This window comes from Chiloscyllium plagiosum, unplaced genomic scaffold, assembly GCF_037043375.1.
Source record: "Chiloscyllium plagiosum isolate Xiang-an unplaced genomic scaffold, Cpla_swu_hap1 HiC_scaffold_31, whole genome shotgun sequence".
Taxonomy (NCBI): domain Eukaryota; kingdom Metazoa; phylum Chordata; class Chondrichthyes; order Orectolobiformes; family Hemiscylliidae; genus Chiloscyllium; species Chiloscyllium plagiosum.
In genome coordinates this window covers 47,095,561-47,217,456 of record NW_028270169.1, presented here as the reverse complement: position 1 = coordinate 47,217,456, position 121,896 = coordinate 47,095,561, and the positions used below count along the sequence as shown (strand labels likewise).

Here is a 121,896-nt window from a genome sequence, read left to right as displayed (position 1 = left end):
GCCAGGAAGCTTTACAGCTGAACCCCACTGTAGATTGTGGGGTGGGCTAGATCCAACCTTTTGTGCCATCTTGATGGTATATCCAATGCTGAAAGCCCTGCACTTGTCCAAGGAAGTTTACTAACCTGGAGTTGCAATGGAGTGAATGACGTCTACCTGTCTACCCCTGGGTCCACCAAATGAAGAGGCACTTTAAACAGATTTCACCACCCCCCAAAATTTCATACAGAGCCACAAATTGGCCAGCTCCCCTGCTGGTTTGTTGAAGTGAGACCATTATTACCTGCAGCAATGCTACCTGGGATTGCCCAATCCCTTAGAGTTGCTCTGGAATTTTCCAAAATTTGTGATTAATTTCCAGGGGTACCTGGATCACAGGGTTATTAGAAGTTTCTTTCCAAGAATCTTTGAACAATTCTGTTCATTGGTACAGGGTGGATGATGCATGACAGTAGGTTGAGGCTGAATATCCTCTAAATTTTCTGATATAAATATGTCCAGAGTTCACAGCGTTGTTGATTCTATTCTGTGCTGGAGCATGAGGAATCCAGATATTGCCTCCAATGGATCTCCTACCAACAACCTTGGATCATGGAGCCAGTAGAGTAGACCTCCCCACAATACGATCCCCAAAACTCATGTGACTAGACTACAAGCGAATCTTCAATATTTCTGGCCTGATCCCTATCACATGTACAGCTGGAATCCACTAGCAACAGAACTTTCAGTCAGTGAGTGCACTTTAGATGACTCAAGGACCCTATTTCCCATCCAACTGTGCATTCTTCAATGGGCAGTCTGAATGTTGTCTCTTCAGCCATAGCCTGGAGATGAATGAAGGCAGTACAGACTCCCAGCATCCATCATCCTTGCTCCCCATCCACAGTTTAACAGCTTTTTCCCTTCCCACTGAAAAGAATAAGCAAATTTTCCCCAACACCATATAATAATTGTGGGGTGGTTCAGTGGTTAGCACGGCTGCCTCACAGCACCAGGGACCTGGGTTCGATTCCAGCTTTGGGTGACTGGTCTGTGTGGAGTCTGCTTGGGTTTCCTCCTACAATCCAAAGATGTGCAGGTTTGGTGAATTGGCCATGCTAAATTGCCCAAAATGTTCAGGGACGTGTAGGTTAGGTGCATTAGTCAGGGGAAATGTAAATAGGGTACTCGTCGGAGAGTCGGTGTGGACTTGTTGGGCCAAATGGCCTGGTTCCACACCAGGGGTTCTAAATTCTAATTCAGAAACCCCAGCTGCTCCCCACCTTCTTGTACAGAACCATTGGGGTTGGTTGGTATTTGGTCTGCTGTGTGCTGGAGAAAGAAGTGTGTTTTGTTGAGGTATTGATTCAGAGAGATTACCAGAAATGTAATTGCCAAGCTCTGTTCCCTCTTGCCTGCTGTGTGGACAGATTAATGATTAGTGCTTTCACAACAAAGTAAACATCAAATTGAAATATTCCAGAAAATGGTTGGCAGTAGCTCAGAATATTTGTCTCCAGCCTAATCCGACAGTAATCATTAACCAATAGAAGCTGTACACTGCAGGCTGCATTCTCAATATCAGATTTTGCACTCTGTTCTCTACTAATGGCTGGCCAGTTAAGCACATCGTTTTGCTGGGCTAGGCTGAATGGACTGGCTATGGAATTCATGCTGTTGCTAACTGTTGGAATCTTACCAGCTGTAATATGTGGTACTGTGCTTTCCTAAGTGATGTATTCAATTTTAACTTCACTAATTGCATTAATTTCTTTGTTCAGTTGTTCGCCTAATGAGATTTGTGTACATGATATGATATTGATGCTAGCTTAGGCTGTACTTATTGGAATAGGAGTTTTCCACTGTTCAAATCATTTGTTGGAAGTGATACAGCAGGGTATTCCATGGCTTGTGCTATAAGGAGGCTTCAAAATGCTTCAAAGATGAAAATTCAGAATCAAGTCAACTCCACAGCAGAATGAATAATGTGATAATTGAACCATCCTTAGTACATCAGGAATTTATTTTCTTAAAATCTACTCGTGGGCTTTGGGTGTCACTGATTGGCTGGTATTTATTGCTCATCCCTAGTTGCTGTTGAGAAGGTGGTAGTGAGCTGCCTTCTTCAATTGCTGCAGTCCACAAGTTGTACATAGACCCACAATGCCCTCAGGGTGGGAATTCCAGGATTTTGACCCAGCGACAGTGAAGGAACTTGATATATTTCCAAGTCAGGATAGACAGTGTCTGGAGGGGAACTTGCAGGTGGTGGTGTTCCCATGTATCTGCTGCCCTGTCCTTCCAGGTGGAAGTGATTGTGGGTTTGGCAAGTGCTGTCTGAGAATCTGTGTTGTGAATTCCTGCAGCACATCTTTTAGACAGTACACACTGCTACATCAGAGTATCGGTGGGAGTGGATGTTTGTGAATGTGGTGCCAGTCATGTGAGCTGCTTTGTCCTGGATGATGTCAAGCTTCTTGAATGATGTTAGAGCTGAACTCATCCAGGCAAGTGGGGAATACTCCATCACACTCCTGAGTTGTACCTTGTGGATGGTGGACATGGTTTGGGGAGTCAGGAGCTGCATTACTCACTGCAGTATTCCTAGCCTCTGCTCTTGTAGCCACTGTATTTATATGGCAAGTTCAGTTGAGTTTCTGGTCAATGATAACCCCCAGAACGTTGATAGTGGGACATTCAGTGATGGTAACAACGTTGAATGTTAAGGGTAATTCACCAGCTTTTTAATTGAGGATTAAACTGTCACCAATGTGAATGATTCTCACTGTTATAACTTTGGAAGACCTTGTGAAGTTCTGTCTTAGGAGAGTGATTCCAAATGGACAAGCAGCAGAGCGTTACAGAGTCAGAGTTATTACAGCACACAGAAAGGTCCTTCATCCCATCATGTCCTTTCCAGTTATCAAGATTTTACCTATTCTTATCCCACTTGGCCCATTGCCTTGATTTATGTTTTGTACCTGGAAGCACTGTCACACACAACCATATGGCGTTTCCCAAAGCTAAATCACCTGAGGCAATTTGCACCTACAAACCACCACCAACAAAACACCGGTGTTCTCCAATTGATTAATTTACATCGCACACCTTGTTAAGGGCAATGCAAACCATCAAAGTTGAGGGAGAGGTCAGGAGAGAGTGAGGGGGCTAAATCAAAATGGAGTTGGAACGGAAGAGGAAACATTGTACCCCCGTGGTTCCCATCTCTCTCAAAAGTATTAGATTAGATTCCCTACAGTGTGGAAACAGGCCCTTCGGCCCAACAAGTCCACACCGACCCTCCCAGAGTAAAGCACCCAGACCCATTTCCCTCTGACTAATGTACCTAACACTATGGGCAATTCATCTGGCCTGCACATCTTTGGACTGTGGGAGGAAACCGGAGCACCCGGAGGAAACCCACGCAGACACGGGGAGAATGTGCAAACTCCACACAGTCACCCAAGGCTAGTATCAAACCTGGGACCCTGGTGCTGTGAGGCAGCAGTGCAAACCACTGACCCACCGTGGATACCGTACTCCCTCTCTAAGGACATGCGGACATGAATGTAGCTGCAGAATAAGGGTAGACCTCTTCTCTTGCATGCTCTGGCATTTCAAGTGGTCATCTAAATACTTCCCAAATGTCTTGCTAGCTCCTGATCCATTTCTAAGCTGTGTGGTTTTTAACGATTGAACTCTGGTAGTCCTCAGTATGTAAAGCAAGCCTCAGTTCTCCAATCCTATAGTCAACTGGTCTGGACCTGGGTAAGTGTGGCATAGTCCAGTGGGAGTGAATTCAGTTGGGGCAAACAGGCTGTCTAGATAAATCTTACATTGGTTTGTCATTAGAGATGCAGACCAAACATGTTATTGACTACAATATCATTTCCTCTCTCAATGGGTGTTGAAGGATTTGATCTTCATTTTTTCTTCTGGGAAGAGGTAAGCATTGCAGTTTGTTCATACTGGGCTAATATTAAGATCTGGTTAATGTCAATGCCAGTGTATTGTCATGTATCATAGAGAGTATGTGTAAATGTTAACAGAACCGATTCATTGGCGTGATGTTGTCTCAATCAAGTTGATGTCACAGCCCATCGAGGTAGTGTGCTTGAGTCAAATCTCACTGTTCCTGCAGTTGCCACAAATGTTAAATTTTCTGGAACAGTCAAAGATCCCAATTTGTCTCTGACTGACTGCTACCCACAATAAAAAACAAAACACACCTGGTTTCTCAGTAACAATAAAAAAACTCTTTATTCTAACATTGACGTTGAGAACTGCAAAAGAGCACTATTTCTAATTTGCGTAACTTAAACTCTTCCCTCGTTTAAAACTCTCTCAAACTCAAAGAAAAACAGACTAACACAAATAGCAGAATGTAGGAAAAAAGAAACTGGTCCAAAATCACTAAATTAGATGAGTTGGTTCCACAATTTTATCTGCACAGTAATGATCAGTCTTTAGTTTCACTGGTTACTTGGTCGTTTTTAGGACCTTTTTATCCCTTTGGGTTTTTGAATTATTTCTTTAACTGACTCTGGTTCTCCTCAGCTCTTTTGACAAATTGTTGGATGAGGCAATTTTTCATAGAGAGGGAGACAGAAAGGTAGCCTCCTGGGCCTACATTGTGTTCTTGTTTCATCCTTCCTCTTTTGAAAGCATGTCTGGTTTGCTCATTTTTCTGTCCATATTCCAAAAACAGTAGAAAGATTTTGGTTTTTTGGTTTACGTGCTTTGATTTATTTGATTTATCAAAAATGATTGAGAAGTCAAAGATTAGAGAACGTAGCTCAAAACTAGAACTAGGCCTTTCAGGAGTGAAGTTAGGAAATAACTCTGTTCCGAACAGAGCAGGACAGGAGATTGAAACTCTGTTCCATAATTATGACCGATTAATTGTTAATTTTAAAAGATTCCATGTCTAAATGCTGGCAAGAGCTGGACAATATCCAGGCTGGAGCTCAAAAGTAGCCAGCGATAGCAATATTAGCACTGTGCTAGGAGTGCCTCCTCCAAGCCTCACTATGGACTTGGTAAAAGCATGGATACAATGAAGAAAATCCCTATCCAACAGCATTGTGGGAGTTCCTTCAGTACCTGGACTACAGTGGTTCGAGATTAATACTCACCTCTATCTTTTTAAACGCAGCTGGGATGGTCAGTAAAGAAGGCCTTGCTAGTGATGCCCTATCCCAAGTAAGAGGTTTTAAAGAGGTTCATTTCTGTGGTATATAAGTATACATAGAGCTTGCTATTCCCAAGAGGCAAGAGAGCACAGTCATTGTGCACTGATATGTCCAACAGTGATCTCAGTATTTCAAAGCAGTGGTCCCTGTAAACTATGCTATCCCCTATAAGATGCCAGTGGGATAAACTGCATGGGACAGATAATTTGGAGAGATTGCGGGGGGGGGGGGGCGGCACAGTGGCTCAGTGGTTAGCACTGCTGCCTCACAGCACCAGGCTCCCAGGATTCCGATTCCAGCCTCGGGTGACTGTCTGTGTGGAGTTTGCGCATTCTCCCTGTATCTGAGTGGGTTTCCTCCGGGTGCTCCGGTTTCCTCCCACAGTCCAGGTGAATTGGCCATGCTAAATTGCCCCATAGTGTTAAGTCAATTAGTCAGAGGGAAATGGGTCTGGGTGGGTTACTCTTCAGAGGGTCGGTGTGGACTTGTTGGGCCGAAGGGCCTGTTTCCACACTGTAGGGAATCTAATCTTACCTAAATCACTGTTTATAGTTGCTTTGAGTGACTGGTTGCATGATTAGTAGGTGACAGTGTCTGATCTAACAGTAATGGATCTTTATTTTCCTTGGATTAAAGAAGGTTTAAACAGCAGAATGCCAGAGAGGTTGAGAGAGCGGAAGACCTAAATCAAGAAGCAAAGTGAACTAATGATTGGATGGAACAGGCTGCTAGAGAAAGGGTTCATTGAGGAAGGCGGGACTTTCAGTTTCAGGTCTAATTATCTGTTTGGTCCTAACATTTGTACTTAATAGAAAACTTAATGCTTTAATGTACTAGCAATTTTGGATCAGTTTTCAAAATTGGTCTAAGTATTTTGTTTTCAGCATGTTAGGTAGCCCGATAGGTTTGCACAATGAACTCTTAATCCTGGAGGATGCTGGATTTAAATTCACTAGCTGGTGAATATTACCTCTAGCTGTTGCTTAGTCATAGTCATAGAGATGTACAGCGTGGAAACAGTCATAGAGATGTACAGCATGGAAACAGACCCTTCGGTCCAACTCGTCCATGCTGACTAGATATCCCAACCCAATCTAGTCCCACCTGTCAGCACCCGACCCATATCCATCTAAATGCTCCCTATTGATATTCCCATCCAGATGCCTTTTAAATGTTGCAATTGTACTAGCCTCCACCACTTTCTCTGGCAGCTCACTCCATACACGTACCACCCTCTGTGTGAAAAGGTTGCCCCTTAGGTCTCTTTTATATCTTTCCCCTCTGACCCTAAACCTATGCCCTCATGTTCTGGACTCCCCGACTCCAGGGAAAAGACTTTGTCTATTGATCCTATCCATGCTTCTCATGATTTTATAAACCTCTATAAGGTCACCCCTCAGCCTCCGACGCTCCAGGGAAAACAGCCCCAGCCTATTCAACCTCTCCCTATAGCTCAAAGCCTCCAACCCTGGCAACATCCTTGTAGATCTTATCTGAACCCTTTCAACTTTCACAACATCTTTCTGATAGGAAGGAGACCAGAATTGCACACAATATTCCAACTTGCTGGGTTCCTTTGTCCTGGGCAGCCTCCATCCATTCTATGTTGGTGTAGGCTCACTATGTATAACTAGCACTACAGCGGTGAACTCAGAGTTACCTGTCATGTCATGGATAGCTGTTGTGGAAAATGGAAAATACCATGTGAGTGCAGTAAGTGGCACTTTCTGAGTTGATGCTGACACTTACTATTCAATAATCTAGAAAATAGAAAGTGTTTAACATTGTAATCTTTAATCATCTGGTTTAATACCACGCTATGAGTTTGGATTCTTTATAGATAATTTGAGGAAAAGGCAAAGTCAAGGGCTATCTTTAGGCTTAGACTTCAAAGTTCAAAGTTTATTTTATGTTCATCCTAAATGTTCCTGTACACGGTAATCATAGATATACAAAGCAGGTTGCTTCTGGTTTGGTAATTTTAAAATTTAAACCATACCTGGCAGTTAACTGTCAATCATCATTAACGGGTACTTTCTTCACTGACAATGCCTGCACAAATCAGAGTCCACTTGCCAAATAATCAGCATTCTCCTCTCAAAAACAGAAATGACTGGAAAAGCTCAGCAGGTGTAGCAGCATCTGTGGGGAGAAATCAGAGTTAACGTTTCGAGTCGAGTGATCCTTGGTCAGAACTCCCCCAGTTCTGAGAAAGGGTCACTTGACCTGAAATATTAACTCTGATTTCTATCCACAGATGCTGCCAGACCTGCTGAGCTTTTCCATTCATTTCTGTTCCAGATTTACAGCATCCGTAGTTCTTTCAGTTTTTATTTAGCATTCTCCTCTCATTTGGTTCTGTACCACCACGTGACTATTTGCTCATAATTTGATAGAGAGCTAAGCTGAATATGAAAAGCATGAAGGAGAACTCGAAGGAAATTAGAGCAGCAGAACATGTGAGTGAGAATATAATGATTGGAACCATGTAACAAAAGGAGAATGAAAGGGTGGGGCTGATTGATTCCTGAAATCACTGTTTATTCTGGAGGAAGAGGGCACCAGGTTCGAATGAATACCTTGCAACTATCTTCCCTGCAGATGTTGACAACGTCACAGAAAGGGAGGAGATAGTAGAAACATCACATACAAGAAATAAGCAAGGTTGGAAGTCGAAAGGCATCTGGTTGCAGAGAGCAGTGTGGAACTGCACAATCTTCCAATCCTTAGGGATTCCAGATGGCTGAAGCTGTATAAGTGTTATGTGCCTGCTTTTTTAAAAAGAAAAAGTGAAAGATAAACCCAACAACTATTGACCAGTCAGTTTAATTTCTATTGTGAGGAAACCTTTAGAGAGAGAGCTTAATTGTAGCTTTAAAGAATTCTGGATTGATAATAAAAATGGAATTGTGTTTAGCTAACTTGATAAAGTAACAGGGTGATGACGAATGTAGATATGAACTTGCATATTAGTGAAGGATCACACAATTGGGTTGTCATAAAATTGAAGCCTGGGTTTGAAGGGTCAGTACTGTTGCAGAATTGGTTAAAAGACTGAATACTGAGACTAGCAGTGAATTGGTTACAAGTGATCTTCTTTGGGGGTCAGTATTGGGACCATAGTCTTTGTGGTACATATACCAAACTGGATTTGGGTATAGTTGGCATCATTTCAAAGTTCAAACATCATTTGCATGAAGCCCACTATGGGTCATCAGGTTATTTGCTTTTCAAACCTGCAGTCACACTGGTTTTTAAAACAGCTCGTTCTCATTTCAGTCCCCAGATCTTAATAACATGAAAAAACATACATAGCCCTTACAAGAGTTAGAGATACCCTATGAGTGGGAAACTGCAAAGTGAAAGTAGACTAGTCGTTAGACTAAGTCACTAAATTGTGACAATTTTGGTGAAGAAGTAGCAAAAGAAATCAGCCAAGGTTGGCTTTCCTGATCATTAACATATCAACGTCTTCTAGAGAAAAGTACTGATAGTTCACCACACTCAAAATGCCCCAGTGACTTAGTCACAGGCTCATGCACTGCGGGAGATTTGCTATAACCCAAGCAGCCATTTTGTCACATATTAAAAGCCTGGAGTCCATTTTAATTTTCATACTAGTGTCTGCATGTACGTTCCCAGACTCAGTGAGATGGCTGACCTTGTAGCTGTACTTGCAGCTATAGTGAACTCCTTCCCAGCATTAATAAATTAAATAAATAGTCATTAACTCAAGGCTTGTGTGGCGCGAGTCATTTTCTTTAATTCGGATCAATACAAACAAGCCTTAGACTGAATATTTTATTTCCAATCCCCAACATGCACAAACTGTTATTTTAGAAAAGTATGTGAAATCCGTGCAATCATATGTAGTTTCAGGAGAGGACACAGGAGCATTGTAATGTGATCATCTTTCTCCTCCAATATCACTGCATTTCATTACTGAGAGATGGATATGCTCATGGTAGAGGGGAATAGATTCGCTGGAAGATAAATGCTAATACTGGAAGTGATAAATGTACTCATCTCCAATCTTGTGTTCTTTACAATTATGGATAATATGATAGAAGTTCGGCGTTGCAGCACTGATGAGGTCATTGAAGGAGGAAGTATTGAATGGCCAGAGAATCCAGTCGAAGGCAGCGTGATGACTTATATTTGCCCTGTCGGGTTCCGACCCTATCCAGTCAGTTGGAGATACTGCACCAAGTTTGGGAGTTGGAGTGTCCTCAGAAATATTTATCGTGAAACAGCACACGAAGCGAAATGCAAAGGTTTGTCTTCAGAATATTGAAATCTCTTTTCCAGTGATCTGACTCCTCAATATTGCATAATGTCATTACTAATGAAGTTAAAGGTCAATATATCATATTCAAACAGATCTGAAGGGGCTGTACCCTCTTAGCAAATCAATCTTGGATAATTGGTCTTGACCTTGGGTAACCCCAAGTGTAGTCTCGACATTTGAGTAGACTGCTTTTACTGTGACTTACTGCTGATCCATGAATATTAATCTGGCCCTTCACAACTACCCATTGTAGATGCCTTACTCAGTTATACAGGGTCGTCCAAATTACAGCCACCAAGCACCGAGTCCAGACAGTTCAATCCCATGATTACTTGTATTTCATATCCCCCTGATCTTTATTGTCCGATGTTAGATTTATTAATTTTACACCAGTTAGTTAATGAATATGCTAAGTGCACAGCTTGCTCCTCCCAGATATGGAATACAAACTGAAAACCTTCCCTTCTCCATGATACGCTTTAGCTACAGATAGCTATTGCATTTATTCAGAGTCAGACAGTCTGACAGCATGCAAACGGACCTTTTGTCCAATCAGCCCGTGCTGACCATAATCCCTAACTAAACTAGTCCCAGCTACATGCTCTTAGCCCATATCCCTCCAAACATTTCATTTTCATGCACTGATCTACTGCTCTACCGGCAAGATCAGAGCCAGTTTCTGGAGTCAGGAAAATTTCAGACATTTTGGTTTATTTCCTTTACACTACCTCCACACCTGAAGAGGGCCCAGCAGTAGTGCTTATATTTTCCCCAAGCCACCTGTGGTTGTGTGTATATAGTGAGACAATTAAAAAAAGACTTTATTCTGTATTCTCTACCACCAGGAAAACCCCCATGTGGCGAGTGAAACATGATCAAGCAAAGCTTGATAAGGGCAATGCTTGGGGCAAAAGTGAAGGGGGAGAGTAGGGAGAGAAGGAAGGAATGACACTCCTGTTTTTCTCTGTCAGCCAGGGCTCCCTAATTGGCCCAAATTAACAGCCCAAAATCAGGAAACTCATATCCGATCAGGTCCACCTGGCTAACCTCATTACAATCATTACATTCCCTTCCCCCCAACCTCTGAGTCAGAAAATATAGGCTGCTTCTTGTTTTTGTAGCACTTCCTGGGGCATCTTAGCACCGGGTAAGGTTCCTCTGACTCAGCCTCGGATACGGACGGTGTGTAACACATGATAGCTCACTTCTTGCACCCAGTGTTTTGGAAGAAATTAATTCTCCTCTTCAGCTGGCAAACAGAGGCAACATCTGCTGTATCTGTCTTAGATTCTGAGGCATCTTCAACGTTTGATGAAGAGAGAGAACCCAAAGGTTCCGCCAGACACTCTGACTGTTCTGAGGAGCCCGGCATGTTATGCTCCTGCACAGTTTGCAGCTTTTATGTGGTTCATATGCATGTTCAGGACCGTCACACTAAGCCAAACTTTATGGGTCACCGGACCTGACCTTGTGTTGAGCACGCCTCTTACCCATACAGGCCCATTGCCATGGTTCCTACACCAAGCTCCCTTCCATGAGGGAAACCATCTCTCTCAGTTAGCAGAGTCTTGTATCTGACATTGGCATTCCTGATGTCATTTCACCCTCCTCCACAGTTCAGGAGGATCAGGCTTAACCTGGTGCAGAGTTTTCTCCCCATTAGCAACTTTGCTAGAGCTATCCCTGTAGTTGCATGGGATGTGGTCCTACAATCAAGTAGGAACTGGGACAGTTTGGTATCTCATGAAGCTGCAAGCTGTTCCATTAAACCTACCTTCAAATTTTGGACTGCTCCTTCTGCCAGACCATTTGGTGGTAGATGGTGAGGAGCTGTCCTTATATGTCGAATGTCATTTGACTTAAGGTAATAGTCAAATTCCCTGCTGGTAAATGATGGGCCATTATCTGCGACTAATACTTCCAGAAATCCATGTATTGCAAAAGATGCTGACGGTTTTTCTATCATCATCCCTGTGTTTGATGAATGAACTCTAGGCACACCCAGTATGTGTCCGCAATGACTAAGAACATTGAGCCCCTGAAATTACCTGCATAGTCAACATGTAACAGAATCCAGAGTTTACCTGGCCATTCCCATGAATGTCAGGGAGGTGCTAGCAGTATTTTCAGTCCTTGTTGGCATTCTGGGCACTGCCCCACCAATGTGGCTATGTTGGCGTCCAATCCTGGCCACCAGATGTAACTTCTCGCCAACATTTTCATTTTGGAAATTCCTGGATGACCCTGGTTGAGTTCAGCCAGCATCTGTCAGCAACCTTTACTCAGGACAATCACTCTTGCTCCCCGTAATAATATGCCTTCCTCTACTATAATCTGGTCTGTTCGGGTCCAAGTAGGTTTCAATTCTGGTTGTGATGGCCCTTTGGATTACACCATCACCACCAGCTGTTTCAGTTTTGCCAGGACTGGATCTTTCTGCACCCAAAGTCTTGATATTCCAGCTGTGATTGGAAGAGTGTCCAGAAAATTTAAACCCATTACGGACTCTTCCATGGTGCCATCACCGGGGGGGGGGGGTGTCTGCCAGCAGGAGGCAGCTCAATGCATCCGCATTTGTTAATTGGCCTCCCAGATGGTGTTCCAGTTTGTAATTATACACATTTAGTATTAGAGCACTCCGCTGACTTCCGTCTGATACTGTGGGTGGCACTGCCTTCTCCTCTTCAAGTAGACCTAGCAGGGGCTTGTGGTCCATTATTATTACAAATTTACATCTGTAAAGGTATTGGTGGAAGTTCCTGACTCCAAACATGACCAAACCTTCCTTCTCTATCTAGTGTATTGATGCTCTGCATTAGCCAGAGCCTATGTGCTACTGGGCATTCCTCTCCAATGGGGCCATCTATGAGCTAATACTACCCCATTACCATACGGGGAGGCATCACATGTCAATCCCAGATCCTGTTTGGAATCATAGTGTGCCAATACTTCCAGAAATCCATGTATTGCAAAAAATGCTGACAGTTTTTCTGTCATCATCCCTGTGTTTGATGAATGAACTCTAGGCACACCCAGCCACTTTCAGTGACCGTCCGCAATGACTAAGAACATTGAGCCCCTTAGAGGCTGATACTGTTTCTTCACTTCCCTGAAGGCTATGGCTTGGCTATGTGACCATTTCCAAGGCTCACCCTTTTTCATGAGTTGGTGCATAGATGCCAGGCTGGAGGCACGGTTATGTATGAACTTTCTGTAATAGTTGACCAGCTCTGGTACTGACATGGGATCCTTTGATCGCCCTCACTTTATCTTCCAATGGGTGCAACCCAGTCTTGTTGACGAATGGGTCATTTGGGGTGTCTGGAACACACATTTTTCCTTTCTAAGACATACACCCACCTGGAGAGAAGTGGCTAAGGACAATGTCTGAGTTCTATAAGTGCTCCTGATTGGTCTTGCCTGTTATTAGCACATCATCTAGGTAAATGGGGAGGACCTTGTAAAATGTTCTCCATTGTCTGCTGAGAAATTGCGCAGGCTGATGATACCCCAGAGAGCAGTCTCGTTTATTGCTACAGACCCTTATCAGTATTAATTGTAGCATACGTCTGGAAATCATCGTCTAACCACAATCGCAAGTACATATGGTTCACGTTCAGCTTCGTGAACGACAGACCCCCTGTGCTAGCTTTGTGTAGAAATCCTTCAACACCAGGTTGTGAGCACTAGCTTTTAGAGCGTTGCTCCAACATCAGGTGGTTGTGAAGGAGCAGTGCTCCAAAAGCTAGTGCTTCCAAATAAACCTGTTGGACTATAACCTGGTGTCGTGTGATTTTTCACCTTCTACACCCCAGTCAAACACCGGCTCCTCCAAATCATGCATAATTCCTCCATCTGAGGAACTGGATATTTATTCAGCTGTGAAAAGTGGTTTATCATTTGTTTAAAATCCCCACAAAGGCAAACCAAGCCGTCTGGCTTCACTATCGGATCCGTCGGTGCTGCCCATTCCACTGGGTTTGATAATCTCTTCACCTTCCATCCTTCTGATTTCTGCCTCTACTTTTGCTCGTAAGGCAAATGGCACTGGGTGGATCTTACACACTCATGGAATTGCTTCCTGGTCAACATGCAAGGCTTGGCTACTCCGATAGTCCTTCAACCTTCTTGATAAACTTCCAGGTATTTAATTAGGACTTCACTCAGGCAGCCATTTTCTAATTGAAAAATGTTGAGCCAATCAAGGGGAATCTTTCTCGATCAATTTTGCTCCATCCAGCTTGGGCCTGAGCCTTTTACTACAATCTGCGGGAACTGAACCAGCTGCTTCTCGTAAGAGACCGGAACCAAAGTTGTCCCCATAATCTGTAAACGTTCCCCAGATCCTTGAGAAAATGTTAACCGTTTGGCCGAGGCTTGGCTTTGTTTTAGGTTTTCCTGTGGGCCGACCTGGAGTCTCTTTGTTCAGGATATGTCCTGAGTGAGGCAATTGACTTCACTCAAGTAGGGTTCACCAAGCTCAGTCAGACTGGCGAGCTTGTCCACTTCCATCGGACTACCCTGTCACTCATAAGGTCCACTTGCCATAATTTACAATGCTGAAACTTTATTGCTGGAACAGCACAGCAGGTCAGGCAGCATCTAGGGAACAGAAGATTCGACGTTTCTGGCACATGCCCTTCTTCAGGAATCACAATGACAATGACAATGACAATTTACAATGACAAAGCCAGTTGTTGTGCTGCTTGAGGACCAGTTGGGCTTCAGCTAGTAGATGCTTCTGCATGGTTACATCATTAATCCCACATACCAAACGGTCTCTCAGCATCTCATTAAGGGTTAAACCAAAGTCACATGCCTCTGCCAGTCATAACCTCATCAAGAATCCCAATACAGATTCCCCTGGTTCTCGAATTGGAAGTAAAAGTGATCGCGTCTCAGAATTAAAGGAGGTTTGGGTTTGTAATATTCCTATTGAAAGGTTTTAGTTATGGTACCTCAGGGCAAGTTAGGCTCCGAATAACCAAAAACACTGCAGGCCCAGAAGATGTCAGGAGGATTACTTGTTGCTTTTCACCTGCCCCAATGTCTTTTGCCTGGAAGGAATCTTGCATTCTTTCCACATACCGGGCCCAATCTTTGATGGCAGGATCGAATAAGTCAAGCTTCCTAAATAACAGCATGATGTAAGAAAATCTTACACCAACTCAAAGACGACTGTTGCGAGTGAGTATCTTCAGGATGTGCTTTACTCTGAAAGCCACTGAAATAACACCACAGATGGCGGTATCCCCTCACCAAGTCCCCCTTTATTTACACATGGAGAGTCCTTAACACTGATCCAGCTCCCTCAGAGCCAGCTCTCAGAGTGTGAGGATATCTGATACTCCTGTATTTATCTGTCAGCCAGGGCACCCTGATTGGAGCTGTTAATCTGGTCTAGTCAGGGAACATATTCTATCAGGATGTAGATTTGCTCGCTGAGCTGGAAGATTCATTTTCAGACATTTCATCACCATACTAGATAATATCCTCAGTGAGCCTCTGGACGAAGCACTGCTGATGTTTCCTGCTTTTTATTTATATGTTTGGGTTTCCTTGGGTTGGTGATGTCATTTGCTGTGGTGTCGTTTCCCATGGTAATGTCATTTCCTGTTCTTTTTCTCAGGGGGTGGTAAATGAGGTTCAATTCAATGTGTTTGTGGACACACAACAAACACATTGACTTGGACCCCATTTACCACACCCTGAGAAAAAGAACAGGAAATGACATCACCAACCCAAGGAAACCCAAACATATAAAGAGCAGGAAACATCAGCAGTACTTCGTCCAGAGGCTTACTGAAGATGTTACCTAGTATGGTGATGAAATGTCTGAAAATTAACCTTCCAGCTCAGCGAGCAAACCTCAGCCTGAGCTACAAATCTTCTCAAAACTAGCTAATATTCTATGAGGTCCACCTGGCTGATCCTCGTTCCAATTACTACAGGAATCTCAACAGATATGACCAGACCTGCTGAGTTTTTCCAACATTTTCTGCTCCTGTCATCCCTATGTAGGGAATGTTATGGCTTCCGATGTAATCAATTTTAACTGTCCCCTGAACTATCATTACAGAAATGAGATGCCTCAGACCGGAGCGTTTTGAATTTGGAAGATTTGACCCTGTGAAGACTGTATACAAAGTCAATGATTCCATCACGTTTCAGTGCTATGATGGATACCTGCTGATTGGCTCAGCTACAAGCACTTGTTTACCGAATGGGCAGTGGAGTGGGAATTTGCCAAGATGTAACACTGAAGGTATTGATTTGCTTTTATGTCTTTTTTTGCTGTTCAAATGAACAACTGTCTCATTAAGTGCAGGATGGTGGTACAGAAATAATCAGTCAGGATTGAGGTTTGTTTCCTGGGGTTCCTGTACATAATCCCCAGGCTCAGTCCTCTGTCTAACTCACTTATAAGGAGACATTTAAGTGACAATTACTTCTGGGCCCACTGCTAAGATTCCTGTTTACTGCACTACTGAAAACTACTGTATTACACACCTTAACCTTGTGAATTATGAAATGACTAATTTGATTTGATTTTTATTACTGTCACAGACATACGGTTGCTCATATCTTAGTCATTACATACAGACCTTAGTTTGAAAATATTAGCTGTCCAGTGTAACACAGTATAGCAGCTGAGATTACTTAATCACATCCATGGTTGGGTATCCTTTATTGTAGCAGGTTGACCCCATACAGTTCTAAAGATAACAAGATAAGTTTAACAGATACAAAACTTTACATTTTAACATTTCTAGTCACAAAGAATGCAAGATGTTTGGAACTCACAAATGGCAGTTGATGCTGGATCAGTTGTTATTTTAAAATTGAGATAGATAATCTTTGGTTCAGCAAAGGTGTTAAGGGATAGGGGCTAAGGGTTGATACATGGAGTTAGGACACAGGTTAGCCATGATCTCATTAAATGGCAAAACAGGCTGGAGGGGCTGAATGGTCTCCTTCTGTTCCTAAGTTCGCTTAAATAGGAGACTGTTTTTACAATAAAAGAAAGAGTTGCATTTGTATAGTCACATCTGCCAGAAAGATCCCAAACTGCTTCATATAGAATGGACTGCATTATGTCATTGTTACTAAAAGAAAGAGAAGCAGATTTAATGTATTTAATGCCTTTGTCTTCCCCCAGCATATTTTAGTGAGTTTCACAGGCAATGAAAAATCTTTAACAGCAATCACTGCAAAATGTTAGACAAAACAGGAAGCTAATTTGCACTCTGCAAGATTCCAAAAAATAAGTGATAAATCTGAACATAATGTAAGGAACTGGAACAGGCCATTTGGCCCTTTTCAACTGCTCTGTCGGTCAAACAGTAATGATTAATGCTCTTCTTGAATTATTCCCCTTGCTTCTTATAGCATCTAGAAGAACAGTCAGTCTCTATTTTGAATCTAGTCAAGAGTGTGGTGCTGGAAAAGCATATCATTCCTCATGAAGGGATTATGCCCGAAACGTCAATTCTCCTGTTCCTTAAATGCTGCCTGACTGGCTGTGCTTTTCCAGCACCCCACTCTTCAACCCTGATCTTTAGCATCTGCAGTCCTCACTTTCTCCTATTTTGAATCTAGTCAATGATTGTGGATCTGTGGTTCTCTGTGATAAAGAATTGCGAACAGTCACAACGCTTCAGGTAAGGAAATCTCTGCTCACCTCAGTCCCCAATAACCCTCAATCTGAGGCTATGAGCTCTAACTCTTAGACATCCCAGCCTGGTATCCACCCAACACCCCCCCAGACGCTATGTATAAGATCACCCCTCATTCTTCTAAACTTGAAGAACTATTGACCGAGTCTACTTCATCAGTGCTCATAGAGCAGACCCCTCATTCCAGGATAAGCAGCCAAACTGGCTATTTTATTGTACACAAATGTTGTCATAGACATTGGAAAAATCTCTATTTCCTGGTCACTTGTTCCTACTCCCCACAGAGGACCATGCTTGAGGGTCTCCTCTATCTCAACTACCCCACTGCTCCCATTCCCCTCCCCCCCACCCCGACCCCACCAAACCCTGGTACCAAAACAATGCTTCTCCTGTTCACCTGCACTTCCAATACCTCTGGAAATGATTGAAATAATTTGTAATAATTTATGTTGCAGTCCTATTGTTTAGTGCTGCCTCTATTTATGGTACAGGCTGCCTTTAAGAGGAACAGGCTGACTTGATCAGGTGGTCTCCAAACCACTCCTGGCACCTCCTTCTGTGCACAGAGATTGAAGGCAATTTTCTCAGTGACAAGGCAGCCACTTGGGTCAACACCTTCAACCTTCAGATTAGGTGGTACACAAAGTTGGCAGGTTACCCATTTTGACCTGAGCAAGCATGGGTGTAGATTAAAAAAAATTACAAACCCCAAACCCAAAAATAGGGTTAACAGTGTTCTAGTTCTGTATTGGCATGTAACCTGACCTAGAAATCCAGGATGAAATAATAGAAATCAAAGATGGAAAAGTACTCCCATTCTTGTGTGAACACATTAAAGACTCAATCTCAACTGCGGTGTTTCAGAAAGGCAGTTTGACTGACCCAGTCTGAAATTAAAATCAGAATCTGGGTCTATGTCACAGTCATAGAGATGTACAGTATGGAAACAGACCCCTTGGTCCATCTCATCCATGCTGACCAGGTATTCTAAATTAATCCAGTCCCGTTTTCCAGCATTTTCCTGAATCACTCTAAACCCTTTCTAGTCATGTACCATCCGGATGCCTTTTGAATGTTGCAATTGTACCAGCCTCCACCACTTTCTCTGGCAGCTCATTCCATTCATGTACAACTCAGTGTGTTTAAATATTTCCCCTCTCACCTTAAATCTATGCCCCCTATTTTGCACTCCTTCCCAGGGGAAAAGACCATGATTATTCACGCTCTGCATGATTTTATAAACCTCTATAAGGTCACTGCTCAGCCTCGATGTTCCAGGGAAAACAGCCCCAGCCTATTCAGCCTCTCCTTATAGCTCAAATCCTCCAACCCTGGCAACATCCTTGTAAATCCTTTCTGAACCCTTTCAAATTTCACAATATCCTTCCTAAAGCAGGGAGACCAGAATTGTGCAGAGTATTCCAAAATTGGCCTAACCAATGTCCTGTACAGCTGCAACATGACCTCCCAACTCCTATACTCAATGCTCTGACCAATAAAGGAAAACATACTAAATGCCTTCGGCACTATCCCAACTACCTGGGACTCCACTTTCAAGAAACTATGAACCTACATCTTAAGTTGTCTTGTTCAGCAACACTCTCTAGGACCTTACCATTAAGTGTATAAGTCCTGCTAAGATTTGCTTTTCCAAAATGTAGTACCTCACATTTATCTAAATTAAACTCCATCTCCCACTTCTCAGCCCATTGGCCCATCTGATTAAGATCCCGTTGTAATCTGAAGTAACTTTCTTCGCTGTCCACTACATCTCCAATTTTGGTGTCACCTGCAAACTTATTAACCATTTCCCCTAAATTCACATCCAAGTCATTTACATAAATGACAAAAAGCAGTGGACCCAGTACCGATCCTTGGGGCACTCCACTGGGCACAGGCCTCCAGTCTGAAAGGTAACCCTCCACTGTCACCACCTGTTTCCAGCTTCTAGCCCATTTTGTATCCAAGTGGCTAGGTCTCCCTGGGTCCATGTAATCTTACCTTGCTAACCAGCTAACCTTGTCAAACATGTTGCTGAATTAGACATATAGACAACATCCACCGCTCTGCCTTCATCAATCTTCCTTGTCACTTCAAACATTAGGTCTGTGAGACACTATTTCCCACACACAAAGCCTTGTTGACTATCCTTAATCAATTCTTGCCTTTCCAAATACATGTAAATCCTGTCCCTCAGAATCTTCTCCAACAACTTACTCACTTCACCCTCACTGGTCTATAGTTCCCTGACTTTTCCTTACCACCTTTCTTAAATAGTGGCACTGTACTAGCCATCCTGCAGTCTTTGGGCTCCTCACCTGTGACTATCAATGATACAAATATCTCAGCAAAGGGCCCAACAATTACTTCCCTAGCTTCTCACAGACTTCTAGGGTACACTTGATCAGGTCCTGGGGATTTATCTACCTTCATGCGTTTTAAGACCTCCAGGGCCACCTCCTCTGTAATATGGACTCTTTTCAAGATGTCGCTACTTATTTCTCCAAGTTCACTTCTTATCAGAGGAATCAATATGCCAAGTGATTGTATTTTTCCATTTAGGCATGTTCTGCTCCAACCCTGGAATCCCTTTTGGTGGAAGGAAGGAAGGGACGAATTATGGTATTCTTTCAACGGTCCGGTATAAATGTGGCACACACATTCTACGTGGTTCACCACAGCGTACATGCTTAGAAACCGGTCAATGGTCTGGAATACAGCCTCGGTGTGAAAGTAAAGTTCTTTATATCTCATTTATCCTAAATCCTTTATTACATCTAGTGGGCCTCCAGTGTGATTATTTGCCACAAGGGGTTCAAGAGGACCGTTTTTAAAGAAAGAAGGACATGCATTTCTATAGCACCTTTCACAACATCAGGACTTGCCAAACCATTTTATAACCAATGTTGTGTGAAAATGGCAACAACCAATTGGCACAGCAAGCTCCCACAATGTGGAAGGGAGCAGATAATCTGTTTTATTGAGGGGTAAAACATTTTCCTCCCTTTTCTTATAAAAATATTGGTCAGTTTCTTCTACTTCAGAAAGCCAATTGGTGAGGGTATTATTGAAGTTTTTGACATAACCAACCTTTTACATGTTATAGTCATGGTCATAGAGTCATAGAGATGTACAGCGTGGAAACAGACCCTTCGGTCCAACCCATCCATGCCGACCAGATATCCCAACCCAATCTAGTCTTACATTTATTTGCAGTAAGAAATATGACAAACATGTACCTCCTTACTCGACCACTCCCCAGTTTAAGTGCCTTTTTATGTGTATTTCAGTGAAATTCAGGATGAATGACCTCTATCTGCACAAAATTAAACACAGTTCACCAGGGACAATTCCCCTACTTTCTCTTGAAATAGTGCCTTGAACCTTTCTACCACCCAAGAGCACAGAAATGGTTTAACAGCTTGGTTAATGACGATGCCTCTGGCAGTAAAGCACTCCCTCAGCATTGCGCTGCCTTGTGTGTAAGTGTTCAAGATCTGGAATGGGACTTAGATGCACAACTGTCTGGCTCAGTGAGAGTGGTACCACTGAGGTACAGTGTCACCAAACCAGAAAATGACTGGTATATGGGACTTATTACTCCATGGAGTATTTGAGGCAAATAGCACAGTTACATTTAAGAGGTGGTTTAACGAGTCGGCCATTTGCAGAATAGGGTTTTGGGAATTTTCAAACCATTTGCCAGTGTGAGTCAGCCTTCAAAATGACATGTTGGTTTCCGTCACGACTGAAGGCACACAGGGGACAGCAGTGGTTATCAGGGCTATGAAAAGGAAGGGAATGCAGTAGTGAGGTGCCAGTCAGTGGTGATATAATTGTGTGGAGGAAAAGACCCAAGAGGTTTAACGGCTTCGTCTTGTTCTGAGTTTTCTTAGAATTTGTTTTGAAAACAGAATTTCTTGAGGACAATGGGAGGTCATAGCAATTAGCTACAGCTTCAGACCAGGTTGAGGGAATTTTCTTCTGTTCAGATGTTTCAGTCTCACTCCTTCATTCAGTCTGCAAGCTTTGTCTCAACAGGTTTTTCTCAATTCCCTTTCGAAAAGGAGCAGTAAATCTGCTTCTCAAACCTTGCAGCCAGTCCATTCCAGCTCACAACATGTAAACAAAAAGATAATTGCCTTAAATAACAATTGGTTAATTTTCCCAATTATCTAGAAAGAATTGAATTGAATTTATTGTCACGTGTACTTAGGCACAGTGAAAAGCTTTGTCTTGCGAGCAAAACAGGCAGATCACGGAGTTAAGTAGCATAGATAGTAAATAATAGGTAAACAGTGTCAAAAACAAAAACACAGATACAACCAAATGTGAAGAGTTTATGAGTCCATTCGATATTCTAACAATAGTAGGGTAGAAACTGTTGCGAAACTGGCTGTTGTGTGTGTTCAGGCTTCTGTACCTTCTCCCTGATGGTAGAGGTTGTAGAAAAACATTGCCAGGGTGGGGATGGATCTTTGAGAATGCTGGCGTCCTTTCCTTGACAGTGGGCCTGGTAGATGGAATCTATAGATGGGAGGCTGGCCTTTGTGATTGTCTGGGCCGGGTTCACCACTCTCTGTAACTGTCTCTGATCTTGAATGGTACAGTTGCCATACCAGATAGTGATACATCCAGACAGAATGCTCTCGATGGCGCACCTATAAAAGTTGGCAAGGGTATTCGCCGTCATGCCAAATTTCCTCAGCTACCTGAGGAAGAGACGTTGTTGGGCTTTTGTAACCACCTTAAAAATAGCCTTGAAATCCACCACCCTAGGGAAAAGACACCTGCCATTCATCTTTTCTATATCTCTCATGGTTTTATAAACCTGTATGAGGTCACCCCTCAACCTCCTACGCTCCAGTGAAAAAGGTCCCAGCCTATTCAGCCTCTCCTTATAAACCAAACCCTCATTCCCGACAACATCCAGGTAAATTGTTTCTGAAACCTCTCCAGCTTAATAATATGAACTTTGAGTCATGTCAATCAATCTTCTCATGATGACTTCCTGCTTCTATATATAAATTTACTATTTACTCTCTACTTAAAGAACAACCTCAGCTTCTCCAATCTCTCCATGTTCCTCATTCCTGGTATTATTCTCGCAAATTTCAGCATTCTCTGTAAGGCCTTGACATTCCGAAACAATCGTGTCCAGTATTAAACAATAAAAAGAAACCTACCCAATGATTTATAAAGGACGAGTTGAGCTAGCATGACTAGGTACTGCTCCTTTTGGTGCTGGCGAACTGAGGGAATTAACACCTGACTGAAGGAACACATGGGACAGGTTTGAATGTAATGTTCTCTACTCCATCAAATTGTGCAATACAACATCAAGCCAGAGAACATGTGCATCTGGCCAAGTGGTTGGCTTTGAGCTTTGGTCCAGGCCTACCCTAATGTATACTCATACATGTCAACCTGTGCAAATAAATGGAGAATTCCCTCCTCACTGATTACACTTCAGGATGATCCCAGAGCTGTCATTTTAAGTGTATTGTTAAGGTTATGGATAAACAGGTAGAAGTTGGAAGTGCTTTTTTTGGTGAGTCTAGTTATAACTGGGACTTGGAGGGGCTCTTGTGGGGCAGTGGTAGTGTTCTTACCTCTAGGGCCCAAAGACCTGGGTTCAAATCCTACCCAAGACGTAAAGGTCATGGAGGTGTGTTGGCAAAACATGTTGACATTAAAAAGGGACTTTGGGCTGGTTGGTTGGAGGCAGGGAAATTTAATTTTCCATTCTGTAAATGATTGTATTGTCAAGAGAAGGATTTTGATGAGATTAATAATTCCCTATCTGGCTTGGAATTCATTTAATAATTAATACATAGAGGTGAGCTGAGAGGTCATGACCACCCCTCACATCTTGAATTCAGGTGTTTTTCAAGTTAAGGCATGACAAACAAGGAGACTACATCACATCATTGAATCCCTACAGTGTGGAAGCAGGTGAGTTGGCCCAACAAGTCCACATTGACCCTCTGAAGCGTAAACCACCCAGACCCATTCCGCCACTCTATATTTCCTCTGACCCTCTTAAGAGTAACCCACCCAGATCCATTCTCCTACTCTATATTTCCCCTGACTGTTGCACCTAACCTATTCATCCCTGGACACTAGGGGCAATTTAGCATGGCCAATTCACCTAACCTGCCCATCTTTGGATTGTGGGAGAAAACCAGAGCACCTGGAGGAAGCTCACACAGACACGGGGAGAACGTGCAAACTCCACACAAATAGTCACCCGAGGCTGGAATTGAACCTGGGTCCCTGGTGCTGTGAGGCAGCAGTGCTAACCACTGAGCCACCCTGCTGCCCTTGTTGCACATTCACTGGAGGTGCAACTAAAAATGATCCCCCGACACACTGAATGTTGAGACACGATTATTGGACTCATCATTAAGGCAAACTTGAATGGAAAGGGCTGCCAAGATCTCGATTTAATATCTTACTACATTAGGTTGCTTGTACAGTGAAAGTGAGGCACACTAAGTAATATGTTAATAAACAATTATTATTCAATGGCACAAAGCCATCTCTCCTGATTCTGCATTTCATTGTTGAATAGGCAAAGACGCTTTTGATAATGTGGAGGATCTGGCAGAGGTATTGGACATCTTGCAGTCAACAATACGCAACAGAGGTAGGATCAATGCACATCTTCTTTTCATTCTGATTATTACTAGTAGTTCTACCAGCTTGTGTCCTGAAGTGCTGCTTGGTTTGGGATATGATGTTTAATTGTCAACCTGGCCTTTGTTTTAAGGATTATGGGTGGGAATTTCCTGAGCAGACTAGTCCAAGCAGTTGCGGTTAGGTGGCAGAATGTGCATTCAGTGGATTTATCCCATGAACCATTTCTGTCAATGTTGGTACAGGATAGACCAACACTGTGGCAGAACACACATCCTTTGGCATCTGTGTAGATCAAACTCTTAACTAATATTTCAACAAAGGTGTAATCTCAGCAATAAATAATGAAGGCTTCTGTCAGAAACAAGCTCAGAGGATGTCCCCATTTAAGGTACTCATGGCAATGTTGCTGTCTTCAGTCATATATGTGTTTATATCTCCTCAGATCTGAACTCAGGGGCACAAATCCCTGGTCAGAAGAGAAAGGTTGATGTCTTCTTTGTCATTGATGCTTCAAGGACTGTTGGAAATGAAAACTTTGTGAGGTCTTTTAAATTTGTCAAGAATTTTGTTAATGGGGTGAGTATGATTGGAAGAGTTTGGAACTGTCTCCTAAGTTCTAAAGGTGACCAGCATGAGGGCTGAGTTACAGCCAAATTGTACAAAAGAATGATACACATTGACAATTTGCCTAGTCTTGGGTCTGCCACTGAGTTCTGTGAACATTGTAAATACGTTTAAACTTTGTCACTCACCAAAGAAGTAATCACTGGAGAGTGAGTTACAAATTATCTGTATAACAATACTCATTTGCAGTCCCTTTAATGGTATAAAATGTCTTGACGGTTGATTTCAGTAAAAATTGATTCTGAAATACATTAGATAAGGTTTTATCAAAGAATTAGGTTTTAAATAATGTCTTCAAGGAGTTATAAGGTAATTCTACAGGTCAGGAAGTTTGGCAAAGGGTTGGGAATTAGAGCTACATATCTGAGAGGGGGGCAGTTGTAGATGGGGCAGTGACAGGATGTAGTGAATCTATCAGGAAGGTTTCTCACATGATAAAACAAAGGGATTGGTTAAAGTGTGTCTGCTTTAATGCAAGGAGTATCAGAAATAAGAACTTAGAGCATGAATCAGTACTTGCGACTGTGATGTTGTGGCCATTACGGAAACATGGGTTTCACAGGGGCAGGAATGGTTGCTTGATGTTCCAGGGATTAAAACTTTTAAAAAGAACAGGGAGGGTGGAAAAAGAGGAGGGGGTGTAGCATTGCTAATCAGAGAGTGCATTACAGCTACAGCAACAAAGGTTGTCGAGGAAGGTTTGTCTGCTGAGTCAGTATGGGTGGAAGTTAGGAACAGCAAGGGAGCAGCCACCTCATTGGGGGTTTTCTACAGACCACCTAATAGCAGTAAAGAGTTGAAGAACTCATAGGCTGGCAGATTTTGGAAAAGTGCAGATGGGTTGTTGTTATGGGTGATTTCAACTTTCCCAATATCGACTGGAATCTCCTAAGTGCAGATGATTTGGATGGAGCCGTTTTTGTCAAGTGTGTTCAGGAGGGTTTCTTTACTCAGTATGTAGACAGACCAACAAGGGGAGAGGCCATTTTGGATTTGGTGCTCGGAAATGAGCCAGGACAGGTGTCAGATCTCGCGGTGGGAGAACACTTTGTTGACATTGATCACAACTGTCTAACATTTACTATAGCGTTGGAGAGGGAAAGGAGCAGTTACCAAGGGAAGATATTTAATTGGGGAAATGGAAATTATGACGCTATCAGACAAGAGTTGGGAAATACAGACTGGGAGCAAATGTTCCACAGAAAGGGCACAGCAGACATGTTTAAGGAGCAGTTGTTGCGAGTGATGCACAAATTTGTTCCTCTGAGACAAGTATGAAGGGGCAAGATTAAGGAGCCTTGGGTAACAAGAACAGAGAAACTTCTCATCAAATGGAAGAAGGCAGCTTACGTAAGGTGGAGGAAGCAAGGATCTAGCACAGCTTTAGAGGATTAAAGGCTTGCTAGAAAGGAGCTTAGAAATGGACTGAGGAGAGCCAGGAGGGGGCACGAGAAAGACTTGGCAAGAAAGATTAGGGAGAACCCAAAGGCATTTTACTCATACGTGAGGAATAAGAGAATGATCAGGGAGAAGGTAGGGCCGATCAGGGATAGCGGAGGGAACTTGTGTGTGGAATCTGAGCAGACAGAGGAAGCTCTAAATGGGTTTTTTGCTTTGGTTTTCACTAAGGAAAGGGACCTTGTTGTCACTAAGGAAAGGGAACTTCGAGGAGCTTGAACAGATCGAAATTGATGGAAGTTGATGTGCTGGAAATTTTTGCAAACATTAAGATTGATAAGTCCCCAGGACCAGATCAGATTTTTCCTACGCTGTTCCGAGAAGCGAGAAAGAAGGTTGCAAAGCCGTTGGCGAAGATCTTTGCTTCCTCACTCTCCATGGAAGTCGTACCGGAGGATTGGAAGGAGGCAAATGTTGTTTCTTTTTTCAAGAAGAGTAATAGGGAAATCCCTGACAATTACAGACCAGTCAGTCATACGTCTGTGGTCAGCAAGGTTTTGGAAAGAATTCTGAGGGATAGAATTTATGACTATTTGGAAAAGATAAGTGTGATTAAAGGTAGTTCGCATGGCTTTGTGAGGGGCAGGTCATGCCTCACGAATCTTATTGAGTTCTTTGAGGAGGTGACAAGACAGGTTGACGAAGGTCGTGTAGTGGATGTGGTGTATGTGGACTTCAGCAAGCATTTGATAAGATTCCCCATGGCAGGCTCATTCATAAAGTCAGGAGGTATGGGATACAGGGAGACTTGGCTATCTGGATTCAGAATTGGTTTGCTGACAGAAGGAAGACAGTGGTTGTAGATGGAAAGTATTCTGCCTGGAGATCAGTGGTGAGTGGTGTCCCGCAGGGCTCTGTTCTTGGGCCTCTGTTCTTTTATAAATGACTTGGATGAGGAGGTTGAGGGGTGGGTTAGTAAATTTGCAGATGACACAAAGGTTGGAGGTGCCGTTGATAGTATCAATGACTACTGCAGGCTGCAGTGCGACATATACAGGATGGCAGAGCTGGGCTGAGAAATGGCAGATGAAGTTCAATCTGGATAAATGCGAAGTGATGCATTTTGGAAAGTTGAACTTGAATGCTGAATATAGGATTAAAGACAGGATTCTTGGCAGTGTGGAGGAACAGAGGGATCTTGGTGTTCAAGTACATAGATCCCTCAAAGTTGCCACCCAAGTGGATAGGGTTGTTGAGAAAGTACATGGTGTTTTGGCTTTCATTAACAGGGGGATCGAGTTTAAGAGCCACGAGGTTTTGCTACAGCTCTACAAGTCCTTGGTGAGACCACACTTGGAATATTGTGTCCAGTTCTGGTCGCCGTACTATAGGAAAGATACAGAGGCTTTGGAGAGAGTGCAAAGGAGGTTTGCCAGGATGCTGCCTGGACTGCCTTGTGAAGAGAGGTTGACTGAGCTTGGACTTTTCTCTCTGGAGAGAAGGAGGAAGAGAGGTGACCTGATCGAGGTATACAAGGTAATGAGAGGCATGGATAGAGTCAATAGCTAGACTTTTCCCCAGGGCAGGATTGACTGGCACGAGGGGTCATAGTTTTAAGATATTTGGAGAAAGGTATAGAGGGCATATGAGAGGTAGGTTCTTTACACAGAAAGTTGGGAATGCATGGAATGCGTTGCCAGAGGTAGTGGTGGAAGCAGAGTCATTAGGGACATTTAAGCGACTGCTGGACATGCACATGGATAGTAGTGAATTGAGGGTTGCGTAGGTTCAGTTATTTTACATTAGGATTAATCCTCAGTATAACATTGTGGGCCAAAGGGCCTGTTCTGTGCTGTTCTATGTTCAGGGCCCAAGTTGCTGTAGGTACAATTAAAATCAAGGAAGCTGGAGAGGCAAGAAATTGATAAATGCTGATATCGCGGAGGGTTATGGAGATGGAGAAGATTCCAAAGATAAGGAAGGAGCATAGTCATGGAGGAAATTGTAAACAAAGATGAAAAATTTATAATCAAAACGTTGCTTTCCAGGAGACCAGTGTATGTTAGAGAGGGCAGGAATAGGTCATCGGGAATTGGTATATGTAAAGACATGGGTATCAAAGTTTTAGGTGACCTCAAATTTACAACAGGTATGGGAATTTGGGAAATTCCATGGGAGGCCAGTGAACAGTGTGATAAAATCGTCAAGTCTAAAAGTAAAAAAGGCATGAGGGTTTCATCTGCAGACGCTCTGAGAGAACTGAGGTGTTCTATGTGGCAATAAGTGCTCTTGTTGATGGCACAGAAATGTGGTCACAAGCTTACTCCAGGGTTAACTATGAGACCAAGATTGAAAAAAGACTGGGAAAGGAATGGAACAGAAATAACTAGGGAACAGAAATGGAAAAGGGACTGGAAACAATGGCTCAATCTTCTCAAATTTAATTGGAGGAAATTTCAGTTTGCCCAGCATTGGATCTGATCATTTTGGAGTGGATAAGAGGGAAAAGGGAGATAATGCGATGGAGTTGCATGTTGTCAGAGCACATGTAAAAATTAACATTGTCTTTTCACTGTAGAAGAGGAGCAGGACATAGATGGGAAATAGGAAGAGGTTCAAAGATAGATCGTGAGGGACACTAAAGATACCAGGGTTGGACCTGGAAGAAAAGCCATTGGAAGTGACTCTACAGCTGTGACTGGATAGGTGGGATGGAGCCAAGTAAGGACAGTCCCATTCAGCCAGCCAACCATGAACAAGCTTTGGAGAGAAAGGGAAGAGTCCAAATTGATAGGTAGGTCGAGTTGAGATAGTATACCTTGCTCACTGTGATACTGGGTGTCATTTATCACTTTGATAAAGGCTGATTCAATATTGTGGGAGGGGTTGCAAACCTAATTTAGAAGGATTCAAGCACAGAGTTGGAGGAAAGATGGGCTCGGATTTGGGAGTCAATGTATTCAAGAACTTTGGAGAGGAAAGAGAGGACGCAAATGGGATTATAGTTTCTAAGGGCAAAGGAGCCAAGGGTTTGTATTCTGAGGAGAGGGTACTTTTGAAGAGAAGAGAGGAGCAAAACCTGAACTGATAGCCGTTAACAATATTAGACCATAAGACCATAAGACATAGGAGTGGAAGCAAGGCCATTCAGCCCATCGAGTTCACTCTGCCATTTAATCATGGCTGATGGGCGTTTCAACTCCACTTACCCGCACTCTCCCCGTAGCCCTTAATTCCTTGTGAGAATATTGGCTGGAGACCAGACAAGGAACTTGGCTGTTCAATGGTTTAGTGGAAATTAGAGTCAAGGGGATAGTAGGTGGATTATATAAGATTACATTGGAGGGAAGAGATAGGAGAGAGGATTTGAGTTCAGGCATAGGGGGTTTGTGAGTTTGGGTGATTTTAAAAGCAGTTGGGCCCAGGGGATAGCCAAAGAGAGGGAAACAGCTGAAGCTAGTAGATCATTATCACCTCAATGTTACTGACTTTTCTGAACTTCTGAACAACTCCTTTCGGTGACTGTAGAGCAGACGAGGTGGGGGAGGAAAGGAAATGGTTTGGGCCGAAGAAACTTGGAGTTCTCTTTAGATTCCTAGATGCTTCCAGAAGAGTGAGCAATTTTCGACAAGAATAGCACCTGATAGCCCATTACCTGGTGCAAGCTTTCCTTGGAAGTAGAGTCGCAGGTAGATAGGATAGTGAAGGAGGCATTTGGTATGCTTTCCTTTGTTGTTCAGAGTATTAAGTATAGGAGTTGGGAGGTCATGTTGTGGACATTAATGAGGCCACTTTTGGAATACAGCATTCAATTCTGGTCTCCCTGCTGTAGGAAAGATGTTGCTAGACCAGAAAGGATTCAGAAAAGATTTACAAGGATGTTGCCAGAGTTGAAGGGTTTGACCTATAGGGAGAGGTTGAATAGACTAGGGCTGTTTTCCCTGGAGCGTCAGAGGCTTATAAAATCATGAGGGGCATGGACAGGATAAATAGACAAGGTCTTTTTCCCTGGGGTAGGGGAGTACTAAACTAGCGGGCATAGGTTTAAGTGAGACAGGAATGATTTAAAAGTGACCTAAGGAGCAATTTTTTTCCACTCTGAGGGTGGTGCATGTTTGGAATGATCTGCCAGAGGAAGTAGTGGAAGCTGGTACAATTACAATATTTAAAAGGCTATACCAGCAATCAACATTGATAACTCAATCTGTGGGACTTTGCTGTACACAAAATATTTCTAGTATTTACTTTGTAGAACAAGTACTTGATAATTTGTGGAGATCTGAGACATTCCACAATTGAAATTCTGTCTTTCAAATTTGTCTGAATATTGAAAAGATATCAAAGAGGGAATGATACAAGGAACACGGCGTAATATTTAGTTTGAGCAATCCTCTTTGCTTGCTATGCATTAGGTATCAGATATAAATGAGTTGGTCCGATTTGAAGTGATCACATCTGGATCATATCCTGTCGTGATTACAAACATCCAGGAAAACCTCACTCCGAAGGCCGTGATGGAAAGAATATCACAGGTGGAATACAGAGGTTAGTGGCATCATGTCCATTGTGCCTGAGATGAGAAGCAGGAGATTATAGAAATGTGTAGCGTGTTCAGGCAGCAGCTGGGAAGGATAACGGATGGTCACGATCCCCCTTGGCAGACTGAAGGCTGAGACAGTATCATGCATTTCAACACAGTTGGAAAATATCGAGAGAAAGGTAAAGATGGGGAGGGAGAGAGCTAAAAGCTACTGCAATCACACAGTAAGTACTCTATGTGAAATATTCTGCAGACTGCTTAACAGAATCCTTCAGATAATACCATGGATCATCAGTGGGTTATGTAGATGGGTGAAAAGAATGTATGAGGAAGGTATGAAGAGTGAATATTGATATCAATGTGACAGAGTCAGAGAATGGCTTGAGCAGCAGCAAGCAAAGTCTGTCTACAGAAAAACAGCAGGATGTTTATGACTGACATCAGCTGCCATTAATTCTGAGGAGTTTTTTTAATTGTAGTGGCAAATGTAAACAGGTAGGGCCAGTAGATAGTATGCAGGGTGACCACCATGTCTCCTGCCTCTATTCAGAGGGTCAGCAAACAAGACGTTTGAGAAGCTCTGGTTCCCAGTGGTGTGCTCTCCAGCCAGGATTGATCAGGCTCCATTCTGCCCGGGAATAGTGGTGACACTATATGAAGCTGTAAAAGACACAGACCTGAAAGATAGAGGAGAAAATGCTGCAGATGCAGTGGGCATGAAATGCTAGCTGTAAATATACATGTAGGTAAAGTCATTCCTTGATGAAGAATGGGTAACTTCATCAACATTACTCAGTCTGTGACTGGCACAGTGTCCCTTTCACCTCGGAAAAGTCTGTAAAATAAACAAAGAATTTCAGGCAGATCCACCCGTGTGAGACAACTTTAAGTCTTTACCTTTTAAATCTGATAATTAACAAAAAAACAGATATTTTCAACTCTCTCAAGCTATTAGTCATCTTCCAGCAGTTAGATCAGTTCCATTGCTGCATCAATGGTTTGAATTCTTAGTGCACAGCATTGGTGGCTGTTATGTTTGGACAAGTAAACTCTGGTTCAGGCCAGTTAACATGACTACAAAGATTTGTTCCTTTCTTGTCCTCAAGGGCAGTACTATCTGATAATTTCTTCATCCTCAGTTCACTGTTGGTGGTTAGTGGCTGTCTTTAGCTTGCACCATCATTCTGTTTGATACTTCTCACTTTAGACATGTCTCTGATGGAAAGGAGGACAGGAAAGGTTAAGAGTTTGATTTTTAAATCTCATCAGTTTAACATGTTTTTTTTGATGTTGAAGACTATTACAATAATAGTGGGAGAAACACAGGTTCAGCAATGCAGGTGGTCTACTCCTCCATCAACAGAACTTTCAATCTTCATGCTGGAAATAGTCAAGCCATTCCAAAACAGGTCATCATTATAATCACAGCAGGTGAGTCTGTGGGGGGATCTGGTGGGAGAATGGGAGGGAGTGTTAGGAGTGGGGTGAGGTGTTTGGTCATGGTGATAATTTTGTTTTAATAAGCACTTGTGGGCGGCACGGTGGTTAGCACTGCTGCCTCACAGCGCCAGAGACCCAGGTTCAATTCCCGCCTCGGGCGACTCTCTGTGTGAAGTTTGCACATTCTCCCCGTGTCTGTGTGAGTTTGCTCCGGTTTCCTCCCACAGTCCAAAAATGTGCAGGTCAGGTGAGTTGGCCATGCTAAATTGTCCGTAGTGTTAGGTCAACGGGTAAATGTAAGGGAATTGGTCTGGGTGGGTTGTGCTTCGGTGGGTCAGTGTGGACTTGTTGGGCCGAAGGGCCTGCTTCCACACTGTAAGTAATCTAATCTAATCACTTGTACTGGGGATTGGGATTTTGGGGACTGGACAAGACAGAAGTGAGAACATTGATGCTGATCAAGATTCATAAAAAACAAACAAGCTTTTTTTTAAGCTTCATTCATGGGATGATGACATCACTGGCTAGGCCTGCATTTATTGCCCAGAGGACAGTTGAGCGTCAACCACACTGCTGTAGGTCTGGAGTCTAGGCCACACCAGGTAAGGATGGTAGCTTCCTTCCCTGAAGGACATTAGTGAACCAGATGAGTTTTCCCAGCTATCAACAAAGGATTCACAGTCATCATTAGATTTTTGACTTTTGTTGAATTCAAATTCCACCATCTGCCGTGGCAGGATTTGAACCTGGGTCCCCAGAACATTACCTGATAATACCAATAGGCCATCACCTCCCCCAAGCTCAATAGTTATTGCCTCTCATGTCACACTTGAGTAAATTAAACCAGCAAACATTCATTTCTAAAACCAAGTTTGGTATCCAGTTTCTCCCTCAGAAAGTTCAGGACAACCTGCTCCAAGACTGGGCTGCCTGTGCAGGCTCATCAGAGTCACAGTGTCTGTCTGCCTCTGCCTAGGCCGTAGTCATGCACATACAGTTATAACGTGTACAGATATCCTTGTAATAGGAAGGATATTATTAAGCTAGAGAGGGTTCAGAGGCGATTTACCAGTATGTTGCCAGTTATGGAAGCTTTGAGTTTCAAAGAAGGCTGAATGACTTTTTTCACTAGAGTATAGGTGGTTAAGAGGTGACCTTATTGACGTTTATAAAATCATGAGGGATATAGATAGTGTTAATGGCGCATGTCTTTTTCCTAGGGTAAGAGATTTCAAGATGAGGAAGCACATTTTCAACATTACAGGAGACAGATTTATAAAAGATATAAGAGGCAAATATTTCACACGAACGGTGATTCGCGTCTGGAATGAAATTCCAGAGGACATGGTGGATCCGGGTACAGTTACCACGTTTAAAAGACATTTGGATAAGTACATGAATAGGAAAGGTTTGGAGGGATATGGCCAGAAACAGGCAGGTGGGACTAGTTTAGTTTGGGATTACGTTCAGCATGGATTGGTTGGACGAAAGGATCTGTTTCTGTGCTTCACGACTCTATTGACAGTCTGTGTGTGGCCTATATGACATCTCATATATGACATCTGAAGAAGGGCTTATGCCCGAAACGTCGATTCTCCTGTTCCCTGAATGCTACCTGACCTGCTGCGCTGTTCCAGCAACACATTTTCAGATCTCATATATATATGCTTGCATTCATTCATTTGTCCAGGTGACTCAGATAATGCACATTTCAAATCAAAGGCATCTGAAATCTTTTAAAACATGCTATCCTGTATATTGAAAGATTGGGGGAGATGGTAGTATTGTGGTGATTTCACTGGACTAGTAATCCAGAACTCTAGGCTAATGTACTGGAGACACCATTTCAAATCTCATCATGGCAGATGGTGAAGTTTGAATTCCATTAAAACCTGGAAATATATTTTTTTAAAAACTAGTTCAATGAAAAGCACATAAGCACTGTCAACTGTTGTTAAACCTGACCACTAATATCCTTAAGGGAAGGAGATCTGCCATTCTTACCTGGTCTGACCTACATGTGTCTCCAGACTCACAGCAATGTGGGTGGCTCTTAACTGCCCTCGGGGCATTTAATGTTGGCTTAGTCAATACTGCAGGAAGCCAGGCAGCATCAGGAGGTGGAGAAGCCAATGTTTTGGGTGTAATCCTTCCTCATTTCTGGGGGTAGGTGCAAGGGGAGCTACACATATGGTGTGGGGAAGAGGGTGGGGTGGTGAGGTAGGGTTAGGTGAACGCAGGTTGAGGGTGCGACCTGGTTGGTTGATCGGAAGAATGAATCCGATTGGTAGCTGCAAGTAAGGGCTAAAAGCAATCACTGCAGATGTTGGAAACCAGATTCTGGATTAGTGGTGCTGGAAGAGCACAGCAGTTCAGGCTGCTCCTTGGATGCTGCCTGAACTGCTGTGCTCTTCCAGCACCACTAATCCAGAAGCTGCAAATAAGGGTTGGTAAGTAGAATGGAAGGGAGGGGGAGGGTCTGGAAAGGGAGTCGGTGGATGGGAAGGGAAGTTATTTGAAATTGGAGAACTCAATGTTGAGTCCTCTGGGCTTTAGGTTGCTCAGGCAGAAGATGAGATGTTGTTCCTCCAATTTCAGCACTCAGATGGGCCCCAGCTACACCTGCCTCTTTGTTGGCTATATCGAACACTCCCTCTTCAGTACCCACACAGGCACTGTGCCCCAATTGTTCCGCTGTTACATCAATGACTGCTTCGGTGCAGCGTCTTGCACCCAGGCTGAGCTGGAGCATTTCATCAACTTCACCCACAACTTCCACCCCGCTGTCAAATTCAGTTGGTCCATCTCGGACACCTCCCTTCTCTTTCTTGTCCTCACTATTTCCATCTCCAGCAACAGTCTGCAGACGGATGTTAGCAACAAACCCACAGACTCCCATAACTGCCTGGACTACACCTCCTCCCACCCAGTATCCTGCAAGAACTCCACCCCATTCTCCCAATTCCTCTGTCTTCGCTATACCTACTCGGATGAGGAGACATTCCACTCCCAAGCATCCTGTATGTCCACCTATATTGAACAACGTGCTTTCCCTCCGCTCTGTCATCCAGACAGCCCTCTACTGCACCACTTCCATTCCCCGTTCCACTGCTCTAACACCCCCCAGTGCAATAAAAACAGATACCCCCTTGTCCTCACCTACCACCCCACCAGTTTCCGCATTCAATGCATCATACTTAAGCACATTCGCCAACTCTAGTTAGACCCCAGCACCAAGAACATCTTCCCCTCCCACTCCTCTCTGCTTTCCACAAGGAACCATTCCCTTCACCAATCCTTGGTTCATGCCACTATCCCTACCAATTCCCCTCAAACCCCTTGGTACCTTCCCCTGCAACCATTCGGCCCCCTCACCTCCATTCAGGGCCCCAAACAGTCCTTCCAGGTGAGACAGAGGTTCACCTGTCTCTCTCTAACCTAGTTTACTGTATCAAGTGCTCCCGATGTGGTCTTCTCTACATCGGGGAGACCGAACATAAAATTAGGGAACGGTTCACCGAGCATTCAGCCGGGCCTAGAGGGGCCAACCAATCACCGCTCATTTTAATTCCCCTTTCCGCTCCCTTTCCAACATGACCATCCTTGGCCTCTTCCATTGCCACAGTGAATCAGACTGCACATTGGAGGAACAATACCTCTTCTTCCGCCTGGACAGCCTACAGCCCAGAGGACTCACATTGAGTTTTCCAATTTCAAATAACCTCCTTTCCCATCCCCCGAATCCCTTCCCATACCCCCCCTCCCCCTCCCATTCCTGTGATCGACTCTTCCTTGCAGCTACCAACTGGATTCATTTCGCCCATTGACCAACCAGGTCTATCCTCTACCTGTGTTCACCTATCCCCACCTCATTGCCACCTGCCCCCCATCTGAAGCTCCCCTTACACCCAACCCCAGTCCTGAAGAAGGGTTACACCTGAAACACTGACTTCTCTACCTCCTGTTGTTGCCTGGCTTGCTGTGTTCTTCCAGCCTCCTGTCTGTCTATTTTGGATTCCAGCATCTGCAGTTACCTTGTCCGTAGCCAATAACGCTCACATCTCACAACAGAATAAAGAAAACAAAGCAGTTAACATTGAGTGTTTTACAAGTTCCCAAATTGGTAAATGAAATCGCTTGGAAAACAGGAAAACCTTGAAAATGCGAAGAAGGTAACTTTGTACTTAGAGTGACATGCCTCCTGTTCACTCTGAATGGCTATTTTATACTGCACTGTATTGCGTCCCATCTTGTGTACAAATTAATTTGCAAGTATTCAGGAATGGAACCTATCCGTTACCTGGGGGCTTCCTATTGGGTTGTTCAAGTCCAAAAGCAGAATGTAACACACACAATGAGCTGTCTCATCAGATACGGAGCTGCACTCCAGAATTCCCTACCTAAACTGCCAGCCCTCATACTTGGTCAACTCGGTCTCTCTCCTCACATATCTCCTTAAAACCCAGATCTTTAATTCGGCTTTTGGTATGATATTTCATTTTCACCACGGAGAGGGCTTTCGGAACATGTTTTCGAATTTTCTGCTTGATAAACTCATTTATCATTGATGCTGTTTTATTTCTTTCAAGAATTTTCAGTTTTTTAAAAATATATTTTTATTAAAAAGTAGGTTTTTAAAAAATATTACAACAAATACAGAACAATACAATTCAATTGGGTGGCACGGTGGCTCAGTGGTTAGCACTGCTTCCTCACAGCACCAGGGTCCCGGGTTCATTTCCAGCCTCGGGGAACTGTCTTTGTGGAGTTTGCACATTCTCCTTGTGTCTGCGTGGGTTTCCTCCAGGTGCTCCGATTTCATCCCACAATCCAAAGATGTGCAGGTCAGGTGAATTGGCCATGCTAAATTGCCCATATTGTTAGCTACATTAGTCAGAGGGAAATGGGTCTGGGTGGGTTACTCTTCGGAGGGTCGGTGTGGACTGGTTGGGCCGAAGGGCCTGTTTCCACACTGTAGGGAATCTAATCTAATCTAATAAAAATACAAAGAAAGGATACCAAAAAAAAAGTAAGAAGCCCAAACCACCCTCATGTAGAAATGTATAAATATGTATATAAAAAAACCCAACTAACTACTTAACTAAATGAATAATAAATAATAATAATACAGCTTAGCAAAACAAAACACTAATTCTCGAATATCAAGGGCATTACTTTTCACATTTTCATATGTTCACAGCTCCTTATCCCTGGATATTGGACTCATAAAGCATAATCGTTACGGCTATATAAAAGCCCTTGTTAGTGTGGCAGACAAATCTGTGTCCAGGTAGTCCAAAAAGGGCTACCATGTCTTATAGAAAGTCTCAGTCTTTTGGTGTACCATACTTGTGAGAAAATCCAAGGGGATATGCTCCATAACAATCTCACGCCAACCTGATCAGCCCGGGGGTTTTTCGGACACCCAACCTAGCAAGATATTCTTTCTTGCGCAGCAAGTGAGGATGTTAAAAAGATTTTCCTTATGGGCATCTATAGGGAACACATTGGGCAGGCCAAGAAGAGGAGAGATCGGGTCCTTCTCCACCTTTACACCCAAAATCCTCTCCATTGCACCTGCCACAGCGCTCCAGTATGTTTGAAGCCTACCACAGGACCAGAGACAAAGGGTAAGAGTGCCCATACCAACCTTGCACGTGGGGCAAGTTGAAGATTACCCTACTTTAAATTTTGACAAACGATCCAGAGCCAAGTGGACCTTGTGGAGAATCTTCAACTGTAAAGCATGGGTCCTATTGCAAATTGATATCTTGCTTGCATTTTTCCAAATATCTTCCCATGCCTCTGAGGAGACCTCAATGCCCAACTCTCTCTCCCACACCCTGCCGAGTTGATCGAACTCATCTGAGGGGCCGCCCCCCAATTGATGATATAAAGTGCTGTCAGAAAGTGTACTAAGCACCCTCCCCTCTATGTCAGATTTGTAGGCATCCGTCAAAAGTGTAATCTTTTATTGAATAAAAGCCCTAACTTGAAAAAAATGCAAGAGGTCCCTGCTCGATAGCTCATATTTCCGAGCTAGCTGATCAAAAGACATCATTGTGTCTCCCTGAAATAAATCACCCATGCAAGACACACCCCTAGCTGCCGGAGTTTAAATCCTGAGTTCATCATTCCTGGTTGAAAACCTGACATACCCACTACAGGTGTAAGAAAAGATGTTTTGAAAATATTGCCTTCCTTCTGCCAAATTGCCCTCCATGCTTCCATGTATTGATAACTATTGGGTTATGGCAATATTCCTTAAATGTCCTTATTTTGTCCAAAAACAGTAAACCAGTAAGGGGGCACCTTGCCTGGGAGGCTTCGATATCTAGCCATATTGAAAGAGGGTCCCCACAGGCTCAATCACTCGTGTAAGATAAAAGTGAGCTTAGTTGGTAGCTTTTAATGTCTGGGAGATCCACTCCCCCCAATCTGTGAGGCATTTGTAGTTTAGCTAATTTAATAAGGGGCCACTTATGATGCCAAATAAAAGAGTTGAACCAGACGCTCAGTCTTGTAAATGTTTGCTTATCGAAAATCATGGGGGAGCATCCGTAGAGAGTACATCAAACTGGGGAGAAAATTCATCTTAATAAGTGCTATTCGACCTAACCATGAGACTGGAAGTGCCTCCCATCTTAAAAGATCTTGTTTGGTTTTGTCGAATAATTGAACAAAATTAGCTTTAAACAACCGAACAAGAGCTGGAGTGATGAATATGCCCAAATACTCAAAACCCCCCTGTGATCACTTAAATGGGAATCTATAGTCACCCTCAAGAACTAGCTCCTTCATAAGACCACCCATTGGCACAGCCCCTGACTTTGCAAAATTAACCTTGTACCCCGAAAAGGTGCCAAACGAGCTGATGCATTGTATCAGGCGAAGCATCAAAACTGCTGGATTTGACAAAAACTATGAGGACATTGTCCACGTCCAATGAAATCAATGTAATTTTGACCCCACTTCTGTAGCTGATAGATTGCGATCCCTATGAATGGCCTCTGCCAATGGTTCAATCACCAACGTAAAAAGCAATGGCGAAAGGGGACAGCCCTGTCAGCTGCCTCTAAAAATGTTAAAATTGCACCCCACTGGTGATGACCACAGTGAGAGGGTCACCGTAGAGAACCTTTACCCATCTTATAAAGGCTTTGCCCAAGCCAAACCGCTCCAGAGTATAGAAAAGATTTGAGGAGAAAGTGAGGTCTGTAGATGCTGGAGATCAGAGCTGGAAATGTGTTGCTGGAAAAGCGCAGCAGGTCAGGCAGCATCCAGGGAACAGGAGAATCGACGTTTCGGGCATAAGCCTGGAGTCCGACGAGCCTGCAGGCTGGGCCATGGGCCTAGCCTCAGATGTACCTCCTACCTTCTTCGGCATCCCTGGACAGTGAAAACCGAGGTAAGTTGCTCTCTGACCATTTCCTGAACCTCTTTGACCTTTCCAGAGTCCCTGGATATCGCAGTGGTCTGGGTGGAGCGGGTTAAGACTTTGTCCCGCTTGTGCTGCGGTGTGGAGCTCTGCAACGCGATCTTCCTAGATTGCCGCCATCTTGGATCCCCCAGAACTTCCTTTTAACCTTTTCTCATTTTGAATCTTGGGAATATATTCTTCCCTCAGCATGTGGACAGGTAAATGTTAAGGTATCCACACTCAGGTATTCTGCCATGCATGTTATTACCCTCAATGTGTAATTCTCTGCTGCATCAACATACTCCATTTATGTCTTTTCTTTTAACAGGGCGGTACAATGGAGCATCGGCGCCTTACATTGTCACAAAGAAAATTTCAAATCTGTTCTCCCACTTGCCAGATCATCTAGGTAATCCGTCTAATTGTCTGAATAACACAAACATGATCCACAGAACTGACAAAACCACAAGTGTAACCTCTAAACAGTGTCAGCTGTGGTTCAGTTGCTAAAGTGTGAGTTGCCCTCAAAGTTCAAGTTTCAGGCTCCAGTTTAAAGTCATAGAATGTTATAGCGTGAAATGAGGCTCTTCAGCCTAACACATTCATGCTGGTCCTCCAACATCTGAATATTCTAATCCCATTTTCCAACACTTGACCCGTAGCTTTGTATACTATAACATTTCAAATGCTCATCTAAATGTATCTTAAATATCAGCACAACCGCCCCTTCAGGCAATGAGGTCCAGAAACCCGCTGCTGTCTGGGTGAAAAAGATTTTCCTCAAAGTCCCTTGCAACCTCTTGCTCCTTATCATAAAACTGTGTCCCCTGGTTACTTAGTCATTGACTAAGGGGAAATGTTTCTCCCCTATCTAACCTGTCTATGCTCCTCATAACTTGGTACACCTCAATCAGATCTCATCCCGCCCTCAGCCTTCTCTATTCTAAAGAAAACAACTCCAGCCTATCCAATCTTCCCTCCAGGCTGCGTCATTGCAGCCCAGGCTGTTTTCTGGTGAAATTCCTCTGCTCCCCCTCTTGTGCAATTCTGTTCTTCTGATAGTGTGATGACGAGAACTGCAAACAGTACTCTGTGCATGGACTGACTGATGTAATGTTCAGCTCCAACGTAGCCTCCCTATTGTTGTATTCAATATCTTAACTAATAAAGGCAAATATTCAATTTCTTCTTAATCACCTTATCCTGTCCTATTGCCTTCAAGGAGCTATGTACATACTCCCCTTACTCTCTGTACATCCTAGGCTCCTACCATCCAACATGAATTCCCTTATCTTGTTAGTCCTCCCAAAATGCATCACCTCACATTTTTCCAAGATTAAATTCCATTGGCCACTATTCTGCCGATCTGACCAGCCATCTATATCGTCTTGTAGTCCAAAGCTTTTCCTCCTCACTATTTACCACACCACCAATTCCCGTGACATATGTGAACGTACTGATCAAACCACCTACATTCATGTCTAGGTCATTAATGCACACAACCACAGCAAGGGACTCAGCACTCTGCCCTGTTGAATGTCACTGGGCACAGGCTTCTCAATCCAAAATTGCCCTTTGACCATCACCTAGGAGAAAGTGAGGACTGCAGATGCTGGAGACCTGCTGCGCTTTTCCAGCAACACATTGTCAGCTTTGACCATCACCCTCTGCTTCCTGCTACATTGCTAAATTTGGATCCAAATTGCCAAAATTCCTTGGATCCCATGAGCCTTTAGCTTCTTAAACAGTCTGCCATGTGAGACCTTATCTAGAATCTTACTGAAGTCCATGTAGACTACGTCAATTGTACTACTCTCATCTATACATCTAATCGGCTCCTGGAAAAACTCAATCAAATTTGTTAGCTATAATCTTCCCCCTGACAAAGCCATGCTTTGACTTATCTTTGCCTTTCCAAGTGGAGATTAAATTTGTCCTTCAAACGTCCCCTAACATTGGTGTTTGATTAATTGGCCTGTAGTTTTCTGGTTTATCCTGACCTGCCGCCTTGAATATTGGTACTATGCTAGCTTTCCTCTAGCCCTCTGGCACCTCTTCTGTGGCCAGAGAGGATCTGAGCATGAACATCAGAACCACTGCAATCTCCTCCCATTGCCTGGAATATATCTTATCTGGGCCTGGCGAGTTATCCATTTTCAGACTCACAAAAACCACTAATTCCTCTTCATTCTCAATGCTAATTTGTTCAAGTATATTACAGTGTCCCTCCCTGATTTCTATGCCTACATCATTCTTCTCTATAGTGAATACTTGAGCACACAGTTCAATACTGACACTCTAACTCAGCACTGAGGGAGTGCTGCACTGTCGGCAGGGTTACCTGGCCGGTGAGGCATTAATCTGAGGCATTATTTGCCTGATCAGGTGAATGTAAAAATCCCAAGGCACTTTGTTGAAGAAAAGCAGGGGAGTTATTTGCAGGGCTCTGGCCAATATTTATCCCTCAATCAACATCACAACAAACCAATGACCCTGGTCATTTTTATATTGTTGCTCATTGAAGTTCGCTGGGTACAAAACTGGCTTTTCCATGTCTTGCATTACAGTGGCCCCAAGTCTGATGGTTGTGAAAAAGCTTTACCTAAAAACACCTATTTATTTCCCTTCTGTCCAAATAAAAATGGAGCCCATTCTAGTCTGTCAGAATTGATTGACATCAATGAGATAAACAGTCTCCAAATGGGCTTGAGTTAACATGGGCCCTCTGCTCACTGTCACTGTCGTATAGCGTATTATGGTAGACGATGGAATCATATACCTGTTTGTGGAAATTGGTTCCTTTAAATTTGCAAATCAGAGTCTCCTGATGTACATAGGACCCAATTACCATTTTAAGTCAGGACTTGTCAAGATGTAAGTTGTTCTTGCTGCATCCATCTTCATTGAAGAAATAGCTGTTACCGTGCTGAGTTCTCCCTGAACATGCCCCTTGATGCCTCTCCAGTCCCTCTCCTTATAGTTGGACAGCTTCCAGCCTCTTCAATCTAGCACCAGCCTGAATTCAGCAAATGGAGCACCAATTTGCAATAGGGGGTTTGTCAGTTCTGTGTAAATTGGATTGGATTGGTCAGGTTACTCTGGGTTCCTAGCACCAGAAAGTGCTTATGTTCTGCTGGTTGCCTGTCCTCAAGTTAACATTAACTGTTTGCATGTCGAAATGGAGTCAGTGACACCCATAAAGCCCACAAGCAGTAGACCATGCAGTCTTACATCATGACAACGCTTTAATAACAGCTTAAAAGTCCTGACTTATGTGGATAGATTGAGACTGTCTTAGTTCTCTCTAGAGACAGGCGGAACATTATCCATATCTTTAGAACACAGGAACACATGGGTGATGTGAATATAACCGCAGCTCCGACTCACCAAGTTTTCTTTCCAACTCCCTTGAAAGAAATGGCTCAATCTGGCCATTTCTTGATACACCTTTCAGTGTCCATGTGAGGCCTCAGTGAGTATCGGCAGGACATTAAAATGCAGAGGGTATCATGACCGAATGAAGTCTCAACTTTCCCCACAGAAGCTATTGAGCAGGAATTAGTACTGGCAGCTTTAGCTGATCTTCCCACCCGAGATTAGAAGCACTGAGGTCAATTGAAGTGTCATACACTCACGGCCAACTGACCAATCACATCTGTCATCCTCCTGTATGCCTTATTGCTGACTGAGAGAGTTGAGTTTACCGTCCTGGAAGCAGGAACACAGACACAGTAATGTTCCACTGTGCACGGGCACAGAAATCACGGCTGAATAATCTGCAAGTTATTTTAAAGTTATTTTTTTCTTCATTCCCAAATGAGTGTCTCTCTAACCCAGGGATTCCCTTGAATAATGCCAACACGCTTAGCTCTACAATCTTTCTAATCAGCTGTCCCTCTCTCCCGACAGATATCTTTGCAATTGGAATTGGTGAAGTATTGAAAGACTACCTTGAACATTTGGTACCTATGATGGTGACAGCAAGGAAATATTACCAGCATGTCTTCTACCTACCAACCTACCATTATTTGGAAAAAGCACAAGAAATGCAGAGAAAGTATGGTAAATTGAGTTACATTGCATAGAATTCTGTTCAGAAATTGGTAACTTGTCCCAAACCGTCTAGTATCTCAGCCACGGTGAATGGAGAAGGAACTGTGCTGTATAATTCTATGACTCTATGACCAACAACCATCTGGGCCAATGGGCATTCTTCCAATGTGATCCAGGTGATTTATTGATGAGTCATTGATTGAATTGTTTCCATATAAATTGGATGATTAAGTCTTGGAATACCCTGTCTGTGATAAGTTTTGTATTCAAAGTTTGGGAGAAGATTTGTAGCTCGGGTGCTGATTGTTGTGGTTCTGTTCGCCGAGCTGGGAATTTGTGTTGCAGACGTTTTGTCCCCTGTCTAGGTGACATCCTCAGTGCTTGGGAGCCTCCTGTGAAGCGCTTCTGTGATGTTTCCTCCGGCATTTATAGTGGTTTGTCTCTGCTGCTTCCGGTTGTCAGTTCCAGCTGTCCGTTGCAGTGGTCGGTGTATTAGGTCCAGGTCGATGTGCTTATTGATTGAATCTGTGGGTGAGTGCCATGCCTCTAGAAATTCCCTGGGTTTTCTCTGTTTGGCTTGTCCTATAATAGTAGTGTTGTCCCAGTCGAGCTCATGTTGCTTGTCATCTACTAAGGATTGCTGGTCGTGTCGTTTCGTGGCTAGTGTTCATGGATGCGGATCGTTAGCTGTCTTCCTGTTTGTCCTATGTAGTGTTTTGTGCAGTCCTTGAATGGGATTTTGTACACTACATTGGTTTTGCTCATGCTGGGTATCGGGTCCTTCGTTCTGGGGAGTTGTTGTCTGAGAGTGGCTGTTGGTTTGTGTGCTGTTATGAGTCCTAGTGGTCGCAGTAGTCTGGCCGTCAGTACCAATGTAGTACACATGTACCACACACAAACACAGACACATAGACAATGATACACATGCACAAACATATCAACACACAATAACACACACAAACACAGACACATAGACAATGATACACATGCACAAACATACCAGCACATAAACACAGACACAAACACAGATACATAGACAATGATACACATGCACAAACATACCAACACACAATAACACACACAAACACAGACACATAGACAAAGATACACATGCACAAACATATCAACACACAATAACACACACAAACACAGACACAAACATAGACAATGATACACATGCACAAACATACCAACACACAATAACACACACAAACACAGACACATAGACAATGATACACATGCACAAACATACCAGCACACAAACACACACACAAACACAGACACATAGACAATGATACACATGCACAAACATACCAACACACAATAACACACACAAACACAGACACATAGACAATGATACACATGCACAAACATACCAGCACACAATAACACACACAAACACAGACACCAACACAGACACATAGACAATGATACACATGCACAAACATATCAACACACAATAACACACACAAACACAGACACATAGACAATGATACACATGCACAAACATACCAGCACATAAACACAGACACAAACACAGATACATAGACAATGATACACATGCACAAACATACCAACACACAATAACACACACAAACACAGACACAAACACAGACACATAGACAATGATACACATGCACAAACATACCAACACACAATAACACACACAAACACAGACACAAACACAGACACATAGACAATGATACACATGCACAAACATACCAACACACAATAACACACACAAACACAGACACATAGACAATGATACACATGCACAAACATACCAGCACACAATAACACACACAAACACAGACACCAACACAAACACATAGACAATGATACACATGCACAAACATATCAACACACAATAACACACACAAACACAGACACATAGACAATGATACACATGCACAAACATACCAGCACAGAAACACAGACACAAACACAGATACATAGACAATGATACACATGCACAAACATACCAACACACAATAACACACACAAACACAGACACAAACACAGACACATAGACAATGATACACATGCACAAACATACCAGCACACAAACACAGACACAAACACAGATACATAGACAATGATACACATGCACAAACATACCAACACACAATAACACACACAAACACAGACACAAACACAGACACATAGACAATGATACACATGCACAAACATACCAGCACACAAACACAGACACAAACACAGATACATAGACAATGATACACATGCACAAACATACCAGCACACAAACACAGACACATAGACAATGATACACATGCACAAACATACCAACACACAATAACACACACAAACACAGACACATAGACAATGATACACATGCACAAACATACCAGCACACAATAACACACACAAACACAGACACAAACATAGACAATGATACACATGCACAAACATACCAACACACAATAACACACACAAACACAGACACATAGACAATGATACACATGCACAAACATGCCAACACACAAACACAGACAGAAACACAGACACATAGACAATGATACACATGCACAAACATACCAGCACACAATAACACACACAAACACAGACACAAACACAGACACATAGACAATGATACACATGCACAAACATACCAACACACAATAACACACACAAACACAGACACATAGACAATGATACACATGCACAAACATACCAGCACACAATAACACACACAAACACAGACACAAACACAGACACATAGACAATGATACACATGCACAAACATGCCAACACACAATAACACACACAAACACAGACAGAAACACAGACACATAGACCATGATACACATGCACAAACATGCCAGCACACAAACACAGACACAGACACATAGACAATGATACACATGCACAAACATGCCAGCACACAAACACAGACACAAACACAGACACATAGACAATGATACACATGCACAAACATACCAGCACACAATAACACAGACAAACACAGACACAAACACAGACACATAGACAATGATACACATGCACAAACATACCAACACACAATAACACACACAAACACAGACACAAACACAGACACATAGACAATGATACACATGCACAAACATACCAACACACAATAACACACACAAACACAGACACAAACACAGACACATAGACAATGATACACATGCACAAACATACCAACACACAATAACACACACAAACACAGACACATAGACAATGATACACATGCACAAACATACCAGCACACAATAACACACACAAACACAGACACCAACACAAACACATAGACAATGATACACATGCACAAACATATCAACACACAATAACACACACAAACACAGACACAAACACAGACACATAGACAATGATACACATGCACAAACATACCAGCACACAAACACAGACACAAACACAGATACATAGACAATGATACACATGCACAAACATACCAACACACAATAACACACACAAACACAGACACAAACACAGACACATAGACAATGATACACATGCACAAACATACCAGCACACAAACACAGACACAAACACAGATACATAGACAATGATACACATGCACAAACATACCAGCACACAAACACAGACACAAACACAGACACATAGACAATGATACACATGCACAAACATACCAACACACAATAACACACACAAACACAGACACATAGACAATGATACACATGCACAAACATACCAGCACACAATAACACACACAAACACAGACACAAACACAGACACATAGACAATGATACACATGCACAAACATGCCAACACACAAACACAGACAGAAACACAGACACATAGACAATGATACACATGCACAAACATACCAGCACACAATAACACACACAAACACAGACACATAGACAATGATACACATGCACAAACATACCAACACACAATAACACACACAAACACAGACACATAGACAATGATACACATGCACAAACATACCAGCACACAATAACACACACAAACACAGACACAAACACAGACACATAGACAATGATACACATGCACAAACATGCCAACACACAATAACACACACAAACACAGACAGAAACACAGACACATAGACCATGATACACATGCACAAACATGCCAGCACACAAACACAGACACAGACACATAGACAATGATACACATGCACAAACATGCCAGCACACAAACACAGACACAAACACAGACACATAGACAATGATACACATGCACAAACATACCAGCACACAATAACACAGACAAACACAGACACAAACACAGACACATAGACAATGATACACATGCACAAATATACCAACACACATGAACACACACAAACACAGACAGAAACACAGACACATAGACAATGATACACATGCACAAACATGCCAGCACACAAACACAGACACAGCCACATAGACAATGATACACATGCACAAACATATCAGCACACAATAACACACACAAACACGGACACAAACACAGACACATAGACAATGATACACATGCACAAACATACCAGCACACAATAACACACACAAACACAGACACAAACACAGACACATAGACAATGATACACATGCACAAACATGCCAACACACAATAACACACACAAACACAGACACAAACACAGACACATAGACAATGATACACATGCACAAACATACCAGCACACAATAACACACAAAAACACAGACACAAACACAGACACATAGACAATGATACACATGCACAAACATACCAACACACAATAACACACACAAACACAGACACAAACACAGACACATAGACAATGATACACATGCACAAACATACCAACACACAATAACACACACAAACACAGACACAAACACAGACACATAGACAATGATACACATGCACAAACATACCAACACACAATAACACACACAAACACAGACACAAACACAGACACATAGACAATGATACACATGCACAAACATGCCAGCACACAATAACACACACAAACACAGACACATAGACAATGATACACATGCACAAACATATCAACACACAATAACACACACAAACACAGACACAAGCACAGACACATAGACAATGATACACAGACACAATAATATATACACACAATAACACACACAAACACAGACACATAGACAATGATACACAGACACAATAATATATACACACAATAACACGCAGACACACATTAATACACACAAACATACTAACATGCGCACACAAGCAAACAGACTAACACGTGCATACATACCTGGGAGGATAGATGAAGCAATTTAACACCCAGTAAAGTGAAATGGTGTTTGGCAATTGAAAGATTATAACTTAATTGGCTCCAGGCTTAACTGGATGATCTTTCTGAGTCTAACGTCAAGCTGGTTTAAAGATGTACCCAGATTATTTAGCAGGTCTTCAGGAGATAGCAGCCAGGGTGGATTCTTTAGACGGCTCTCTGCCTTCAGCACATTGATAGTCAAAATCAGCAAACTTGGTTTGAAACTTGTGTGAGAAAGACAACAGTGACAGATGATAAAAATCAGAGAGCTTCTTCAACTTTTTTCTGTCAAAGCTGAAGTGTGGTAACCTGTGGTAGCTGAGTGCTGAGTATTTTGTCAATGTTTCTTTTGGTTGGCCAAGTTGTTTAAATGAGGAGACATTCTTACAGCTGTAGAGTACAGTTAAGAATTCACTTCTAAAATAGTTAACATTAAAATGAATGAATTAAATTGAATGTAGATAACTGAGGAGGTGATGTTTTACATCTGTCGTGTGTGAGAGTTAGTGGATGCTGCAGTCTCTGGTGACCACATCTGTACTGAGTGTTGGTGACTTGAGGAATTTCAGTTCAAAGTTGTTGATGGATCATATTTTTTTCTGGTTTTGACAAATTGGTCTCTTGTTGAAGCATACGAATGCAATGCTGTAGATTTTTAAAAATAAACCACAAGTTTATGAACACAATAAATGAAGATAAACTAGAGTGAATCAAACTATCTACTTCAGCACAAATTCCATGATTGTTTTCACACTGTAAAAGTATAATCCTACCAATTGCAAAATGTAACAACTAAAAACCAAAATAGCTTTTGTATCGTACCCAAAACACACAAGTGTAGTGGTCACACTCAAGTACTACCTCCAATGCCTCAGTACGGTTTGGCTTATAAAGATAGGCTGGATAAACTGAGAGCTTTTTCACTGGAGTGTAGGAGTTTGAGGGGTGACCTTATTGAGGTTTATGAAATCAGGAAGGGTATAGATAAGGTCAACAGCAGGGGTCTTTTCCCTCGGGTGGGGGGAGCTTAAAACTAGGGGCATATTTTTAAGGTGAGAGCAGAAACTTCTAAGAAAAGACGCAAGGGACACTCTTTTTACGCAATGAGTGGTTCATGTGTGGAATGAACTGCCAGAGGAAGTGCTGGATTCAGATAAAGTTACAAAATGTAAAATATATTTGGATAGTACACTATTAGGAAAGGTTTGGAGGGATATGGGCAAATGAGCCTAGGCTGGTTTGGGAACATGGCCAATGTGGACGAGTTGGACTGAAGGGCCTGTTTCCATGCTGTATGACTCTATGACTGTATGACGTTAGGTTTAAACACTCATGACTTTAACTTATAGACTGGAACTACAGATAGCTTCTTCCTGGAGCTATTGGATATCTGAGCTTAAACATTTTCAACTTTAAGTAACCTTCTCAGGGTTTTATCCCAACATGTGTGGTCTGACACTTTCAGTAACTCTTTACACTGAGGTAATCTAGATTTACTGTATCCTTCTCTTCATATGAACACTGGTCGACACAGACATCTTCACCCAAAGGGTTAACTGGACTGCTCAGAACTCCAAGTAAAACTGAGAAAAAACTCTCTCTTTCTAGGATATGGGTGTTTCCCTTGAGCTTAAAACAAGCCTCTCCTGGAGCTTTTAAACTGGACTTTGTTTGTCATGTTCAGACTTAAAACCTAACCAAAGAACTCGAAAACCCATGAATGCTAAAACCAGACCTCAAAAACATTGGAAAAGAAATTCTTACAAGTTAATGATTAGATTAGATTCCCTACAGTGTGGAAACAGGCCCTTCTACACCGACCCTCCGAAGAGTAACCCACCCAGACCCATTTCCCTCTGACTAATGCACCTAGCACAATGGGCAATTTAGCATGGCCAATTCACTTAACCTGCACATCTTTGGACTGTGGGAGGAAACCCACGCAGACACGGGGAGAATGTGCAAATTGCACACAGACAGTCACCCAAGGCTGGAATTGAACCTGGGACCCTGGTGCTGTGAGGTAGCAGTGCCAACCACTGAGCCACTGTGCTGCCCCAAATTATTAACTTCAGACACACAGCAAACCCACATATTATTAACTCAATACCACAAAAACCAAGCATGTAGATTTACAATAAATGATATTAAACATTTTATTATAAATCACACACTCTACACAGTCAAGGAGACTATCTGAACAAAAGCTAAGACATACAAAGTGGCAAAAGCTAGTGTAGGCCAGAGGTTTGGGACATCTTTAGAACCAGTGAGTGACTAAAAAGCTAATAAAAAAAGGAGAAAATTGATTATGATAGTACATTGGCACAAAATGTAAAAAGCAACAGTAAAATCTTCTATGTGTTTATGAAAAGAAATTGTAGCTGCAGTACATGGTAGGAGCCTTGGATTACTAAACTGGGGAATTAATATCAGGAAGCAGAGGAAATGTTAAATAAGCTAAAGCAGTATTTTGCATCATCTTCACTGTGAAGGATGCCATTAACAGCCCCAAAATATTGGATCAATAAGGTACTAATAGGTGGAATGAGCTATGACACTCACTGTCACAAAGTGACAAACCATTTGACAAATTAATGAGGCTGAAGGCAGACAAGTTGCCAGAACCTGATGACCTGCATCCAAAGATTTTAAAGGAAGTGGCTGCAGAGAGAGCGCAGGTTGAAATATTTCAGAACGCACTGAACTCCTAAGGGTGTTCAATAAGCAGGTGGTAGACAGAAAAGACAAACCTATGAGCCATTTAGCCTAACTTCTGTCATTGGGAAAGTGCTAGAGTTTGTTATCAAGAAATAAGTAGCAGGGCATTTAGAAGAGTTTTACATAATCAAACAGAGTCAACATGGTTTTATGAAAGAGATATCTTGTTTGACAAAATTGCTAGTGTTCTTTAAGAGTATAGTAAGCAGAGTTGGTAAAGGGGAGCTGATGAATATAGTATATTTGGTTTTCAGAAGGCGTTCGATACGTTGTCACATAAAAGGTTGTTTCACATGGTGGGAGTGGTCGACACAAGGAAGACAGAGAGGTGGGATTAATGCATCTTTTTCAGATTGATGTGGAGATGCCAGTGTTGGACTGGGGTGGACAAGGTCAGGAGTCACATGTCACCAGGTTATAGTCCAAAAGGTTCACTGGAAATCACAAGCTTTTGGAGTGCTCTCCTTTTTTCAGGTGAAGTGAAGACACACAGGCACAGAATTTATAATCAGAGAGATCAAAAGATCATTCAAATGGTGTGGAGTGTCAATAGGCTGAATAATAAGTCTCAGCTGGTGATCAAAAGTGTCAGACGGTGTGAGTAAATTGTCAACAGCTGAATAGCAAGTGAAGGGTTGATTAATAATCCAATTAATTGAGGCAAAGAGATAATGATTAGAATTAAGGTGATATTGGAGACAAACCAAATAACTGGAATAATATTATTAGTATAAAAGTCATATGCCAAAGGTCTAACCAAAGTGACAAGTAATCCAAAACATTACAAACTAATTAACACAGAGAGATCATAACAATTATCAAGGTGCTGGTGTCAAAACAGGACAGTTAAGGATTATTGAACAGATACAAAAGTGTGGCGTGGTCACATGTAGCGTGACATGAACACAAGATTACGGCTTGGCAGTTGGTGAAGATGATAAGTGGGGGCCTAGGGATGATCTTGGTGAGATGTTCAGCAGCATCAGTGACGTTGAAAGCTGTGAAGAACATGGCATTGTCTGTCTGCTCCTGGGAAGTACTGAACAATGAAGGGTACTCTATCAGTCATGTCCTGTGTCTGTCTTCTGAGGAAGTTGTTGCAGTTTTTCATTGTGGCACATTGGAACTGGCAATTGATGAGTTGAGCATCGTATCCCATTCTTATGAGGGCCTCTTTCAGCTTCTTTAGGTGTCTCGCGTGTTCCTCCTCATCTGTCTATATGCAGGGCTTGTCCTTAGGAGATGGCTTCTTTAATATGTTTAGGGTGGAAGCTAGAAAAATGCAGCATCGTCAGGTTATCCGTGGGCTTGCAGTAAAGTGAGGTGCTGAGGTGCTCGTCCTTGATGGATCCAAGAATGAGAGTGATTCTGAAGAGTAATCCATGGTAAGTCTGATGGTGGGATGAAAGTTATTGGTATCACTATGTAGTTGTTTCAGTGATTCCTCACCACAAGTCCAAAGGAAGAATATGTCATCAATATATCTGGTGTATAGCATTGGTCAGAGATCCTGCACGGCAAAGAAGTCTTGCCTGAACTTGTGCATGAAAATATTGGTATATTGGGGTGCAAATTTGGTCCCCATGGTTGTTCCATGTGTCTGAATGAAGAGCTGGTTGTCAAAGGTGAAAATGCTGTGGTCGAGGATGAAGCGGGTGCGTTTTGTGATGGTGCTTGGAGATTGGCAGTTGTTAGTATTGAGTACTGAGGCAGTTACAGTGATGCCGTCATTGTGGGGGGTCCTGGTGTAGAGTGCTAAAACGTCCATTGTGACAAGGAATGTTCCTGATTCGATTGGTCTGTAGGTGTTGAGTTTTTGTAGGAAGTCTGTAATATCACGACAGTAGCTGGGGGTTCCTTGTACAATGAGTTTCAAGATATTCTCGACATATTCAGAGAGGTTCTCACACAGGGTCACGTTGCCTGATACGATGGGATGTTTAAGTGTGTTGGCTTTGTGTATGTTTGGAAGGCAGTAGGAGTCTCCTGTGTAAGGAGTACACAGGATGATAGCACGTAGAATACTCTGAGGGTCTGGATCAAAGGTCTTGATCAGTCTGTTCAGTTGACTGGTGTGTTGTTTGGTCACCTGGATGTACAGTTGTCAGTATGCTTGTTTGCCGTAGTTCCTCTATTATAGATGATGATGGCTCCTCCTTTGTCTGCTGGGATGCTCTTTTGCTGATTTCACGTTGGAAAGACATAATTATTGGACTGTCACAGATTAGTTCAAGGGCTTCAAGTATTTACTATCTTGGAGGAAGGGGCAGAAAGTATTCTGTCTAACTTTCCTGACAATCCAAAAAAAGGTGGAAGAACGTGTTATAATGAGGACATAAGGAATCTGCAGGTGGGTACAGATTAATTGAGTGGACAAAGATTTGGCAGCTGGAGTGTAATGTAGGAAAGTATGAGGCTATGCACATTTGTGGGAAGGATCAAAGGGCAGGCTATTATTTACATGAAAAGAGGAGGAATCTGACTGTTCTGCATGAATATTAGTCTGCAGGTTCAACAGGCGATAGATAAAGCAAATGGAATTGAGGCCTTTAATGCAAGGGGTTGGAATTTAAAACTAGATAAGTCTTTCTGGATGCTGTTGGTGAGACTGCACTGAGAGTACTGTGTACAATTTTGATCCCAGTATTTAAGAAAAAAAAATTGGCATTGAAGACAGTACAAAAAGGATTCATTAGGCTGATTCCTAAAATGAAAGGGTTGATTTATTAAGAACAGCTGAACAGATTAAGCCTTTATTAAGATCAACAGGTTTAAGAAGAATGAGGAGTGACCTTGTTGAAACATATGAGATTCTGAGGGGGCTTTCCAGGGTAGATATTGAGAAAAGTTGAACAATTAAAAAGTCAGTCTAATTCCGGGCTGACTTTTAAACTGACCATTCCAACCAGGAATCACAGGACACAGTTACAGAATAAGGAGGCATTAGTTTAAAGCTTAGATAGAAAGGCATTTCTTCTCCTAAAGGGTAATGAAAGTCAGGAACTCTCTACTCCAGAGAATTGTGGAGCACAATCGTTATTTAACAAGGAGGTAGATTGATTTTTGAAATATCAAGGAGTTACGGCTTGGGGTAGATCAGCTCTGATCTTTGAGAATAGTAGGACAGGCTTCAGGGACTGAATGGCCTCCTCCTAGTTATATATTTCACCATCTTTGACTGTTATTTCTAGTCATTGGAGTGTGTCCTTGATCTTTATTTAAATGTTCATTTAGAGGCTTCCAAATCCATAATTTAATTGTTTGTAAAACATGGATCTAGCAATGTGTATTTAAAGGATGCGTTGGTGGCCAATGCCACCACTAGGTGGAGCATAGTGACAAATTGGAGTGTGTTCTCAACCCAATCCTTTAGATTGTTGGTGACTTCCTGCTAAGGGATCAGTCAATGTTCAGTGATTTAAGATTGATAGGGAACTGATAATGTTGTAACATTGGACGTAAGATGCATAGAGCGTTGCAGGACATATTACCACACAGCCTAACCTTTAATCACTTAATTTTCCAGTGAGACTGCCAACCCTTTGGTTGAGATCAACTAGGCAAAAGTGAGTACTGTAGATGCTGGAGATTAGAGTCGAGTATGTGGTGCTGGAAAAGCACTGCAGTCAGGCAGCATCCGAGGAGCAGGAAAATTGATGCTTCAGACAAAAGCCCTTCATCAAGAATTCCTGATGAAAAGCTTTTGCCCGAAACGCTGATTTTCCTGCTCCTTGGATGCTGCCTGACATGCTGTGCTTTTCCAGCACCACACACTCAACCCTTTGGTTGAAGTTGGCCCAATCTCCCCCTTGTTAGTTCCTTACAGCTAGAACAGTTAGATAATTACTCCTTTGTACCTCAAGGTATTTGAAGACATTTACACGTATTGCCGCGGATTTTCTAATGGCTCGATATTGATTTCTGCAGCATTGATGGGAAATGTGCATGGACACCCAAAGGAATTGTCTGGGAAATAGATTCCACTGGGCTATTCCCTACATCTGGAATGCTCCAAATGTATCCATTTAAATCAGAGAATTCAGCAGGTCTGACTGCAGTTGAGTGAATAGTTCCTAGGAAACATTGAGCAATTAAAAAGTTAGTCTAATTCCTATATGACTTTTAAACTGACCACCACCTAACCACACACTCCCCAGATGGCACCTCCCCCAGACCTCTTCCATGCCTAGACACTGACCTAACAGCTCCCTGCCCCACCCTGCGGTCTGACATGCAGTTCCCGAATGCTGGATCTGATACTGCCCCTCCCCATGAGAATTGACCCCCATCTCCCCTCCAGTGAATCTGACTCCGCCCATTGTCAGCTGATTGATTCGATACCCCTTCTGCCTTTGGACCTGACCAGACCCCCACCATCAAAGTCACCAACCCGAGACCTCTAACCCACCCTGATCTATCCTAAACACCCCATCGCCTACCCAGCATGGACCTGCCTTGGCACCATACACACCTGGCAACCAACCCACCTGGTGTCCTGGCACCATACATACCCAGCACCCTTCCACCTGGTGTCCTGGCAACATTTTTTCCTGGCACCATACACACCCAGCATCCTACACCTGGTACTCTACCAAGTGGTGCCCTGACACACACCCACCTGGTGTCCTGGCACCTTATCCACATGGCACTCTACCCACCTGGCATCATACACATCAGACATTTTATCTGCATGGCACCTGACCCAGTCAGTGCCTATATACCTGGCCTCCTCTGTACCTGTAGCCTACCCACCCTACCCCACTAGCACCTTAACCTCATGGTTATCTTACATACTTACCCTTCACAGGATCTGTTGAACTGGCTGCCTGTGCCGCTAGACATTTAAAGCACAGAGTAGGCAAACTACTGCTTGAAAAGGGAATGGGTTTAACTTCTCCTGACTCTCTTGCACTCTAGAGTTCTGACAGTTTAAAGATATGTCAGGTACAGACAGGATAGATCGCGTGAATCCTTAGAAGAGTATAAAGGCAGTAGGGGTATACTTAAGAGGGAAATCAGGAGGGCAAAACGGGGACATGAGGTAGCTTTGGCAAATAGAATTATGGAGAATCCAAAGAGTTTTTACAAATACATTAAGGACAAAAGGGTAACTAGGGAGAGAATAGGGCCCCTCAAAGATTAGCAAAGCGGCCTTTGTGTGGAGCCGCAGAAAATGGGGGAGATACTAAACGAGTATTTTGCATCAGTATTTACTGTGGGAAAGGATATGGAAGATATAGAAAGTAGAGAAATAGATGGTGACATCTTGCAAAATGTCCATATTACAGAGGAGGAAGTGCTGATGTCTTGAAATGCATAAAGGTGGATAAATCCTCAGGACCTGATCAGGTGTACCCTAGAACTCTGTGGGATGCTAGAGAAGTGATTGCTGGGTCTCTTGCTGAGATATTTGTATCATTGATAGTCACAGGTGAGGTGCCGGAAGACTGGAGGTTGGCTAACGTGGTGCCACTCTTTAAGAAAGGTGGTAAGGACAAGCCAGGAAACTATAGACCAGTGAGCCTGACCTCAGTGGTGGGCAAATTATTGGAGGGAATTCTGAGGGACAGGATGTACATGTATTTGGAAAGGCAAGGGCTGATTAGGGATAGTCAACATGGCTTTGTGCGTGGGAAATCATGCCTCACTCACTTGATTGAGATTTTTGAAGAAATAACAAAGAGGATTGATAAGTGCAGAGAGGTAGATGTGATCTATATGGACTTCAGTAAGGTGTTCAACAAGGTTCCTCATGGGAGACTCGCTAGCAAGATTAGATCTCATGGAATAAAGGGGCGGCATGGTGGCTCAGTGGTTAGCACTGCTGCCTCATAGCACCAGGGACCTAGGTTTGATTCCAGCCTTGGGTGACTGTCTGTGTGGAGTTTGCACATTCTCCCGTGTCTGTGTGGGTTTCCTCCAGGTGCTCCGGTTTCCTCCCACAATCCAAAGATGTGCGGGCCAGGTGAATTGGCCATGCTAAGTTGCCCATAGTGTCAGGTGCATTAGTCAGAGGGAAATGGGTCTGGGTGGGTTACTTTTCAGAGGGTCGGTGTGGACTGGTTGGGCCGAAGGGCCTGTTTCCACACTGTAGGGAATCTAATCTAGCTATTTAGACACAGACCTGGCTCAAAGGTAGAAGACAGGTAGAGGGTTGTTTTTCAGACTAGAGGCCTGTGACCAGTGGAGTGCCACAAGGATCGGTGCTGGGCTCTCTACTTTTTGTCATTTACATAAATGATTGCAATGCGAGCATAAGAGGTACAGTTAGTAAGTTTGTAGATGACACCAAAATTGGATGTGTAGTGGACAGCGAAGAGGGTTACCTCAGAGTACAACAGGATCTTGACCAGATGGGCCAAGAAGTGGCAGATGGGGTTTAATTCATATAAATGCGAGGTGCTGCATTTAATGCGAGGTGCTGCATTTTGTGAAAGCAAATCTAAGCAGGACTTGTACACTTAATGGTAAGGTCCTAGAGAATGTTGCTGAACAAAGAGACCTTGGAGTGCAGGTTCATAGCTCCTTGAAAGTGGAGTGTAGGTAGATAGGATAGTGAAGAAGGCGTTTGGTAAGCTTTCCTTGCTTAGTTAGAGTATTAAGTACCGGAGTTGGGAGGTCATGTTGCAGCTGTACAGGACATTGGTTAGGCCACTGTTGGAATATTGCGTGCAATTCTGGTCTCCTTCCTATTGGAAAGATGTTGTGACACTTGAAAGGGTTCAGAAAAGATTTACAAGGATGTTGCCAGGGTTGGAGGATTTGAGCTATGAGGAGAGGCTGTACTGGCTGGGGCTGTTTTCCCTGGAGCGTCGGAGGGTGACCTTATAGAGGTTTACAAAATTATGAGGGGCAGGGAAAAGTCTTTTCCCTGGGGTGGGGGAGTCCAGAACTAGAGGGCATAGGTTTAGGATGAGAGGGGAAGATATAAAAGAGACCTAAGGGGCAACTTTTTCACGCGAGGGTGGTATGTATATGGAATGAGCTGCTAGAGGAAGTGGTGGAGGCTGGTACAATTGCAACATTTAAGAGGCATTTGAATGGGTATATGAATAGGAAGGGTTTGGAGGGATATGGGCCGGGTGCTAAATTGGGTTGGGATATCTAGTCAGCATGGACGGGTTGGACCGAAGGGTCTGTTTTCCTGCTGTACATCTCTATGACTCTATATGCTCTCCATTTCCAATGGAGCTGTGATTGGAATCTCCTGCCAGAAATCCAGAATATTTCTCAATGCAAAACCACAGGATTGTGATCGTCGCTCCTTGGAAAATCTGGCACATTCCCCTCAAACAACAATTTAACGACCTAAAGCAAAGAAAATTAAAACTTTAAAATATTCCCTTTCTGAGGTAGAGAAGTTGATTAATATTGTAAGTATTATGTCTTTAAAAGGCTATTCACACCTTTAACTCCCCACTTCATATTTGAATGTGGATTTAATTTTAAACCAGCAGGCGTTTTTAATAGAATTATTCATAGGATGTGGACTTCACTGGTTGGGCTTACACTTAATTCTCCATTCATTCTCAGGAGAACATCCCCTGAGTAAAGTGGTGGTGAGCTGTCTTTTTGAATGACAGCAGTGAATGAGGTGTAGTAGCACCCACAGTGCTGTTATTGGGGGGAGTTCAGGATTTTCAACCCAGTAGCTGTGAGATAATTCCAAGTCAGGATTGTGTATGGAGGAGGAGGAGTGACGAGAAGGGGAAATAACTGGCTCTCGAGAGGTTCTCACCTCCTGTTGACACCTCAGCCATTGTGTTTGCCAAGAAGGTCCACTGTTTTTTTCTGAACTCACCAGTCAGCCAGCCTCTTAAGAGATCTATTGATAGTCACTTAAAGACCTCAACTCATCATCTCCCCATTTATCTGCCTTCTCGGCACCAATTGGAAAACTGGGCTGCCCTGCCCCCTTCATGAGTGAATCTCCATTTGCCCATTCTTGGGGTAATCAGAGGCAAAAGTGGAGAGGTGTGGTTGACAAGGGATTGGCCCTCTGAACATTACCCACTTGCTCATGCCTCCACCCACTCTCACAGCCCTGACCACCCCACTCATGAGAAGCAAGTGTGAACTACCTTTCTTCACAGATCCCTTGAAGAGAAGACCTCAACCTCTAGGGTTAGAGGCTTCTAAGACTTGACACCAACCTAACTGCCCCCTCACTCGGTGCGAACAATGGAAAATCATGTCCCATGCTATTTTCCCAGCAGAACGCAGTTTGCTGAGTGAGTTGCCTCTCCTATAGATAACCAACATCTATTCACACAAAGTCAGATATACGTTCATCCTTAACGAAGGGCAGGCCTTTTATAGGCTCCACACAAACTCCCAAGAGAATCTCTATAACACTTTGGCCTGTGTATTATTCGTAAATTAATTATAATTTTATTAATTCAGATAAATTAATTCAGAGTTACAGAATTGCTTTCATTAATATAACCATTCACACAGTTCACCAGTGATTGTAGTTTTTAATCCCCTCTATCAGTATTTAGACTTACATCCCATAGCTGCATTTTAGCCAGAAATTCAGCAAGCTGATTTTGCCCTGCTATTTTATCATCTTCCCTGCTGTCCTCCTGGGAATGTTGGCACCCTCAGTAAAGTCCCGTATGGGCGTGTCAGCAGATGACTAGGAGAGAAAGCTCCATCAAAAATTTCACTCTACATCTTCCCATAACAGCTGCTATTAAGTTCCCATGTAGTCTCCTCCTGCATGCCACAGTGTACTTATAAAATTAATTTAATCTGGAGCAACTCAGATCACTTGGATTCCAATTTCAATTCATAGCTTAATTTACATTCTGCTGTTCCTTGTTAACGCTGCAGCTAAATTCCATTCTTTTATTTGTTGCAGGTAACAGAGGGCTGTCAGATTGTGGTATCCGAGGGAACGTTATACAGAGACCTGTTTCGAGAATCTTTGGTGGTATGAAATCAAAAGAATATGATTGGCCATGGCACGTCCTCATTAATTTACCAAACAAAGTAAGTGAACATCTTTTAAAGCTCCCGAAGAACAAAATATTGTTAAATTTATCTACTTGACATAACAGCATCCATCTGGCTTTCTTCAATGTTTTCATCCCATACCGGGACTATGTCTGGATAGGTCTTTATCCTGGGAGAAAGTGAGGACTGCAGATGCTGGAGATCAGAGCTGAAAATGTGTTGCTGGAAAAGTGCAGCAGGTCAGGCAGCATCCAAGGAACAGGAGAATCAACGTTTCGGGCATAAACCCTTCTTCAGGAATGAGGAAAGTGTGTCCAGCAGGCTAAGATAAAAAGTAGGGACGAGGGACTTGGGGGAGGGGCGTTGGAAATGTGATAGGTGGAAGGAGGTAAAGGTGAGGGTGGTAGTCCGGAGTGGGGTGGGGGCGGAGAGGTCAGGAAGAAGATTTCAGGTTAGGAAGGTGATGCTGAGTTTGAGGGTTGGGACTGAGACAAGGTGGGGGGAGAAGAAATGAGGAAACTGGAGAAATCTGAGTTCATCCCTTGTGGATGGAGGGTTCCTAGGCGGAAGATGAGGCGCTCTTCCTCCAACCGTCGTGTTGCCATGGTCTGGCGATGGAGGAGTCCAAGGACCTGCATGTCCTTGGTGGAGTGGGAGAGGGAGTTGAAGTGTTGAGCCACGGGGGTGGTTGGGTTGGTTGGTCCGGGTGTCCCAGAGGTGTTCTCTGAAACGTTCCACAAGTAGGCGGCCTGTCTCTCCAATATAGAGGAGGCCACATCGGGTGCAGCGGATGCAGTAAATGATGTGTGTGGAGGTGCAGGTGAATTTGTGGTGGATATGGAGAAACCAATTACTCCAAACATTGGGCTGTGCAAGGAGCAGGGAAGGAGAACAGCGCTTCAAACAGGGAAGTGTTGACAATGAGTAGAGTATTTTTTCTTTTAATCTCCTGGTTATACTTCTTCTTTATCCCCACACTACTGCCTAATTGTGGTAGTGCTTATATTTCCCCCAGCACCCATCTTGTGTGTGTGCAGGTGTGAGACACAGTGAAAGACACAAGGTGCACAAATTTTTATTCAGTTTCCACCATCAGGAAGAAATGAAACACCCGAGTGGCCTGTGACAAGCAGCACCCTTCACATCAACGGGCAGTGCTGTGTGATCAAACAGTGAAGGGGAGGGCAGGGATTAAATCAAAATAGAGTTGGAGGGGGAGATAATGCACTCCACTCCCTGTGGCGCCCACCTACCCCTGAACAACTCCAGGGTGTTGGTGGAGACCACGTGCTCCTTCTCCAGAGACACCCGGGCTCTAGCATAACCACGGAAGAGGGGCAGGCAGTCGGCCCTAACGACCCCCTTCGCGGCCCGCTGCCTGGACCTGTTTACGGCCAGTTTGGCCAGGCCCAGGAGCAGTCCCACGAGGAGGTCCTCTGAATAAGTGGAGTATTTTGGAGAGCCACACACCAGTGAAGTGAATTAACACCATCAGAGGGAAAAGAAAAGGAGCTGTGATAAATGAGACAGACTGCAACACTTCAATTAACAAGGTGAAAGCAAGGACAGCTCTTGGAATCAGTAAGATACTGAGAGCCCTGATTGACACTGTGGCTCAGTGGTTAGCACTGCTTCCCCACAGCACCAGGGACCCGGGTTCAGTTCCAGCCTCTAGTCACAATTTCTCATGGCTAATCCACCCAACCTGTCCATCTTTTGGACTGTGGGAGGAAACCCATGCAGACAAAGGGAGAACATCCAAACTCTACCCTGAAGGTGGAATCGAATCCAGGTCCATGGCACTGTGAGGGAGCAGGGCTAACCATTGAGCCACCATGCTGGCTTTTTAGAATAATTTAGAATTTGCACAGCCCAGTGTTTGGAGTAATTGGTTTCCTCCTTTCTACCAGTGTTTTAACCTTTCTGTGAGATGCACTGAGGGTTGTGTCCGTTTTTCCCCAGTCCTTCTATATCTATTTGTGCTCCACATACCATTTGTTTCTTTAACCTTTCTTCGTGCTTTTGTAATCTGTTTTTCAATGTCCTCATACTCTTTCTGGTTTTATTCTGTCTCCTTCCCTCCATCGTATCTCGTGTTTCATCAATTCATCCACTCCTGGTGATTCCATCTCTCTTTCTTAAGGACCGGCTCAGTTCCTGTGAGTTTCATGCCCTGTTTCAAAGCACAGGAAGATCCCAGAGAAAAAAAAAACAATGACCAAGTTAATTACTTTTACTTGCTGTCCTTGTTAATAATATTCATATTTTCAACATTCATTCCAAACATTTAGCTGGGGCCTCCGTTTACTTTTCAAGGATTAGACTTCTATCTACGTAGCACCTTCTTTCACGTTGGTCTGCTAATTACTTTTATGTTCTGTGGTTTCTTTAAATAGAAATTTTGTGGTGGGTCAATTATCTCGAAACGCTGGATCCTCTCTGCTGCACATTGTTTTAACATCACTCAGGGAATGGCTGATGACTTGACTATACAGGCTGGTAAGGTTCAAACCTTTTCAAAACATGTTCCAATCCTTCAAGGAGCATGTCAATTTGTCAATCTGGCTTATTTGACAGCACTCTGCAGTCATTGTTTTTATCTTATTTGACAGCAATCTCACCTCTTAGTGAATAGGTTAGCCCAAATCCAGGACTCCAGCCCATGTTCAAACTGATAATTCACTGCAGTACTGAAGGAGTGCTGTGTTGTCAGAGGTGCAGTATTCTGGAAGATCATTGTGGATACATGAGAGAGGTTATTCACTTCGGTAGCAGAAAGTAGTAAAGCAAACGTAATTGAATGAGAAATGAGGAGGTCCATCTAGACCTGGATGTTCTTGTACACCAGCCACTGAATGTAAGTATGTAGGTACAGCAGGCAGTGAAGAAACCCAGTGCTATATTGGCCTTCATAGTGAGAGGATTTCAGTGCAGGAGCAGGGATACCTAGACTGAAATGTTAACTTGCTTTCTCTCCATGGATGCTGCCTGACCGACTGTGATCTCCAAAATTCTAGTGCAATTCTAGAGGGCCTTGGTGAGACCACTCCTAGAATATTGTGTGTAGTTTTGGTCTCCGTTTCTGAGAAAGGATGTTCTGTCTATGGAGGGAGTGTAACAAAGGTTTACCAGACTGATTCCTGGGATGGGAGGACTTTTGATTTGATTTGATTTATTATTGTCACGTGTATCTGGGTATAGTGAAAGGTTTTGTTTTGCATGCAGTACAGGCAGAGGATGATTAAACAGAACAAGGAATACAAAGTTACAGCTGCAAAGAAGGTGCACTAAAAGCAAGATCAGTATTAGATTTGAAATTTGAGAGATCCAAACAGAAGTCTAATAACAGCAGGGAAGAAGCTGTTCTTGAACCTGATGTGTGAAGAGAATTGGCGTTTAGAAGAGTGAGCGGGTACCTCACAGAAACCTATAAGTTTGGACAGGACCAGACAGATTTTTAAAAATTTATTCACAGGAGGTAGGCATCACTGGCTAGACCAGCATTTTTTGCCCAACCCGACAACAGTTGAGAGTTAGTAGTCTGGAGTCAAATGTAGGCCAGACCAGGTAAGGATGGCCCTTTCCTTCCCTAACGGATATTAGTGAACAAGATGGGTTTTACCTCCAGCCTTCATGAGTGAACTCAAATGCCACCATTTCCAATAGTGGGATTGGAGCCCAGGTACCTGGGACATTGCCTGGGTCTCTGGATTAATAATGCAGTGACAATACCACTTGGACACCACCTCCCCATGTTTGTGAAGATCAGGGGGACCAGAAGCAAGGGTCACAGTTTAAGGATCTGGAGTAAGCCATTTAGGATTATGATGAGGAGAAATGTCTTCACCCAGGGAGTGGTGAGCCTGTGAAATTTTTGACCACAGAAAGCAGTTGAAGTCAAAACGTTAAATGTTTTCAAGAAAAAGTTCTCAGGGCTAAAGGGATGAAAGGATACGAAGAGAGAGCTGGAACAGGGCAGTGAGGTGAATGACAGCCATGATCAAATTGAATGGTGGAGCAGGGTCAGAGGGCTGAATGGTCTCCTCCTGTTATTACTTCCACACTTCTAATAGACAAACAAACAACAAAAAGCAACAGGAAATGCAAAAGAATCCACAGTGATTTACAAAGAAGATGAAGTTCTCTGCCCCCTTCACACAACCCACAGGTGTCCAGGGGAGACTCTGGGGAGAAGCTGGTGTGCTTTTATTTAAACCAGTTTCAGGGATAAATCAAAGGAAATCAAGCAAGAGGACTTTTCAAGTTCAGGTGAGAGTGGGGTGAAAATTGATCAATTTTTCCAATTCCAGATGAGAGATGGAAGCAGCACCAATTATGTCATTGATATACGGGAGAAAGAGTTGGGGGTGAGGTCTGGAGTAAGACTGGAACAAGGAATGTTCCACATACCAACAGAGAGGTAGACATAACAGGAGCCCATGCATAGACCCATGGTCACATTCATGACCTGAACAAAGCAGGTGGAGTTAGAGCTCAGCCAGGTGGAGGAGGGTAGTGATGGATGGGGACAGTGCTACATGATGCAATATGCCCACTCTTGACTTCTCTCTCCATCAGCATCACCTCACACTGCTTCAGAGCAGTTCTGCTTCTCAGTTCCATGGCTCATACAACTCGAGATTGAATTAAGTTCCACCCAATCTGATGATACCATATTGGCATAGAATCATAGAACCCCTACAGCATGGAAGGTGACCATTTAGCCCACTAAGTCCACACTGAACCTATGAAGAGCATCCCGCCCAGACCCATTCTCTCTATCCCTGTAACCCTGCAGTTCCCATGGCTAATCCACCTGGCCTGCACATCCCTGGACACTATGGGCAGTTTAGCATGGCCAGTCCACCCTGACCTGCACATTTTTGGACCATGGGAAGAAACTGGAGCACCCAGAGGAAACCCACGCAGACATGGGGAGAATGCGCAAACTCCACACAGTCACCCAAGGGCAGAATCGAACCTGGGTCTCTGGTGCTGTAGGACAGGAGTGCTAACCCACTCAGCCACTATGTCACCCCGTTTCTGCCCTCACTCTTTCTTTTCCCTCCCACAACAATGACATGGGTGGGAATAAAGCTGAACATCTTAGGATCTGCGAGAGTGTAGACCTATCTTCTCCAGTTGTTAAGATAAGAGCCTCTCCTCGTTAAGAGTAATCAGTAGTTGCTCCTTTATCGCTGCAAATGAAGTGGGCCCTTATACCCAGTCAAGGATGAATGGCAGCTTCCTTTCTGCAGAAATACCACACCAGGCAGACACGAGTTATATTAATCCAGAAGCATCCCATGCAGCATATTGAGTGAGAATACTGGAGCCTTGATTTTCCTGCGATCAATAGAAGTTTATTTTTCTCTTTTACCAATTTTTGCACCATTATTCAAAATGCAACACACTGTTCATATATCACAGAAATTCTCAGTGGGAATAACACTGGGTTTCTTCTGTAAACTGTGATCCAATCTGAGAGATGGCAATCTAACTGCTGAACACTTCCTTCCAGGCTCAGTCAGCAGAAAGAAAATTTTGCAAGAAATACTTGTGGAAGAAGTGATTATCCATGAAAATTTTAGCAGCCCCTCAGAGATGAACAACGACATAGCCCTCTTGAAGACTAAAGATCCCATCATATTTGATTCTCACGTGAGGTACTGCCACTCATTTCGAGTATCAGAATGCCATAGAATTTATGAGGAGAGTAAACGGAAGAATAAAGGAAGAGTAACTGATTAAAAGAGAAATACTTTGGCAATGTCTGTGAATTACTCAATCATAAAGTTTGCAGTGGGGAAGATGACTCTACAGCTCTCTGTGTTAATGATGACCTTACGGTGGAGCCACTGGTACGCTCTCTGAATAATTTGCTATTCAGGGTACTTGACAGTTTGGGGAATGAGTGGTGAATTGTAGCACAAGGAGAGGGGACTGTGGTGAAACACCATGGGCTGGATTTTATGGGCTGGTGGCAAATGTTGCAAGAATTGTCCAGCAGCACGGAGGAACCCATTCCACATTCTCGACCTCAGCATTGCCTCACGCTGGCTAAGAGCGGTTCTGCTCCTCAGTTCCACTCAGTTCTTTGGCTCGTTCAACCGGGAAATGAATTAAATGCCACCCACTCTGATAACGTCATATTAGCTTGGGTGGGATAAAGCAGAACGTCTAAGAATCTGTGAGACTGCAGACCCATATTCTCCAGTTGTTAAGATGAGAGCCTTTTCTTGTTAAGACTTATCAGTTGTTGCTCCTTTATTGCTGCAAACCAAGTGGGTCCTTATACCCAGACAAGGAAACAGGACTAGTGGCTGCTTCCTTCTCTGCACAACCGCCAATCCAGGCATAGAATCATAGAATCCCCCTACAGTGTGGACAGAGGCCATTCGCCCCAACAAGTCCACAACGACCCTCCGCACAGTAACCCACCCAGACCCATTCCCCTACCTTATTACACTACATTTACCCTTGACTTAACCTACACATCCCTGAACACTATGGGCAATTTAGCTTCACCAATTTACCTGACTTGCACATCTTTGGATTGTGGGAGGAAACCAGAGCACCTGGACGAAACCCACAAAGACACAGATAGTGTTAATCCAGAAGCTGTGGGTGTCTTAACCAATTTGGGAAGGGGACTTCCATCCTCAGGAGGGCTCAACAGTGCTTGGACGCAGCAGTGGGCACTGCTAGTATTGCAGTAGGCTCAGGGAGACAGCACAGGAAGCAAGGAAATAATCAGGGGGCATGAGTGAGGGAGGTGAAAGGGGCAGGGTTTGGAGGCCAGGCAAGGAGGAACAAAGCTAAGGGAGGAGAGGGTGTGGTTCTATCTTGGGAGTGGAATCCCCCCGAAATGCAAAGGGACCCTTTCCAGATGTTGTGCCCCATTCCCTGACTCGCCATTACACAATTGTTATTCACAAATGGCCTCCTCATTCCCACCCATCAGCCCACAGTAGCCATTTTGAGATGAGGAGAAATGTCTTCACCCAGAGAGTGGATATCTCTGGCCCAGGCCAAAATATTCAATATTTTCTAAAAGCAATTAGATATCGGGCTAAATGGATCAAAGGGTATGGGGCGAAAGCGGTAAGAGGGGACAGAGTTGGATGATTGGCCTCAATTGAATGGCGGAACATGTCAAAGGGCTGAATGACCTCTTCCTGCTCCTATTTTCTATGTTTAATGGTTTGGGCAGCATGAAACCCTTCAGTGTTATGTTTGATATACTTGCCTTTATCGGTCAGTCTGTTGAGCCTAGGGGTGGGAGGTCATGTTGCAGCTGTACAGGAAATTGGTTGTGCAGTTCTGGTCTCCCTGCTGTAGGAAGGATGTTGTGAAACTTTAAAAGGTTGAGAAAAGATGTTGCCAGGTTTGGAGGCTTTGAGCTATCGGGAGAGGCAGAATAGACCGGGGCTTTTTTCCCTGGAGTGTCGGAGGCTGAAGGATGATATTATAGAGCTTTATAAAAATCATGAAGAGCATGGTTAGGGTAAATAGACAAGCTCTTTACCCTGGGGTGGGGGAGTCCAAAGCTAGAAGGCATAGGTTTAAGGTGAGATGGGAAAGATTTAAAAGGGACCTTTGAGGCAACGTTTTCACACAGAGGGTTGTGTGTGTATGGAATGAGCTGCCAGTGGAAATGCTGGTACAATTACAACATTTAAAAGGCATCTGGATGAGTTTATGAACAGGAAAGGTTTAGAAGAATATGGGCCAAATGCTGGCAAATGGGACGAGATTAATTTAGGATATCTGACATGGACGAGTTGGACCAAAGGGCCTGTTTCCATGCTGTATATCTCGATGACTCTATGACTTGTGTGTTCTCTATTTTCAGATGTTAGGCGTTCTGCTGATTACAGAGACTGGGCAGGAAGCTGGTCATCTTGCCACCCCCTTAACTCCTCCGTGCCCCATCCTCCACTGAAAACCCACCTGGCAGTGGGTGGGGTTGGACAGAATGTAAAATAGACCTCATCGGCCTGGGGTTTGAGTGTTCTGACTCTCGGACATCCGAGCTGCTGTGTGCACACGTCATTGACATATTTTCAGGAAAGGAACCTAAACGAATGGCCTTATCCTGTACCTCAAAGTGGACCAACTGAGCTTACAAAAGTGCCACAAGTGACCTCACATGGGTGGGCAAGGTCAATAAGTGTATCTTCCAATGAGTTCTCCTGCTCAGCCTCCACCTTAATGCACCATTTTCACCAGTCTGGTACCAGTCCTTGGCATTGCTGAACTCATGGCCTACCATCCAGACACTCCACCTAGTCCTGTCAAAGCTGCCATTGCTGCCAGCCTTTGACCTTCTCTGCAGCTGGAGTTTCCTCCTTCACCAGTTTTCAAACAGCTGCACAGCTCAGTGCTGTGCTGACAGGGGGCGCTGCTCCAGGAGGGGACCAATGGAGAGGACACCTCCACATTTGCCAACCAGTTAGGGAGAGGAGGTGGGTTTGTGAAAGAAGGGTGAGGGAGAGGTGCACAGAGAGCTGTAGTCCACACCAATGGGGGATCAGTGGCCCACACTGTGAGACCACTGGGAGGAGCCAGCACTGTTGACACCACTGGGTGGGGAAGTGGGGAGGGAGCGTTTTTGAATGTGAGACCACTGGGAGAACTGAGGGAGCAGCAGCAGGGAGATGCAGCAGGCACCATTTGTGGTCCAAGAGGATAAATAAATGCACGTGGTGTCCATAGATGTCCATCTCCACAAGTCTGGCACATGATGGCAAAGCTGCAATGTTGGCACAGGGTTTACTGCCACTTCCTGTCAGTGGGTTCCCCAACAAATTCAAAACAAACCAGGGTACAACCTCCCCACTGTGGGGTTGCCATCCATCCTCTATCTGGGTCAAGGGTGATTCCTCCACAGGTTGCCAGCACAGATCAGAAGATGTAAGAGCAGGAGAGGCTTTTTGGCCCATTGATTCTGTACTGCCCTTCAATGAGTTCACAGCTGATCTGGTAACCCTTACCTCCACTTTCTCTCCCACACTGCAGTGACATACCAGGGTTTAACAGAGGTGTGAGATAGGTGTGTGAACACAGCGATAGGACCCATCACGGTGCGGGTAGGGATAGATGCCTAACACACCATGTGGGGAAGCCCATGCCCCACCAGCAAGATATTAGCTGCATCCCAAAATAGAGCATAATTGCCCCTTAATGGGGCTGAGTTGAAAACCACCACTACAGGATGGCAGTGATTCCCACACAGAGTCCATCACCGGATAAATCGCCTGGAGATGAGGAACACATTGGAGAGTCACACTGACAGGTGGCATTGCAATGTTCCTTGCCATCCTGACTCTAAAGCTGTCTTGCCTTTGTGGGAGAAGATTTCAATATCTGACTGATGCTTATACAGATCACTGTTGGTCCATCAATGGTCCAAATGGTTCTTGAGCTGATCCAAAAAGCAACTGACACACAGAATGCATTGTATCCCATATCCATAGCTGTCTCCTATTTCCTCAATGTCCTGAGCGTTTCGGTGTGCATGCAGTAGCAAAGCAATCCCTGTACATTTTGAACGTCCTGTTTATAAACCTGACCTTTAATTCCATCTTCTAGGATTTGCAGGTGGATTATTTTTTAAAAATTGAAAGCCTAAAACCAAAGTTTGAGGAGCATCCCTTGCCGCACCTCAGGAAGGGACGGGGGTGAAAAGGGAGTAAATCAAGCAAGACCAGACATACTCAAGTTTAAGAGGGGAACAGCAATCATAAATTAATTTCACCTCCATGACTTGCTTTCCTCTGTGAGAGGATATAGATTTATTACAACTTGGGAGTGAAAGAGCAGCAAAATATTTATTGATTCTGAAAGGGTAAAATCAGTGGGCAGCTCATGTGATCTCGTGCCCCACCCAAGATTTATGTGAAGTACCATTCTAGCCAAGCTGAACCAATGCCTCGGTTTATCTCTTGCAGACCAGTCTGTCTACCATGCACAAAGAAAACTGCAGAGATCCTTTCCTCAGCAGCTGGTAGCTGGGATGAAGCCTGTCATTACGAAGGTAATACAATTTGCCAAGATTGCTTTTTTTTTTAGCAAAGAATCTCAACAGATCCACAACTTGCACCAGATCAGCTGTCAGATTCTGATATCTTGGTTTAACATTCTTACATTAGATTCCCTACAGTGTGGAAACAGGCCCTTCGGCCTAACAAGTCCACACTGACCCTCCGAAGAGCAACCCACCCAGACCCATTCCCTTACATTTACCCCTTCACCTAACACTACGGGCAATTTAGCATGGCCAATTCACCCAACCTGCACATTTTTGGAATGTAGGAGGAAACCCACACTGACACGGGGAGAATGTGCAAACTCCACACAGAGAGTCGCCTGAGGCGGGAATTGAACCCGGGTCTCTAGCGCTGTGAGGCAGCAGTGCTAACCACTGTGCCACCGTGTGGAGTTCATCTCCATTTGTCTTTCTGCTGTTCCTGGTCTTAGCCTGCATCATGATCAGTGATTTGCATTCGCTGTTTAGCACTTAGCGTGATATAGATATCACGGTGTTGGGCAAACTATAATCTCACACATAAAGAAAAGACAACATTTATATAGAAAGCGAAAGAACTGCGGATGCTGTAAATCAGAAACAAAAACAAACTGCTGGAAAATCTCAGCAGAGATAAAGAAGCTGCAGATGCTGGAATCTAAGGTAAACAGGCAGGAGGCTGGAAGAACACAGCAAGCCAGGCAGCATCAGGAGGTGGGGAAGTCAATGGTTCAGGTGTAATCCTCCTTCAGTCTGAACCAAACGTCTGAAACTTTAAGACTGGATTCTCTCCATTTGGTGCTTTTCAATGTCTAACAACTGCTACACAGCAATGCCAAGTGGCATCTGATCGGGGTCAACTCAGAAATAAGTGGACATTGGACCAAACAATGAGGAGGTCAACAGCTTTGGTCAAAAGGGTTTAAAGGGGAATCTTAAAGGAGATGGAAGGGGGGAAAGGGTGGAGCACAGAGCCTAGGCAGCAGAAGGCATGGTAGGTAAAAGGTCAAGAGAAGAGAGGATTGATGGACAAATAAGCAGAATGGGAGAAACCAAGTACTCTAGAAGGATGATAGGACTGGTGGAGGTTACAGTTACAGAGGGAAAAAAGCCATGAAGGGTTTCAAACATGAAGAGGAGAGTTCTACAGTAGTAACATTAAAGGACAGGGCACCATTGTAGGCCAGGAGTTACTGAAGAGTAGATTGGTGCTGCTTGGGATCTGGACAGCAGTGATATGAATGAACTAATATTAACAAGGCAATAGAAGTTGGAAACCAACAATAAAGAACAATGGAAGAACTGTGCATGAAGGTGATGAATATGTATGTTTTAGCCACTGAGGTGGAGCTGCACCAGGTGCCCAATATTATGAAGGTGGGAGTAGATAGTTTAACATTGAGGGTAATATCGATTGAGAGGATACAGGTTTTGCAGTGTGCAGACAAATGGAAGACAAATGTGGCCAAGAGCAGCCTGCGATATTGCTCAGGGGAAAGAATCAGTGAGAAGGTTCAAAAACGATGGCCCAGACTCCCCAAAATTTCACCGGAGAGATGCCGAGTCACGGTGACTGGGTGTCAATCTTTCTGTTTGCACTTTTTCCATGTTACATGAGATTATCACAATCTTGGTTGATCACTTTTCACATCAGCCCACCACCTTCTCAAAGGCAACTAAATACATGCTGGCCCAGCTAGTGACACCTATGTCCCGCAAGTGAGAAATACATGTCTTCAGGCTCTGGACTTGTACTGACCCACACTGGTGTTCCTACCCCTAAGACTGAATGTCAGGCAAGCAAACTGGCAAAACAGTTTGTGGAGGAAGACCCTTAGGTTACCACCATAGAGTCATTTCGGCACGTGAAACAGACCCTTCGGTCCAATCAGTCCATGCCAACCATAGTCCCAGACTAAATTAGTCCCACCTGCCTGCTCCTGGCCCATATCCCTCCAGACCTTTCCCATTCATGTGTCTATCTGAACGTCTTTTGAGTGTTGTCACTGTGCCCACATCCACCACTTCTTCTGGAAGTTCATTCCACTCACAAACCACTCTCTGTGTAAAAAAAAAAGGTTGCCCCTCATGTACTTTTTAAATCTCTCTCCTCTCACCTTAAAAGTACGCCCCCTAGTTTTGAACTCGCCCACCCTAGAGAAAAGACTCTTGGTCATTGACCTTATCTATGCCCCTCATGATTTTATAAATCTCAATAAATTCAACCTTCAACCTCCTACACTCCAGAGAAAAAAGTTCCAGCCTATCCAACCTCTCTTCGTAACTCAAACCCTTCATTCCCAGCAGCATCTGAATAAAGTCTTTCTAAACTTTCTCCAGGTTCCACCAGCTAATGGTGCCACTTTCCCAACAAATTTCAAATCCCGAAGCATATTAAAGTAGGGAAGCGTGTCCAGTTGAATATTTGCAGCTGAATTATCTATTAACATTTCATTCCAGATGGTCTATTGACAAGTCACAGTGGGACAATTCAAAAGATAATATCAGGTTACATCACTGGATGGGGATACTATAAGAAACATGGACGTATATCATCTTTTGACTTAAACCACGCACAAGTGGACATTCAGGTATGTGGTTTTCTGGTTTCTGTCTGTATTTCTTTTCCCTCAGACTCCTGTTTGTTCAGACAGTTGACTAGAGTGCATGTTCCCTTTTGGTAAAAAGCTTGTAGAATCCCTACACTGTGAAAGGGGTCTATTCGGCCCATTGACCCATCAAACAGCACCCCCACCCACAGACTCACTCTATCCCTGTCACTCTGCATTTCCCATGGCTAATCCATTTAGCATGCGTATCCATGGACGCTACAGGGCAATTTAGCATGGCCAATCCACCTAACCTGCACATTGTTGGACTGTGGGAGGAAACCAGAGCACCCAGAGGGAACCCAGCCGGACACAGGGAGAACATGCAAACTCATACAGTCACCTGAGGCTGGAAGAGAACCCAGGTCCCTCATGATGTGAGGCAACAATGCTAACCACTGAGCCACCATGGCTCCCAAGTTGGGCAGATTGGAGCTGAAGAGGAGCAGTCATTTTGTTGAGACATATATGACTCTGGGATGACTTGACAGGGTGGATGCTAAAAGGATATTTTGTGAGAAACTAGGACTGGTGGACACAGTTCAAAAATAAAAGGTCTTCCATTTAAGGTGGAAGTGAGAAGTTTTCTCCCTCACAGCATCCTTATTCATAGGAACTCTTCCCCAGAGAGAGTGCTGCAGGTGGGGTCACTGAATAGTTATAAAGGGGAGGCTGTATACTGTATATTCTTGACTAACAAGAGATCAAAGGTTACCAGGAGTAGTGGGAATGAGGAAGTGAGGACATAACCAGATCAGCCATTTTCTTTTTGAATGGCAGAGCAGGCCTGACGGGCCAAATGGCCTCATCCTGCTCCTTACTTGTAGGTTTGTACAAACTCAAAAATACTCAGATCTGATTGGCTTAGCTGACAGCATGGTGATGCTCTCCTGTTGGCGGTTATACCAATAACTGGGCAGTTACACCAGTCAGTCGTATGGTCCATTGTTGATTTAATCCACTCACTGGACGAGATGTGCAAATATTAATGTTGGTTTCACTCTCTGTGGCTGTAATACTGTATGCTACACTCTGTTCTGCTACCCTGATGCACTTTGTATGGGACAATCTGTCTGTAAAGCACACAGAACATTTTTCACTCTATCTCAGTATGTGACAACAGTAAATCAAACAATTGAAAATCTTAATCAGGTTCTTCCACGACATTTTGCAAAATCTGAGGGAACCCATTCTTCTGTGACTTCTATAAAGTGCCGGCCTGCTCCCTCCTTGCGCCCCAGCTAATTTAATCCAGTGCATTGTCAGGTTTCCAGTCATGCTGTGTACCATGTGCTCGTGAACAAGGGCGTGCTCCTTCAGAAACAAAGTAACCGTGGTAATCAGGAGTTGAGAGCAAGCATTTAACCTCTCAACTCACATTCCAGCCTGTTTGTGTTTGGCAACCAAGCGAGATTCCCAAAGAGATGCCTCACAGAATTGCAGAATTCCTACTGTGCAGAGGGAGAAAGTCATTCAGCCAAACATGTCTGCTCTGGCTTTCTGAGCAGTTGGCGTAATGCCAATCTCCCAATCTCTTCGAGGAGGTCCCGAGAGCATGTGGTACTCCCACCAAATTCCCCTCTGCCACCCCCTCCCCGGAATAATCTTTGGGGCACAGTTCCCAACATCCCAGGCTGACCAGGTCTCTCCAGTTGTAGTGTTATCTCCTGTTGCTACCCTCTTAATGTTAAAACAGGGCCTACTTCGTAGGTCTGGAGATGTAAACCTTACATATAAACATTGAGCTGTCTGATGATTCAAAAGTACAACATCCCACCACTGGTTCTGTCTTTTTAGCATTTTCGAAGCTGTGACTCACCATACCCATTCACTGAAAACATGTTCTGTGCTAAAGGAGCTGCAGCAGACAGCTGTACAGGTAAGCTTTTCTTTTCTCTTCCTTTCCTCAACTTACTCCTCCTCCTCCTGAAGGGAAATTGGCTCTTTGTGGGGCTATAGCTGCACAGGCACCAGTCCCAATGGCCACAGAGGCTTTTCAGTCACGAGTTATCAATGTTCATCTTCATACACACAGACAGACAGACACACACACACACACACACAGGTGCAGATACATGCACAGAGGTGTGCATATACACACAAACACACACAGACAGATGCAGGCACATACACAGAGGCACCCCCCTAGCACACGCACACAATGATGCAGGCACATACACAGTCACGCACACACACACACATACATACATACACAAAGTCTCTGAGTTACTGGATGTAGCTCTCCAAAGAGAAAGTTTGTAAAACTATAGTCAATGTTGTACAGACACTCAAGGGGCAATCTTTTAGATACCCTCACTTTGTGAGTAAGGAACCAAACTTTACCCACTGCCTCAGCAAAAAGGATACTTCCCAAAGCACAAAATATACAAAATTCCTTGAATTTACCATAGTTGCACAAACAAGTATTTTTTAAAAAGTCTTGCGTTGAAATAGTGTTTTTCATCACCACAAGATGTCTGAAGTTGTTTATGTAAAATGAGTAAGTGCTATTTGGTTAATAACCAACAGACATCATCAGTAATACATGGAATTCGGGGCAGGGGTAGGCAAGTCAGCCCTTGGAGTCCACTCCACCGTTTAACATGATCATGGCTGATCTCATCCTGCTCTCACTCCACTTTTCTGCCGCTCCCCACAGACCTTTATCCCACCTTTCATCTACAGTTGTGCTTGGCCATACTAGGGCAGAGTTGCTTCTAGCTATGTCACCTTCCAGCTGAAGAAGCATCCCTTGATATGTAGTCAATGTTATAAGTAGGAAATCCTGTTGTTAATTTGCAGTCAGCAAGCCTCCAAAACAGCAATGTGATTGTGACCAGATACTTTGCTTCCGTGAATATAGACTGAGTGACAGTTATAGACCAGATAGCCTCAGTCTGCGCAGTAATCAGTCTACGGTTGGTAATGGTGGAGATCTGGGCACTTGCTTGGATACCCAGCGTGTGAGGGAGCTGGATGAAATCAAGCTGCAGTTTTTAATTGGACGCGGTTTTATTAGAATCAATGTGTATTATGGCCTGTTGATGCTGGTTATTGACACTTGACTAGTTCCCTAACTGACTTTAACAGGAGATTCTGGAGGACCCTTCGTCACAGAGAGAAACCAGAGATGGATCCAGGTGAGTCACCTTGGCTCGTGTCTATTTGTATTTTTTTCCAAAGCATGAGATATTTAAAATTTACCAAGATGTGAATAGCTTTTGCAAATCCCACCCAAGTTATTGCTTGATTTCATTGATCCTCTTAAATTATTGTCAATTATTTCATATCAGATTTCTTCCTTACAATGTTGCCATTTTATTCACAATGTTTAACTCTCATTGCTGGACAAGTACAGTTTTAGCAACAAAACTGATGGAATTAACAATAGACTGTTGGCCCAGGGATATTATTTCTCTCGAGTGGAACTATTCCCAAATTTGAATTCTTTATGAGTGTCAATGTTTCCAGGTCAGATAGTTTTCAAGCCAGCTGAATGGTCTCACCACCCCACTCTGTGTATCACTACCTCAGGTGGGCAACACTGTTTCAGCACTGCTGAGTTCCCACATTAATGATCCTTGTAACCAAAGCTGTGAGGAGAGCCAGTCCCTTCCAAGCTGTGCTTAAAGAGGGAATCAGCTCTTTGATGTGTGGGTTCCATAGTCACAAGTGAATGAAGCACTGATCACCCCCAAATACTAGTACTCGTGACCTGGAGCTCCATTTCAAGCAGGTGGAAAGGTGGCTCAATAGTTAGCACTGCTGCCTCATAGCACCAGGGACCCAGGTTTGATTCCAGCCTCAGGTGACTGTGTGTGTGGAGTTTTGCGCATTCTCCCCGTGTCTGTGCAGGCTTCTTCCGGTGCTCCAGTTTCCTCTCACTGTCCAAAGATGTACGGGTTAGGTGGGTTAGACATGGGAAATGCAGGGTTACAGGGATTGGGGGGGGGGAGGATCTGCGTGGGATGCTCTTCAGAGGGCCGGTATGGACTCGATGAGTCAAGTGGCCTACTTCCACACCTATAAGGGTTCTACGATAAGAGTAATGGGAACCTGCAGAAGGAGAGCAGGGAGATTCAAAAATGCTCTCACAACTCACCTCAGTGTTAATGCAGGCATACTGTGCTCATGGATCAGTGGTGCTGGAAGAGCACAGCAATTCAGGCAGCATCCGAGGACAGGCAAAATCGACGTTTCGGGCAAAAGCCCTTCATCAGGAAGCTTTTGCCCGAAACGTCGATTTTGCCTGTCCTCGGATGCTGCCTGAATTGCTGTGCTCTTCCAGCACCACTGATCCAGAATCTGGTTTCCAGCATCTGCAGTCATTGTTTTTACCATACTGTGCTCATGTGCAACTCCTCTGATACATCCACAGGTTGGAATCATCAGTTTTGGAAGAACAGATGTCTGTGGATTGAACTTCATGGGGTTTTATAGCAATGTGCCCAAACTGATGAACTGGATTAAAGAGAAAGTCACAGACTTGGAGTATGAATAAACAATCAACATCACAAGGACAGACTGAATATACCATGGAAAGCAGAGAGTATAAACCTTCCTGACAAAAGACTGTGTACTTCAGATGTGCCACCCAATGTAGACCTTTTAAAGCATTGTGTGTTAAATACTTAACAGCATAAAGATTGCTGATGTTAATTATGAACAGATAGGCAACATATTTATAGAACTATTTATCCTCTGTTTTAACTCAAACATATTTAGTGTGTTTTAAGCAAGTGGATATTTCCAGAAAGACACCAGACAGAGGAGTGTTGTACATTATGTTTTGACTAGCAATAAACCTGAAAAAAAGCTTCACATGAGATTACATCTTGCAGCAAAACTCAAATACTCCCAGGAGATTGATGAGAATGATTTACAAAAGAGACCCATCTGAACCACACGTTTGTTGATGCTTCCTCTGGTATAGACCGACAGATATAGAGCATGGAGCTGTCTGAATCATCTCCATTTCCTTGCTATTTTATATATCTTTTATGTTTTCCTTTATTCAGTTTGCTTTCAATTAATGTTAAATTTCTAATTCGATAGTTACTTGTGTTTTAATAACACTCTGCTTTCCTCCTGCTATCTTTCATTACTTTCTTGTGATAATCTAGGGTGTATGCTCCCATTCTCCGTTTTACCATTTGGTTTAATCTTACTGTATTTACCCTCTTGAAATGTTTTATAATTCTCTGTGGCCTTTCACTAAATTCATTGTTCTCCAATGTGTTTGAATTCATAAATATAATCTCTCATTCCTGGTGTCATTCCAGTAAATCCTTGCTGTGTCACATTGATTCATGTTTCTAATGGGTTTGCTCAGACTGTTTGCAATATTCCAAACTTGGCCAACCATCTTTTGCCCAAATTCAACATGTTTTGCAGGTTGTGTTGCTTCAAGGTTAAGGGGAAAGTCAGAATATATAAGACAGCCTTGTTTATTTTTGTACAGTTTTATTGAAATGGATTTTAAAAATGGAATCATTATTTTAAAATAATCTGTCCACTTGTATTGCTTTGTTTCAAATTAGCAGCAGGACCATCTTAGAGGTAGGTTTGCTCGCACTCTTCGGGGGGATTTAAACTAATTCGGCAGGGGGATGGGATCCGGACTTGTAGTCCAGCAAGTAGGTTAGCTGTTTGTCAGGATGTCCAAGAATGTAGGGAGGCTGTGGAGAAGGTAGCACTGACAGGGAATACTTGCGGACACAGAGATGGGTTCAAGTGCGTATACTTCAACGCAAGGAGTATCAGAAATAAGGTGGGTGAACTTAAGGCGTGGATCGGTACCTGGGACTACGATGTTGTGGCCATCACGGAAACGTGGATAGAAGAGGGACAGGAATGGTTGTTGGAGGTTCCTGGTTATAGATGTTTCAGTAAGATTATGGAGGGTGGTAAAAAAGGAGGGGGGGTGGCGTTGCTAATTAGAAATTGTATAACAGCTGCAGAAAAGCAGTTCGAGGGGGGTCTGCCTTTGGAGGTAGTATGGGCTGAAGTCAGAAATAGGAAAGATGCAGTCACCTTGTTGGGTGTTTACTATAGGCCCCCCAATAGCAGCAGAGATGTGGAGAAACAGATAGGGAAACAGATTTTGGAAAGAAGCCACAGGGTAGTAGTCATGGGTGATTTCAACTTCCCAAATATTGATTGGAAGCTCTTTAGATCAAGTAGATTGGATGGGGCGGTGTTTGTGCAGTGTGTCCAGGAAGCTTTTCTAACTCAGTATGTGGATTGTCCGACCAGAGGGGAGGCCATATTGGATTTGGTACTTGGTAATGAACCGGAACAAGTGATGGGCTTGTTAGTGGGTGAACATTTTGGTGATGGTGACCACAATTCTGTGACTTTCACCTTGGTTATGGAGAGAGATAGATGCGTGCAACAGGGTAGGTTTTACAATTGGGGGAAGGGTAAATACGATGCTGTAAGACAGGATCTGAGGAGCATAAGTTGGGAGCATAGGCTGTCAGGGAAGGATGTCATGGAATTATGGAACTTTTTCAAGGAACAGATGCGACGTGTCCTTGATATGTATGTACCTGTCAGGCAGGAAAGAGATGGTCGTGTGAGGGAACCTTGGTTGACGAGGGAGGTTGAATGTCTTGTAAAGAGGAAGAAAGAGGCTTACATAAGGTAGAGGAAACAAGGTTCAGACAGAGCATTGGAGGAATACAGGATAGCCAGAAGGGACCTGAAGAAAGGGATTAGGAGAGCTAAGAAAGGGCATGATAAATCTTTGGCGGATAGGATCAAGGATAACCCCAAGGCATTTTATGCGTATGTGAGAAACATGAGAATGACGAGAACGAGGGTAGGTCCGATCAAGGACAGTAGTGGGAGACTGTGTATTGAGTCGGAAGAGATAGGAGAGGTCTTGAATGAGTACTTTTCTTCAGTATTTACAAATGAGAGGGACCGTATTGTTGAAGAGGAGAGTGTGAAAAGGACTGGTAAGCTAGAAGAGATACTTGTTAGGAAGGAAGATGTGTTGGATATTTTGAACAACTTGAGGATAGACAAGTCCCCCGAGCCTGACGGGATATATCCTAGGATTATGTGGGAAACAAGAGAGGAAATTGCAGTACTGTTGGCAATGATTTTTTCGTCTTCACTGTTAACGGGGCTGGTACCAGAGGACTGGAGAGTGGCGAATGTTGTGCCCCTGTTCAAAAAAGGGAATAGGGATAACCCCGGGAATTACAGGCTAGTTAGTCTGACTTCGGTGGTAGGCAAAGTAATGGAAAGGGTACTGAGGGATAGGATTTATGAGTATCTGGAAAGATACTGCTTGATTAGGGACAGCCAGCACGGATTTGTGAAAGGTAGGTCTTGCCTTACAAGTCTTATTGAATTCTTTGAGGAGGTGACCAAGCATGTGGATGAGGGTAGAGCAGTGGATGTAGTGTACATGGATTTTAGCAAGGCATTTGATAAGGTTCCCCATGGTAGGCTTATGCAGAAAGTCAGGAGGCATGGGATAGAGGGAAATTTGGCCAGTTGGATAGAAAATTGGCTAACCGGTCGAAGTCAGAGAGTGGTGGTAGATGGTAAATATTCAGCCTGGAGCCCAGTTACAAGTGGAGTTCCGCAGGGATCAGTTCTGGGTCCTCTGCTGTTTGTAATTTTTATTAATAACTTGGAAGAGGGAGTCGAAGGGTGGGTCAGTAAATTTGCAGATGATACCAAGATTGGTGGAGTTGTGGTTAGTGAGGAGGGCTGTTGTCGGCTGCAAAGGGACTTAGATATGATGCAGAGCTGGGCTGAGGAGTGGCAGATGGAGTTCAACACTGTCAAGTGTGAGGTTGTCCATTTTGGAAGGACAAATAAGAATGCGGAATACAGGGTTAATGGTAGGGTTCTTAGTAAGGTAGAGGAGCAGAGGGATCTTGGGGTCTATATTCATAGATTTTTGAAAGTTGCCACTCAGGTGGATAGAGCTTGTAAGAAGGCCTATGGTGTATTAGCGTTCATTAGCAGAGGGATTGAATTCAAGAGTCGTGAGGTGATGTTGCAGCTGTACAGGACCTTGGTAAGGCCACATTTGGAGTACTGTGTGCAGTTCTGGTCGCCTCACTTTAGGAAAGATGTGGAAGCTTTGGAGAGGGTGCAGAGAAGATTTACCAGGATGTTGCCTGGAATGGATTATAGGTCGTACGAGGATAGGTTGAGAGTGCTAGGCCTTTTCTCATTGGAACGGCGAAGGATGAGGGGTGACTTGATAGAGGTTTATAAGATGATCAGAGGAATAGATAGAGTAGACAGTCAGAAACTTTTTCCCCGGGTACAACAGAGTGTTACAAGGGGACATAAATTTAAGGTGAACGGTGGAAGGTATGGGGGGATGTCAGGGGTAGATTCTTTACCCAGAGAGTGGTGGGGGCATGGAATGTGCTGCCTGTGGGAGTGGCAGAGTCAGAATCATTGGTGACCTTTAAGCAGCAATTGGATAGGTACACGGATGGGTGCTTAAGCTAGGACAAATGTTCGGTACAACATCGTGGGCCGAAGGGCTGGTTCTGTGCTGTATTGTTCTATGTTCTAGAGGAACTGATTATGTCGAAGGATTGAATTTACCAAATTGACAAACAGGTACAAGCTTTCGGAACGCTATTTCAGGTAGCTAGTGGGACAGGATCATAGGTCATGGAATTTATGGTAAACGGTCAAAGTGTTGTATAACTGAGGTGATGTATTGAACAAATCTAGATTGCTGTTCAGTCTTTAATCACTTAGAATGGGATACAGGTTTCAGTTCATTAATATGTAAATCCCAGAACTTTTTTCAAGTCCTCTCTCTCTCTCTCACACACACACACAGGCACACGCACATTCACTCATGCACATGGACACGCACACAGGCACACGCACGCACAGACACACACACGCATACACCTTCTGACAGGTATATGTTCCATCACATTCATGCACACATGATCAAGCACACACAGACGCACACACACAGTCTCTCTCTCTCTCTCTCTTCACCTCCCCCCCCCTCGCCACACACGCACATGAGGTGAATTTGCATTTGCAGATTTGTCATTTCTATTTTGTTCAAAAAGCGCACAATCTGCAAGCAGTTGGTCCATGGGACATTTTATAAATTCCTACTTTGGAAATAGAACCAGTCAGGCTCAAGATTGGAATACAGACAGACTCTAACCTCACATCTTTAATACATTTCTGAGCTGAGATGTCACTTTTTTTTAAAATAAAACCTTACGTTATCTCGGGAATGTGACTTGAAAAAGTTCTGGGATTTACATATTAAAAAACTGAAACCTGTATCACATTCTAAGTGATTAAAGGTTTAATAGCAATCTAGGTTTGTTCAATACATCACCTCAGTTGTATGACACTTTGATCTTTTACTATAACTTTTGTGTCCTATGATCCTATCCCACTAGCTACCTGATGAAGGAGCAGCACTCTGAAAGCTTGTATTTTGAAATAAACCTGGTGTAGTGTGATTTTTAACTTTGCCCACTCCAGTCCAACACCGGCTCCTCCACATTATATCTTCCTCGGAGTCTTAATTTCAAGCACATCCCTTTGGCTGGAATTATGCTGCAAACACAGCGTGCACATGTCAGAACCATTTCCTGGTTCTGATCTGAGGGAAAGCAGAATTGGGACAATGTGCTTCTAGTGTGTTTTTTGGGACACTTGAGTTAAGTTTTGTGGAGATGGGATTTGCTGAGGTAAGATTAAAATCTGCAAGTGTAGGAAAGAGCCAACTGAATTGGCAGGCCTGATTGGAACTGCTCAGGCCTGCTGTTTGAATGCTCATCCTGCAGCATGAGTGAGCTGAAAGCTGTCATTTTACACAATGCCCTAGCACAGCCAGAGGTCAGGGAGCCTAGGCATGACTTAGCTCAGTTACATTACCACTGCCTCTCCCAATGAGCTCATTAAGGACGTGGATTTCACTTCACCTCATTCAATAGCATTCCCAGCACTCGGTTCAATGGAGAAATCTTAGCACTACAGAGGGTTCTGTTCACCAGGATAATCATGGTCTCCCCTCGCATTCCCACGGATTCAGGTGTCCAGCTGAAAAGATGAACTCCCTCCCCATGTATGGGCTATGATCAGCAACCCTCTGTAGAAACACCATCATATCTCAGCTCTCACTTTGGTCAGTCCCCACATGTTGTTAGATACAATGGCAATGGGGAAGGAGTAACCATTTGGAAGAAGATACTCCATTAGCATTTGCAATGTACAAGACTAATTGCATGAGATGAGACCACACTGTGACCCTGGAAGGAGTTCCTTGGCCACTGGGTAGAGATGGTTGAGGAGGATGTTTGCATGCACTTACCACAATTGGGCTGGTGTCCTCCTTGAATATCATCTTGACAATCACAGAGTTGGAGATTCCTGTCGCTTACATTCCAGCTGCCCAGATGAGGGGATTTGATGTTGGGCAGCTATGTTCTCCACCAGCTTTCATAGTTTGAATTCTCAAGACCTTGTCATGCTTTTGTTGTTGAATGGATTTTACAATCTCTTTCTGGACAAGGGTGTAGCCTCAAGACTAAGCCAAGTTGGTACTAAAGAATAGAATTGAGTACACTTGAATTGAAGATAGAGTCACAATTGAGAAAGTCTGCAAAAGGCTCTCTCCAGCAAGCAGTGACCCCCCTCTCTGTCCTTGTTGAGCTTTTCTTCATTCTTGGCTCTCAGTGGGATGGGCTTTTGACCCATTGATTGCCTTGACAGCATTGAAGAACTCACACGGTTCTGCACTGGTACCTGCAGCTTGTTGGATCTCCAACATGCATTTTACTCACCATAAGTTCTTTACATCCCACATTTTATTTGTCATTTGTTGCCATGTTTATCTGCAATGATCTCCTAATGAATAGAGCCACCACAAATCCTACCTCAACAAGACTCCACCAAAGCTCTCCTCTAGCTTCCTGGCTGTAGTACTATACCTCACCTCCAACAAGTTACCCACTATCATGGTGATAATCTCCAGGTCAGATGGGAAACTATTCAACTTATGCTGCCTTCAGATGGGCCTTTCTCTAAACACCCGGTGAACTAAATTCCTCTTCCAACCAGCCCCCACAACACGATACTGGGCAGCAATGACCCCCCAGTTCAGTTTGCCACTAGGTGAGGGAGGGTGATCAGCTCCTCTCTTTTCAATCTCCTTGGTCAACCACAACAAAAACAAATGTGGCTGATTAATTCCCAGAAACAATTAATGTTTTCTAAAGTGGAAGGAAGAGCAATTCAATTACTCTGTATGCAGATACACTCAGATTGCCAAAGGTTAGAAAGGGGGTAGAGTCCAATAGGAAAAGAAAGATAAATTGATATGGAATATAAAGTCATTACGGTGTTATTGAGGTATTAGGCTTTAACCTGAGACCACAGTTGGTTCTGGAGATTCTGGATCCAGAGCTGTCGTTAAAATTGCAGATATCTTGAGTTCTTGGTGTTTGGATTCTCACTCCAGTTTGTGCTATCACCTTCATGAGACTTTGTGTGTGTGAGAGAGAGAGAGAGAGAGAGAGAGAGAGAGAGAGAGAGAGAGAGAGAGGTTGTTCCAGTTGCAAATCCATTTCCTCTGCTTCTGCTAAAATAATAACTCACTGAAATATTTGTGTATACCAGGGTCTGAATGGAAACTTGACATTATCCTTGATCTCAAGGAACTGGCTATGAAGAGGAAGAGGAGGGCGTTGAACACAACATTAATGAGGAGAAAGAGGTGGTAGAGGCAGAGGCAGCTTTGGAGGACTGACCTAATTCTGTTCAGCTTGACACAGATGCAGGACTTCAGAAATCACAGGCAAAGAGAATTGTCCTGATCAGCAACACTGGATGTGCTCCCTCATGTTAGTGTTTGTTGAAGGATCATGGACAGAGGATGAAGGAGCCCATGGGTGTGTCACAATGGCTGAGGACTATGAGCACATGAACACGAAGGAGAAGCAACCAACTTCGATAAGAACCAGGTAAAGTCAGAAAGAGGTTTCCTTCAAAGGAAATGAAATAAGAAACTAGCTGGACACAAAACTAGAATAAAATCATTTGAATGCCTCTGACTTTATTGAATTTACAGTAAAATGATGTGTGATGTGGACCAAAAGCAATTCCCACACACAATGTCACGAGAGAGTGAACTTTAAGTAATATGTGCAGTTCCCAGGTTGCCATAGTGAACAGGAAATAATTAATTTATGTTTCTAATTACTTATCCTGACCTCGAGATATCCCAGAGTCACAGTCACTGAAGTAATTTTTTTCTGTAGTGTTGTAAATCAAGGAATGTAGATTAAGCCAATCTGTAAAGTCTTGAATAACAAAAAGAGTAATAATGAAATGAGATTGGTTTAATCGTGTTGGTTGAGGAGTGGATGATATCTCAGACACTGGGAAACTCCTCTCTTCGTTTGCAGTAATTGCAAAGGAAGTTTGTGTCTATTGAAAAGGACAAACAGGAACTCAGTTTAAAAATCCCCTCTGTCTTCCTGGTGTTTTCATTTTTACAGTTTTCTATGCTGTTTGGCAAACTTCCTTTACATGTTATCAGAAAGTTTCAAGTTCTTACTCAAATCATCCATATTCATATCCAGCATTGATACTCAGGCCAAGCCACATGCTCGGTGTTTCATTTCCTGTTGCAACATTTCTTTTTGTATCATGTGCCTGAACTCTTCGAACAAGCCTCTGGAGACGCGTCTTCTTGAACATTACCTTCTGATTGAAGGTCATTGACCTGAAGCATTAACTCTCTTTCTCCATCGACAAGTGCTCTCAGATCTGCTGAGTGTTTCCAGCTTTTTCTGTTTTTGATTTTCCTTCCATACTTATTTCAGCTGAATGCAAATTCTCAAGCTATAATAACAGGTTTGGAGTGTATATTGACATCAAGGAGCCCAGCAAGACCAGTCACTTGGAATCAAGGGGAAAACTCTCCATTAATAGGAGCCCTACCAAACACAAAGAAAGGTGGTTGTGGTTTTTGGAGGTCAGTCATCTCAGCTCCAGGACATCTCAGCAGGAGTTCCTCAAGGTGGTGTCCTAGGACCAACCATCTTCAGCTGCTTCATTGTTGACCTTCCCTCCATCATAACATCCAAAGTGAGGATGTTTGCTGATGATTGCATAATGTCCAGCACCATTCATGACTCCTCCGATATAGTCTATGTCCAAATACAGTAAGGCCTGGACATTCTGGATCAATGGTGCTGGAAGAGCACAGCAGTTCAGGCAGCATCCGAAAAGCTTCGAAATTGACGTTTCGGGCAAAAGCCCTTCATCAGGAATAAAGGCAGAGAGCCTGAAGCGTGGAGAGATAAGCTAGAGGAGGGTGGAGGTGGGGATAGAGTAGCATAGAGTACAATGGGTGAGCGGGGGAGGAGATGAAGGTGATAGGTCAGGGAGGAGAGGGTGGAGTGGATAGGTGGAAAAGGAGCTGAGCAGGTCGGACAAGTCAAGGGGATCGTGTTGCTGGAGGTTGGAAACTAGGATGAGGTGGGGAAGGGGAAATGAGGAAGCTGTTGAAATCCACATTGATGCCCTGGGGTTGAAGTGTTCCGAGGCGGAAGATGAGGCGTTCTTCTTCCATGCGTCTGGTGGTGAGGGAGCGGCGGTGGAGGAGGCCCAGCATCTCCATATCCTCGGCAGAGTGGGAGGGGGAGTTGAAATGTTGAGCCACGGGGCGGTTTGGTTGATTGGTGCGGGTGTCTCAGAGATGTTCCCTAAAGCACTCTGCTAGGAGGCGCCCAGTCTCCCCAATGTAGAGGAGACTGCATCGGGAGCAACGAAAACAATAAATGATATGAGTGGATGTGCAGGTAAAACTTTGATGGATGTGGAAGGCTCCTTTAGGGCCTTGGATGGAGGTGAGGGAGGTGGTGTGAGCACAGGTTTTACAGTTCCTGCGGTGGCAGGGGAAAGTGCCAGGATGGGAGGGTAGGTCGTAGGGGGGCGTGGACCTGACCAGGTAGTCACGGAGGGAACGGTCTTTGCGGAAGGTGGAGAGGGGTGGGGAGGGAAATATATCCCTGGTGGTGGGGTCTGTTTGGAGGTGGCGGAAATGTCGGCAGATGATTTGGTTTATGCGAAGGTTGGTAGGGTGGAAGGTGAGCACCCAGGGCGTTCTGTCCTTGTTGCGGTTGGAGGGGTTGGGTCTGAGGGCGGAGGTGCGGGATGTGGACGAGATGCGTTGGAGGGCATCTTTAACCACGTGGGAAGGGAAATTGCGGTCTCTAAAGAAGGAGGCCATCTGGTGTGTTCTATGGTGGAACTGCTCCTCCTGGGAGCAGATACGGCGGAGGCGGAGGAATTGGGAATACGGGATGGCATTTTTGCAAGAGGTAGGGTGGGAAGAGGTGTAATCCAGGTAGCTGTAGGAGTCGGTGGGTTTGTAGAAAATGTCAGTGTCAAGTCGGTCGTCACTGATGGAGATGGAGAGGTCCAGGAAGGGGAGGGAGGTGTCAGAGATGGTCCAGGTAAATTTAAGGTCAGGGTGGAATGTGTTGGTGAAGTTGATGAATTGCTCAACCTCCTCGCGGGAGCACGAGGTGGCGCCAATGCAGTCATCAATGTAGCGGAGGAAGAGGTGGGGAGTGGTGCCAGTGTAATTACGGAAGACCAACTGCTCTACGTAGCCAACAAAGAGACAGGCATAGCTGGGGCCCATGTGTGTGCCCATGGCTACCCCTTTGGTCTGGAGGAAGTGGGAGGATTCAAAGGAGAAATTGTTAAGAGTGAGGACCAGTTCGGCCAAACGAATGAGAGTGTCGGTGGAGGGGTACTGTTGGGGACGTCTGGAGAGGAAAAAACGGAGGGCTTGGAGGCCCTGGTCATGGCGGATGGAGGTGCAGAGGGATTGGATATCCATGGTGAAGATGAGGCTGTACAATTATAACATTTAAAAGGCATCTGGATGGGTATATGAATAGGAAGGGTTTAGAGGGATATGGGCCAAGGGCTAGCAAATGGGACTAGATTGGGTTGGGATATCCGGTCGACATGGACAAGTTGGACCGAAGGGTCTGTACATCTCTATGACGCTAATCCCATCTGTCTGCAAAAAGTCTGTATTCCTCTATTCCCTGCCTGTTCAATCTGTTTAAAAGTCTCTAAAATATTGCTGTTGTATTAGCTTCTGCAACCTCTTTAAGCTACTGTGATTAAATGAAGGCCTGGACATTATCCAGGTTTGGATTGACAAGTGGCAATTGACACTTGAGCCACACAAGTGTCACAATGACCATCTCCAGTAGGAGACTGTTTAACCACTTAGAGTTACTTTCAATGAATCCTCTACTATCCACATTTCAGGGGTTACCATTGACCAGAAATTGTACTGGACTAACCATTTAATTACAGCAGCTTAAAGAGGTTGCAGAAGCAGATACAACAGCAATATTTTAGAGACTTTTAAACAGATTGAACAGGCAGGGAATAGAGGAATACAGACTTTTTGCAGACAGATGGGATTAGCGTCATAGAGATGTACAGACCCTTCGGTCCAACTTGTCCATGTCGACCGGATATCCCAACCCAATCTAGTCCCATTTGCTAGCACTTGGCCCATATCCCTCTAAACCCTTCCTATTCATATACCCATCCAGATGCCTTTTAAATGTTACAATTGTACCAGCCTCCACCACTTCCTCTGGCAGCTCATTCCATACATGCACCACCCTCTGCGTGAAAACGTTGCCCTTTCGGTCTCTTTTAAAATTTTCCCCTCTACTTTAAACTTACGTCCTCTAGTTCTGGACTCCCCCACCTCAGGGAAAAGACCTTATCTATTTACCCTAACTATTTCTCTCATGATTTTATAAACCATTATAAGGTCAGCCCTCAGCCTCCGACGCTCCAGGAGAACAGCCCCAGCCTATTCAGCCATTCCCTATAGCTCAAACTCTCCAACCTTGGCAACATCCTTGTAAATCTTTTCTGAACTCTTTCAAGTTTCACAACATCCAATAGGAAGGAGACCAGAATTGCACACAATATTCCAAAAGTAGCCTAACCAATGCCCTGTACAGCTGCAACATGACCTCCCAACTCCTTTACACAAAGCTCTGACCAATAAAGGAAAGCATACCAAATGCCTTCTTCACTATCCTATCTACCTGCGACTTCACTTTCAAGGAAATATGAACCTGCACTCCAAGGTCTCTTTGTTCAGCACCACTCCCCAGGACCTTACAGTTAAGTGTATAAGTCCTGTCCTGAGTTTTCTTTCCAAAATGCAGCACCTCACATTTATCTAAATTAAACTCCATCTGCCACTCCTCAGCCCATTGGCATATCTGATCAAGATCCTGCTGCACACGGAGGTAACCTTCTTCGCTGTCCAGCACTACACTTCCAATTTTGGTGTCATCTGCAAACTTACTAACTATACCTCTTAGGCTCACAGCCAAATCATTTATATAAATCACAAAACGTAGTGGACCCAGCACCGAACCTTGTGGCACTGCACTGGTCACAGGCTTCCAGTCTGACAGGCAACCCTCCTCAACCAACTGTGTTCTACCCTCAAGACAGTTCTGTATCCAAATGGCTAGATCCCCCTGTATACCACCTGATGTAACCTTGTTGATGGCTAGCACAGACATAGTGGGCAGAAGAGCCTGGTCCTACGCTGTGCTTTTCTATGTTCTATATTCTATGAAGCAGTCAGAGTCTGTGTATTCTGTATAATTAACTCACCTCCTGACTCCTCAAAGTGTGTCCACAAGTCGGGAGTGTTATGGAATACTCCCCACTTGCCTGGATGGGTGCAGCGCCAACAACATTCAAGAAGCTTGACACCATCCAGGCCAAAGCAGCCCATTTGATTGGTACCGCATCCACAAGCATCCATCCCCTCCATCACCGATGCTCAGTAGCAGCAGTGTGTACTATCTACAAGATGCACTGCAGAAATTCACCAAAGACTCTCCGGCAGCACCTTCCAAACCCACAACAACCTTCGCCTAGAAAGACAAGGAGAGCAGATACATGGGAACACCACAATCTGCAAGTTCCCCTCTAAGCCACTCACTATCCTGACTTTGGAATATATCACCATTCCTTCACTGTTACTGGGTCAACATCCTGGAATTCCCTTCCCAGTAATTTGTGGCTCTATCAACAGCACATGGACTGCAGCAGTTCAAGAAGGCAGCATACTACCACTTTCTCAAGGGCAATTAGGGACAGGCAATAAATGCTGGCACAGCTAGTGATTCCCACATCCCACAAATCAATAATAATAAGGTAAATATAACAGTCCACACCTTGGGATTCACTCGTTCAGTAACATTGCTGCTATGCTACCACACCTGACTATAGCAATCAATCAATACAATAGATTGATAGTTTGGTTAAACGTAAAATTTCTAAGAATCTAAAATAAATTCTAAACTTCTTGGAATTTCAGAGTAGATGAAGCATTTAATAAAATGCAGACACAATATTATTTACCTTGAGAGAGATGACAGAATGAGGTTTTGGAGATTTGTAGCTCAGGTTGTAAGTTTGCTCACTGAGCTGGTGGGTTTGTTCTCAAGCATTTTTGTCACCATGCTGGGGAACATCATCAGTGAGTTCCTAATGAGGAGTTGCTCTTCTGTCTCACTTACTACTTATCTGTCTCGGTTTGTTGTGGTGGGTGATATCATTTCCAGTTCTGTTCCTGGGAGATTGGTAAATGGGGTCCAAATTGATATGTTTATTAATGGAATGCCAGGCCTTGAGGAATTCCCGTGTGTCTCTGTTTAGCCTATCCCAGGATGGATGTATTGACCCAGTATAACTGGTGCCCCTCTTCGTCCGTGTGTGTGGATACCAGTGATAGCTGGTCATGTCTTTTGCTGACTAATTGGTGCTCATGTATCCTGGTGACTAGCTTCCTGCCCGTTTGTCCAATGTAATGTTTGTTGCAGTCCTTACAGGGAATTTTGTATATGATGTTCATTCTGCTGGTTGTTGCTACAGGGTCCTTTAAATTCATCAGGAGCTCTTTCAGTGTGGTGGTAGATTTGTGGGCCATCAGGTGCCTAGGGGTCAGAGTAATCTGGTCATCATCTCTGAGATGTCTTTAATGTATGGTACGGTGGCTAGAGTCTCTGGCATGTTGTGTCTTCCTGTTTAGACCTGTTATGCAGGAATCAGCAGACTGTGTTTATTGGACACCTGTATTAGAGGTGTTTTTCCTCAGCTTTTCATAGTTCCTGGATGCTGCAGTGTGTTGTGGCTCATTTAAATAACGTCCTGATGCAGCTCTGTTTGTGGGTGTTGGGATGGTTGCTCCTGTAGTTGAGCATCTGGCCAGTGTATGTGGCTTTCCTGTAAACACTGGTCTGCAGCTCTCCAGTAGCTCTTCGTTCTACTGTGACATCTAGAAAGGGGAGTCAGTTATTGTTCTCTTCATCATTGGTGAATTTTATACCAGTGAGGATGTTGTTTATGTTTATGGGTTTCTTCTAGTTTGTCACGTTGTGTGATGATAAGGCTGTCATCCACATAACGGACCCAAAGCTTGAGCAGGAGCGTGGGAAGGGCTGTTCGTTCTAACCTCTGCATAACTGCTCCTGCTATAAGTCCTGATATTGGTGATCCCATAGGTATCCCATTGATTTGTTTGTACATCTTGTCATTGAAGGTAAAGTGGGTTGTGAGGCAAGGGCCAACTAGTTTGAAGATGCTGTCCTTGCTGATGGAGTTGGTGCTGTCAGATGTTTGTGTCCTTGGTTTGTCTAGCAGCGAGGCCAGTGTTTCTTTGGCAAGGGTGATGTTTCTTAATGTGAATAGGACCGTCACGTCAAAGGAAACCATGACCTTATCGTCTTCTACCTTGGTGTTTTTGATGATGTTCAGGAATTCCTGGGTGGAGTGGATGGAGTGGGTTGCGTCTTCACTAAGTGGTTCTGTTTGTGTTGCAGTTCTTTGCGAGTCTGTATGTCGGTGTGCCAGCAGGTAAGACAATGGATCTGAGGGAGGCCCTTTGTTTATGTACCTTTGGTAATCTGTAGAAACAAGGTGTGTTGGATCCTTCAGGTTTCATTCATCAGGATGTCTGTCTTGTTAATTCCACTTCCGTTGCGTAGTTTCCTCAGGGATGCTGTAAGGCAGGTTTTCTATCTGTGGAGTTGGGTCCATCGCCACCTGTTGGTAGGTGTCAGTATCTGCGAGTAATTTGTTTGCTTTTTCAATGTATAATGTTCTGTTCAGGATGACAGTCATGTGCCCTTTGTCTGCCAGTAGGATTATGATCTTTCTGTCTTTTCTGATTCCTTTTAGGACTTTCATTTCCAGTGTGTTGAGGGTGTTTCCTTCTTTCGTCCTGCTTAGTGTTGGTGCTACTGTCTGATGGTTTCTTCTGAGACTCCTTGTCTTTCAGGGTGGCTTCCAGTGCTGCTGGGAAGTCCTTGTTATCCATGACCCTGTGGTTGAAGTTCATCCCTCATAATAGAATGGCTTTTTCCGTGTCTGAGAGTGGTCGGTCCCACAGGTTCTTTATCCAGGGTCTCTGTATTGTCCGTTATATACAAAATACCCTGCAAGGACTGCAACAAACATTACAATGGACAAATGGGCAGGACGCTAGTCACCAGGATACATGAGCACCAACTAGCCCTCAAAAGACATGACCAACTATCACTGGTATCCAAACACACAGATGAACAGGGAAACCAGTTCTACTGGGATAATCCATCCATCCTGGGACAAGCTAAACAAACACACGCATGGCAATTAGAGTCATAGAGATGCACAGCACGGAAACAGACCCTTCGGTCCAACCCATCCAGGCCGACCAGATATCCCAACCCAATCTAGTCCCACCTGCCAGCACCCGGCCCATATCCCTCAAAACCCTTCCTATTCATATACCCATCCAAATGCCTTTTAAATGTTGCAATTGTACCAGCCTCCACCACATCCTCTGGCAGCTCATTCCATACACATACCACCCTCTGTGAGAAAAAGTTGCCCTTCGGTCTCCTTTATATCTTTCCCCTCTCACCCTAAACCTATGCCCTCTAGTTCTGGACTTCCCGACCCCAGGGAAAAGACTTTGTCTATTTATCCTATCCATGCCCCTCATAATTTTGTAAACCTCTATAAGGTCACCCCTCAGCCTCCGACGCTCCAGGGAAAACAGCCCCAGCCTGTTCAGCCTCTCCCTGTAGCTCAGATCCTCCAACCCTGGCAACATCCTTGTAAATCTTTTCTGAACCTTTTCAAGTTTCACAACATCTTTGCGATAGGAAGGAGACCAGAATTGCACGCAATATTCCAACAGTGGCCTAACCAATGTCCTGTACAGCCACAACATGACCTCCCAACCCCTGTACTCAATACTCTGACCAATAAAGGAAAGCATACCAAATACCTTCTTCACTATCCTGTCTACCTGCAACTCCACTTTCAAGGAACTATGAACCTGCACTCCAAGGTCTCTTTGTTCAGCAATACTCCGTAGGACCTTACCATTAAGTGTATAAGTCCTGCTAAGATTTGCTTTCCCAAAATGCAGCACCTCGCATTTATCTGAATTAAACTCCATCTGCCACTTCTCAGCCCATTTGCCCATCTGGTCCAGATCCTGTTGTAATCTGAGGTAACCCTCTTCGCTGTCCACTACACATGCAATTTTGGTGTCATCTGCAAACTTACTAACTGTACCTCTTATGCTCGCATTCAAGTCATTTATGTAAATGACAAAAAGTAGAGGGCCCAGCACCGATTCTTGTGGCACTCCACTGGTCACAGGCCTCCAGTCTGAAAAACAACCCTCCACCACCATCCTCTGTCTTCTACCTTTGAGCCAGTTCTGTATCCAAATGGCTAGTTCTCCCTGTATGCCATGAGATCTAACCTTGCGAATCAGTGTCCCATGGGGAACCTTGTCGAACGCCTTACTGAAGTCCATATAGATCACATCTACTGCTCTACCCTCATCAATCTTCTTTGCTACTTCTTCAAAAAACTCAATCAAGTTTGTGAGACATGATTTCCCACGCACAAAGTCATGTAGAATATCCCGAATCAGTCCTTGCCTTTCCAAATACATGTACATCCTGTCCCTCAGGATTCCCTCCAACAACTTGCCCATCACTGAGGTCAGGCTCACTGGTCTATAGTTCCCTGGCTTGTCTTTACCACCCTTCTTAAACAGTGGCACCACGTTTGCCAACCTCCAGTAGTCCGGCACCTCACCTGTGACTATCGATGATACAAATATCTCAGCAAGAGGCCCAGCAATCACTTCTCTAGCTTCCCACAGAGTTCTTGGGTACACCTGATCAGGTCCTGGGGATTTATCTGCTTTTAACCGTTTCAAAACATCCAGCGCTTCCTCCTCTGTAATCTGGACATTTTGCAAGATGTCACCATCTATTTCCCTACAGTCTATATCTTCCACATCCTTTTCCACAGTAAATACAGATGCAAAATATTCATTTAATATCTCCTCCCTTTTCTGTGGCTCCACGTAAAGGCTGCCTTGCTGATCTTAGAGGGGCCCTATTCTCTCCCTAGTTACCCTTTTGTCCTTGATATATTTGTAAAAAGCCTTTGGATTCTCCTTAGTTCTATTTGCCAAAACTATCTCATGTCCCCGTTTTGCCCTCCTGATTTCCCTCTAAAGTATACTCCTACTTTCTTTATACTCTTCTAAGGATTCACTCGAACTATCCTGTCTACACCTGACATATGCTTCTTTCTTTTTCTTAACCAAACTCTCAACTTCTTTAGTCATCCAGCATTCCCTACACCTACCAGCCTTCCCTTTCACACTGACAGGAATATACTTTCTCTGGATTCTTGTTATCTCATTTCTGAAGGCTTCCCATTTTCCAGCCGTCCCTTTACCTGCGAACATCTGCCTCCAATCAGCTTTCGAAAGTTCTTGCCTAATACCGTCAAAATTGGCCTTTCTCCAATTAAGAACTTCAACTTTTAGATCTGGTCTATCCTTTTCCATCACTATTTTAAAACAAATAGAATTATGGTCACTGGCCCCAAAGTGCTCCCCCACTGACACCTCAGTCACCTTCCCTGCCTTATTTCCCAAGAGTAGGTCAAGTTTTGCACCTTCTCTAGTAGGTACATCCACATACTGAATCAGAAAATTGTCTTGTGCACACTTAAGAAATTCCTCTCCATCTAAACTTTTAACACTATGGCAGCCCTAGTCAATGTTTGGAAAGTTAAAATCCCCTACCATAACTACTCTATTATTCTTACAGATAGTTGAGATCTCCTTGCAAGTTTGTTTCTCAATTTCCCTCTGACTATTAGGGGGTCTATAATACAATCCCAATAAGGTGATCATCTCTTTCTTATTTCTCAGTTCCACCGAGATAACTTCCCTGGATGTATTTCCGGGAATATCCTCCCTCAGGACAGCTGTAATGCTATCCCTTATCAAAAATGCCACTCCCCGTCCTCTCTTGCCTCCCTTTCTATTCTTCCTGTAGCATTTGTATCCTGGAACATTAAGCTGCCAGTCCTGCCCATCCCCTGAGCTATGTTTCCGTAATTGCTGTGATATCCCAGTCCCATGTTCCTAACCATGCCCTTAGTTCATCTGCCTTCCCTGTTAGGCCCCTTGCATTGAAATAAATGCAGTTTAATTTATTAGTCCTACTTGTTCCTGCCTGCCCTGACTGTTTGACTCTCTTCTGTTCTCAGCTGTACCTGCCTCAGATCGATCTCTTTCCCCTCTATCTCCTTGGATCCCACACCCCCACCTTACTGGTTTAAATCCTCCCAAGCAGTTCTAGCAAATTTCTCTACCAGTATATTAGTCCCCTTCTAATTTAGGTGTAATCCGTTCTTCTTGTACAGGTCACTTCTACCCCAAAAGAGATTCCAATGATCCAAAAATGTGAATCCTTCTCCCATACACCAGCTCCTCAGCCTTGCATTCATCTGCTCTATCCTCCTATTCCTGCCCTCACTAGCTCGTAGCACTGGGAGTAATCCAGATATTACTACTCTCGAGGACCTCCTTTTTAAATTTCTGCCTAACTCTCTGTAATCTCCCTTCAGAGTCTCAACCTTTTCCCTTCCAATGTCGTTGGTTCCAATGTGGACAATGACCTCTTGCTGGCCCCTCTCCCCCGTGAGAACATTCTGCACCCTCTCTGAGACATCCTGCACCAGGGAAACAACACACCATTCTGCTTTTTCTCTGCTGGCCACAGGAACGTCTGCGTGTACCTCGGACTACAGAATCCCCTAACACAATTGATCTCTTGGAAGCCGACATACCCCTCGTTGCATTAGAGCCAGTCTCAATACCAGAAACTTGGCTGTTCATGCTACGTTCCCCTGAGAATCCATCACCCCCTTCATTTTTCAAAACAGCATACCTGTTTGAAATGGGTATATCCACAAAAGACTCCTGCCCTAGGTGCCTACCTCTCTTACCCTTCCTGGAGTTAACCCATCTATGTGACTGTATCTGAGACTTTCCCCCTTCCTATAACTGCCATCCATCACATACTGTTGCTGTTGCAAATTCCTCATCGCTTCCATCTGTCTCTCCAACCGATCCACTCGATCTGATAAGATTCGCATCCAACAGCATTTATGGCAGATATAATCCGCAGTAACCCTTAAGCTCTCTTTAAACTCCCACATCTGACAAGAAGTACATATCACTGCAAAGGCCATTTTTGCTCCTTCACAATCTACAGACCCAGAAAATAACACCGTCCTATTCCTCTACAAACACTGCCGCAGGTTAAATTAATAGCTTTGGCTTATATTTTAAGTTTAATCAAGAGATTTCTCTCCAAAAACACATAATCAAGAAAGAATCCACTGTACCCACTACTGCAGCCTTTCTCTTAGACAGACTAATTCCTCGAGGCCTGGCATTCAAACTGGAATTCCATTAACATACATATTGATTTTGGACCCTGTTTACCAGCCTCTAGAAACAGAACCGGAAATGATACCACCCACCACAACAAACAAAGACAGATAAATAGCTAGTGGGACAGAACACCAGCGCTTTACTGAAAGCTCACTGATGACGTTATCTCGCATGGTGACAAAACGTCTAAGAACAAACCCACCAACTTAGCGAGCAAACCGACAACCAGAGATTGTAGAGCTTGGGGGCAGAGAGGGATCTAATTCTCAGGTTCTTGTGTTGAATAGTTTTAAGGCAAAGTTAGATAGATTTTTGAACAGTGAAGGAATAAAGGTTATGGTAAGTGGGCAGGTCAGTGGAGCTGAGTCCACAACAAGATCAACCAGTATGTATAGCGGAGCAGTTCTGACAGGCCAGATGGCCTACTCCTGTTTCTATTTCTTATATTCTGGTGTCCAGGATCTGAACCATATAAAGATGGCATGCAGGTATACCAAGTGATAAGGAAGGCAACAGTCATTTATTGCAAGGAAAATGAAAGTAATGGAATATAAAAATAGGGAAATTTTACTGCATAGTCCAGATTGCTGACAATGCCCACTAGTCCGTCACCTTCCCCAGTGAAAAGTGATCACAGTGAAACATAGAAGATCTTAAGACCATAAGACATAGGAGTGGAAGTAAGGCCATTCGGCCCATCGAGTCCACTCCGCAAACTGGACTGAGTGAATGCCTTGTGAGGGAGACTAAAGCTGTGGGGTATAGTTTGAGAATACAAGGTCTCCCATTTACATCAGAGATTAGAAGACATCTTTATCCCAGAGGAGGAATAGAGTGTGAAATCCTCTTCCTCAGAAAGTGGTGGAGGCAGCCTCTTTTAACTTTATTCATAGTTGATATTAGTTAGATTTTTGACAGACAAGGGAGTCAGGGGTTATAGGGTGAGGTGAAACCTGGAGCTGAGATCGCAACCAGATCAGACACAATTTTATTGAATGCAGGCTCAAAACACCGTTTCTAATTCTAAGAGCTATGTTAATGCAACAATGGAAGATTCTATTTATGACTAACTAATTTTGAAATATTCAGAAACATACTGACGTGTTGATTGATTTAAATTAATGATGCAATTTACAAACCATTATTTTCATCTGGTGGGTTACGTATTCACCGGATTCCCATTTGTGATTTTTTTTTTTAAGTTTCAAAAGCGCCCAGGAACAGTAATAATTGTGAAACAAGCCTTGATATACACATCCACAGTACTCAGCACAATTCCCAGACTGCAAGGGGAAGAAGACCGAGACATTGTCCAACAAGTAAGTGGTTTCATTTTGTACCATTTCATGTGTATTTGTAAAACTGAAAGGGAAAAGAATATTGCTAAAGAATCAAACAGAAGTTTGGTGTCTGGTATTTTAAGATGGGACTGGATGTGGTTTCATACCACAGAAGCAAGTGCAAATGGTAGTTTGTTCTGAACTAGGGAAGCCATTTCTTGAAAGGGAAGCAAGGGTGAAAGTAGATTTAAAGGAACTTTTAGAATACTATAGGAAAAATATTGTGAAACTTGAAAGGGTTCAGAAAAGATTTATAAGGATATTGCCAGGGTTGGAGGGTTTGAGCTATAGGGGGAGGCTGAACAGGCTGGGGCTGTTTTCCCTGGAGTGTTGGAGGCTGAAGGGTGACTTTATAGAGGTTTATAAAATCATGAGGGGCATGGATGGGATAAACATACAAGGTCTTTTCCCCAGGGTAGGGGCGTCCAAAACTAGAGGGCATAGGTTTAATGTGAGAAGGGAAAGATTTAAAAGGGATGTAAGGGGCAACTTTTCACCCAGAGGGTGGTACATGTACAGAATGAACTGCCAGAGGACATGGTGGAGGCTGGTACAATTGCAAGACTTAAAAGACATCGGAATGGGTATATGAATAGAAAGGATTGAGGGGAATTTGGGCCAAATCCTGGCAAATGGGACTAGACTAATTTAGGATACCTGGTCAGCATGGACGAGTTGGACCGAATGGTCTGTTTCCATGCTGTCAGCTCTATGACTCCCATTCTTGCATTTCTAGGTTGCTTCTCTGCTGAAGAAATGATTAATTCATCAGCAACACCTGCAACTAATGTCACATGTCTGTTGAATGAAAGATTTCTCACAATAATGATGCCTCCAGCACTTTCAATCTTCTTTATTTTAGCTGCAAGCTTAAACAGTCTTGCCCTGTGGACATTCTGCTTCATGTAAAGAAAAAGACTCCGCTTGATATTTTGATGTTGAATCTTTGTGTGGGAGACCTGTTTTTCTCATTCACCTACCCCCTCATAATTACTTAACACAGTAACAACAATCATTGGCTATTTGGAAACTTTATGTGCAAACTTCAAACATTCCTCATCTATTTCACCTTATTGGCAAGTCTCCTCTTCCTGACATGCATTGGCAACTATCGGTGTTACATGATTGTTAGGCCAATTCAGTTCCAGAACAGAATTATGAAGAAATAGACTATTGTGCTTAGTGTCTTGATCTGGTTGTTAGCTGGTGGGCTTATGAGTACATCCTTTAGTCGGGTCAGTGTTTTTGAAATGGATGGAAAACTGCATTGTATGAGCTTTAATCAACCAAACGTTCCGAAGCAATTACAGTCTTCTACGATTGTATTATTTCTTCTGAGCTTTGTAATTCCATTTGGATCCCTGCGTGTGTCCACGTTACTCATCTACAGGAAATTGGCCAATTCTACATTAACATCCCTATCTCAAAAGGGTCAACATGCTATCAAGATGGTCTTAATAGTGTTGTGCATCTTTGTTATATGCTTTCTACCTGCAAATGCAATGCGTCTCACTCTGTCCACTGTGGATCGCAGCAACTGTAATCTTCAACAAAAACTTGGAATACTTTACTATGCTTGTGTTCTAACCCTGTATCTCAATAACATCTTGGATCCCATTGTGTATTTTTATGCTGGCACTAAATACAGGGCAAAGCTTGTCAGTGCCGTCAAAGGCTGTGCCTTTTGTAAGACACTCCCTATAACTCCAGCAGTACCCATTCTGACAGGGAGTCAAAAGTGTGACACATTGAAAAAAATACCCATGGATCCGGAATTTGCTGCTTTGGAACCAAATTCACTTTGAAGGTGTGTAACCATTGCACCAGTATCAGAACTTTACTTACAGCTTTGAACTTCAGGTCAGTTGTTAAAGTCTCAGCCTGGATGTCCCCTTCATTATCAACATCACGAAGTTTTCACAGAGAAGGAGCAGACTTCTTTCACGTCCTACTTAACACTCTCTCCTTAAGTGACATGAGCAAAAACACATTAACTATCTATTTTCATTTATCTTTTGCAACATTTTGCACAGTTATTGCTGTATTCACCTTATAATGCTTCAAACGTTATGCCTTGCTTTGAGAAATCTCTTAAAAATGTAATAGGAGAAAGTGCGGACTGCAGATGCTGGAGATCAGAGTCAAGAGTGTGGTGCTGGAAAAGCACAGCCGCTCAGGCAGCTTCCAAGGAGCAGGACAATCGATGTTTCGGGCAAAAGCCCTTCATCACGAATGAGGCTGTGAGCTGAGGGGTGGAGAGATAAATGGGAGGAGGGGTGGGGCTGGGGGGGGTGGGGGGGGGGGGAGGGGAAGGTAGACGAGAGTGCGATCGGTGCACGAAGGTGGGGGTAAAGGTGATAGGTTGGAGAGGAAGATGGTGCAGATAGGTGGGAAGGAAGATTGACAGGTAGGACAGGTCAAGGTGGAAGGTTGGAACTGGGATAAGGTGGGTGGAGGGGAAATGAGGAAGCTGGTGAAATCCACATTGATGCCATTCAATGTGCCATCCAATCATGTCTCTCCATCTTCCTTCCCACCTATCCGCTCCATCCTCCTCTCCGACCTATCACCTTTACCCCCACCTCCATCCACCTATTGCACTCTCAGCTAACTTCACCTCAGCCCCACCCCCACCCCCTCCCATTTATCTCTCCACCCCCTCGGCTCCCAGCCTCATTCCTGATGAAGGCCTTTTGCCCAAAACGTCGATTCTCCTTCTCCTCGAATGCTGCCTAACCTGCAGTGCTTTTCCAGCACCATACTGTCGACTCTTAAAAATGTATCTTGATTCTTTTTATATGTAAGCGCTTCACAAAGCTGTTTAAGAAATTTTTGACTTTATGTTATGACAATGTATGTTCACTGAATCATAGAATCCCTACAATGTGGAAGCAGGCCTTTCGGCCCATTGAGTACACACCAATCCTCCAAAGAGCCAGGAAGATTTTACAGATACAGAACAGTACGGTAGGGTTACATGTAGTGTGGAGGTGAATGTCCTGAAAGTGACTTCAGCAGTCAAGGACAATCAGTCTCCGATGTTTGGTAAGCGTCCTCCAAGGCAGCCTTCGAGATATACAACAACACAGAAGCGCTGAGCAGACGCTGATAGCCAAGTTCCGTACCCACCTCAATTGTGATCTTAGGTTCATGTTGCACAAGTAACCCCATCATACTGCTCTGTACCCATAAAATCTTCCTTACTGTGCTGTATGGACACCAGCACCTCGATAACTTGTTATGTTCTTTACCTTACAGCTTTGTACAGTTTTGGATTACTTGTTACTTTGGTTAGACCCTCAGCATGCAACTCTCACACCATTTGGTTTGTTTCCAGCATCATTCCATTCTTAATTGTTTGTAATTATTTCTCTGCCTCAATTAGTTGGATGATAAATGATCCTTTCACTTGCTAAACAGCCTGTTGAGACACCATTTGTACGATAGTTTGATCTCTCTGCTTATAAATTATGCGGCTGTGTGCTCCCCCTCACTCCACCTGATGAAGGAGCAGTGCTCTGAAAGCTTGTGATTTCAAATAAACCTGCTGGACTATAACCTGGTGTCATGTGACTTTTGAATTTGTCCACCCCAGTCCAACACTGCCCCCTCCACATCATGAACAAATTAGGTATTTTAAATTTGCAGACCGATTTGTAATTATCCCTATTTTGCTCTCTTCTGATGCAAGAGCCATACAATTTCTTAATGGACAATGAATACTTCTATAACGTCAGCAACACCTTAGCTATTTAATTATGAACAGGCTGTCCTTATGATGTCTGGAAGGAGCTAATCTGTTTCAAAGGTTGACCCCTGTATAAATATTACTAGTAACCTCTAGTTGCTCAGGACCAGTGAGGTCTGGACACAATACTAGTGCTAACCAATATAATTTATTAATTGTAAAACAATGTAGAGAGGCAGAGTGGAGCAGGGATGGCTAATGCCTTCATGCATCTTCTTCCACTCTCAGTTCCATGCGATCTGACATCATTTTGACACAGTTAGGGTCTGGAATGCACTGCCTAGAAATATGATTCAAGTGAGGCACATAAAGTGGGAATTGGGTGATTATTTGGATAGAATTGATGTGCAGAGATACGGAGAAAAGGCAGGAGATTGGCACCGGGTAATGGAATCAGTACAGTACCAGTATAATGGAACCATGGGCCGAATGGCCCCCTTCTGCACGTTAACAATTCTGTGATCATCAGCATATTACTGGCGATCCATAGGAATTAGGAGCAGAAGCAGACAATACAGCCCATCAAGCCTACTCCGCCATTTAATACAATTATCACTGGTCTCATCTCAGCCTCAACCCCACTTTCCAGCCCATTCTCCATAACCTTTCAACCTTTCTAGCTCTTAATATACAACTATTAACCAATATACTCCAACTCCCTCCAAGTTCACCCTTCCTATAAACTGTTAACCTCATGAACTATTTACTGTTCATTCTGCTTCTAATACCTCCACCCTCATCACTAAGTCCATTTCACCAAGAGATAATAGACAATAGACAATAGGTGCAGGAGTAGGCCATTTGGCCCTTCGAGCCAGCACCACCAGTCATTATGATCGTAGCTGATCATCCACAATCAGTATCCTGTTCCTGCCTTATCCCCATAACCCTTGATTCAACTATCTCCAAGAGCTCTATCCATCTCTTTCTTGAAAGTATCCAGAGACTTGGCCTCCACTGCCTTCTGGAGCAGAGCATTCCATATATCCACCACTCTCTGGGTGAAGAAGTTTCTCATGAACTCTGTTCTAAGTGGCCTACCCCTTATTTTTAAACTGTGTCCTCTGGTTTGGGACTCACCCATCAGCGGAAACATGCTTCCTGCCTCCAGAGTGTCCAATCCTTTAATAATTCTATATGTCTCAATCAGATCCCCTCTCATCCTTCTAAACTCAAGCGTATACAAACCCAGTCGCTCCAATCTTTCAACATATGATAGGCCCGCCATTCTGGGAATTGACCTCGTGAATCTATGCTGTACTCCCTCAATAGCCAGAATGTCCTTCCTCAAATTTGGAGACCAAAGCTGCACACAATACTCACCAGGGCCCTGTACAACTTCAGAAGGGCCTATTTGCTCCTATAAAAGAACATCATTTCCAACTGAGCTCTCAGCTCTTTTGGAGGGTATGTGAGAGGTATATGCTCCCTTGGGAGTGACTGTCTCCTTGGAATGCTAACACACTGGCACAATGTTCACAACAGCTGGTATCTGGACCTGGATTACTTACTGAATGTAGAAGCAGAAAAAGGCAAAGAGCTGAAATTCTTTTCTTCCTTTCACACTGGGGTAAGGTTCAAGCACCAGGTTAAAATCACAGAGTGCTTTCAGTTCCCATGAAGAACTGCACAGCTATGTCATCATCTACTGTTACAGCAACAGAAAAGTACTATTCAACACCTCATCCAGAAATAAATCTGGCAAGGAAAAGAAAGACAAAGGACATTCTAAGGATCAAGAAATCAAGATTTCCAAACTGCTCCTTGGGTAAAAAGCTCACATTCTGTTGGCAGTCTGATTATATCCACAGTTTCTTCAGCTTCAGGCTGCTCTTGTGCACCTCAAGCACTCCAGCAGGATGTCGGAGTGCACCATCGATGGAACAAACATGAAGATTTGAGGAAACTGGAAGCCCTTGAGAGAGAAAGGAATTATGGTGGCCTCACGATCTGCAGACTTGCATGAAAGCTGAACATTAACATCAGGCATTTTCTCTAAGGATTAAAGCAGCAATGGGATGAAAAGCTATTGCTGATACTTCCTTGTGACTTGTTCTGTGGCTATTTTGGTGCCTGGAAAGTTTCGTTGGTTTTGATTTTGTGATTCGACCACCACAAGCTTCTCTTCAGCTGCTGTCACTTTAGGAGTGGGGGCTGCAACAATTTGTGACTGTTCATTTCGTTTAGCTTGCAACCACTGCAGGTCCTTTCCCTTCAGTGGTATTTTCTTGAGTTTTTCCCAGGCGTTCTCCACCTCTAGCAGGTGTTGAGTTAAGGCTGAGTGTAGCTGGAGCTTCAGAATTTCAATCCCTTTCTCTTTTAATAGTGCTCGGGCTGCTGCATCTCATGGGTGGCCTCAGTGGATTAAACAAACAAATTCACTCCTGCAATGATCTGTTGATTTTCCCCAGAAGAGGCAGCAAAAACTTTAGCTTCAGTGACGCTTTCATAAGGAGCATAGCAAGATCCAGGGCTTCCTTTCAAACTAACCGTCAACATCTGTGGCAGCTCCATTCAGTCCTGAAATAACAAATTACAGATCAGAATGAGATCTTGCAGCTGATCGACTTTATCCTGTCAACCTTCTCTTGTAACCATTCCTCAGTACTATGCCTCACTAGGATAACGCGCTGCAGATCCACTCCTGCCATTCCCAAGCTCAACAAGAGAGTTAACCCAGGTTGACAGAACACACAGACCAGGTTTTGGTACTTGACAAGAGCAACTAACTTAAAAAACAATAGATTTTAATCACAGGTATGAACTGTTGATGCATCATTCTGGTTGGCGAAAATGAGGACTGCAGATGCTGGAGCTCAGAGTCAAGATTAGAGTGGTGCTGGAAAAGCACAGCAGGTCAGGCAGCATCCGAGGAGCAGGAAAATCAATGTTTCGGGCAAAAGCCCTCAGGAATGAGGCAGGGAGCCTCCGGGGTGGAGAGATCATTCTAGTTGTTAATACTCTAATCCCCTTATAAAACATCCCTACATGCCCGCGCACATATATAGATAGACAAAAACCATTGGGGTTATGATGGAGGGAAAAGAACTGGAAGACAGCCCCATGACCCTTGTCTAAATGGGCTTGCTGAAATGATCCTTTTGCTCATCAGGACTTGTAGCTCATCGATCTTTCTCCATTTACTTTTCTCTTTCTTGCAGGATGCAACAACTAGTTCATAAATTGCGAAGTCTCTTAGTTTCTGGATAAAAGCCACAGCTTACAGTAACTGTTGAGGGAAAATAAATTGACTTACTCCAGGTTTTAGGTTTTTTTTATAGCAGAGAGAGACAGAAAGAGAGAATGACCCCACCTCGCCTTTCAGAGGTCTGAAGGCTGCTGGCCATATGGTGCACATCCACAAGCTGTTCAGCTACCTCAGAGTCAATCACACAAGTATTGGCAGGCAGACCTTCCTTGTCACTGCGGCTGGTCACAACTCCACAAACCCATCAGCTGCCAGCCGAACCTCACTTCCTACACACGGAGGGCTAAAAGGGAACACGAGATGACTTTGGCAGGTAAGGTAAAGGAGAATACAAAGAGGTTCTACAATTACAATGACAAAAGACTAACCAGGGAGAGAATAGGACCTCTGAAATATTAACGAGATCATCTAGGTGCAGAGCCACAAGAGGTGAGTGAGATCTGAAATGAATGTTTCTCAGCAATATTTACCATCGAGAAAGACATGGATGCTAAGGAACTGAGGAAGGGCTTCCTGATGAAGGGCTTTTGCGCAAAACGTTGATTTTCCTGCTCCTCGGATGTTGCCTGACCTGCTGTGCTTTTCCAGCACCACTCTAATCTTGACTCAAATCTCCAGCATCTGCAGTACCCAGCTCCACGAGTACAATGTTGTCAATTAAGAAACATTTGGACAGGTACATGAATGGGATAGGTACAGAGGGATATGGACCAAACGCAGGCAAATGAGACCAGTTTTAATGTGAAAACTGGACAGCATGCACAGGTTGGGCCGAAGGGCCAGTTTCCATGCAGTAACCTCTATGATCTCTAGGTGCCAGGCCATCTGCAACTTGCTTTGTGCAGTGATTGAACAAAGCAGCAGTAGAAACACCACTTCCAAAGAGGGTCAGAAACATGCTTTTAAGATCACTAATCACTAATTCTTAAAATAGTAAATTTTCTACTTCAGATCATGATCAAAAATACAGAAAAATAAAATAAATTTCAAGTTTACATCAATGAAAAATTAAACATTTGCAGGTGATCCGAGGCATGAAGTTGCATCAATGAAGACTGATTCACAGTCGAGTGGGTTAACTTCAATTTCTTTTGCAATCGGTGAATAAGGAAGATTCAATGTCAGTTGCACTTATCTGCTTAATAAAGAAAAATGTTGATTTGGAATGATATACACAGTATCCATGATCTCTTCTCCATTGTACAGAAATATAACTTGCATTTGCTCTCTCACTCTGATTTGATTACTTTCTGCACCCTAAAGCTCAAATATTTATAGTGCCACTATTAGGAGAAAGTGAGGACTGCAGATGCTGGAGATCAGAGCTGAAAATGTGTTGCTGGAAAAGCGCAGCAGGTCAGGCAGCATCCAAGGAGCAGGAGAATCGACCTTTCGGGCATGAGCCCTTCTTCAGGGCTCGATTCCTGAAGAAGGGCTCATGCCCGAAATGTCGATTCTCCTGTTCCTTGGATGCTGCCTGACCTGCTGCGCTTTTCCAGCAACACATTTTCAGTGCCACTATTAGACCTTGATGAGTGAACAAACCTCTGTTGATCAACTGTATCAGACTTTGTTCTTTTTAAAAGAGGTCGCCAAAGCCCCAGAGAACCTTGGAGAGCTCTCTCATTAAGACAAATATATCTGGTGGGGAGTTTCACCCCATCTCAGGCTCCAGTTGAGAAGGCTGGACCTTGATAGTGACCAGCCAGTCAGGAAATGGAACACACACTGTTGGCTTAACTCTGCATCACAGAGCAGTGCAGTCAAGAAAAGTCACAGCTCAGTGCAACTGCCCATTTTGCTGTCTATCCTTGACGCCATTTGTATAACATTGCACCTTCTTGCCAGTTAATCTTTCGGGTGGGGGGGGGGGTGAAGGAGAAAGATGGTTCAAAAGGGATATTTTGCATGCTGCAGTATCAGGAGTTCAGACATTGTTAGCTGCAATGTGGAGAAACATTTTATCATTAGATTTCCATAAGTCTCAGGTACACCATCACCAACACATCAGTGTGAGATTGTGCATTTTCTACAGCAAGGCAAGATCACCTGAGGTAACTAAGTTCTCTTGTTACTATCCAACTGCTGGTAAGTCTCAGTAGGACAACAGAGGTTAATGTATTCATGAAAGGTCCTGCCATGTTATCAAGTAACCCCTGTTTATTTATTTATAATTTCTATAGCATAGTACTTGAGGTACTGTAGCACTGAATATTTAGCTTGGTCTGTGATGACAACAGTGTGGCACTAGCTGTGGTTACCATGAAGGACTCTCCCTCTCAACCTCTTGCCTCACCTGAGGTATGGTCACCCTCAGGTTAAACCACCACTAGTCAATTGTCTCTAATGAGAGAGCTGGTCTGGTAAGACTAGTGACTTATGTTATTTATAACAGCATTTGTTTTGCACTTAGCACCAGCTTCATTTGGTGTATCGACAAACTGGGCAATAGTTCACTTCTTATCCATGGTCTACTCTACAGGAAAGTATCCCAGTCTAGGTTCCCCTGCCAGGACTCTGCTAAAAGAGTGCTCCACTAACTGGGGGAGCCTGCTTTTTTTGGATGAAATGTTAAACCAAAGCCTCATCAGCTCATCTGGTGGGTTAGGTTAACAAACCTTCAGCGCTACTGCAAAGAAGAACATTGAGAGTTATGCCTGGTGTTCTGACCAATACTTATCCCTCAATCAACATCACAACACCAGATTCGGTGGTTGTTATCACTTTGCTGGGTGTTCCTTACAACACAACAGTGGCTTCTGTTTCATTGGCTGCAAAGTGGGGTCATAAAATACACATTGTGTTGACAGCACCTCACTGAAAAACAATTTCATCAGGGTTGAGAGAGGTAAGAACGATTGTGAAACAAACTTCGATGTTCATTACTTGCGATAGTGTCATAGGAGTAAGTTGAAGTGTAGGGAAACACAAACTGGTAAGTGAATCAATTTTGTAATTTTTAACCAGTATTTGCAAAAGAGAGAAAAAAAGCCGAATGTGTACCAAAGGAAACTTGATACTATACCTGACCAGAGTCACATTTGACATTTGCAGTTGACCAGAAAGGGGAGTATTTTAAATGACTGTAGTGCAACTGGTTAGGAGTGTGAAGAGGGAACTTTATAAATACTTCAGCAGTACCTGCAACAAACAGTTTTATGAAACGAGGTACATTTGAAAAAGTGAGAAAGAGAAAGTGAGATCAGGCTACAATGTATGTATGTTTGAATAACCTGGTTAAACTCAACTTTAAGGTTTGTATGTGGCAACTTAACTAAAGCATTAGAAGGAAGATAGTGTGCAGAGAACCACATTCAAATGTAAATAAGCGCATTCAGGAGAGGATGAATACTTGCGCAGCAGGATAGAAAGAATGGATATGAGAGGCAGAGAGAGCCAGACATTTCAATCTGTTGATCTTCAGTGTACGGCTGCCCAACATGGTACTTAATCTGAAATGGTTGGATTGATTTTTAAACACAACCAAATAACCAGTTACACTTCAGAAGTAATGGTACACAGTTTGCACATCCTGACTAAGTCTGTCAGGAAATATTGCATCATGTATTTCATGTTGAGGAAGCGTTGTGGTGTAACGGGTGGGAAGCCCTGCTTCTGAAACCAATAGTTCTGGATTCAAGTTCCACTCTCGAACTCGATGATTACAGAAGGTGCATTAATAATGAGGTCATCCAGGCTGATTCGTAACTTGTAAATCTTTCCAACATTTCTTTGTGGTAAGAATGGGAAAGTCTGCTGGTTGGCCATAGTTGATGTGGAGTGACAAGTTCAAGCAGCCTGTAATGACAGGTATGCAAGTTTCAGGAGAAACTTACTGTGGAAACAGATGGAGGCATGTAATTTGTCAAAGTTATTCTGTTGTCTATTCATTGTCTAAATTTGTCACATATGCCAATTAAAAACTTGAAAGGATCATCTACATGCAAATGGATTAATAACTTGGGTGGTTCTACTCAAGTTTGAGACCCTTCATTGTCTTTTGTTTTCAGATCCCGGCTGAGTTGATACATCTTTAGCTCACCATTCAAATAATACCATTCATTGTCATTCCCCTCATCAGTCTGGCAGTCAGCACTCAAATAATCAGGAAATACGACAACCAAGTTCATCTTTAGGGTTTGCAGAATGTTTCGTTAACTCTTATCACTTCCCAAACTAATCAAAAAGGTCATCGAGGTCATTTATTTTTGTGGTTTTACTACACATATTATCTCCAACTGACTTGCTAATATAAACCTTAGGACTTCACAATAAATGTAAAATGCTTTGAGACCTATGATCAGGTGCTGTGTAAAATGTAAACACTTAATTCCATTCATTTCACTTTTAATTTGATGCTGCAAAATCCTTTCTTTGACCTTTAATTTGGAATAGATTGGTTGAAAATTCTTTGGGTGAGAGTAAGTTATGTTCTTGGTGAGTTACTGAATCATACAGAATTTCTAAGTTGAGACTGATACCTTACGCGGTGTTAGCTGATCTCAACAAATTTGGGGGCAAGGATGTTCTAATTTGTTTTATTACATTAGAAAGGTTTGGGCGGGGAAAAAGACAATTTTTAGATTAGATTAGATTTTCTACAGTGTGGAAACAGGCCCTTCGACCCAACAAGTCCACACCGACCCGCCGAAGAGTTACCCACCCAGGCCTATTATTGTCATGCCCTGAATTATTATCGATTGAGGACAGCTTTGAACTTTACTAAGGGATGAATAGTTTGATGACACATTTCCTCAGCGAATTGGGTTTGTGACTGAGGTTTGGAGGCTTGTGTGGTCAATGCATCCTTCAGCATATTACTAGGCAGCCTTGCTTCTTGGAGGTATTTGAAAAGGCCGAGGGGACAGAACAGCCAAAAGATGAATGAGTGAGTGAGAGAAAGAAGGCAGTAAAGGAAAGGAGAGATTATAGGGGAGGGGAAAGGAGAAGACTTGAGAAGAGGTGAGAGAACCAGATGTAATTCTGAAGTAGCGACTGGCGTTTACTTTCAAATGCTTGGGTGATAGGGTTGAAGTCAGGCACATAATGGTCGTAAACTTATAAGATTATAATGTGAAACAGCCCACAGTTAAAGTCTGAGGACCAGGGGTCAATTTGGAACAGACAAGGGATAATGTCCATGCTTGAGACAGTCATACAGAGGTAGCTGATAGTAGAATTAGACTATTGGATTCCAAGATCTGAGAAAGAGGGGTTCGTCCTATGGAGTAGGCAGCTCTTCCACTTAACTTTGTATCCAAAAGATTCCTTGTCCAAGTAGACAGCATTACTTCAGTTCTGTGCTGAAATATCAGTTTACATTACATGCTTTCATTTCAGATTGGAGCTTGAATCGATGAACTTTTGACTCTTTGGTCAACAGTGTCAACTCACATCATAGCTATCACAACCTTAATCTTGCAGACAGTAGATCCTGGCCTAGTGACTTCGAAATTCAGTTCCATAACATTTCCTTTCAGAATATTAATTTCCATAACAAATCTTTGACATATTCCTCAGGTGCCCTTGCAGATCTATTCTCTCCTGTCCTTATAAAAATGGAAGAGGAATATTCAATAATTATTTGCGCCATTTCCTAACGCTGAAGGTGACTCCCTTTGATTGAGTAAGACCACCCTCCACCATCTTTTTACATATTATGTTCATAAAAGGCCATTATATACTTCATAGTCATCACCGGTCACTTTTGTCTCCCCTTTCCCTATCTGTTGTTACTTGCCCTTTTTCTAGTGTTTTTTTATTATTGGCTGTTCATCATAAACTTCACGAGGAATCCCAGGCCTTCATTTTTCATAGAAATGTCATCTGTACCTCATCATTTATGTATTGCTTGTTGTTAGTCTGTTATTTGATTTACTATACATGACAAAAAAAAAATCAATTTCCAATGAAAATAGTTCACATATTGAATTCCAACTAGGTTCACTATGAAAATTTGATGAAATATGGCTTCAAAGTGCCCTCCTCCACCTCAAACTGGCCCTCACCCTTAATAACATTTCCTTTAACTCCTCCCATTTCCTTCAAATCCAGGGGGTGGCCATGGGCACTTGGATGGGCCCCAGGTATGCCTGCCTCTTTGGATTCCAGCAACTACAGTTATTTTGTCTCTTCAAAGTGCCATGGCAATGCTGGGGTCAGTGGGAGTTAGGGAAACATTGCCACCGGTTGGAGCCATAGCTGACACAAAGGAAGGTGGTTATGGTTGTTGGAGGTCAACCTTCAGTTCCAAGACACCACTGCAGGTGATCCTCAGGGTAGTATTCTACTCTGGCCAACCACCCTCAGCTACGTAATTGATGACTTTCCTTCATCATAAGGTCAGAGATGAGGATGATTGTTGATGATTACATAATGGTCAGCGCCATTTGCAACTCCTCCAATGCTGAAGCAGTGCATACCTATCTATATGAAGGAGGACCTGGGCTATATTTAAGCTTGGGTGACAAAGTTGCCAGCAATATTCACACCCCATAACTGCCAGGCAATGACCACTTTCAATAAAAGAGAATCTAAATATCACCCTTTGATATTCAATGGCATTTTCCCACCATCAAGATTCTGGGGTTACCACTGACCAGAAACAGAACTGTATCAGCCATCTGCATCACCATCCACCAAGGTGCTTCCAGGGTTGTAGAGTTTTAGTCATGAAGAGCTTGTACAGACAGGGGCTGTTTTCCTTGGAGCAGAGGAGACGGAGGGGAGACATGATTGAGCTGTATAAAATAATAAGTGCCATAGATAGGGTAGACAGGAAAGAACATTCCCCTTTGCTGGAGAATTCAATGAATGGGGCATAGATTTGAGGTAAGGGACAGGAGGTTGAGAGGGAATGTAAGTTTTTTTCACCAAGTGGACAGTGGAGTCTGGAACTCACTGCCTGTAAGGGCAGTAGAGGCCAAAATCCTCGAACATATAAGAAATAATTTAGATGTACATTTACAACGCCAAGGTATACAAGAATATGGGCCAAGAGCTAGAAAATGGGAATAGAATAGTTTTTGACCGGCACAGACTCCATTCATTGAATGGCCTTTTTCTGTGCTATAGACCTCTATGGTTCTATGTTTATACTATGGCTACAACAGCAAGTCAGAAGTTGGAAAGTCATACCCTGATGACCCTTGCTCCAAAGTCTGACCACCATCTACAAGCCACAAATCAGCAGTATGATAGAATACTCTGCACTTACCTGGATAAACGTATCTCCAATGACATTCAAGAATGTCAAAACCATCTATATCAAAGCACTTGATTGTCTGCTCATCCATTACCTTCAAGTTTCACTCATTCCATCACTGATGTTTAGTGGCAGCAGTGTGTGCACTCTACGAGATGCACTGCAGTAACTCACCCAGGCTCTTTTAGCAGCACTTTCCAAGCCTGCAATCTCTACTACCAAAATGGGTAAGAGCATTAGGTGCATAGGAACAACTGTAAGCTCTCCTTTAAATCACACACTCTCCTGATTTGAAAGTTCATCACTGATTCGATTATCACTGTTCCTTCACTGTCCCTGGGTAAAAATCTTGGAATTCTTCCTGAACAGTGGTTAGCATTGTTGCCTTGCAGGTCCAGGGACCGAGGTTCGATTCCAGCCTCGGGCGACTGTCTGTGTGGAGTTTGCACATTCTCCCCGTGTCTGCGTGGGTTTCCTCCGGGTGCTCCGGTTTCCTCCCACACTCCAAAGATGTGCAGGTCAGGTGAATTGGCCATGCTAAATTACCCATAGTGATAGGTACATTAATAGGGAGTAGGGGAATGGGTTTGGGTGGGTTACTCTTCGGAGGGTCAGTGTGAACTGGTTGTGCCGAAGGGCCTGTTTCCGCACTGTAGAGGATCTAATCTAATCTAAAACAGCACTGTGAGTGTACATTTACCCCACGGGCTGCGGTGGTTCAAGATGGCAGTTCACGACCACCACTTCCTCCTGCAGGGCAATGAGGGATGGGCAGTAAAAGGCATTGTCTGCAAAGGCCACTGCCGGTGAAATAATGAGAATATTTAGAAGCATTCAAATCAATATTTTCTCAGCTCACCTTGCTGGAAATCACTGCAATGGGAAGGGAAAACTGCAAAGACAGAAGTTCAGTTTTCAAACTGACCAGAAAATTATTAGGACGTTAATAAAACACTATTTTTCCAACAATATTAATACATAGCACTCTTCTTTCAAATATCTAGGTCGATGCAGCTGAAGAAATGGGCAATGCATCAGCTACAGGTGCTGTTAATACAACATGTCTGATGGATGAGGAGTTTCTCACAACAATGATGCCTCCAGTACTTGCAATCTTCTTCATTTTAGCTGCAGGCTTCAATAGTTTATCCCTATGGATCTTGTGCTTTTGTATAAAACAGAAGACTCCCATTGATATTTTGATGCTCAACCTGTGTGTGGGTGATCTGCTATTTTCACTCACTTATCCCCTTATGATCATTTACTACAGTAATAACAGCCATTGGATATTTGGAAACGTTATGTGCAAACTCCAAGCATTCATCACCTTTTCCAGTCTTTTGGCAAGTGTCTTTTTCCTGGCATGCATCAGCAGCTATCGGTGTTACATGATCATCAAACCCATAGAGTCTCAAAACAGAATTACCAAGAAATGTACCATCGTCCTCAGTGCAATCATCTGGTTGTTGACATGTGGTCTAACAAGCTCAACTTTTCTTGCAGTTAACATTTTTGTACTGAATGGTAAATTGCAATGCATGAGCTTTAATGAACCAAACATAACAGACCATTTATTGTCATCAACCATTAGTGTCTTTGTACTGGCTTTTTTGATTCCATTTGTATCTCTGCTGGTGTCTACAATATTAATCCGATGGGAGCTGGCCAATTCTCAGTTCACATCCCAATCACAACAAAGGGGTCAGCATGCTATCAAGATGATGGAAGCAGTATTATTCATCTTCCTTATCTGTTTTTTCCCTCCAGTTGTGACACGATTTTTAATTGCTACTGTGGATCGCAACAACTGCCCAATTTTCCAAAAACTTGGCATTGCTTTCTACTCAAGCCTTCTCTGCCTTTACCTCAATGGTGTTCTCAATCCAATTGTTTATTACTATTCTGGCACCAAATATAGATCAAAGCTCATTGAAATCATGAAATCCTGGAAACATTTTAATAAACCTATGCCAGCCAGCAGCAACCGGAATGAAAGTGAATCAAGGCAGTGACATGCTTCCATCAACAACAATACATTTTTCAACACTGGGATGACAACTTAATCTAATAAACTTTATAGCAGCATTAAGATTCACTCATTTTTGACTTCTCTGTTATAACATGGAATTGAATCATATGTATTGCGATTATATTAAATTTTTATATCTGCATGTTCATTCAGTCAATAAACATTGCTTTGAATAATCACAGTACTTTGCTCAAACTGCAGTCAAAGTTTCGGATTGTCTGCTTCAGACATTTGTTTGGTCTTCTTAGCATGACCAGTTTCTGCACCAGCTACTTCCTCATCCTTTACAACTATGGTTTATCTTTATTGCCACAACATTTGGTCATTCAATTGTGTAATCCAAGGTTTGTAACACATACCTTATTGGGTGGCCCGGATTATGTAATCCTTTACACGCCATAGAGTCACAGAGTTATACCACATAGAAACAGATCCTTCAGTCTAACCAGTCCTTGCTAAACATAATTCCAAACTAAATCAGTCCCACCTGCCTGCTTCTGGTCCACATCTCTCCAACCCTTTCCTATTCATGTGTCTATCCAAATATCTTTTAAACGTTGTAATTGTACCCACATCCATCACTTTCTCTGGAACTTCATTCCACTCACAAACCACCCTGTGCAAATAAATGTGCCTCTCATCTTTTTTGAATTGCTCTCCTCTCACCTTAAAACTGTGACCCCTCGTCTTGAAATCCACATCCAAGGGCAAAGACAACTACCACTGATTCGATCTATACCCCTCGTTACTTTATACATTTCTATCAGGTCACCTCTTGACCTCCTACGCTTCAGTGAGGAAAGTCCCAGCCTATCTTTATAACTCAAACTTGCCATACGTGGCAACATCCTGGTAAATCTCCAAACCGTCTCCGGCTTGATAACATCCTTCGTATAACGGGGTAACCAGAACTGGACACAGAAGAGACCTTACCAATGTCCTGTCCAACCTCAACATGACTTCGCAACTCCTCCACTCAAAGGAACGAGCAATGAAGGCAAGCCTACCAAATGCCTTTTTAACCATCCTGTATATAGGTGATGCAAACTTCAAAGGATTATGTACCTGCACCCCTAGGTCCCTCTGTTTTACAACATTTCCTGAGGCCCTACTATTAATTATGTAAGCCCTACTCTTATTTGTTATACGAAAATGCAATATTTTGCACTTATCCAGACTGTGCCATTTTTCCATGTGCCATTTTTCAGCCCATTGAGCCATTTAGAGCCATAGATTCATAGAGATGTACAGCATGGAAACAGACCCTTCAGTCCAACCTGTCCAGGCCGACCAGATATCCCAACCCAATCTAGTCCCACCTGCCAGCACCTGGCCCATATCCCTCCAAACCCTTCCTATTCATATACCCATCCAAATGCCACTTAAATGTTGCAATTGTAGCAGCCTCCACCACTTCCTCTGGCAGCTCATTCCATACACATATCACCCTCTGTGTGAAAATGTTGCCCCTTAGGTCTCTTTTATATCTTTCCCCACTCACCCTAAACCTATGCCCTCTAGTTCTGGACTCCCCGATCCCAGGGAAAAGACTTTGTCTATTTAGCCTATCCATACCCCTCATAATTTTGTAAACCTCTATAAGGTCACCCCTCAGCCTCCGACGTTCCAGGGAAAACAGCCCCAGCCTGTTCAACCTCTCCCTGTAGCTCAAATCCTCCAACCCTAGCAACATCCTTTAAAATCTTTTCTGAACCCTTTCAAGTTTCACAACATCTTTGCGATAGGAAGGAGACCAGAATTGCACGCAGTATTCCAACAGTGGCCTAACCAATATCCTATACAGCCACAACATGACCTCCCAACTCCTGTACTCAATACTTTGACCAATAAAGGAAAGCATACCAAATGCCTTTTTCACTATCCTATCTACCTGCGACTCCACTTTCAAGGAGCTATGAACCTGCACTCCAAGGTCTCTTTGTTCAGCAACACTCCCTAGGACCTTACCATTAAGTGTATAAGTCCTGCTAAGATTTGCTTTCCCAAAATGCAGTACCTCGCACTTATCTGAATTAAACTCCATCTGCCACTTCTCAGCCCATTGGCCCATCTGGTCCAGATCCTGCTGTAATCTGAGGTAACCCTCTTCGCTGTCCACTACACCTCCTGTCATCTGCAAACTTACTAACTGTACCTCTTATGCTCATGTCCAAATCATTTATGTAAAAGGCAAAAAAGTAGAGGACCCAGCACCGATACTTGTGGCACTCCACTGGTCATTTGATCAAGATCCCTTTGCAATTTTAGATACAAAACTGATGTCTCAAATTAATTATTTGCAAATTCAAGGATTGGTTATTCAAAAGTCTGGTTTTGAACCATTGGAACTTTCTTCAAAGATTTACACTTTACTGCATTGCAGTAAAAATTACTGTCTCTGTGCTGTAACATTTAGATGATGTACTGAAGGACAGTATGGAGATGAAAATTAGATGAGAATTTTTCATGGATACCAGAAGTACTGATGTATCTGCAGGAACAGAAGTCAGGTAATTTGCAGAATCACAGAAGTGATATGATGCAAAGGAGGCCATTTGGCCCATCACCGCCTCCACCAGTTTCTCTGACTACAAGTTGAGAATGAAAGGCAAGAGTAGTTCCACTCAATTGGATAACAGCGAAGCAGTCGGACCAGAGTTGACTGCAGACGTATTGAGAAGGTGAAGGAATGATAATTGCACCACTCTCCTCATTGGTCAATTGCTACTTTGACAAGAGCCGTTGTTTTTTGGTACAATGACAGGACTGGAAACCTGCTAGTAGGGATTCAACCCCCGTGGATGTAAATGAAAGACGGGCCTCCATTTGCAGCAGCAGAAGTGATGACAGCGCAGACTAGGGGTCAGCTGGGAAGGTAAATTTCCCTCTTAAGGACTTACCTCGGGAATAGATGGAGCAAAGGCTCAGCAGGTGTGGACGTTGACACGGGGATTGCTGGGCACATGAACTGATATATTTGGGCTATGGCTAAACCAGAGGCACGTGTAGTGTCTTCCACCTGTCCTCCTTCTCTAACCAAAGAAAAAGACCATGTGTGCAGGATTGGTAAGGTAAGGCTTCTTTAAATTTACTCAATCTCTCTTGGCAATTTAGAGCAGAGGGGATAGAAGCTAGGGAAGATGTATGCTCCTCTTGCAGGATGTGGGAGGTAAGGGTTACCACTGATATCCCTGCTGACTTTGCCTGTGAGAAATGCACCCAACTCCAGCTCATTCGGGAGACTGATCGAGTGATAGAGAGGAGTTGTATGGAGGTAGTCACACCTAAGTTACAAGATGAAGATAGCTGGGTGACCGTCAGGACAGAGAAAGGGAATAGGCATACAGTGCAGGGACTCCCTGTGGCTGTTCCCCTCAATATTAAGCATACTGTTTTGGATACTGTTGGGGGTATTACCTATCAGAGGAAAGATACAGCAGCTAGGTTTCTGGCACTGAGCTTGACTCTGTGACTCAGAAGGGAAGTGGAGAGAAGGAGAGCAATATTGATTGGAGATTCAGTGGTGAGAGGAATGGATGGTATGGTGCCTCCTTGGTGTTAGGGTCAGGGATGTCTCAGATCGAGACTACAGGGTTCTTAAGGAGGAGGGAGAGCAGCCATCGGTACCAATAACATAGATAGGGAAAGGGATGAGGACCTGAAAAGAGAATGTAGGGAGTTAGGTTGGAAACTAGAAGGCAGGACGAGCAGAGTAGTAATCTCAGGATTGCTACCAGTACCACGGGCTAGTGAGGCTAGGAACAGAGAACAAGTGCAGATGAACACATGGCTGCAGGGCTCGGAGGAGGGAGGGCTTCAGATATGTGAATCATTGGGATACCTTCTGGGAAAGGTGGGACCTGTACAAGAAGAATGGGTTGCATCTGAACTGGAGGGGCACCGATATCCTGGGCAAGAGTTTTGCTAGAGCTCTTCGGGAGGGTTTATACTAGATTGGCACGGGGCTAGGAACTGGAGCTATTGATCAAATGATGGAGGAGGTAGAGAATAGCCTGCAGAGAGTCTGCGAAGAAAGATAGACAGTTGATTGGGTAAAGGCGCAGTAAGTGAGATGGGTTGAAGTGTATCTATCTTAATGCAAGAAGTGTCAAGAATAAGGGTGACAAACTTACAGCATAGATCAGTACTTGGAACTATAATGTTGTGGCCATCACGGAGGCTTGGACATTACAGAGGCAGAAATGGGTGTTGGATGTTCCAAAAGGAATGGGGGTGGGAGGCGAAAGAGACTTTTTAAAAAAATTAGATTACCTACATTGTGGAAACAGGCCCTTCGGTCCAACAAGTCCACACTGACCCTCCGAAGAGTAACCCACCCATTTCCTTACACTTACTCCTGAATAATGCACCTAACACTATGGACAATTTAGCATGGCCAATTCACCTGACCTGCATGTCTTTGGACTGTGGGAGGAAACTGGAGCACCCAGACACATGTGCAAACTCCACAGACTGGAATCGAACCTGGGTTCTGGCCCTGAGGCAGCAGTGCTAACCATTAAGCTACCATGCCGTGGGGGAGAAGCATTGCTAATCAGGGATAGTGTCATAGCTGCTGAATGGGAGGTCGTTGAGGAGGGTTTATCTCCAGACTCAGTGTGGGTGGAAACAGGAAAGCAGCAGTCACTGTACTGGGAGTTTTCTACACACACCCCAATAGCAACAGAGACACCAAGGAGCAGATTGGAAGACAGATTTTGGAAAGGTGCAGAAGTAACAGGATTGTTATCATGGATGACTTTAACTTCCCTAATACTGATCGGAACCTCCTTGATTCAAATAGTTTGGTGGGAGCAGTTTTTGTCAGGTGTGTACAGGAAGAGTTCCTGACTCAATATGTAGATAGGTCGACTAGAGGGGAGGCCATGTTGGATTTCGTGCTTGGCAATGAACCATGCCAGATGTCCAAACTCTCAGTGAGACAGCATTTCGGTGACAATCCCTGACCTTTACTATCATCATGGACAGGGATAGGAGCAGACTGTATTGAGAAGTATTTAAATGGGGAGGGGGAATTACAATACTATTAAGCAAGAACTGAAGTACCTAAATTGGGAACAGTTGTTCTCGGGGAAATGCACAACAGAAACGCCTGGTTGTTTAAGGAGCACCGGCTGATAGTGCTGGATAGGTTTGTCTCACTGAAGCAAGGAAGGGATGTTAGGTTGAAAGAACCTTTGGTGACAAGGGATGTGAAACATCTAGTCAAGAGGAAGAGGGAAGCTTACTTAAGGTTGTGAAGGCAAGGATCAGACAGGGCTCGAGAGGGTTAAAAGGTAGCCAGGAAGGAACTGAAGAATGGACTTAGGAGAGCTTGAAGGGGGCATCAAAAAGCTTTAGCAGATAGGATGAAGGAAAACCCTAATGCATTCTATACTTACGTGAGGAACAACAGGATGGCCAGAATGAGGGTCGGGCCGATCAGGGATAGTGGAGGGAACTTGTGCCCGGAGTCCGAGGAGGTCCTTAATGAATACTTTTCTTCTATATTCACAACTGAGAGACCTTGACGTTTATGGGGACAGCGCAAAACAGACTGATGTGCTTGAACAGTTGATGGAAGGAAGAAAGATGTGCTAAAAATTTTGAAAACATAAGGATAGATAAGTCCCCTGGGCCAGATGGGATATAAACTAGGAGTGTGTGAGGACTGCAGATGCTGGAGATCAGAGCTGAAAAATATGTTGCTGGAAAAGCGCAGCAGGTCAGGCAGCATCCAAGTAGCAGGAGAATCGACGTTTCGGGCATAAGCCCTTCTTCAGGAATGAGGAAGGTGTGCCAAGCAGGCTAAGATAAAAGGTTGGGAGGAGGGACTTGGGGGAGGGGCGTTGGGAATGCGATAGGTGGAAGGAGGTTAAGGTGAGGGTGATAGGCCGGAGAGGGGGTGGGGGTGGAGAGGTCGGGAAGAAAATTGCAGGTCAAGAAGGCGGTGCTGAGTCCGAGGGTTGGGACTAAGATAAGGTGGGGGGAGGGGAAATGAGGAAGCTGGAGAAATCTGCATTCATCCCTTGTGGTTGGAGGGTTCCTAGGTGGAAGATGAGGCTTTCTTCCTCCAGGCGTCGTGTTGCCATGGTCTGGCGATGGAGGAGGCCAAGGACCTGCATGTCCTTGGCGGAGTGGGAGGGGGAGTTAAAGTGTTCGACCACGGGGCGGTTGGGTTGGTTGGTGCAGGTGCCCCAGAGGTGTTCTCTGAAATGTTCCACAAGTAGGCGGCCTGTCTCCACAATGTAGAGGAGGCCACATCGGGTGCAGCGGATGCAGTAAATGATGTGTGTGGAGGTGAAGGTGAATTTGTGATAGATATGGAAGGATCCCTTGGGGCCTTGGAGGGAAGTGAGGGGGGAGGTGTGGGCGCAAGTTTTGCATTTCTTGCGGTTGCAGGAGAAGTGCCGGGAGTGGAGGATGGGTTGGTGGGGGGTGTGGACCTGACGAGGGAATCATGGAGGGAGTGGTCTTTCCGGAACGCTGATAGGGGAGGGGAGGGAAATATATCCTTGGTGGTGGGGTCTGTTTGGAGGTGGCGGAAATGACGAAGGATGATACGCTGTATATGGAGGTTGGTGGGGTGGTAGGTGAGGACCAGTGGGGTTCTGTCCTGGTGGCGATTGGAGGGGCAGGGTTCAAGGGCGGAGGAGCGGGAAGTGGAGGAGATGCGGTGGAGAGAATGGTCAACCATGTCTGAGAGGAAATGGCGGTCTTTGAAGGAGGAGGCCATCTGGGTTGTTCGGTATTGGAATTGGTCCTCCTGGGAGCAGATGCGGCGGAGGCGCAGGAATTGGGAATATGGGATGGCGTTCTTACAGGGGGCAGGGTGGGAGGAGGTGTAATCTAGGGAGCTATGGGTGTCGGTCGGTTTATAGTAAATGTCCGTGTTGAGTCGGTCGCCTGAGATAGAAATGGAGAGGTCTAGGAAGATGGGATATACCCAAGGTTACGACAGGAAGCAAGGGAAGAGATTACTGTGCCTTTGGCAATGATCTTTGCATCCTCACTGCCCACTGGAGTAGTCCCAGATGATTGGAGGGTGGGAAATGTTATTCCCTTGTTCAAGAAAGGGAATAGGGATAATCCTGGAAATTGCAGACCAGTCAGTTTTACGTTTATGGTGGGCAAGTTATTGGAGAGGATTTTGAGAGATAGGATTTATGATTACTTGGAAATCCATTGCTTGATTAGAGATAGCCAGCGTGGCTTTGCAAGGGACAGGTCATGTCTCACAAACCTTATTAAATTCTTTAAGGATGTGACTAAACACATTGATGAAGGTAGAGCAGTGGATGTGATGAACATGGATTTGGGAAAGGCTTTTGATAATGTTCCCCATAGTAGGCCCATTCAGAAAGTAAGGAGGTATGGGATACAGGGAAATCTGGCTGTCTGGATACAGAATTGGCTGGCCCATTGAAGACAGAGGGTGGTAACGATGGAATGTATTCAGCCTGGAGCTTGGTGACCAGTGGTGTTTCACAGGAATCAGTTCTGGGATCTCTGCTTTTTGTGACATTTATCAATGACTTAGATGAGGAAGTAGAAGGGTGAGTTAGTAAGTTTGCCAATGACACAAAGGTTGGTGGAGTGGTTGGTAGTGTGGAGGGCTGTATAGGTTGCAACAGGACATTGCCAGGATGCAGAAGT

At 43.7% G+C, this 121,896-nt stretch overlaps 2 protein-coding genes and 1 pseudogene across 4 annotated transcripts; all 3 read left to right on the top strand.

Moving 5' to 3' along the window:
• Nucleotides 1-1,559: 1,559 nt before the first annotated feature.
• Nucleotides 1,560-78,125, top strand: LOC122564127 (complement factor B-like). The gene is made up of 18 exons (XM_043718729.2): nt 1,560-1,693; nt 9,239-9,445; nt 15,539-15,724; nt 19,698-19,868; nt 23,710-23,784; nt 24,220-24,353; nt 30,212-30,344; nt 31,636-31,770; nt 39,528-39,608; nt 43,109-43,261; nt 60,106-60,236; nt 62,597-62,699; nt 65,722-65,866; nt 70,154-70,239; nt 72,691-72,821; nt 74,637-74,718; nt 75,930-75,979; nt 77,218-78,125. The coding sequence occupies exons 1-18, from the start codon at nt 1,588-1,590 to the stop codon at nt 77,338-77,340; spliced, it is 2,232 nt and encodes a 743-aa protein (XP_043574664.2). The 5' UTR covers nt 1,560-1,587; the 3' UTR covers nt 77,341-78,125.
• Nucleotides 78,126-84,729: 6,604 nt separating this feature from the next.
• LOC148141917 (hydroxycarboxylic acid receptor 3-like) lies at nt 84,730-114,414 on the top strand. Of its 3 annotated transcripts, XM_087977494.1 has the most exons (3): nt 84,730-84,826; nt 97,914-98,030; nt 113,216-114,414. In XM_087977494.1, exon 3 carries the CDS (start codon nt 113,234-113,236, stop codon nt 114,221-114,223), a length of 990 nt encoding a protein of 329 aa, XP_087833620.1. In that variant the 5' UTR covers nt 84,730-84,826; nt 97,914-98,030; nt 113,216-113,233; the 3' UTR covers nt 114,224-114,414. The 3 variants fall into 3 exon arrangements, with proteins under 3 accessions (XP_087833620.1, XP_087833619.1, XP_087833621.1); XM_087977493.1 differs by lacking the exon at nt 84,730-84,826 and having other exon boundaries at nt 97,527-98,030; XM_087977495.1 differs by lacking the exons at nt 84,730-84,826; nt 97,914-98,030 and adding an exon at nt 107,922-107,942.
• LOC148141918 (P2Y purinoceptor 1-like) lies at nt 98,675-100,250 on the top strand (annotated as a pseudogene).
• Nucleotides 114,415-121,896: the final 7,482 nt, after the last annotated feature.

Bases quoted from the DNA above. Each gene is read 5' to 3' on its own strand.
- LOC122564127 (XM_043718729.2), top strand. From the start codon at position 1,588: ATGGCTGGCCAGTTAAGCACATCGTTTTGCTGGGCTAGGCTGAATGGA. The intron at 30,345-31,635 runs GTTAGTGGCATC...TTGATGTTGAAG, and splicing joins ATCACAGGTGGAATACAGAG to ACTATTACAATAATAGTGGG. The intron at 65,867-70,153 runs GTACTGCCACTC...TATCTCTTGCAG, and splicing joins ATATTTGATTCTCACGTGAG to ACCAGTCTGTCTACCATGCA.
- LOC148141917 (XM_087977493.1), top strand. From the start codon at position 97,833: ATGATGCAATTTACAAACCATTATTTTCATCTGGTGGGTTACGTATTC. The intron at 98,031-113,215 runs GTAAGTGGTTTC...TCAAATATCTAG, and splicing joins ACCGAGACATTGTCCAACAA to GTCGATGCAGCTGAAGAAAT.